A 144,179-nucleotide genomic window follows, 5' to 3' on the forward strand; every position below is an offset into this window, starting at 1 on the left:
AAATGGAAGTCCAAAACATATACGTAATGGAAAACCCGTGCAACCAAAATAACTACCCAGTTTGACTCGCAAACTTGGGCTAGCACAAAATATCCAGAATACTTAAAAGCAGGTATCACACCCTACTCTGATAACAATAAATTGGTATCAGATAAATCTCGAAAATCCAACACACGAAAATCAAACAAGTATCACCAAACTTTGGCGCTCTGATATATCATATAAATTGGTATCAGGTTATCCCAAATATCCAGAATACGAAAACAAAGATCGTAATACTGCGCTCTGATACCACTAAATTGTCACGCCCCAGAGGAGTCCCTGTCCGAAGAAATTTCGGCAGCATCTCCCCTGTACGACGGACAATCTGAAACTTTATTACATCACCATATATCTCAGCCACAAGCGGCTAGAATAATAACAATAATAAATAGACAACAACACAGACAACCACGCAGTTTATATAAATTTCAGCCTCTGGCTGACACAACCACGCAGTTTAATAATAATCAAACTGAACAGTAGTACGATGACTCGAAAACAATCCTACTCAACTACACCCATAAAGCTCAAAACATATTCCTACTCCACTACACTCGTAAAGCTCAAATCCGACGATAAAACCAACTTACCTCTTCTTCCATCCAGGCAGGCATGTAGTAAAAGCAAATCCAAAACCAAATCCATCGACATCACAAAATCCATACAATGTCCATACCATCAAACAGAACAAGTTTAGCATAATCTAAATAAGAAAACTAAAAGACCAACAATATCCTCGTGGTCTGCAGGAGACTAGCGACTGGAACTCTCTCCTGACAGCATCAACCTGAAATAGCAACGGAGGAGGGTGTGAGTCCAACACTCAGCAGGTACAACTGATATGCAAAATAAGGAATATAACAACTAGCACTAATCATGCGTACAGTCTCCTGATACAAGAAAGATAAAATGCAACTGAGGAATGCAGGAGAAAAGCTGTACTAACCCAGATCAAGGTATAAGGGCAACAGGGTCGTCAGACCGAGGGTGTCATAATCTTGTATGCATGTCAATCATATGCATCCATATAAATGCAGCAAGTAAATACAGCAAACACAAGCAATAAATGCATCATGCATATGATGCCAATGACATGGTCACCCCTGACGCTAATCAGCCATCTCACACACAATGGTGAGTCCGAGTGGGTAGGGTTGTGACAACCGTGCACTCTGACATCACTACCACTAATGAGTGACCGAGTGGACGGGATGCTGTCAGAGTACACACATACTCCTACCCCAAATCATATATGGGGGAGCGCAATGCTCTCACCTCCCGATACACGATGACGAGGAGGAAATCTCTGCCGGCTACCACGCTACGTCACACTACCCATGAGCGAACCAACGGAGCCAAACAAAGTCCAACTGCCTGCCGGCTACCACGCTGCTACACTAAACTAACGGAGCCAAACAGAGCGGAACTGTCTGCCGACTAACACGCTGAGTCACCAGACCAACGGAGCCAAATAGCAGAACTGTCACACACCTGTCTGATATACCACTAACCCAAGAGTGGTGGTGTGTACAGATACATGTAACTGGCGATGTGCTCGACAATAATGGAGCAGACAATCGAACAGCATGCAATCATGTAAGATGATGCATGACACTAAACATGGCAATATCATGAACAACATAACAATAACCATATAAATAAATGCAAAGTGTGTACCACAGGATAATGTATCAAATGGAAGGTACACCGATCAGATAGGGTATCAAATAAACCCTAAGTCCTGAACATAATGTATAATATGGTTGTGTCACTACCTCTAAAGCATGTATGATCAGATAAATAATAACATGCAGTGCATAATAAGTAAACAAGCATCATGTAATAGATCATGTAGTGACCAACCGAAACAAATGGAAAACACAATCATTACTATATGTTAAACACATTATTATGCATATCAAAAGACATAAGTCAAAGTACCCGCCTCCAAATAACAAGATCCAAATTGGTCCAAATCCGACGTCGAGATGCTCGTCTCGCGTCAAAGTCCTGTGATATCAATTGAATATATTTTTATTTAGCTACCTTCTTATAAATAGCTAAATAAATTCTCTAACCCTAAATTAGGGCAAATCCCAAATCAACACATAAACCTAATTCAAACACAAAAACAATTATGTATATTCCAATTCCTACCTACATCAACATGTATCATAATCATGTTCTTTACCTTAATTCACAGCCACTGGTTTGCACTGAAATCTAAGAGTTGCTGGCTGGAATTTGCTATCGTTAAGGGTTGTTAGTTGCTGGAATTCTTCACTGTTCGGATCAGATGAAATCAAGATCGACAACAAATCAAGCAACAATTCTAATCAACAACCGAAGCTTACCTCCAAGATCCGACTAGGGCACAGCTCTGTGTCGTCTTCGGCACTGTCGAGCATAGCACAAACAGGACTCGGCACTGTTGCTCCTGTCCGAAACTAACCTGTGAAGAGGTAGCAGTGGACCAAGGCTAGGGCACGGAAGCAAGCAATCTCCAGCGATGGTCGGCGCTGCTCCGTGCGGCGGCGACCACGAATCGGGATCTAGGGCATGGCGCCAGCTGTGAGGATCGACTCGGCAGCACAGAGGGAAGGAGGACAGCGCTAGAGCAAATTGAACGACTCTGCTCGGCTGTGCTCGCGTGTCGCCGGCGCTTGGACATGAAGGAAGAAGGGAGGCGCGTCGGTCGGTGTTGGCTCGTCGAACCAGAGGAGGGGGAAAGGAAATCGGGAGGCGGCGTCGGAGATGCTAGGGCACAAAGGAGTCGGGCTCGCAGTGTGCAGCGGGGAGGAGCGGCGGTGGTAGCTCACGACTCGCTAGGGAACAAGAGAAGGGAAGCGAAGAAGAGAGAGACGGCGCGACAGAGAAGAAATCCAATTAGAGGAGAAGAAGAAACCGCCGCGGGCGGTTAGGGCTTCGGCGTGAGAGGAGAAGGGATGAGGGGTGCGCGGGTTTTCGGCGAGGAAGAGAAGAAATAAAGAAAAAAAAGAAAAAGAAAAAGGAAATATAAAAAAATAAACATTTCCTCGCTTAAATGGGTAGCCTAAACAGGCTTTTCCCAGGCCCCATTTTTATCCTCGTTAACTCGTCCGTATGAGCTCCGAAAAATTCCCGAAAAATTTTCAAAAATTCCGAAAAATTCCCTTATTAATATTCGCCTAGTTTTCGGTATTTTACATATGATGTGGTATTGATATATGAACTATATATTTGGATATTTTATTGTGCTATGATATGTTTATGTCATGTTTTATACATTTTGTGCCTTGTATGTGTTTGATGAAAGATGTAGAGTTTTGGCTATCATGTAGAGGAGGTGTTTTGGATTATATGACTATGGGACCTTGTGATAGAGGGTATCCCTTACTTTCTAAGGTGTTGCATTTTAATCTACCATTAGAACGTATATTAGATAACTGTAGCGATTGTATGACCGGGGGTCCTATAATAGAGACTATCCATTTAACCAGACTTTTTAGAGTTACTTTTTTACTTAATGGCATTAGAACTAGTGTTAACTCTATGGTGCGACCTACGTAGGATTGTGCTGAACTTTAGTTAGAATCCCTACACGAGTGTAAGAATGGAGCTAGGTAGATGAATAGTTCATAGGGACATTAACTAAAATCATAGTGAAATTGAAATTCTAGAATCTATCATCCTTCATTCACTTATGCTAATGCTCTCCCTCTCTCACTTTCTTCTCTCAATCTTTCTCTCTCTCAAGCGTATGTGATCAAACCACCATTCGATTGTCTAAATAATTCATCGTGTGAAATTAACTAGTGTTTAATCAGCAGTCTCTATGGGATCGATATTTTTATTACTTGATGACAACGTGCACTTACGGATTGTACAAATTTTTGGCGCCGTCGTCGAGGACTAATTTCGAATAACATTAGTTGATTAGCATATGAGTTATTCTAGACATTTTTATTTTTATTTTTAAATTATGAATTTATTTATTTATTTATTATTATTATTATTATTTTGTTTAATGAATACAAAATTAGTTGGGTGTCTTGATTACTTTAGATCCTCTATATCCATGTGAAATTTTATGACTACTCCACGTATCTTGTGATTTTATTGCTATTATTTCATATGAGACTAGAAATTTTCTTTAGCCATGGATCTATATTCTTGGTAACCTGGAGGCTTCAATGCAACTTATAATTTTGATACTGAGCAAATTGTGAACATCTACAGAGTTTGTGGTAGCCTAACCCGTCCGACTTCCATATGAGCCACCTCTTATGAAAAGATGCTAGCCCTTCCAATGAACAAACTGATGACATTTGCAAAGTTTATGGTAGCTCATCCCATCTAGTTGCTTTATGTCATTTCTTCCCAAAAGCTACTAGCTCTTCCACCAAATTTCAGTACTTATTCCAACCTCAATATCAAGACATATATGATCAATTTTTAGGTCTTAATAGCTATAACTAGGGTGATCATCAAACTTATAACTTTCAACCCCAGTAAACTTTTGAGCAGGATGAGCAGTTACTATCATCGCAGTGTAAGATATGCGAATTTATTTTTTTTTGGGTTATCGTGGAATAACCTTATGAAAATTTTAGGAAGTTTTAGAAATTTTTCTTGATTTTTTCGGAGGTTGTGTGATGCGGGGTTAGGAGTAGAGGTCTGTTTAGAAATACGTGTGTGAGAGTTTTAATTGAGGAGTTATCTAGGGTTTAATTTCCTTAAACCCAGGTGAACCATGTTAATAAGGGTTCCTCACTCACTTGAACCCGATAGCCCGTTTTCCTTCTTCTTATATTTCTTCTCCCTCGCGCACAGTAGCCCGACCCGAACAGATTCTCTTCTCTCTCGCGCGAACTCCCCGACGCCGACGCCGACGCCGACGCCGACGCCGACGCCTGCATCGACGATCGGCTACCTTCGTCTTCCCTTCTCTCGGTGGCGCCGGCGAGGAGCAGACCTTGGAGCGTTGAGAGGGAGAGAGGTTAGTTACAGCCGAACCCTCTTTCTCCCCGATCCCTTCCTCTCTTCTCTGATCTCGGTGAACAACGGCGACGGATCTTGATTGGTGGATTTCGCCGGCTGTCGGGAGGGAACCAAGGGCATCGGCGTTGGATCAGGCCAGCATCGATTGTTTGGAGGAGGTAACAACCACTGTTCCTTCCCGATCTCTGTCCCTGTTCGTCGGCAGGAACAAGTCGTTGCCCTAACGTCGATCTTGGAGGTAAGGGTTTGGTTTTGGTTTTGAATTCGAACCTTGATCCTTTTCTAGTGTTGATTCGGGTGGTTTTCTTTGGGAAGCAGAGATCGGTGTTTTGATTTCCAGCCACCACAGTTCTGTTAGGGATTTCTTTCCTCCATCGAAGCTGCGATCATCTCCGGTGATAGAAGGGGGAAGAGGTAACGGGATCAACTATTCTTACCAGTTTGTAGTGGTGAACAGATCCTCTAATCTTTACTGTTCTTTCTTTTGATCCGATCAGTAAAGATGCAAAGTGTAGTTTACTGCTTGTAGGAAATTGATACACTGTTAGTTCTTGTTCTACTCTCTTGATCTAACCTCAGTTGCAGTGAGTTCAGTGAATTACTTGGCTAGATCAATGATGGAATCAATAGGAGTTGTGAATTGTGTTGTTCAGTGGTGGAATGCTTTGAGTGTACTATGGTTACTGGAATTTTTGTAGATGGTATTGAAAAAGACTAATTAGCAGTGATTAAATTAACCCAACTGTTGTAGGATTATGTTCTGTTGTGCTATCTCAATAATTAAGGATTGTAAGTGTGGATTATCCTAAATCTGAAATGGATTTCCATGATGTTTAGGTTCATTTCTTGTTAGGTGATATAGAAAGGATTAGTGATAACTAAGATCGGTAATGGGAATTTGATTTTTGGATGGGTAAGCTAAGTTGAAATTTAATCTACACTTACCAGTAGAAAGGAGTAGGAATCGTGGTCAGCTATTGCTTGAAAGTTGGCTAGTTACTTGTAAATTAATTCATCTATTTGTAGAGTACACATATATAGTTACATGAAATTGTATATGTGATACAGGACCTTGATTGGCGACATTCTACGTGACGTGGGTGGTTCTGTCGATACGGGATATATTGAGGCGGGTATTCCTTTCTTATCTCCTATTTAGTTCTTTGAACTATAAAGCATGGTTATATTTGGATATTTAGGTTGCATTCCTTAAATCTGTTTATTGCTATTTTTCCTGCTTGTCACTTTTGTTGGACCCTTGATATAATCTTGGTTAATTCATTACAGTCTTGACGTTTGATATCTAGACTCTGTACATATGTACATGTAGAGTTTGTATCATAGGGATGTCTGGTTTATTCGGGTTACATGTTGATCATGCATATTATTGAGTTGGTGTATATGTGATGGGTATGTGGTTGTTGGGGTTGCATAGTGATTGACCATCTTGTATTGGGTTGTGTGCTTATATGTTTGTTATGATTAGGAGGTGGTTTCTGAGGTTGCATGATTGATGTTGGTATCTATATTGTGATTATTCACATCATGTTCATCATTCATTGCATACTAACGACTATAGTCTCCCTTGTGGTTGAGAGGGTCGTCAGTTGTGTGTAGCTGTCCTTTCTGCCACTGTTGGAGAGTGGTAGTTAGGAGTGGAGCTAGTCCTGTCACGCTTACTCAGCTGCTCAGTATTGTTACTCTGTCAGCCTCGACCACTCTGGAGCAGTGGGTCTTGAGGGTACAGTAGTCAGAGGGCTTGGGTTGTGAGCGGTCAGGGACTCTTAACTATGTAGTTAGATAACTACATAGTGTACCGTAGTCTCAGTCGCTTTATAGCGGTTACGTGCGTGAGGCTTGTACGGTTTGTCACGGACCCAAGCCTCTCGGCCATACCGGGGCCGTGGTGTCTGGAGAGGTGTCGGGGGTGACCATACGTCATGCATGCGCATTTTTGCATATGATGCGCGGTGCATCTATGGAGGTACATTTGCATACATGACTAGTAGCTATTAGTTGCATGTGATTATGTGATGTTGCACTTGTTTGAGCTATGTATGCTGCATATGGATGCCATGCCGCATACATGTCATTTACTTTACATATATTTGCAGTCGTATATGTATTGCACAGGTGTCAGGAGTATGTTGTTGACTCGGTGAGTTTCAGATCATGGTATCATGGTATTGGTTCTTTTCGAGTATGTACATTTATGTTATGTGCATTTATTATGTCAGGTTCATTCATATACCATTGTTGTATTAGATATAGTTAGATGTACTATACTTTTGACAGCATGATTCTATTCTTTACTTATGGAGACTGTATTCTTGATTCCTACTTTATTATGCAAACCATGCTTTATTCTGTCCATTACCCGCTGAGTTACCTGTACTCACCACCCCGTCTATACCATTTTGATTTTCAGGTAGTAGATAGATGATATGGAGATGCTTGGAGCATATTGCCAACCGGTCCCATTTTCCATGTCATATCCGAGGGATGAGTTTTGGTTTTGTTTCTCCTTATCCACATTTCTTATTCATTGTATTTTGAGTACTGATTATGTTTTGATACTTGTACTATGGACTTCATATCTGTGATGTGTTTTTGTGGACTTTTGTATTTGTGGGTTTCCTCTTCGACTTTCCGTTGTGTTTTTTGATATAGCCGTGTGGGCTACATATTAGTTGTATGGTTGTTTTCATTTCTTTTATTCCAGCCGGGTAGGCTGTGAATATTAACTGTGTGGTTGTGTTTCTTTGTGCACACATATTCCAGCCGAATGTGGCTGATGTATTTTGCATGTATGTAAGGTTCAGATTGTCACCGGTACAGGGGGGATGCTGTCGAAATTTTTCGGTAGAGACTCACCCAGGGGTGATTAAGACATATATGATCAATTTTTAGGTCCTAATAGCTATAACTGGGGTGATCATCAAACTTATAACTTTCAACCTCAGTAAACTTTTGAGCAGAATGAGCAGTTACTATCATCGTAGTATATCCCTAATCCACCCTAATGTTAGAGTAGGTGCCCTGCAAGATAACTTTTGGTTAGGATTTTATTGACTCTTGCAAATAAATATTTTTTATTTTAATATAATTCAATTCAATATGACATTTACTTTATCTTTATACTCATGCTAGATGCATAGATAAAGTTCTTGAATATGATGTGTTGGTACATATGATGATCATCATGAAATACATCAATATTCACTAGATATTCTAAACATATTCCTAGTGAATTGGGCTACCTAATAAATAAGGATAAAAGGTCTCCCTAGTTAGAGACTAGCATTTATGATGTAGCGTGCCATGTTTCATTGGTAAGGACATAGAGATGTTCAAGTATATAGATGGATGCTTATACGATGAGTTGATCGAACAACCCTCACACAGACTTTCCAAGTGGTATTAGAGTCAGTGCATTGTAGTCGGGGATTCACCATACACTCACTGGTGTGATATCCTATGTAATGTATTATTCTATAGTGTATAAAGTCTTTGATCAAAGTTGTAAGATGTGTTTTAGGAAAGGAATTTCCTAGTTGCACATGCGATGTCACTATAAGATACATCATATGGTTGTCGAATCAATATACAACCCTCGACGTACCAATGATTATAGATATGACTATGATATATGAGACAAAGGGACCGGATTATATGTTAACCATAATCGACTAGTTCTTGTAGGCACTATTCAGTGATACCTAGGGAGTCATGGGGCGGTGCTACTAGATGCTCTTACCATGATTCATTGGGTGCTAATCAGAATTAGTTTTGACATCCTATAATCAAGAAGTTGATTATAGGATGGGGATGTTAACGGTATGCCCATATAAAGGACAAGTTTAGTCTTGAATCACAAAGAGTTGTGAATCCACCACTATTTGTATCCCTGAACTATAGAGGGGCTTACAAGTATTAGGTCGCTAACACTTTGTTGGCTTGTCTCACTGTGCTTAGGATCGTTGAGGAGCTCTTCTGGATCTTCAAAAGTTTGTCTTCATCAGAAACTACCGTTCACCGAAGCTAGCGCACAACCTCGCAGATTTCAGATAGGACCAGCGTGATTATGTATATTCTAGCCATGTGGACTGTTGATGGCTTGTGAGTAGCCTTGTGGCAATTGTATACATGTTTCATTTGTCACTGCTACAAGAGAGGTGCTGTCAAATTTTCATTGAACAACATTACCCTCGGGACGTAACATGGGGTCTTAGGACAAGTAAAGTCATGATGATAACCATTTTCTAGACAAAAGTTTAAAAAATTTTAATTTTTAAATTCACCTCCATTATCAATTCTAATTTTCTTTATTTTTATTTCTTTGTCATTTTCTATTTATTTATAGAAATTACTAAATATTTCAAAAGTTTCATATTTATGAGTTAAGAATTTCACCAAAGTATATTTGGACTAATCATCTATTATAACTAAGCAGTAAAGACTTAATCATTTAGTGATTTAATTCCATGGGAATAGAATAAATCTAAATGTAATAATTCAAGTATTTTATTAGTTCTGTTTTAATTAATTGATTTATGAGTTGATTAAATTTGTTTTTCTTATTAACAAGGATTACATATTTTATTTTCAGGGATTCCTAATTTAGGCAAATTTCTAACTAAACCAATTCTGTTTAATTTAAGTAAATTTCTAACATGGGTGTGAGCTAGTCTCCTATACCACAACCATGTTTCTTCATGTTGTGTCAAAAGATAATTGTGTGAGGTATTTGGTAGATTTATTGAATAAATATTTTTATCTCTAAATCCTTTCAATAATATATTGGGTGAGTTTATGTAACTTATTTGACATTCAGAAGAAAAGAATTTTACTTTAAATCCAGAGTTGCATAATTGACTTATACTAAGTAAATTATAATAAAAATATTCAATAAGCAACACTTTTTAATTGATATACTTGATTGTAATTGAATTTTTTCTGTACTAATTACCTTTAATTTGTCATTGTTTCCAAAGGGAACTGAAGCTAAATTTTTGAACTTCATACTAGTAAATTTATGTTGATCCTCAGTCATGTGTCTGGAGCAGTCACTTTCCAAAATCTATTTGTCCAGATCTTTGGGTTCTTATACAAAATGTACGAGTTAGATCAAAGTTTGGTTAATGGAAATTTTAAGTTGAGAATCTTAGTTTAATTTTTCAAGTTAATAAGTTTAGTAATTTTAATTTTTATTTAATAATTTTAGTTTAATTTTTTAAGTTTATATTTTGTTTTTATAAGTTTAATTTATTTTCTAAGTTAAGTTTAAATAATTTAAGTTAAGTTTGAATTAATAATTAAAATTAAAGTTTATTTTATTTTATGTTAAGTTTATTAATTTATAGTTAAGTTTATTAATTTAAGAATTAGGTTAAGTTTAAGTTTATTAATAATTAAGTTTCAATTTAGTTAATTTTAGTTTCAATTAATTTTCAGCTTTTAAATTAATTTTTAATTAAGTTTTAAAATAATTTTAATTAAAAATTTTTAAATAATTTTAATTAAGTTTTTTTAAAAAATAATTTTAATTAAGTTTTAAAAATAATTTTAATTAAGTTTTTTTTGAAATAATTTTAATTAAGTTTTAAAATAATTTTAATTATATTTTTAAAAAAATTAAAATTAATTTTTTAAAATAATTTTAATTAAGTTTTTAAAATAATTTTAATTAAGTTTTTTTAAAAAAATAATTTTAATTAAGTTTTTTTAAAAAAATAATTTTAATTAAGTTTTAGAATAATTTTAATTAAGTTTTTAAAATAATTTTAATTAAGTTTTTTTTAAAGTAAAAGTGTTAATTAATTTAGATTAAACATAGAATTAATATTTTGATTAGGTTTAATTAATTTAAAACTTATCAAAAAGGTTATTTAACCCATGTTAAATTCAAACTTAGTTTTGGGTTAATCAAACAAACTTCCTAAAGATAGTTTCAGTCAGTGGTGAGACATATGACCTTTTTGTATATCAACGGTGGACCACTTTGTGAATACTTTCCAAATTAGTCCCGCCTAAAAAACTTAATACTAGCTTTTGGTCTAACTAGCCCATGTTTTACTGGGATAGCTTCAACCAGATCCACTAAGTCTAGTGTACCAGGTAGAATACACAAGATTCAACCTATATATGCCTTTGATAAAGCTTCCTTGGCGTATTATCATCCCAATCCATTCTGATGCTATGTTATTAGGGTTTAGTAAACCTTTTTAACTAACCATTCTAAACTAAGTAGAAAAGTAAACGTAATCCTAATCATGCAAAGTTGGTTAAATTATTTTTCTATTTACTCCCCATGAGTCATAATTTAGATATGGTCTATCTAAGTAGTGAATTTGACTTTAGGGATCAAATAATGATTTGATTTGATTGGTTTGGTTAAATATTTTTTAGGGATTCATGCTTGGACTTGATTTCTAACATTTTGACTAATTAGAGATAGATATGGTTTGTTGGTTTTGTTTGAGTTATAACCAAGTCTTGATTTATTATACATGGCTCGTTGCGACCTAAGTACTATATTTAGACACTTGGATCCCAATTCAAACTTTTCTAACATTTTCTTGAGTCGCTTGACTTGACTTTTCAAGTTGGAATTTTCTTCCTCAAGTTTCGCAACTTGAGTTGAAGTTTTGACTTGAACTTGGCTAGTCGAGTTACTCAAGTTAACTTGCTCCTTAAGGTGGTCTATTTCCTTAAGTAGAAAGTTATTTTATTTTTCATATTTTGATAATTTTTTAAACAAACATTTAACTACTTTAAGTAAATTTGACTTTGAATAAAAGGTTACCATATTGGGACATTCGGAAATGGATACAGATCCGTGGCATCTTTCAGACTCGGTGTCGGTCTCGGACTCATACTCTTCCTCAAACTCGGAATCTTCATTTCTTGCCATTAGGGCAAGATGACTCGAGTGCTTTGGCTCTTCTGCATTGGACTCCTTGGACGATGACTCGTCCCATGTCGCTTGGAGGGTCTTCTTTCTTCTTGTTGATTTTGGTATTTCCTCCTTCCGATTTGGGCATTCGTGTTTAAAATGCCCCTTCTTGTTGCATCCGTAACAAATTATTTCTGATTTGTTTTGCATCTGGTTGATTGGTGTCTACTTGGATCTCTTTTTGAACTTCTTTCTTATTAGTAGTTTTCGGACCATGTTAACCAGCTCCTCTTCATTGGTTGAGTCTAAGTTAGACTCACTTTTTGGTTCATCCTTGGTTTTGGTCCTCATTTCTTTGCTTGATCCTGCATACAAGGTAATCCCTTTCTCGACTTGACTTAAGTTAGACTGTTCATGTAGTTCTAATTCACAAAAAAGTTTATCTAATTTAAGAATTGAAAGATCCCTTGAAACTTTGTATGCATCTACTGTTGATGCCCACAAAGCATTTCTCGGGAAAGCGTTTAGTGCGTACCTTATCGTGTCGTGATTCTCTAGGTTGTGTCCGATTAGATGTAGGCCGTTGAGAATATCTTTCAGTCGAGCATATAGTTGCATGGTCATCTCTCCGGGAAGCATTTTAATATTAAATAAATTATTTAAAAGTAAATATCTTTTATTTACCTTAGATTCATTGGTTCTTTCGTGCAACTTTACTAGATGATCTCAGAGTTCTTTTGCATTTTTGTAGGACCCAACTCAGTTTAGTTCTTCCATGGTCAGATCGCACTGCATTGTATTGATTGCTTTGTAGTTTAGTTGCGTCTTCTTGATCATCGGGGGAGTCCAATCTTCTGGTTCTATCATCTTTCCATCAACCATCAGAGGAGTGTATCCTTTCAATATGGTGAGCCAAAGCTCAATGTCGGACTTGAGGTAGCACTCCATTCTATTCTTCCAGTAGCTGAAATTCTTCCCTTTGAATAATAGAGGGCAAATAGTGTTGTACCCTTCTTGGTAGGAGTTTGACATCTTTGTTATTAAAGAATAAAAAAGGAGAAAATTTTCAAGACTCTCGTATTGGGATTAGCAATGCGGGATAAAGAATAAAAAGCATTACTTGAGAATTAAGGAAAACACCTTTCTAAAAAAGTTTTTAAAATTACTCAAAAAATAGTTAAATAATTTCATAGCTACTAGGTTCTGATACCAATTGAAGGATCGAAAGATGTGATAGAGGGGGATGAATATCACTTTTTTAAAACTTTTCTTTTGAAGCGTTTAAAACACGAGTAGTGCAATGGAAAATAAAAGACTCATTTCGATTACTTGGTTTGGAGCATAGGTCGACTCTTACTCTAAGATACACGATCCTTGATTATATCATTGGGCAATTCACTAAAACTCTTCTTTCCAAAATCTCCATAAAAAAAGCAATTTGTACAATGAAATGTGTAAGATAGTAATAACCTACAATCTTACTTGAAATTAAGTACAAAGCATGTGCTAAATAAAAATATACTGACACTAGATAGAAGATGGAGCTCGGTCGGTACTTCTTGGATGGAGCAGCAGCTTTCTTGAAGATGAGTAATAGAGTAGTAGCACAAATAGTAGCTTTGCACAGAGATGAACTGAAAACAGATACACTACCTCAGACCTCGAGCTCCCCTTTTATAAGCATCGTTTGGTCAACTGATAAACCCATCAGTCGACTGATCAATTCGGTCGACTGAACCTCCTATCGGTCGACTGATCACGCTCTCTTCCTTCTTTACTGAGATCCGATCTTCACACATTTAATGAGCTTTAATGGTTCGATCGACTGATCACCTTGTTCGGTCGACTGAACAGTGAACCTTCCCTGTTTGCCAAGATTCTTCATTAATGTGCCTTTAATTTGATGATCGTTCGGTCGACCGATGCCTGTGTTCGATCGACCAATCAGGCTACATTCCATCTCTGCTTCTGATTGATCTAATCTGTGCCACGTCTGCATGGTTCGGTTGGTCGATCCCTGGGTTCGGTCGATTGATCAGTCACTTTAGAAAACTTCACTTCGACTGATCTCTGGTCTGAATTAACTTGGTTCGATCGATTGATCCTGGTGTTTGGTCGACCGATAAACTTTGGTTCCTACAAAATAGAGTTAGAACGAAAGCTCCTGCAAAACAGAGTTAGTACAGTAATATATGAATAATAGTAAGATGCATGGGTAGTAATAGATAGTAAGATTGTCTTGATCTCAACTTGAAAACCTTCCCAGTTTCTTTAGTTGGATCACCGACCTAGAGTTTGTTCCTTCCGGGAACACATCCTCACTGTCGCTCTTCTCCAGTTACTTACCTCAACCTACTTGTCAAACATTGGTCCTCCAGACCTATTTAGACTTTGTCGCTTAGCATCGGATCAACCCGCCAGGACTTTCCCTCGATCTTCAGTCCTCTAAAACTATCAAGCTTCCCTACCAAGTGTCGGGTCCTCTCGACCCACTTGGACTTTCTGCCTGGCTTCTAGGATCTACTAAGTCTTCCCTGCCTAGCGCAACTAGGACTTTCCCAATTGAGTAAATAGCCTACACACTTAGTCAATTTATTAGATCACAACAAGACTTAACTTGAACCTTTGACAATATCAAAACTCAGGTTTGATTCTAGTGCATCCTGCATCAACACTATGGTTTATGACAGGTATAAGTGGTTATATGGCTTATGATAGTTATGAGTAGTCATTCGATCAATCAACCAAATTAGGTAGGTCACTATTAATTAATTGATGAGTTTCCATAAATTCATTATGTTTCAAATCAAATTATTATTAGAGTTTAGGACTTGTTAGCTGCATCAGAAGAAGATGCTACAACATCTAGTTTCTCAAGAGTAGCTGCTACAATGTGTAGCAGCTAATCAGGAGTAGCTACTACACATTGTAGCAGCTACTATTGAGAAGCTGCTATACATTGTAGCAGCTACTGTCGACAAGCTGCTACAACGTGTTGTAGTAGCTGCTATAATGTGCTACAGTAGTTGCTATAACGTGTTGCAATAGCTGCTACAACATGCAGCAATAGCTGCGACATGTTAAATATTTGACTAATTTAAATGTTTTTAAATAATGTTTTACCAAGTTGTTTAAAATATCAAAAAATGTTATTACACATGTAGGAGGCTAGGAGAAACTGTGTACATTAATTTTAAAGTAATTTTGACGAAGTTAAAATGATCTTTAGGGATACTAGCTACTACAACGTGTAGCAGTATATTATAACAGTAGCTATTACAACGTGTAACAACTACTTGATTTGAACTAGATAAAAAAGCTAAGATTGATATGATCTATTATTATTTAAAAATGTAGAGTAACGCCTTGTTGAGCGTAAACAAAGAAAGAGTTGAAGGCTTTTGTTGGGTTAGATACCTAAAAGGAATAATATTAATATCATAAACAAAGATAATAACATAGGACAAATAAGATCTTAAGTCAAAAAGTTAATACAAACACTAAAATGTAGAAAAGGCTATAACTAGACTTCAGTCATTCGATTTATAGCATCCTCTAATGCTATATTAACTTAGGACAGTTGTCATTTCAGTTGCACAAATTAACTTTGATTTTTTTTCTCTTGTAAAAGGGCAGCATCGATAAGGAGTTCTTCCTGCTAAAGAATGACAGGATCATTGAACTTCACAAAGAAAGATGTTTCACTCAGTCATTTGATTTATAACATCCTCTAATGCTACATTAACTTGGGACAATTATTGTCATAGCTACACAAGTTCAGTTTGATTCTTTTTCTCTCATAAAAGGGCAACATCCAACTCCTTCCTCGCCTAGTTTCGTTGTTCTATGAGAATCTTAATATATACATGAGTTATATGATTATCTAGGGCTTGACTAAGATACTTTTTTGAATAAATTTATACAATACATAAATTCATAAGGAAAGAAAGGTATAATAGAAGGATAATACATACTAAGAAGCAGACGAGTTTACTAATAGAGATGGTCTTTCAAAGACAGAAGACATAGAGCTTGAATCCTCATCGATAGGGGGGTTTTTAACACCACCCTAGTGGATTTCGTCTTCTTGCTAAAGTAAGACATGATCCTTAAAGAGTTATACTAAAACCACTGTATAAGAGGAAGAAGGGCTAGGCAACGTGAAAGAGTGGGTTAGGTTGATAGATGATTTATAGAAAAAGTTAGTTCTAACAACATTAACTTTTGATAAAGACAACTCAAATTGAAGTGTCTTTTCGAGACTATAAAAAGCGTCATCAAAAGACTCACTACAACTCCTCAAAACTTGTGAAAATGTAAGATAGAGAGTAAAGACAAGGATAACTAATCGTCGACCCTTAAATCCTACCGTGCATCTACTATGCAAAAGCTGGTACAATGTGTCACAGCTTAAAATTTATTAAAAGCAAAGATAACAAGCCCTAACTACTAATAAAAAAATATATGCAACAATCTGTTCTTATAATGGGTTGTATAATCTTTTATTTTGAGAAATTTTAATCTACTACACGTTATAGCAGCAACTGCATAGTTACTGCTACAATGTATAGCAGCTACAACATGAAGTTTGTGTTATAGTAGTTACGAACCTATAACTTTTACAACATCATCTTGATTATAATTATTAAATTTCACCAACTCCTCCCATTCCATTTAATGTGATATCTAAAAATGATGTTTTAACTCCCTGAAATAAATTTCACCACTCCTCGTACTTTACATCTAGAATTGATGACATCACACTATTATAAAGATGTCATCCTAAACCCTTTACCCTTCGTTATCCTAAACCCTTCAATTTCAAATAATGACTTCTCCTTTGGGAACTAAGAAAACAACACCTTCTCATGGTCCCATGATACTAGCTAATAAATTGACATCTTCCTCTTTTTTGGGGTATTGGGAAGACTCTTCGGCCACCCTCCCTTCTAAACTATCGGCAACCTTGCAACAAAAGAGGGATCAAGTAGTGAGCCAATTGAAGGATGCATACGAACTTTATTTTCCTCTCGATGTAAAGGAGGTAAGTGCTAGATTTTTTATCAAAGTGTGCTTCAAAGCTCTTATTGCATCCTCTTTACTCTCGAAGAACTGGTGTATAGCACGCCCTTAAAATAATTAACTTGTGTAGATGCTTCTATCCAGGTGTCATAAATACTCGACTAATGCCCAATAAAGATAACATATATTTTTCCCTATATTAATTAAATAGATCATTTAGAATCACATATAGACAATATATTAGGATTAGAAGAAATTACAACTTAAAATGAAATGACTTATCAAGTAGCTGCTACACATTGTCGAAGCTAAATGTCCAAATAGCTATTATACATTGTAGCAGCTAAATGTCCAAGTAGCAGCTACAACATGTAGCAGTTACCTGTCCAAGTAGTTGTTACATGTTGTAGCAGCTAAATGACCAAGTAGCTGCTACAACATGTAGCAGCTAACTGTCCGAGTAGCTGCTACATGTTATAGCAACTAAATGTCTAAGTGGTTGCTACAACATGTAGCAGCTAACTGTCCAAGTAGTTACTACACGCTATAGCAACTAAATGTCCAAGTAGCTGCTACAACTTGCAGCAGCTAACTATCCAAGTAGCTATTATAGGATTGGTGCACATGAGAGAGGGGGTGAATCACGTGTATTTTAAAAAAAATCTTTTCTTTTTAAGATAAAGTACAGCAGAAAATGGAAATAATAAAAACAAGCTAACACAAGAAGTTACTTGGTTTGAAGCCTTCGTTGGCTCCTACTCTAAGACCCATGACCATGATCTTTCGGATCATATCGATGGGCAATCTACTAAAAATCTTTTCCGAAACCATCGAAAAAAGGAATCGAGTACAAGGAAGAGCTTGACCAAGATCTAGTCAAGATCTCTACTTAGACATCCGAAATAGTTCTAAGTTGGACCGCACCTAAAGTCCCACCGGGACTCGCCCTCACTAGATCACTCTCTCCTAGTGACTTATCTTCACTTACCATTAGCAGTAACTTGACTTGCCTTTTGACCCACTAGAACTTTTCACTAGTTGTCAGGTTCGTAGACCCAACTGCACTTCAGCTAGTTGTCTAGTCCCGCAGACTCAGCTAGACTTCCTATTAGATATCGGGTCAGTCCTTGACCTATCTAGATTTCATGTCAGTTATCAGGTCCTCAGACCTAATTGGGCTTCAACCTAGTGTCAGGTCCTCTAGACCCATCAATTCTTACACACTCGATAAAGAAGTTAGACAACACAACATCTAACTTTAATCTATTTATCATTTATCAAAATCTAAGTTTGACCATTTGTGCTAACTGCACCAACAGCTGCTACATGTTATAGCAACTAAATGTCCAAGTAGTTGTTACAATGTGTAGCAACTAAATGTCCAAGTAGTTGTTACATGTTGTAACAGCTAAATGTTCAAGTAGCTGCTACACATTGTAGACTTGTACGTTATAGCATAAATCATAATAATATATATTAGGATAGAGGGAATTACAACTTAAATTGAAATGACTTACCATCGAATGAATTATGAGAAATGATGTTTGGCAAGTTTCTTGCAAATTATATAACCAAAAAATGATAAGAAAATATTGTTTGGACTGTTCAAATAGCTGCTATAACGTGTAGCAAATAGTTGTCGAAGTAGCTACTATAACGTATAACAATTAACTGTCCAAGTAGCTGCTACACGTTGTAGTAGCTAGGGATTTTATATTGTAGCATAAATCCTAATAATATATTAGAATTATAGGGAATTAGAACTTAAATTGAAATGACTTACCATTAAATCAATTGTGGGAAATTAAAATAACTTAAATTGGCAAGTCCCCTCAATTGTGGGAATTATGACTTAAATTGAAACGACTCTCGATGTAATGGAGGTAAGTGCTAGATTTTTATTAAAGTGTGCTTCAAAAGCTCTTATTGCATCCTCTTTACTCTCGAAGGACAGGTGTATAATGTCCTTAAAATGATTAATTTGTGTAGATGTTTCTATCCAGGTGTCATAACCACCCGGCTGACGCTCAATAAAAACTATATATATTTTCCCCTATATTAATTAAATAAATCATCTAGAATCATGCATAAATAATATATTATGATTAGAGGAAATTATAACTTAAGATAAAATTACTTACAAAGTAGCTACTGCACGTTGTAGCAGCTAAATATCTAAGTAGTTGATACAACGTATAGCAACTACCTGTCCAAGTAGCTGTTATATTTTGTAGTAGCTAAATATCCAAGTAACTTCTACAACGTGTAGTAGTTAATTGTCCAAGTAGCTACTACACGTTGTAGTAGCCAAATGTCCAAATAGATGTTACAACGTATAGCAGCTAACTGTCCAAGTAGCTACTAAACGTTATAGTAGCTAAATGTCCAAGTTGCTGCTACACGTTGTAGCAGGCATCAAGTTTGTATGTTGTAGCATAAATCCTAATAATATATTAGGATTAGAGGAAATTATAACTTTAAATGAAACAACTTATCATTGGTTATAAAATGTGAGAAATGATATTTAGAAAATTTTCTACAAATTATATAACCAAAAAATGGTAAGAAAAATATTGTTTGGACTGTCCAAGTAGTTGCTACACGTTGTAGCAGCTAGGGCTTGTACGTGTTGGTGTAATTGACCTCCAAGGTTTTAATGTCCGACAAATATGTTTAAGTATGTTTAATAGAGCTTGATCATGGAAAGTCCTAGTTGTAGGCTAGGCAAGGGAAATCTCGGTAGATAGTGGAAGCCAGGTATATTCAATAGGTCTGGAGGACTTGATCCCTGGGTAGCCGAATACTGAGTCTTAGTTATGCATGGAAAGTCCTAGTTGTAGGCTAGGAAAGAGAAATCTCAGTAGATCGTAGAAGCCAGGTGGATTCGATAGGTCTGGAGGACCTGATCCCTGGGTAGCCGAATACTGAAGCAAGGGAAATCTCGATAGATCGTGGAAGCCAAGTGGATTCGATAGGTCTGGAGAACCTGATCTCTGGGTAGCCGAATACCGAGTCTTTGTGAGTGAAGTCAGGTGGAGAAAACCATAGGGGGTGATAACCTTAGGTTCTGGTGAGTGAAGCCAGGTGGTGAAATTCCTAGGGGGAGATAACCTTAGGTAGAGAGAAGTCTTGGAGGAGTGAACTCCAAGCAAGGTTGATCAGATGGGTCGACCGGACCAACGAATCTCGGTAAACCTAAGTTTAGGTTTACCATAGTATTCTGTATTACTATTATTATTGTTTGCTAATGTAGTATTGCAAGAAAAGTCTCAGTGGATCAGGCGATCAGACACTGAGCATGCAAAGTCCAAATAGATCTAGAGGGCCAATGTTTGGCAAGTAAGTTGAGGTAAGCAACTAGAGAAGCAACAGTGAGGTCGTGTTCCTGAAAGGAACAACCTAAGGTCGCTGATCCAACTGAAGAAACCAGGAAGGTTTCCAAGTTGAGATCAAGACAGTTGAACTATCTATTATTATTACTCATGCATTAGATATATTATTACTGTGCTAATATCTGTTTTGCAATATTATTATCTAACACTGTTTTGTTGGGTTTTTCGGGCCACGAAAACCGCTTTTTCACGTCGCGGAAACCTCGAAAGCCCCGGCCACTGGATCCGTGCAAAGTGTATATTGCAAAATTTACGAGTACGAGTTTACAACTTAGATCTACTCCTAGATCTACATGAAGAAAAGGTTATACCTTTGAAGCGTGCCCTCGCAAATCCCGCTCGTCCAACGGTACGTTGGATCTCGAAGTTGTCAACGTAGATAACTCTCTAGTGATATCCACACGAACAAGAAGTGTTCTCTAACACTCAAGGATGGAGAAGAGAACACCACAAGTGTGCTAGCACTTCTTGGGCTCTCGGGTAGGATTTAAAAGAGAGAAAGCAAAAAGGAATCTTATACACTCACTAGTAGTATCCTCCTTTGTGATCTTCACTTTCCCTTATTCTCTTGGAACACAACTCACACACCTTCTCCATTTCTTGAAACCCACGACAACAGCAAGAGAAGGAGGAAGAAAAGACCCAAGGAAGAAGATGGCATTCATCACACATTATTGCCACAAAATAAAAAAAAAAACCCCTCTTCACATTAGTGTGCCCGGCCACACAATGTAACCCCCTCATTTAATGTGGCCGGCCACATTAAGTGGTATAAGATGTGTAACCTCCATGAGGTGGCACACCATTATAAGGTGGAGATGATGTGGCAAGGTTAGTCATGCCTTGTAGGATGAGTCAACCTTCAAGATGTGGCAATACATCAAGTCAAAGTTGATGTTTCAACTTCCATTTGGTCAAGTCAAAATTGACCAATTCTCTTCCTTGTTGAGTTAAAACCAACATTTGGTTCAAGTCAATTTTAATTTAATGAATCTCAATTCATTAATATAAATTGACTCAATGAATCAAATTTAAATTAGACTCATTTAACAATTGAATCTAATTGAGTTTAACTCAATAAGTCTAATTTGAATTAATCCGAATCCAATCTTTGGTGCATCACATGAACCTAATCCAATTGGTTCATCATATGAACCTAATCTCCATCCACTTGTTCTTTGTGTGTGACCCAATAGGTTCTTGTAACGTTGGCAATGTTTCTAAACTCCTTTAGAAACATAAGCAATGAGCGGTATCTAGCAATACATCATTGCTACCCAAGTTACAAGAATGTTGAGATCCAACATCACCTTGTGACTACTAATTGTGACTCCTCACAAAATATGACAAGTATCCTTCTATCCTAGACATCTAGATTGATCAATGTGAGGCATAGATGGTGTCATCCTCTGACCAATCTAAATCTTGAACTCCAAGTAGACTCACTAAATCAAATGAGCTCAATATCTCATATTGACTCATTTGGGCATGGCCATGCACTTCGTGGTCTCACTCTATCATGAATACCGATGTCTCTCCCGTCATATAGGAGGGATAGATCTCATCTACATCACTCACATCCCTCCGCATAATTTGTTACATACCCAGTAATCGCCTTTATGGTCCACCCAGTTACCGGTGACGTTTGACGAAACCAAAGTACATAACTCCTCATGTAGGGAACCATGGTGACTTCAGGTCTAAGGACTAGTAGTCATACTAATAGCCACATGAGAAAGTATATGACACTCATATAACGATCCATGATACTTTCTCATGGCGGGTCATTCAGTATACATTCTCTAATGCATACCCATGTGTCAACTTGATATCTCTATATCTATGACTTGTGAGATCAAGTCATCGAGTTGACCTACATGCTAGTTTTATTGCATTAAATTGTCCCTGAATGTTAATACTCAAGTAGGAATGATTAAGAGTAGTGTTCCCTATATCATCTCACTATCGATTCAACCAATCGATTGATATAGGTAAGAACCTTCTACTCAAAGACGTTATTATACTTAGTTTATTTGGCACCAATACAAGTAAGTATAATAACCAAAAATCAAATGTCTTTATTTATATAGAATATGATACAACAAGTCCAAAATACAATCATCAAATGATTGGCTCTAGGGCTCTAGCTAACATGTTTTACAGGTTCGGCCTAATCAGTCAATCGAACCCGATGATCGGTCGACCGAACAAGGTCAACTTAGAGCAGATATTAGTTCAGACCAAAACAGAACAGGGTCCGATCAAAGCTTGATCGATCGACCGAACCAGAGGTTCGGTCGACCAAACCCTGATGACTTAGCACAGTTTAGATCGAGCAGAAGCAAAGAAGGAAGAGCGACTGATTGGTCAACCGAACCAGGGGATCAGTCGACCGAACAATCATCACTTAATGGCGCATTAATTCCAGATCTCCGCGAACAAGGAAGGATCTATGTTCGGTCGACTCAACAAGGGTATCAGTCGACCGAACACTTTAATGTCATTAAATGTCGAAGATCGAATCAGCATCAGATCTCAGCGAAAATGGAAAGGAGCTGGTTCGGTCGACCGAACCCAAGGATCTGTCGACCGAACATCGTCGACTCTTATAAAAGTGAGCTCGAGGTCTGAGGCTGGGTAACGAAAACTGATCTGTTCTAAGTTCATCTCTACGCAAGTTGTTGTTCATGCTAGTACTCTTCTACGCATCCATCAAGCAAGCTGTTGTACCATCCAAGAAGTACTGATCGAGCTGCATCTTCTATCCAAGTAATCGGTATATTTATTTATCTTATTTTGTACTTAATCTAAAGTAAGATAGTAGATTGTTACTATCTTACTCATTTCATTGTACGATCTGCTTCTCTTCGAGATTTTCGAAAAAAAAAGTTTTAGTAGATTGTCCAACGATGCGATCAAGGATCGCGGGCCTTGGAGTAGGAGTCGACCTAGGCTTCAAACCAAGTAACCGAAGTGTGTTATTTAATTTCCGCTGCACGACATTGATTTAAAAAAGTAAAAGAAAAGTTTTTAAAAGCACGATATTCACTCTCCCCCTCCCCCCTCTATCGCACTCTTTTGATCCTACAGTACGTTGTAGGATAAATCTTAATAAAAAATATTGTACAAAGTTGAAAAACAGACAATGTAGTGGAAAGACTTACGATCAAGAATGGAGTGTATTAAGCAAAATAATGTCGGCTATATTTGCGGTGGCAATTTGGGGAGCTTTCAACAAACTCGAGAACAAGCATGCGACTGCTTAGCTTGTAACGCCTTTGTTCTTGTCAGCAGGAGCGAGATGGAGCGAAAGATGACAACGAAGGAAGGAGCAAGAATGAGAGAAATTTAGATTTGAAAAAGTCGAGAATAAAAGTTGAGGACGGGATTTTGAATAGAGGGCGAAAGGGAAAAGAAAATAAAAGAAATTTAATAATGTAAAGAAATCAAGTTGGCAACGCCACGTAAGCATGTCGCTCATGGTCACACAGGAGTCATCAAGTATCATATCTACCGATAGTGTCCGCAACAATGCAGTTTTTGTTTTGTTTTTATTTTTTTGATTATTTTTTTAATTATCAATTAAACAAAATATTATAGGTTCAAAATTCGGTTCAAAAAGTTATCAAACTTGTTTGAATTCGTCTCAAATTTGCTAATTTTGAATGTAAATCAATTTTTTGTTAGACAGCTCAATAAGCTCATGAGTCAACTCAATTCATTTGCACCCTTAATTGTAGGACTACAGTCAACCCTTGCTTGGGAACACAAAAAGCATGCAGCGGAGGCTTTCCCTTTCTTATAGATGATTCCCACAATTTAGCATGAATCCCTTCTACCTTTCTTCTACTAAGTTGTACTCCGAATTTACTTAGTGGACGAACCAAGGAGAAAGTTGTCTAACTCTAGAATTAATCGGCACACCTAAATTATCAAAACAAAGAATGGTACCAAGGGTTAACATATAATAACAAAAGAGAGAGAAAGGATGTTAGGGATTAGATTAATATCTTGTTTAGATCTCATCTAATTTTACTTATTTATAGAGATGGTTCTCAATCATCTCCTAGTCCTAACTATTATATTTGATCCAATCAATTAATGAAAAATATTAATTAAGAAACAAGTTCTTAATTTTTTTTTATCAATCAATTAAAAATATAAAATATTTTGAACATTTTAAAATTTTCAACTCTTCTAAAATTCTTTTAAAAAATTATCTTCTCTCTAAATTAATTTCTAAAATTCTTGTAAAATTAAGTTGGACTTTTTAAATTTTTGATTAAATTATAATTAACTCTTAGTTAATTATAATTTAATTCTTCAAATTTTAATCTCTTATATTAATCCTTAATTTTGCAATTAATCTCTCTGATTAAAGACAAATTAATTAATAGGATAATTAACCCTTAGTTATTTTAGTCCTTCCTTAAACTATATGCTAGATCTCGAGTCATATGCACATGTCATTCTAAAATCCTAAATACAGTAGTAGTGTACCTATGAAATTAAATTCTTTGATAGAAGAGCGGCCTAACCTTATTTTACTCTGTAAGAGGTTATTTCCATAACTCAAATATGTGACCTTCAGGTCGCAGGACAACTTTACTATTACATCAAGTCTCTTCTTCCATGAAAATCCTTTTCCAACAATTTAGGTAAATAAATTTTAAGTATCCTCTAATAATGCAATGAAACTACCTACCAATATCATGGCATTCTTAGGACTTGCATTAGTGTCTATTATAGTAGGACATCTAATTGTTATTTGACACAACTATGACTCATTGAAAGGAACATCAATATTAAGAATCCTTGTCCAACAATTTCCACTATGTATAAATTTGATCCAAGTGGTTATTGGATCAAATTGGTTATTACTTAACTTCTTTCTCATTTCTATAGTGAAGACTAGCATAGTGCAGCATTACTTATTTGAACAATGTAGGTTCATTAACAACTTCTAGGTAAGGGTATTTAATGGTCTATATGTAAAGGGAAAAAAAGCCAACTAAGCATATGTGAATACTAAAACCTTAAGAAAAAAACATTCATTGTGCGACATTAAGGGAGATTACTTGAGGTAGTGTTATATAATATATCACTCTTGCAAATCACTTCCCTGCAAGGAACCAGAGGTTTTTCGAAGGGTAACTCTCTCTAAGAATACATAGTTGTGGAGTAAAAAAAACAAGAGGGTTTCAAATTAAGAATTCATTGTGCAATATTTATTTTTTCTTATTTTTTACATTTGGCCTTGCAATAGAAAGAATTTGAATTTTCAAGTCAAACGTTACTCATTTCCTCCCTCCTCCTAGCCATTAGGTCACTCTTACATCAACCTTAACACTTATTACAAGTTATATCAATGACTATTTACAACAAACCTAATTACATACTTGTTTAAGCATTATTACCATACTTATAGGGGTGAGACTACCAATTATTGCTATCTCATAGCAAAATAAAGCTTGTATTGATCTATCCATAACTTCAATGTCTAGTCTTTATGCTACTCCCTCTAAGGACTTAATAATATTGCTTCAAGTCTTAGTTGTCATCTAAGACATCTAATACAATCAATTGCTAAGAAGACAGTGTTTTATGAACTTCTATTTACAGTCCATCAAGTTACACAATATAACAAGATGGCAAATAAAAGATTATTTTTATTGAGACATCTTGGACTTCCAATGAGTATAATTCTCTCTAGGTCACCCTCACTAACACCTCCAGAGTATGCAAATTTGATAGTCAAAGCTTCATCTAAAATTAGGAAGAATGTTGCTTGGAAGATAAAAAAAGAGACTTAGTTTCTCACTTAGATTTGATGTGTTCCTCTCTAGTCCAATCTTGACCTTGTATAGGCAAGTTCACTTCCTTCGGTTGCGTTGGATCTCTTGAACAATATCTATCTAGGTTTATTCTTAGCCATCAAATAGTTGAATCGTATAAATCACATTATTTGGAAATATCGATTCACTCAGACTTGTTAGTTTATTTGGTCAACTACTTGGGATGAAATTGAACTCAAACATAAAGAAATGGTACAGCAGAGTCCATCATTTAGACAAATAAATCAAACATCATGTAAACAAGATTAAAGAACTTTAGGGGGAAAATGAGGTACCTTCACTCACTCTCAATCAAACTATATTTGGCCTGATACTACCTCCCAGTTATTTAGTTGGTGATACAATGCGGCGTTTTGACCATTCTTCTAACCTTCTCCTGTGATGAGCATTCATTCTAATCAAAGGACGCTTCTCGCGTATCATCTTTTCTGCATCTTTCCAACTTTCAGCCACTCCTAACTCAACGAGGAGTGCGCACATAACACAAACACTTCTGCCGTGGCCTGTTGTCAACCAATCATTAGCAAGAATCAAGTGGTGAAATAAGGTGAGACAAAGATTAACAATTGACAAACTGAACAAATATGCAGCATTTTTTGATGTGTTCAATATCTTCAAGCTGATTAGCACAAGAATTCACATATTCAAAAACTAATTCTCAAATTCAGGCATTCCAAAAGATGAAAGAATAGTAGTATCACTAGTTTTCATCAGTACTATCCCTTCTAGTAATTCAATCATGAAAAATATCAAATTGTTATGAAAACAATATTGTGAATTGGCAACTAAATGCGTTAGTCATTCTTTCATCATTTGGAATTTTACAACCATCTACTACTTTAGCTACATAGTGAAATAACTACTTTAGGTTATGATGATCCTCCTTGATGATATATTTCTTTCTAACATAGGCGGTGAATACTTGTTACCTTTAATTTGTGTTTCTTTGAGAAACAAAGGAGAAGAGAGGAAAATGAAAGAGGGGGGAATTTTTTCCTTCACTTAGCAGAGGAAAATTTGGATAGAATAAAAAAGTGGTGAAAAATTATCAACCTTGTTTCCCTCGAAATCTGCAGAAATTGTCATTAGAAGCACTAGCTATTACCTCTATCTCAAACTAACCCAACTACAAAAGTGTTGCAACTAGCCCCCCGGGCCATTGTGCAACGGCATGATGCTCAAGCAATTTCCCACTTGTCTGTTTGTCATTTGATCTTTGCATTTAGAAGAAGATGAGGGTATTCTATAACTATTTTTTCTTCCTTGTTTCCATACCTCCAAGGAAATAAACTACAGAAATACTATTTGTCTTTCCTTTCCTTCATTTGCTATCCTTTACTCTTTTCCCGCATGTATTTTTATCTTTCGAAGGTAAAACAACATAAGCAATGTGGGGTTGACGTTTTAGTGACAAAAATTAAAGTCGCAATCAATGGAAAGTGTGAAGGTTAGGCATTCAAGTCTTTATATGGCATATTAGTGAAACCTTAAAGAAAAACTCTACAAATATCATCTTTACTGATCCTGTCTGAAATCTACGAAATGGTGTGTGTTAGAAGAACTCTTTTAGTGCGCTGACTCCGATGAACGATGGTTTCTGATGAAGATGTACTCCTGGGGATCTGGAAAAGCTTCTTAACGGTGCACAGACGAGCCAACAAAGCGTTAATGACCTAAAACTGGGGTAGGGATCCCTGGCTAGGCCCTCTGACGTTCAAGTCAGTTCTCATCTTTCGAAGGTGGAAGTAACGAGAGTACTTAGAAGCGGAGTTTTAGATGCTATAGTTTGCGTACCTTACCAACGGAGAAGATCCCCCTTTTTATTACCTCATATAACCTTCGTAGTCATGAGGTGGTCCCCGATTTGTTAGAGTTTGTTAGAAGATGTAGTCATCCTCTAGACTTCATGTAATAATCCTTTAAGGAATCTTTTTTTTACCCCATATGTACCTTTTTTGTCGTTTGTGACTCATATTCATGATAAAATATGCATAAGAACACGTCACTATAACTGAAGAAGCTTCTAGAAGATATTTCCCGCCAAATTTATCAGGATGTCATACTTATGTACTTCTGTTAAACATATCTCGACCGGTCATTCAAGCTGGTCGTATATATAATGAGAATACCTTCTGTTAAGCATATTCTGGCCGGTTATTCAAGCTGGTCGCATATATAATGAGAATACCCTCTGTTAAGCATGTTCTGACCGATCATTCAAGCCGGTCGCATATATAATGAAAATACCCTCTGTTAAGCATATTCTAGCCGATCATTCAAGCCGATTGCATATATAATGAGAATATCTTCTGTTAAGCATGTTCCGGCCGGGAATGTACTATAAGCTTTATAAGACTGAGCACCTTTACGCTCGGTCGGGCTTCGTTCGGCTAAGCGCATATAAGCACATTGGTGCTCACTCGATTTTCACTCGACCGGTAATATACTAAAAGTTTTATAAAACCAAGTGTCTTTATGCTTGGTCGAACTTTATCCAGCCGAGCGCATGCAAGCACATTGGTGCTCGCACGGCCTTTACTCGGCCAGTAATATACTAAAAGCTTTATAAGGCCAAATATCTTTATGCTCGGTCAAGCTTTGTCCAGCCGAGCGCATGTACGCACATTGGTATGTTAGCTAGAGCCCTAGAGCCAATTATTTGATGATTGTATTTTGGACTTGTTGTATCATATTCTATATAAATAAAGGCATTTGGTTTTTGGTTATTATACTTACTTGTATTGGTGTCAAATAAACTAAGTATAATAACGTCCTTGAGTAGAAGGTTCTCACCTATATCAATCGGTTAGTTGAACCGATAGTAAGATGATATAGGGAACACTACTCTTAATCATTCCTAGTCGAGTATTAACATTCAGGGACAATGTTAATGCAATAAGACTAGCATGTAGGTCAACTCGATGACTTGATCTCACAAGTCATGGATATAGAGATATCAAGTTGACACATGGGTATGCATTGGAGAATGTATACTGAATGACCCGCCATGAGAAAGTATCATGGATCGTTATATGAGTGTCATATACTTTCTCATGTGACTATTAGTATGACTACTAGTCTTTAGACCTGAAGTCACCATGATTCCCTACATAAGGAGTTATGTACTTTAGTTTCGTCAAACGTCACCCGTAACTGGGTGGACTATAAAGGCGATTACTGGGTATGTAACAAATTATGCGGAGGGATGTGAGTGATGTAGATGGGATCTATCCCTCCTATATGACGGGAGAGACATCGGTATTCTTGATAGAGTGAGACCACGAAGTGCATGGCCATGCCCAAATGAGTCAATATGAGATATTGAGCTCATTTGATTGAGTGAGTCTACTTGGAGTTCAAGATTTAGATTGATTAGAGGATGACACGGTCTATGCCTCACATTGATCAATCTAGATGTCTAGGATAGAAGGACACTTGTCATATATTGTGAGGAGTCACAATTAGTAGTCACAAGGTGATGTCGGATCTCGACATTCTTGTAACTTGGGTAGTAATGATGTGTTGCTAGATACCGCTCATTACTTATGCTCCTAAATGGGTTTAGGGCATTGCCAACGTTACAAGAACCTATAGGGTCACACACTTAGGACAATTAGATGGAGATTAGGTTCATATGATGAACCAAGAGGATTAGATTCATTTGATGAATCAAATTGGATTAAGAGTAATCCTAATTGGGCTAACTTGAGTTCGACTCAAGTTGATTCATGTGTTCAATGAGTCTAATTTAGATTTTGACTCATTGAATCAATTTAATTAAATGAATTAGATTCATTATATTAAGTTGGCTTGAATCAAATGGTTGGATTCGATCAACCATGGAAGAGATTTGGTCAAGTTTGACTTGACTTGAGAGGAAGATTAAAAGTCAAGTTTGACTTGACTTTATGCCACCTCATTGGTGAGTTGGCATTGATATGGACCAATGATGTTACTCCACATCATCATAGGTGCCACCTCATGGAAGTTACAAAGCCATTTTCTTTAATAGCTTCACATTAATTGCACTTAATGCAATTTTGGGAGTTACACAATGGAGAGTGGCCGGCCACTTTTGTTTGAATGAGAATTCAATTTTTCATTCAAGTGTGCATTTTCTTCCTTCTTCCTCTCTAGCTCTCCCTCTCCTCCTTCCTTGGCCGAACCACATAGGTGCTAGCACACCTTGGTTTTTGGTCACCTCCACCTAGTGTGTTCGTGTGGATACGTGTAGAGAGTTGTCTACATTGACAACTTCGAGATCCGGCGTACCAAGGACGAGCGGGATACGCAAAAAGGGCACGCAACAAGGGTAAAGATCTTCATCATGTAGATCTAGAAGTTTTGTAACTCGTACTCATATGTTTTCGATTTTTTCTTCGCACGAGATCCGTTGGCTAGGGTGATTCGGGGTTTCCGCGACGCGAAAAAGAGGTTTTCGCGGCCCGAAAAACCCAACATGGTACTCGCTCGGTCTTCACTCGGCCGGTAATATACTAAAAGCTTTATAAGGCTAAATACCTTTATGCTCGGTCGAGCTTTATCCGGCCGAGCATATGTAAGCACATTGGTGCTCGCTCGGCCTTCACTCGACCGGTAATATACTAAAAGCTTTATAAGGCTAAATACCTTTATGCTCGGTCGAGCATTGTCCAACCGAGCATATGTAACCACATTGATGCTCGCTTAGCCTTCACTCGGCCGATAATATACTAAAAGTTTTATAAGGCCAAATACCTTTATGCTCGGTCGGACTTTGTCCAGCCGAGCACATGTAAGCATATTGGTGCTCGCTCGGCCTTTACTCGGCCAGTAATATACTAAAAGTTTTATAAGGCTAAATACCTTTATGCTCGGTTGGGCTTTGTCCGGCCGAGCACATATAAGCACATTAGTGCTCGCTTGACTTTCACTCGGCCGATAATATACTAAAAGCTTTATAAGGCTAAATAACTTTATGCTCGGTCAGGCCTTGTCCGGTCGAGCACATGTAAGCACATTGGTGCCTGCTCAGCCTTCACTCGACCGGTAATATACTAAAAACTGTATAAGACTAAGTACCTTTACGCTCGGTAGGCTTCACTTGACCGAGCGCATGCAAAAAGTCTTTTATTTGGTCGTTCATTATCCTATTAATCATACATTCACCAAGCTATATACCCCTTCTATCTTTCTCGACCATGACTTCTACTTTATTCGACAGGTCGGTCTATCATAACCTATATCACTCTAGCCTCCTCTTCAAGTCTAGTCAAAGGAGGTATGACCGACTGACTAGACACGAGTCTCAATTTTGTTTGTTTGTTCTATTCATCTAACTTATTGTTTTATGTTTTTCTTTTCTCTTCTCTCTTGACTATACCTTGAGAGTCAAGCGATTTTTCAAAATTATTTCATTGGTAATTGATCCTTCAACGGAAAGAGAATATTGGAGATGCTCGAAGATATGACGTCTCAGCATATGATTTGATCTATTCTGTCCATCATAAATGGCTCTGTATGGGTGAGCGCCACGTCGCATTTTTTCCTATTTCTTGAAGCAACCTTTAACATGCTTCTTTATCAATGTCCTATCACATTCTTCTTAGCAAATCAATGCTTCTCCTATCACGAGCCGTTTCAATTTAACGACGATCCTTATACCGCCCTAAAACCCTAAATCTTTTTCATTTCTTTACTCTTCATCTTCCTCAACTCACTTTTTGGCGATTCTCTTTTTCGACTTTCTCCAACAACCCACGCTTCTTCATCTTCCCTGACCTTCTTCTGCTACCTCCCTTACTTAAGGACCTAGTAAGTCGCCTATCCCTTAAGTGTTTCTATTTTTTGCCATGGCTGAGGAGTCACTAGTTCCTTGGTACGCTCAAACTCATTCCTCCATTGGTACTGCTGATCGAACTTCCATTCGTTCTCAGTATGAAATCCCTAAAGAGTATCGTATCAAAGTCCAACAACCTGATGCTTATCCCCATCTTCCTCCTGATAATTATGTTACCTTCTTCAAGGATTAATTAGTGGCATGTTTACGCTTCCCTATTCCTCCATTCTTAGTGGAGATAAGTCAGTATTTTAGTATTCCTTTACAACAATTTGCCCCAAATGCTTTTCGATATCTATGTGGGTTATACATGTTATTTTGCCTTTTCAGTATCTCTCCTATTCCTCAAAATTTCTTCATGTTCTCCTACCCTAAAAAATCAGAGTCGGGAGTATTTATTTTTCAGCCCTATCCCAAGATGGTATTCTTTGAAGACATGCCTTCATCCAATAAAGGTTGGAAATCACGCTTCTTCTTCATAAAATTTCCTAGACCTGCGACATGGTCTACCTCATGGCAATCTTCTTTCCCCCCTCTTCCTGATATAAAAGAACTTCATCAACAACAAGTCTTCTCTAATTATTTCAACAGATTACTTGGTCATCGCTTTTATATTCACAAATGGATATGTAGCAATCTTCTATACCTTTTTGGCCTGAGCCCTGTTCAAAAGAAATTGTGATGTTCGTTTGGTAAGTTATGACATTTTAACCATTACTTTTTTACTAACTAAAATACTCTTTATTTGTTGTAGTGGATGTTGTATTTGAAGCTCTGGCTAACAAGGAAATCGGCCTAGAAGAGGAGGCATTATCGGCCAAGGAACAAGAACTCAATGCAGAGCTTAATGTCGAGCAAGATCAACCTTCTGCTGCTCCTTTGCCTGAACCTTCCATCCAGCCTGCGGTCGCTTTTAGCTCTCAAACCATTCTCGGGGAAACACCTACAAATTCACCTCCATTGCCAGAAGACAGTCCTTTGGAAACACAAGAGCAAACGCCAGAAGATACTCCTAAGGAAAAATGCCCCAAACATAGATTAACCTTAGCACCCTTCCCCAAGAAACGAGCTATTTCTGCCCCTGGAGATGTATCCAAAGGAGATATTCAAACTACTTCTCCTGAACCCACCTTATCTTCCTTATATCCTACTCTCGCTCCACCATCTATCCAGCCACAGGGGAACCCCCTAACTCATAGTATTAGCTCGAATCCTGAGTTTGTCATGACTTTCCCAGAATAAATTCCTCTACCCCTCCAAGAAACTCAGGATCCTCCTTTTCTTCTCTTCTCTCCGCCCTCACTTCACACTTCCTTATCATCCTTATCCACACCTTCTTCCACCCTTCCAATATTATTGGGAGGTTCTTTAACAACAGTTTGGGCAGAGACTCGCCAACAGCTTGAAAAACTCACTTCCACTGAGTTGGTCGATAAATTCTCTTTCAAGGAAACTAAGGAAAAATGCTCTTCGTTCAATTATTTCCTCACTAATGCACTCTACTAATAATTTTCCATTCTATAGCGTTGGGTCACTAATATGAGTGTAGCCTGTCAACTATATAACTTGGCTCGAGAGAATGATACATTGAGGCAGCAAGAATCAGGAGAATTATCCCATTGTGGTGGTTGCTGCCCACTGAGAGTGGATAAATATTGTATATAATCCAAATAAGAATCATCAAGATCCTGATAATTAAGAGTAGGGTCCATGGACCCGTGGTACAGCGGCCCCTGGGCTTGTATCCACTACATGGTCTTGCTCAAAATTACTAAGGAATGAATCATCTTGAACAAGGACTGCTGTTGTTTCCTTGGGCATTAAGAGGGCAAATATATCTTGTGAAGTAAAATACCGTGGATCTTGTGAAGTAAGAGCTTGGTCCTTTTCTGGGATTAAAGGTGGCTAACTTTGGGCTTCAGTTGATCCGAACCCTTTGTTTCCTCTTTCTGTGTGACTAAGATGAGGAACTTCATAGACCTCCGGAATGACTATTTTTTCAAGTATTAACTGTGCTACCTTCTGCTGCTGAGAAATATAAATCGGGAGGTTAGTTCGATTGAATAGAAGTACCTGAACTTCTCCTCTGTAATCAGAGTCAATGACTCCAGCTCCAACTTCAATTCCAGTTTTCCAAGCCAGGCCTGATCTTGATGCTAATCTCCCATAGTATCTGTATGGGATTTCAAATCGTAGGCCGGTGTGGATTAAATCTCGGCCATAAGGTTCTATGACTGCTGCATGACTTGCTGAGATGTCTAGTCCTGCTGATCCCTCCGATTGCCTTGAAGGTGTAACTGCATTTGGAGTAATTTTATTTATGAGAATATGTGGTTCGGTTGTTGAAGAATACCTTTCACTTGCGGCTATAGATTCTTCTTTTTGTGAGTTGTTTGTCTCACCAACTTCATCATCCCATCCAGTAGGAGGGATTTCTGGAAAAGAAGGAATTTCTGGGATATCATAATTGACATAGTAGTCAAATTTTCCACTAGGTTGGCCGAGAGTATCCCATCTTCCTGTCTTATATTTAAATTTTTGCTCCTCATAGTAATCATAAGCTTCCCCATCATAATAGACATAGACTCCTGGTTTTGTTTCTATCAAAACTACTAGTATCTCTTCATCTTTGTCATTATATTTTGATTGTTCTGGTGTTGGAGCAGCAGTATAGTTGTTGAAACTCAGTGAAATTCTTCCGTCCATCATGGTTTGACTATTTACCTCCGCGGGTTGCATTGGTATTGAAATTTGAGTTGGGTTTATTACCCAATTTAACCCTTGTAAACTTCTTGTTGACAATCTTCGTCCAGGGAGAGCATTTACACCATGAGAGGTTAAATAGTCCACGACTCCCTGCACTTCATAGGCAAATCCAACATTAGGTGTGTTAGAAAGTCTTCCTACCATACCTCTGGTAATTAGCAAATTAGCTTCGCTATTTTGCCAGGCGCACCCGACGTTTGTTATTAGACTTGAATTGAACCTCTTGCAAGATATTGAGCATCCACTCAAATCTTACCTGAGGTAGCTTGTAAGGTGCATAAACTTATCAATTTCTCAATTGTTCTCAATTTCCGCTTCCACTTCGTCACTCTCCCTATCATTGGTAGCTTGTAAGGTGCATAAACTTATCAATTTCTCAATTTTTCTCAAATTTCGCTTCCACTTCGTCACTCTCCCTTGGTATCAGAGCTTGTCATACTTTAGTTCTTTAAGCTTGTTGGTATTATGCAACCCCGAGAAGCAAAAGGACAGATCCTAACTTGATAAAGAAAGGCAAGGAGGCCTGAAGAAGTCAAGGGCACATCTGTATGAGATTTTCCGGGAAGGAACTGCCCTCGCCTGAAGAACAAGAGTCCCTGTAAGTTCTGATAAGCTTTTATGAGCACCTTTGTTACTGCAAGAAATACTATTTCTTATCGAGAAGCTGTTTCAGCCACCGAACCCATAGAAACCCCTTCTATTAGATTTGCTAAACCTAGTGATTTTCAAGGTGTAACGCCTGGAATCGCTACTATTATTAAGCAAAACAACACCAAAATCCATTTACTTACCCAAATAGCTAAAACCTTAAGGGAAATCCAGCAGGAGCTTCGAAAACAAAACACTCCTCACACTCCTCTTCCACAAGACTTAATTTCTAAACTTCAAAACCTATCTCTTGGCCCTTCTAAACCCAAGGAAAAGCCAGGAAAGTTAAGGGTATTCAAGGATCCATATAAAATCCTAAAAAAGGAGTAGGAAAAATTAAAAGGTATATGGCTGCCACTAGAACTGAACAACAGATAGCTACTACATCTTTATTCGAAGATCAAATAAGAAGCTACAGAAGGAATCAGCGACGCCTTTATAACACTCAACAAGCAGCAAGACGGATTGGGCGTCAACTTACTGGTGGAGGAACCATAAGATATACCCTTGAACAGCAACTAGAACAAGAATGTAAGGATGCAGCATTTAAAAGATCATTAAAAGACCTTACGTTCTGGAGCCAGATTCCTATCCCAGGCTATTATCAGAAATCTGGAATAAGGAAGATGGGTGTGCGACAATCCAGAACCTATAAAGGTAAACCTCACAGCTCTTATGCAAGAATTGAAAAAAGAAAGCATTTACTAAGAAACAAAAAATGTAAATGCTACTAGTGCGGACAAGAAGGGCACTTCGCGAGAGATTGCCCTAATGAGAAAAGGAATGTAAAAGAGTAGCAATATTTGAGCAGCTAGATCTTCCAGAAGATTGTGATATACTCTCAGTACAAGAGGGAGAAGCTCAGAGTGACGCTATTTTTAGCCTATCTAAAGGAGAAGATAGTATATATGAGGTGCATCAATCCCTTCAAACTCTTCAAATAAACTCCATATATATGCTTGGCCTAGAAGATGGGGGTTATCGACAACAGATTCGGTTATCAGAAGAACAATCAAATTGTTTACATCAATGGAAGCACAACGAAAGGATATTTGCCCCTCAATCTCATATGTGCACATGTTGCAAACGAGCAACTCTAGAAAGAGCAAGGATACATTGTCCTGAGTGTCTTCTTACAGTATGCAACCTTTGCGAGCCATACTACTTCAATAAAGAGGTACCAATTACTCCCGCTCCTGCTACACCATTCAACCCTAATAACCTTATATATGAGCAACGAAACTATATTATATGGTGTGAAAAAGAAATAAAAAGGTTGCAGGAAGAGGTCAAATACTACAAGTCCCAACTGGAGCAATACAGTTAGAGCAAAAACTGCAAAAGGATTTCCATGACCTAGGAGAAGAAGAAGAAGAAACAACCAACATGTTAATAGAAGAAGTAGTAGCTTCTAATCCAAGTCCCAGGTTGGTAAAAAACATGTTATATAACCTAACAATTGAAATGGACATTCCAGGGATTTCAAAATTCAAATTGAAAGCAATATTGGACACTGGAGCTACAACTTGTTGCGTAGATCAACGATCAGTCCCTAAGGAGTCTCTGGAACAGAATACATTTATAGTAAGCTTCAGTGGAGTTAATTCTCAGCAAACAACAAAAATGAAGATGAAAAGTGGTCGAATGATTATCGGTGATAATATTTTCAAAATCCCTTATACTTATAGTTTTCCAATGACTTTAGGTGATAATAAACAATTTATCATCGAGTGCAACTTCATAAGAGCCATGCACGGAGGACTCAGAATTGAAGGAAATACGGTAACGTCTTACAAAAATCTAACAACCATTAATACGTTACCCTCTATAAATACAGCTATTGAAGAATTGGAGCTGGATGAGGAAGAATATATCCAAATAAAGGAAACCCATTTCAGTTGGGGCAAGAAACCAATCCTTTGAGCAAAAATTTAGTCCTCTTCTACAAAAATTAAAGGATCAAGGGATAATTGGGGAGAACCCATTGCAACACTGGCAGAAGAATCAGATTGTGTGTCAACTGGATATTAAAAATCCAGAATTTATTATAGAAGACCGTCCATTGAAGCACTTAACTCCTATACAAAAGGAGGCCTTCACAAAGCATGTTAAAGCCCTACTGGATTTGGGGATAATTCGACCCAGTAAGAGCCGACACCGAACGACCGCCATAATCGTGAATTCTGTTACAACTATTGACCCCATTACAAAGGAAGAAAAGAAAGGAAAGGAAAGACCGGTATTCAATTACAAGCGTCTTAATGATATCACGCATAAGGACTAATACAGTCTACCGGGTATCAATACCATCCTAAAGAAGGTCAGTAACAGTTGTATCTTCTCTAAATTTGATTTAAAAAGTGGTTTCCACCAGGTTGCCATGCATCCCGATTCAATTGAATGGACTGCATTTTGGGTCCCTGATGGTCTATACGAATGGCTGGTCATGCCTTTCGGACTCAAAAACGCACTAGCAGTTTTTCAAAGAAAGATGGACGCATGCTTTAAAGGTACAGAAGATTTCATTACTGTTTATATAGATGACATCCTAGTATTTTCTCCGGATGAAAGAAGTCATGAGCAACATCTTCAAAAGATGTTGAACATTTGCCAAAAGAATGGATTAATCTTGAGCCCTACGAAGATAAAAATTGTAGTCCCCGAAATTGAGCTCTTAGGGGCCATTATTGGAAATTGCATAATTAAACTCCAACCCCATGTAATTACAAAGATTGCGGACTTCAATGATAATGAGCTCAAGACAACCAAAGGAATGAGATCATGGCTAGGACTCCTGAATTATGCCAGAAATTACATACCTAGCTTAGGTAAACTACTTGGGCCTTTGTATGCTAAGACGTCCCCAAATGGAGAAAGAAAATTAAATCAGCAAGACTGAGATTTGATTCATCAACTCAAGACCAAGGTACGACAGTTACCAGACCTTGAAATACCTCCACCAGAATGCTATATGATTCTAGAAGTAGACGGATGCATGGATGGTTGGGGTGGTATTTGCAAATGGAAAAAGAAAAAATTTGACCCGGTCTCTTCAGAAAAGATTTGTGCTTATTCTAGCGGCAAGTTTAATCTACCAAAATCTACAATAGATGCTGAGTTATATGCTGTTATGAACACTATGGAAGCACTAAAAATTTACTTCCTGGATAAAGCTGAACTTCTGATTAGAACAGACTACCAGGCAATTATAAGTTTTTTTGGGAAAACAGCAAATCATAAACCCTCTAGGGTTCGATGGATTTCTTTTACTGATTACATTACGGGAGCTGGACCAATGGTGCAATTCGAACATATAGACGGAAAAAATAATCAGGTAGCTGATTCTCTATCTCGTCTAATTCACGTGTTAATATTTTCAGAATGGCCGGAGCAACACCTAGATCAACTAACTTTACTGGTACCAGCTATAAAGGAAGTCCAGAACCAGCCACATCCGCAAGCTCAGGAATTGCTGAACAAGATGGTCCAAACCCTCTTGATTTCGCTGAGCAATACCAAAGAAAGGTTAACACAAGACATGGGAAACCAATCACACAAGAAGAGTTCCACCAAATCACAGAAGATTTACACACTATTGAGCAAAGGGCTGCCATCTGAGCTGTCAATGCAATGCAACAACTCAGAATTATCCATTCCCTCAAAAAGCAAGAATGCAACAAGTGCCGAGGAAAAGATAATTGGTGGAACGACTGGTACCCCGCATTAGAACAATGCGACAAATAACTTTCACATGCTGCGTATCTCCTTCAGGATTGTGTAACCAGAAAAGGCAACTTTAAAGTATAAGCATGGTGGACCCAAAGATTCGCGCTGCTCTGTATAAAGTAGTGTTGTCCTGTCAAATAATGCACTACTTTTCTAAAGTAGATGCTCCACTAGTTGTTGTAGTGTTGTCCTATCAAATAATGCTCTACTTTTCTAAAGTAGATGCTCCACTAGCTGTAAAATGAAGTCTGTACTAAAGATTCCTTCTTATCAACAAACGTGACGATGGGGCCCAAGGCGCACCCGACGTTTGTTATAAGACTTGGAATTGAACCTCTTGCAAGATATTGAGCTTCCACTCAAATCTTACCTAAGGTAACCTGTAAAGTGCATAAACTTATCAATTTCTCAATTGTTCTCAATTTCCGCTTCCACTTCGTCACTCTCCCTATGATTGGTAGCTTGTAAGGATCTACCGAAATACAAAATTCTGCCTATAGGGATCTTGAAAAACTCTCCTGTGACAATGTGAAGAATATAATTCAATACATCAATGATTACATGAGATTAGCTGCTAAAACGGGACGGTTATATGCAGGACCAGAATTATCAGAAAAATTCTGGCTTAAGATGCCTGGAGATCTTGGAAACAGGATTAAAGCAGCTTTTGAAGCAAAACACCTTGGCCTTACGGTAGGAGTGCTACCCAGAGTCATCTTTGCTCATAAGTTCCTAGAACAAGAATGTAAGGATGCAGCATTTAAAAGATCATTAAAAGACCTTACGTTCTGTAGCCAGATTCCTATCCCAGGCTATTATCAGAAATCTGGAACAAGGAAGATGGGTGTGCGACAATCCAAAACCTATAAAGGTAGACCTCACAGCTCTCATGCAAGAATTGAAAAAAGAAAGCATTTACTAAGAAACAAAAAATGTAAATGCTACTTGTGCGGACAAGAAGGGCACTTCGCGAGAGATTGCCCTAATGAGAAAAAGAATGTAAAAAGAGTAGCAATATTTGAGCAACTAGATCTTCCAGAAGATTGTGATATACTCTCAGTACAAGAGGGAGAAGCTCAGAGTGATGCTAGTTTTAGCCTATCTGAAGGAGAAGATAGTATATATGAGGTGCATCAATCCCTTCAAACTCTTCAAATAAACTCCATATATATGCTTGGCCTAGAAGATGGGGGTTATCGACAACAGATTCGGTTATCAGAAGAACAATCAAATTGTTTACATCAATGGAAGCACAACGAAAGGATATTTGCCCCTCAATCTCATATGTGCACAAGTTGCAAATGAGTAACTCTAGAAAGAGCAAGAGAACATTGTCCTGAGTGTCTTCTTACAGTATGCAACCTTTGCGGGCCATACTACTTCAATAAAGAGGTACCAATTACTCCCGCTCCTGCTACACCATTCAACCCTAATAACCTTATATATGAGCAACGAAACTATATTATATATGGTGTGAAGAAGAAATAAAAAGGTTGCAGGAAGAGGTCAAATACTACAAGTCCCAACTGGAAGCAATACAGTTAGAGCAAAAACTGCAGAAGGATTTCCATTACCTAGGAGAAGAAAAAGAAGAAACAGCCAACATGTTAATAGAAGAAGTAGTAGCTTCTAATCCAAGTCCCAGGTTGGTAAAAAAACATGTTATATAACCTAACGGTTGAAATGGACATTCCAGGGATTTCAAAATTCAAATTGAAAGCAATATTGGACACTGGAGCTACAACTTGTTGCGTAGATAAACGATCAGTCCCTAAGGAGTCTCTGGAACAGAATACATTTATAGTAAGCTTCAGTGGAGTTAATTCTCAGCAAACAGCAAAAATGAAGATGAAAAGTGGTCGAATGATTATCGGTGATAATATTTTCAGAATCCCTTATACTTATAGCTTTCCAATGACTTTGGGTGATAATATACAATTTATCATCGGGTGCAACTTCATAAGAGCCATGCACGGAGGACTCAGAATTGAAGGAAATACGGTAATGTTTTACAAAAATCTTACAACCATTAATACGTTACCCTCTATAAATACAGCTATTGAAGAATTGGAGCTGGATGAGGAAGAATATATCCAAATAAAGGAAATGGTTCACATCTCAGTTGGGGCATGAAACCAATCCTTTGAGCAAAAATTTAGTCCTCTTCTACAAAAATTAAAGGATCAAGGGATAATTGGGGAGAACCCATTGCAACACTGGCAGAAGAATCAGATTGTGTGTCAACTGGATATTAAAAATCCAGAATTTATTATAAAAGACCGTCCATTGAAGCACTTAACTCCTATACAAAAGGAGGCCTTCACAAAGCATGTTAAAGCCCTACTGGATTTGGGGATAATTCGACCCAGTAAGAGCCGACACCGAACGACCGCCATAATCGTGAATTCTGGTACAACTATTGACCCCATTACAAAGGAAGAAAAGAAAGGAAAAGAAAGACCAGTATTCAATTACAAGTGTCTTAATGATATCACGCATAAGGACCAATACAGTCTACCGGGTATCAATACCATCCTAAAGAAGGTCAGTAACAGTTGTATCTTCCTAAATTTGATTTAAAAAGTGGTTTCCACCAGGTTGCCATGCATCCCGATTCAATTGAATAAACTGCATTTTGGGTCCCTGATGGTCTATACGAATGGCTGGTCATGCCTTTCGGACTCAAAAACGCCCCAGCAGTTTTTCAAAGAAAGATGGATGCATGCTTTAAAGGTACAGAAGATTTTATTGCTGTTTATATAAATGACATCCTAGTATTTTCTCCGGATGAAAGAAGTCATGAGCAACATCTTCAAAAGATGTTGAACATTTGCCAAAAGAATGGATAAATCTTGAGCCCTACGAAGATGATGTTAGCTAGAGCCCTAGAGCCAATCATTTGATTATTATATTTTGGACTTATTGTATCATATTCTATATAAATAAAGGCATTTGGTTTTTGGTTATTATACTTACTTGTATTGGTGCCAAATAAACTAAGTATAATAACGTCCTTGAGTAGAAAGTTCTCACCTATATCAATCGGTTAGTTGAACCGATAGTGAGATGATATAGGGAACACTACTCTTAATCATTCCTAGTCGAGTATTAACATTCAGGGACAATGTTAATGCAATAAGACTAGCATGTAGGTCAACTCGATGACTTGATCTCACAAGTCATGGATATAGAGATATCAAGTTGACACATGGGTATGCATTGGAGAATGTATACTGAATGACCCGCCATGAGAAAGTATCATGGATCGTTATATGAGTGTCATATACTTTTTCATGTGGCTATTAGTATGACTACTAGTTCTTAGACCTGAAGTCACCATGGTTCCCTATATAAGGAGTTATGTACTTTGGTTTCGTCAAACGTCACCCGTAACTAGGTGGACTATAAAGGCGATTACTGGGTATGTAACAAATTATGCGGAGGGATGTGAGTGATGTAGATGGGATCTATCCCTCCTATATGACGGGAGAGACATCGGTATTCTTGATAGAGTGAGACCACGAAGTGCATGGCCATGCCCAAATGAGTCAATATGAGATATTGAGCTCATTTGATTGAGTGAGTCTACTTGGAGTTCAAGATTTAGATTGATTAGAGGATGACACGGTCTATGCCTCACATTGATCAATCTAGATGTCTAGGATAGAAGGACACTTGTCATATATTGTGAGGAGTCACAATTAGTAGTCACAAGGTGATGTTGGATCTCAACATTCTTGTAACTTGGGTAGTAATGATGTATTGCTAGATACCGCTCATTACTTATGTTTCTAAATGAGTTTAGGGGCATTGCTAACATTACAAGAACCTATTGGGTCACACACAAAGAACAAGTGGATGGAGATTAGGTTCATATAATGAACCAAGAGGATTAGATTCATTTGATGAATCAAATTGGATTAAGAGTAATCCTAGTTGGGCTAATTGAGTTGGACTCAAGTTGATTCATGTGTTCAATGAGTCTAATTTAGATTATGACTCATTGAATCAATTTAATTAAATGAATTAGATTCATTATATTAAATTGACTTGAATTAAATGGTTGGATTAGATCAACCATGAGAGAGATTAAGTCAAGTTTGACTTGACTTGAGAGGAAGATGAAGAGTCAAGTTTAACTTGACTTTATGCCACCTCATTGGTGAGTTGACATTAAGTGGACCAATGATGATGCTCCACATCATCATGGTTACTTAAGTGAAGTGCCACCTCATGGGAGTTACCAAGAGTTGTGACTCTTGGTATCCCATGGAGGTTACAAACCGCTTAATTAGATGAAAGAGTTTCATTTTGCAAGAGTAACTCTCATTCAAGTGATCTTCCTCCTCCTAATCTCTCTTCTTGCTCCTTCTCTTCTCTTGGTCGTGGGTTTCAAGCAATCCAAGAAGAAAGGAGAGTGAATCTAATCTAAAAATAAAGGTTAGTGAAAGTCACATAGAGATTTTAGAGGAGTGTGTTCTCTTCTTTTCCTTTCTTCTTCTTCCAATCCTACCCGAGAGCCCTAGAGAGTGCTAGCACACTTGTGGTGCTCTCTTCTCCATCCTTGTGTGTTAGAGAACACATCTTGTTCGTGTGGATGCTTCTAGAGGATTGTCTACGTTGACAATCACGAGATCCGGCGTACCTTGGACGAGCGGGATTCGCAACGGGCACGCATCGAAGGTATAAAATGTTTTTCCTTTGTAGATCCACTGTAGATCATAGTTTGAAACTCGTACTAGTATTTTCGAAAGTTTTCTTCGCACGGATCCAATGGCTAGGGGGTTTCGGGGTTTCCGCGACGCGAAAAAGCAATTTTCGCGGTCCGAAAAACCCAACAGTGGTATCAGAGCCACGTGCGGAGCTTGTACGAGTTTAGTTTTTGTTTTCATGACAAAAATTTAGTTCTGTGATATTCTGTAATTTTATGATTTTTAGAGTTTTTATGGGTATTTTTCTCGTAGAAGCGAAGCACAAGTGTTTCGGCACTTGTAGGCTTCGACTACCGAGAAGAATTTTCCAAAACGGCAAAGTTTCGCCCTAAAATTTTTTGGGACAGCGGGCTTAGGCGCTGTTAGATCGCAAAGGAACCCTCGCGATGGTTAGATCGCAGGTAGGGTCACTGCCCCTGGCCCCGCAAGGGGATTCGTTCCGCGATTGCGCCCGAAAACGCTAAACGGGACCGCCGGGAAAAATTTACTCATAAAATTGTAAAATTTATAAAAAAAATTATAGAAAATTATAAAAATATATAATTTTGAATTATATATTAATTTTGTGATAGTCATGGCCCAAAAAGACCCAATGTGATTGGATTTGTCTCGTAATTCATAATACGGCCTGCGTGCCGTCATGTGATGTATGTGCTGTATTTTGATTCGCGACCTGCGCGTCGTGCCTTCTATTTTATTCTTGTTGTAAATTAAATTTAGACTCGAATGTAACTCGAATTTCTAAAATTGTAATGTACAAAAATTGGAGCGGTGGAAGATCCACTCGAGACGGAGTTACGAGGAAGGCGCGAGCAACACAAGGTGGTCAAAAGGAAGGAGCTTGAGAAGCTATTGACCTTAGGTTGACCATCCGATCTTCTCATTGGCTTGAGAAGATCGTAGTAGGGCCATGACATAATCACAAAATTATTTGATTAATTATTTAATTAATTGTTTTGTGTGTATGTGATGCATGCTAGTTAATTAAGTAATTAATTAGTGTCTTACGATTAGATTAGATCTAAGTCGTGCACATGATGCACCCTTCAATTAGATTAGATCTATCGACTATATGATACGCATCATCGTTTAGATTAGATCTAAATCACGTCAGCTCGTAATGCCTACCATGCCGTGATACCTACCACTACCTCGATCACATGTTGTTGTTGAATATGCCAAAGCAGAGCAACACATACTATCTTGGTAAGGTACGGAGGGACAATCTTGGTCCCGCCTATCAACGCATGGGTGAGTACAACTCAATTAGATTGAGTATTCCTAGTTAACTCGGTTGGATCGAGTATAACTATAGGCATTCTTCCAACCGTTGGAAAGATAGGTCAAAATCACATATATATTAACTCTCGGGCGTATTAGCCAAAGCTAACTCGAGTTTTAATATAAATGCGGTTTTGATCCTATAAACAAGAGTTGCATAGAGATGTAATTGGTAATCGTTACCTACCGATCATACTAAGTCTTGGGCGTATTAGCCAAAGCTAACTCAAGGGTTAGTATGATGTGGATCTTGTCCCACATGAATTATAGAATTCAGTGGGAGCATCATTTAGTTAAAGGCCTAATTAAATGATTAAGAATATGATATTTATTTCTTCTTTTATTTCTGTTGTAGATTACCATGACGTCGAATACGAACACTTTCTCCCTGCGATCTGTCCTTGAGAAGGACAAGCTCAACGGAGCAAATTTCCTGGACTGGTACAGGAACTTGAGAATAGTTCTCACTCAGGAACGTAAACTGTACGTTCTGGAGCTGCCCATTCCGGAGGCTCCTCCTGCCAATGCCCCGCGAGCTGACAAAGATGCTTACAAGAAGCATCAAGATGACGCATTAGATGTGTCTTGTCTAATGCTCGCGACCATGAACTCTGAGCTTCAGAAGCAACACGAGTTAATGGGCGCTTACGATATGGTTGAACATCTTCGTCAACTGTATCAAGGTCAAGCGAGGCATGAGAGATTTGAGATCTCAAGGGCACTGTTTCAGTGCAAGATGTCAGACGGGGCTCCTGTAGGCCCATATGTACTCAAAATGATTGGGTACATAGAGAACCTACAAAGGTTGGGGTTCCCTCTTGGCCAAGAGCTGGCTACTGACCTGATCTTGCAATCCTTGCCAGATAGCTACAGTCAATTCGTTCTAAACTACAATATGAACGAGATTGACAAGCCACTGCCCGAGCTGCTTAGCATATTGAGAACTGCTGAGCTAAACCTTAAGAAGGCTAAGCCCAACACTGTTCTGATGGTTCAGAAACATAAGGGCAAGGGCAAGCCCAAAGGCAAGGGAAAGTCCCAAGCCAAGGGCAAAGGCAAGGCACTGAAGCCTAAAGGAGAGAGGTTCAAGACTAATGACATGAACCAAACCTACCTTTGGCACTGTCGCTTAGGTCATATAAATGACAAGCGCTTATCCCAGCTCCATAAGGATGGTTTGTTGGACTCATTTGATTTTGAATCATATGAGATATGTGAGTCATGCCTACGAGGCAAGATGACCAAGACTCCCTTTAGTGGGCACAGCGAGAGAGCAACTGATTTGTTAGGACTCATACATAGTGATGTATGTGGCCCTTTCAATGTTGCTGCTAAAGGCGGTTATAGGTACTTCATCACATTTACTGATGATTTCAGTAGATATGGTTATGTGTACTTGATGACACATAAGTCTGAATCCTTTGAAAAGTTCAAAGAATTCAAGAATGAAGTATAGAACCAGCTTGGCAAGAGTATTAAGATACTTCGATCAGATCGAGGTGGAGAATACCTTAGCCATGAGTTTCGTGACTACTTAGCTGAGTGTGGGATTCTATCTCAACTCACTCCTCCTGGAAAACCACAGTGGAATGGTGTGTCCGAAAGGAGAAATCGTACCTTATTAGATATGGTACGGTCTATGATGAGTCACACAGATCTTCCAACATTCCTTTGGGGCTATGCTCTAGACACGACAGCTTTTATACTCAACCGAGTTCCATCCAAGGCCGTGATAAAGACACCATATAGGATATGGACTGGGAGAGATGCCCAGGTGTCTTTCATGAGGATTTGGGGTTGTGAGGCTTACGTTCGACGTCAAGTCTCAGACAAATTATGACCCAAATCTGACAAGTGCTACTTTATTGGATATCCCAAGGAAACTTAGGGATATTACTTCTATATTCCCAGTCAGCAGAAGGTAGTTGTGGCAAAGACTGGGGTCTTTCTAGAAAGGGACTTTGTTTCTAGAAAGACTAGTGGGAGCGCGTTCGATCTTGAAGAAGTTCAAGATGCGAACAATAGCACTGATGCCTCGATGGAAATTGAACTGGAATCACAAAGTGTTGTGAATGATGATGTTCCACAAAGAGTTGAGGAACAACAACCAGTTCAAGTAGACATACCTCTTCGCAGGTCTGATAGGGTACGTCGTCAGCCTTAGAGATACTCATTTCTCTTGTCTGACCATGATGACGTTATGCTCATAGAGGATGAGACTACCACCTATCAGGAAGCTGTGATGAGACCAGATTCCGAGAAATGGCTAGAAGCCATGAGATCCGAGATGGAATCCATGTACACCAATCAAGTATGGACTTTGATTGATCCACCTGAAGGGGTAAAACTCATTGGGTGTAAGTGGGTCTTTAAGAGAAAGACTGACATGGATGGACTTATCTATAAGGGTCGCTTGGTAGCTAAAGGTTTCAAGCAGATTCATGGTATTGACTATGATGAAACCTTTTCTCCAGTAGCGATGTTTAAGTCCATTCGGATCATGCTTGCTATTGCAGCCTACCATGACTATGAGATATGGCAGATGGATGTCAAAACCGCGTTTTTGAATGGAAACCTACTCGAGGATGTGTACATGACACAACCTGAGGGTTTTGTAGATCCACAACATACTAGCAGAGTATGCAAGCTGCATAGGTCCATTTATGGACTAAAGCAAGCTTCTCGGAGCTGGAATCTTCGATTCGATGATGCAATCAAACAGTTTGGTTTCATCAAGAACGAAGATGAACCTTGTGTCTACAAGAAGGTTGTAGGGGATATAGTTGTCTTCCTCATATTGTATGTGGATGACATACTACTCATTGGAAAGGACATCCCTATGCTTCAGTCTGTCAAGACCTGGCTAGGGAGTTGCTTCTCAATGAAGGACTTAGGTGAAGCATCCTGCATTCTAGGGATACAGATCTATAGAGATAGATCTAAGAGATTGCTTGGCCTAAGTCAGAGTACATATATTGACAAGGTACTCCTTCGGTTTGCCATGCAGAATTCCAAGAAGGGATTTATGCTAATGTCACATGGCGTGAGTCTTTCGAAGACTCAAGGTCCCTCTTCTAGAGAGGAGAGAGACCGCATGGATCAGATCCCTTATGCCTCAGCCATAGGATCGATCATGTACGCCATGTTATGTACTCGACCTGATGTCTCGTATGCTTTGAGCATGACGAGCAGATACCAGTCAGATCCAGGTGAAAGTTACTGGATAGCGGTCAAGAATATTCTTAAGTACTTAAGAAGGACTAAAGAATATTTCTTGATATATGGAGGCAATGATGAGCTAGCTGTAAAGGGTTACAGTGATGCTAGCTTCCAGACCGACCAGGATGACTATAGATCGCAGTCGGGGTTCGTGTTTCGCATTAATGGTGGTGCTGTGAGCTGGAAGATTTCGAATCAGGACACAGTAGCTGATTCTACAACAGAGGACGAGTATAATGCTGCATCAGAGGCAGCAAAGGAGGAAGTTTGGATTCACAAGTTCATCACTGAACTTGGGGTGGTTCCTAGCATTGCTGACCCTATTGAGCTCTATTATGACAACAATGGAGCTATAGCACAGGCGAAGGAACCTCGCTCACACCAGCGGACCAAACACATACTACGGCGCTTCCATCTCATTCGAGAGATCATCGAGAGAGGAGATGTGAAGATTTGCAGAGTACCTACAGAGGCTAACATCGCAGATCCCTTGACCAAGGCTTTGGCACAGAGGAAGCATGATGGTCACACTAGGTCATTGGGGCTTAGAGCCTACACTGATTGGCACTAGTGCCAGTGGGAGATTGTTAGCTAGAACCCTAGAGTCAATCATTTGATGATTGTATTTTGGACTTGTTGTATCATATTCTATATAAATAAAGGCATTTGGTTTTTGGTTATTATACTTACTTGTATTGGTGCCAAATAAACTAAGTATAATAACGTCCTTGAGTAGAAAGTTCCACCTATATCAATCGGTTAGTTGAACCGATAGTGAGATGATATAGGGAACACTACTCTTAATCATTCCTAGTCGAGTATTAACATTCAGGGACAATGTTAATGCAATAAGACTAGCATGTAGGTCAACTCGATGACTTGATCTCACAAGTCATGGATATAGAGATATCAAGTTGACACATGGGTATGCATTGGAGAATGTATACTGAATGACCCGCCATGAGAAAGTATCATGGATCGTTATATGAGTGTCATATACTTTTTCATGTGGCTATTAGTATGACTACTAGTCCTTAGACCTGAAGTCACCATGGTTCCCTACATAAGGAGTTATGTACTTTGGTTTCGTCAAACGTCACCCGTAACTAGGTGGACTAAAGGCGATTACTAGGTATGTAACAAATTATGCGGAGGGATGTGAGTGATGTAGATGGGATCTATCCCTCCTATATGACGAGAGAGACATCGGTATTCTTGATAGAGTGAGACCACGAAGTGCATGGCCATGCCCAAATGAGTCAATATGAGATATTGAGCTCATTTGATTGAGTGAGTCTACTTGGAGTTCAAGATTTAGATTGATTAGAGGATGACACGGTCTATGCCTCACATTGATCAATCTAGATGTCTAGGATAGAAGGACACTTGTCATATATTGTGAGGAGTCACAATTAGTAGTCACAAGGTGATGCTGGATCTCAACATTCTTGTAACTTGGGTAGTAATGATGTATTGCTAGATACCGCTCATTACTTATGTTTCTAAATGAGTTTAGGGGCATTACTAACGTTACAAGAACCTATTGGGTCACACACAAAGAACAAGTGGATGGAGATTAGGTTCATATAATGAACCAAGAGGATTAGATTCATTTGATGAATCAAATTGGATTAAGAGTAATCCTAGTTGGGCTAATTGAGTTGGACTCAAGTTGATTCATGTGTTCAATGAGTCTAATTTAGATTATGACTTATTGAATCAATTTAATTAAATGAATTAGATTCATTATATTAAATTGACTTGAATTAAATGGTTGGATTAGATCAACCATGAGAGAGATTAAGTCAAGTTTGACTTGACTTGAGAGGAAGATGAAGAGTCAAGTTTGACTTGACTTTATGCCACCTCATTGGTGAGTTGACATTAAGTGGACCAATGATGATGCTCCACATCATCATGGTTACTTAAGTGAAGTGCCACCTCATGGGAGTTACCAAGAGTTGTGACTCTTGGTATCCCATGGAGGTTACAAACCACTTAATTTGATGAAAAGAGTTTCATTTTGCAAGAGTAACTCTCATTCAAGTGATCTTCTTCCTCCTAAACTCTCTTCTTGCTATTCTCTTCTCTTGGTCGTGGGTTTCACGCAATCCAAGAAGAAAGGAGAGTGAATCTAATCCAAGAAGAAAGGTTAGTGAAAGTCACATAGAGATTTTAGAGGAGTGTGTTCTCTTCTTTTCCTTTCTTCTTCTTCCAATCCTACCCAAGAGCCCTAGAGAGTGCTAGCACACTTGTGGTGCTCTCTTCTCCATCCTTGTGTGTTAGAGAACACATCTTGTTCGTGTGGATACTTCTAGAGGATTGTCTACGTTGACAATCACGAGATCCGGCGTACCTTGGACGAGCGGGATTCGCGACGGACACGCATCGAAGGTATAAAATGTTTTTCCTTTGTAGATCTACTGTAGATCATAGTTTGAAACTCGTACTCGTATTTTCGAAAGTTTTCTTCGCACGGATCCAATGGCTAGGGAGTTTCGGGGTTTCCGCGACGCGAAAAAGCGGTTTTCGCGGCCCGAAAAACCCAACAGATGAAAATTGCAGTCCCCGAAATTGAGTTCTTAGGGGCCATTATTGGAAATTGCAGAATTAAACTCCAACCCCATGTAATTACAAAGATTGCGGACTTCAATGATAATGAGCTCAAGACAACCAAAGGAATGAGATCATGGCTAGGACTCCTGAATTATGCCAGAAATTACATACCTAACTTAGGTAAACTACTTGGGCCTTTGTATGCTAAGACGCCCCCAAATGGAGAAAGAAAATTAAATCAGCGGGACTAGGATTTGATTCATCAACTCAAGACCAAGGTACGACAGTTACCAGACCTTGAAATACCTTCACTAGAATGCTATATGATTCTAGAAGTAGACGGATGCATGGATGGTTGGGGTGGTATTTGCAAATGGAAAAAGAAAAAATTTGACCCGGTCACATCAGAAAATATTTGTGCTTATTCTAGCGGCAAGTTTAATCCACCAAAATCTACAATAGATGCTGAGTTATATGCTGTTATGAACACTATGGGAGCACTAAAAATTTATTTCCTGGATAAAGCTGAACTTCTAATTAGAACCGACTGCCAGGTAATTATAAGTTTTTTTGGGAAAACAGCAAATCATAAACCCTCTAGGGTTCGATGGATTTCTTTTACTGATTACATTACGGGAGCTGGACCAATGGTGCAATTGGAACATATAGACGGAAAAAATAATCAGGTAGCTGATTCTCTATCTCGTCTAATTCACGTGTTAATATTTTCAGAATGGCCGGAGCAGCACCTAGATCAACTCACTTTACTGGTACCAGCTATAAAGGAAGTCCAGAACCAGCCACATCCGCAAGCTCAGGAGTTGCTGAACAAGATGGTCCAAACCCTCTTGATTTCGCTGAGAAAACCAAAGAAAGGTTAACACAAGATATGGGAAACCAATCACACAAGAAGAGTTCCACCAAATCACAGAAGATCTACACACTATTGAGCAAAGGGCTGCCATCCGAGCTATCAATGCAATGCAACAACTCAGAATTATCCATTCCCTCAAAAAGCAAGAATGCAATAAGTGCCGAGGAAAAAATAATTGGTGGAACGACTGGTACCCCGCATTAGAACAATGCGACAAACAACTTTCACATGCTGCGTATCTCCTTCAGGATTGTGTAACCAGAATGGGCAACTTTAAAGTATAAGCATGGTGGACCCAAAGATTCACACTGCTCTGTATAAAGTAGTGTTGTCCAGTCAAATAATGCTCTACTTTTCTAAAGTAGATGCTCCACTAGTTGTTGTAGTGTTGTCCTGCCAAATAATGCTCTACTTTTCTAAAGTAGATGATCCACTAGCTGTAAATTGGAGTCTGTACTAAAGATTCCTTCTTATCAACACACGTGACGATGGGGCCCAACGCGCACCCGACGTTTGTTATAAGACTTGGAATTGAACCTCTTGCAAGATATTGAGCATCCACTCAAATCTTACCTGAGGTAGCTTGTAAAGTGCATAAACTTATCAATTTCTCAATTTTTCTCAATTTCCGCTTCCACTTCGTCACTCTCCCTGCTTGTAAGGTGCATAAACTTATCAATTTCTCAATTTTTCTCAATTTTGTATTTCGATAGATCCTTGGGTTGGGTCTTCTGCTGAAAATACTCTTTTCATATGGGATAGCACATTTTGAGTCCCTTTTCGGCCTTCACTAATTTTTATCAAAGCATCATATTCTGTTGCATATGTCATTCGCCATTGGATCCACGTAATTTTTTCTATTTCACCCAAGAGGTTCTCGATAAATTCAACCTTCTCCTTTGCATCTGAAAATGATTGTGATGCCACAATGTTTTTTGTTATAGACTCCTATCTTGAGAAAGCATCATCAAAAAGATTTAGTTGTTCCGGAATTACAAATAATGCACCACTTTGCTACTGTGCAGAGGGGAGCGTCTATAACTCATTATTCATTCCTCCCTTGAATTTAGCTTTTGGTGACTACTGCTCATAGATAGGCTGAAAAGTCGGAGGATTTCTTGTTAAATCATCAGCTGGGGGACCCATAGTTGTATCTGTAGGAGGGCGATATGGGGATATCACAGTGCTAGTAAAATAAATTTGCTCTGTGGCTGGTGATACTTCTTCCACTAGCCTTCTTAAACAAGGATACTCCATTTCAACATTGGCAGCGACTAGTTCTATGAATTTGTCGCATTCCTGAGGGTTTAATTGAATAAATGCCTCTTGCCTCCCACCACCTTCGCTTGCAAATGGGTTAGTCCAGTGATCTTCAGAATCAGGAGAATTATCCCATTGTGGTAGTTGCTGCCCACTGAGAGTGGATAAATATTGTATATAGACCAAATAAGAATCATCAAGATCTTGATAATTAAGAGTAGGGTCCATGGACCGTGGTACAGCGGCCCCTGGGCTTGTATCCACTGCATGGTCTTGCTCAAAATTACTTAGAAATGAATCATCTTGAACAAGGACTGCTGTTGTTTCCTTGGGCATTAAAAGGGCAAATATATCTTGTGAAGTAAAATATCGTGGATCTTGTGAAGTAAGAGCTTGGTCCTTTTCTGGGATTAAAGGTGGCTGACTTTGGGCTTCAGTTGATCCGAACCCTTTGTTTCCTCTTTCTGTGTGACTAAGATGAGGAACTTCATAGACCTCCGGAATGACTATTTTTTCAAGTATTAACTGTGCTACCTTCTGCTGCTGAGAAATATAAATCGGGAGGTTAGTTCGATTGAATAGAAGTACCTGAACTTCTCCTCTGTAATCAGAGTCAATGACTCCAGCTCCAACTTCAATTCCAGTTTTCCAAGCCAGGCCTGATCTTGATGCTAATCTCCCATAGTATCTGTATGGGATTTCAAATCGTAGGCCGGTGTGGATTAAATCTCGGCCATAAGGTTCTATGACTGTTGCATGACTTGCTGAGATGTCTAGTCCTGCTGATCCCTCCGATTGCCTTGAAGGTGTAACTGCATTTGGAGTAATTTTATTTATGAGAATATGTGGTTCGGTTGTTGAAGAATACCTTTCACTTGCGGCTATAGATTCTTCTTTTTGTGAGTTGTTTGTCTCACCAACTTCATCATCCCATCCAGTAGGAGGGATTTCGGGAAAAGAAGGAATTTCTGGGATATCATAATTGACATAGTAGTCAAATTTTCCACTAGGTTGGCCGAGAGTATCCCATCTTCCTGTCTTATATTTTGATTTTTGCTCCTCATAGTAATCATCAGCTTCCCCATCATAATAGACATAGACTCCTGGTTTTGTTTCTATCAAAACTGCTAGTATCGCTTCATCTTTGTCATTATATTTTGATTGTTCTGGTGTTGGAGCAGCAGTATAGTTGTTGAAACTCAGTGAAATTCTTCCGTCCATCATGGTTTGATTATTTACCTCAGCGGGTTGCATTGGTATTGAAATTTGAGTTGGGTTTATTACCCAATTTAACCCTTGTAAACTTCTTGTTGACAATCTTCGTCCAAGGAGAGCATTTACACCATGAGAGGTTAAATAGTCCACAACTCCCTGCACTTCATAGGCAAATCCAACATTAGGTGTGTTAGAAAGCCTTCCTACCATACCTCTGGTAATTAGCAAATTAGCTTCGCTATTTTGCCAAGCTTCATATCCTCTTGTAAGGATGGAAATCTGAATATTTCTGTAAAAGTCCCCAATAGTCATCATAACTTCTGGGATCACATAGATCATTTGACTTCCTCGTTTCAGATCTACTTCCATTATTGCTAAAATAGCTTGGTCTCCTTGCCATCGATTATCTCTAAAGACTACCAGCGCAATGGTTCCTTCATATTGCCTGTGTAGGATTTGAATACGTACCTGGAGCACCCCCAGGTGAATGTATTGCATGCGACTTCTTTGTAAATGAGCAAAGCTTTCTTCTTGAATGAAGTTTCTATAAACCTGGTGATTGTCTGTTACTAATATTGCTTCTTCTGATCTGTGCACATAAACCCGATGATGTGCGTCATCTCTTCTGGAATGATATAGTACCTCTGCAGGTACTATGGATGCTTAGGGCTGTAAATGAATCAAGCGTTCGTGAACAAGTTTGGTGTTCGGCTTGGTAAGAGCTTGTTTATGTTCGTTCAATATACATAGGATTAATCAAACAAACAAGCTTGAACAGCTCGTTAAGCTAAACAAACAAGCTTGAACACATATGTGTTCAGCTCGTTAACGTTCGTGAACAACGTTCGTGAACAATGTTCGTGAACAACGTTCGTGAACAATGTTCACGAACCATATTTATTAATAAAACTCTTTTCAATATCCTAAATAAATAATTAAATTAAATAAATAAATAAATTTAAATTATCAATCTTAATAACCAATCAAATAATTAAAAGTTTCAAACAATCAAACAAGCTTGAATTGAGAGCTTGATAACATCTAAACGAATCAAGCTCAAGTCAAGCTCGAACCAAGCTTAAGCCAAGCTCGAACCAAGCTCAAGCCAAGCTTGAATTGAGAGATTGATAACATCTAAACGAACCAAGCTCAAGCCAAGCTTCAAACAAGCTCAAACTCATAAAAAATAAATCAAGCCAAGCTTGAACACTCATTTCAAAAGCTTGGTTCATTTTAAGCTCGGTTCGGCTCGGCTCGGTTATCTTATCAAACAAGCTTGAACACCTCAAAGCTCGGCTCGGCTCGGCTCGTTTACAGCCCTATGGATGCTCGCTCTTGCATTGAAAGTTGTAACTGGGCTTCTGGTTCTAGTTGCTGTTCAAGGATATATCTTGTGGTTCCTCCACCAGTAAGTTGACGCTCAATCCGTCTTGCTGCTTGTTGAGTGTTATAAAGGCGTCGTTGATTCCTTCTGTACCTTCTTATTTGATCTTCGAATAAAGGTATAGTAGCTATCTGTTGTTCAGTTCTGGTGGCAGCCATATACCTTTTAATTTTTCCTGCTCCTGTTTTAGGATTTTATATGGATCCTTGAATACCCTTAACTTTCCTGGCTTTTCCTTGGGTTTAGAAGGGACAAGAGATAGGTTTTGAAGTTTAGAAATTAAGTCTTGTGGAAGAGGAGTGTGAGGAGTGTTTTGTTTTCGAAGCTCCTGCTGGATTTCCCTTAAGGTTTCAGCTATTTTGGTAAGTAAATGGATTTTGGTGTTGTTTTGCTTAATAATAGTAGTGATTCCAGGCGTTACACCTTGAAATCACTGGGTTTAGCAAATCCAATAGAAGGGGTTTCTATGGGTTCGGTGGCTGAAAAAGCTTCTCGATAAGAAATAGTATTTCTTGCAATAACAAAGGTGCTCATAAAAGCTTATCAGAACTTACAGGGACTCTTGTTCTTCAGGCGAGGGCAGTTCCTTCCCAGAAAATCTCATACATATGTGCCCTTGACTTCTTGAGGCCTCCTTGCCTTTCTTTATCAAGTTAGGATCTGTCCTTTTGCTTCTCAGGGTTGCATAATACCAACAAGCTTAAAGAACTAGAGTATGACAAGCTCTGATACCAAGGGAGAGTGACGAAGTGGAAGCGGAAATTGAGAAAAATTGAGAAATTGATAAGTTTATGCACCTTACAAGCTACCTCAGGTAAGATTTGAGTGGATGCTCAATATCTTGCAAGAGGTTCAATTCCAAGTCTTATAACAAACGTCGGGTGCGCCTTGGGCCCCATCGTCACGTTTGTTGATAAGAATGAATCTTTAGTACAGACTCTAATTTACAGCTAGTGGAGCATCTACTTTAGAAAAGTAGAGCATTATTTGACAGGACAACACTACAACAGCTAGTGGAGCATCTACATTAGAAAAGTAGAGCATTATTTGACAGGACAGCATTATTTGACAGGACAACACTACAACAGCTAGTGGAGCATCTACTTTAGAAAAGTAGAGCATTATTTGACAGGACAACACTACTTTATACAGAGCAGCACGAATCTTTGGGTCCACCATGCTTAAACTTTAAAGTTGCTCATTCTGGTTACACAATCCTGAAGGAGATACGCAGCATGTGAAAGTTGTTTGTCGCATTGTTCTAATGCGGGGTACCAGTCGTTCCACCAATTATCTTTTCCTCAGCACTTATTGCATTCTTGCTTTTTGAGGGAATGGATAATTCTGAGTTGTTGCATTGCATTGACAGCTCGGATGGCAACCCTTTGCTCAATAGTGTGTAGATCTTCTGTGATTTGGTGGAACTCTTCTTGTGGGAATGGTTTCTCATGTCTTGTGTTAACCTTTCTTTGGTATTGCTCAGCGAAATCAAGAGGGTTTGGACCATCTTGTTCAGCAACTCCTGATCTTGCGGATGTGGCTAGTTCTGGACTTCCTTTATAGCTGGTACCAGTAAAGTGAGTTGATCTAGGTGCTGCTCCGGCCATTCTGAAAATATTAACACGTGAATTAGACGAGATAGAGAATCAGCTACCTGATTATTTTTTCCGTCTATATGTTCGAATTGCACCATTGGTCCAGCTCCCATAATGTAATCAGTAAAAGAAATCCATCGAACCCTAGAGGGTTTATGATTTGCTGTTTTCCCAAAAAAACTTATAATTGCCTGGCAATCTGTTCTAATCAGAAGTTCAGCTTTATCCAGGAAATAAATTTTTAGTGCTTCCATAGTGTTCATAACAGCATATAACTCAGCATCTATTGTAGATTTTGGTATATTAAACTTGCCGTTAGAATAAGCACAAATCTTTTATGAAGAGACTGGGTCAAATTTTTTCTTTTTCCATTTGCAAATACCACCCCAACCATCCATGCATCCGTCTACTTCTAGAATCATATAACATTCAGGTGGAGGTATTTTAAGGTCTGGTAACTGTCGTACCTTGTTCTTGAGTTGATGAATCAAATCCCAATCCTGCTGATTTAATTTTCTTTCTCCATTTGGGAGCGTCTTAGCATACAAAGGCCCAAGTAGTTTACCTAAGTTAGGTATGTAATTTCTGGCATAATTCAGGAGTCCTAGCCATGATCTCATTCCTTTGGTTGTCTTGAGCTCATTATCATTGAAGTCCGCAAACTTTGTAATTACATGGGGTTGGAGTTTAATTCTGCAATTTCCAATAATGGCCCCTAAGAACTCAATTTCGGGGACTGCAATTTTCATCTTCGTAGGGCTCAAGATTAATCCATTCTTTTGGCAAATGTTCAACATCTTTTGAAGATGTTGCTCATGACTTCTTTCATCCGGAGAAAATACTAGGATGTCATCTATATAAACAGCAATGAAATCTTCTGTACCTTTAAAGCATGCATCCATCTTTTTTTGAAAAACTGCTGGTGCATTTTTGAGTCCGAAAGGCATGACCAGTCATTCGTATAGACCATCAGGGACCCAAAATGCAGTCCATTCAATTGAATCGGGATGCATGGCAACCTGGTGGAAACCACTTTTTAAATCAAATTTAGAGAAGATACAACTGTTACTGACCTTCTTTAGGATGGTATTGATACCCGGTAGACTGTATTGGTCCTTATGCGTGATATCATTAAGACGCTTGTAATTGAATACCGGTCTTTCCTTTCCTTTCTTTTCTTCCTTTGTAATGGGGTCAATAGTTGTACCAGAATTCATGATTATGGCGGTCGTTAGGTGTCGGCTCTTACTGGGTCGAATTATCCCGAAATTCAGTAGGGCTTTAACATGCTTTGTGAAGGCCTCCTTTTGTATAGGAGTTAAGTGCTTCAATGGACGGTCTTCTATAATAAATTCTGGATTTTAAATATCCAGTTGACACACAATCTGATTCTTCTGCCAGTGTTGCAAGGGGTTCTCCCCAATTATCCCTTGATCTTTTAATTTTTGTAGAAGAGGACTAAATTTTTGCTCAAAGGATTGGTTTCTTGTCCCAACTGAGATGTGAACCATTTCCTTTATTTGGATATATTCTTCCTCATCCAGCTCCAATTCTTCAATAGTTATATTTACAGAGGGTAACGTATTAATGGTTGTAAGATTTTTGTAAAACGTTATCGTATTTCCTTCAATTCTGAGTCCTCCGTGCATGGCTCTTATGAAGTTGCACCCGATGATAAATTGTATATTATCACCCAAAGTCATTGGAAAGCTATAAGTATAAGGGATTCTGAAATATTATCACTGATAGTCATTCGACCACTTTTCATCTTCATTTTTGTTGTTTGCTGAGAATTAACTCCACTGAAGCTTACTATAAATGTATTCTGTTCCAGAGACTCCTTAGGGACTGATCGTTGATCTACGCAACAAGTTATAGCTCCAGTGTCCAATATTGCTTTCAATTTGAATTTTGAAATCCCTGGAATGTTCATTTCAACCGTTAGGTTATATAACATGTTTTTTACCAACCTGGGACTTGGATTAGAAGCTACTACTTCTTCTATTAACATGTTGGCTGTTTCTTCTTCTTCTTCTCCTAGGTCATGGAAATCCTTCTGCAGTTTTTGCTCTAACTGTATTGCTTCCAGTTGGGACTTGTAGTATTTGACCTCTTCCTGCAACCTTTTTATTTCTTCTTCACACCATATAATATAGTTTCGTTGCTCATATATAAGGTTATTAGGGTTGAATGGTGTAGCAGGAGCGGGAGTAATTGGTACCTCTTTATTGAAGTAGTATGACCCACAAAGGTTGCATACTATAAGAAGACACTCAGGACAATGTATCCTTGCTCTTTGTAGAGTTGCTCGTTTGCAACATGTGCACATATGAGATTGAGGGACAAATATTCTTTCGTTGTGTTTCCATTGATGTAAGCAATTTGATTGTTCTTCTGATAACCGAATCTGTTGTCGATAACCCCCATCTTCTAGGCCAAGCATATATATGGAGTTTATTTGAAGAGTTTGAAGGGATTGATGCACCACATATATACTATCTACTCCTTCAGATAGGCTAAAAATAGCGTCACTCTGAGCTTCTCCCTCTTGTACTGAGAGTATATCACAATCTTTTGGAAGATCTAGCTGCTCAAATATTGCTACTCTTTTTACATTCCTTTTCTCATTAGGGCAATCTCTCGCGAAATGCCCTTCTTGTCCGCACAAGTAGCATTTACATTTTTTGTTTCTTAGTAAATGCTTTCTTTTTTCAATTCTTGCATGAGAGTTGTGAGGTTTACCTTTATAGGTTCTGGATTGTCGCACACCCATCTTCCTTGTTCCAGATTTCTGATAATAGCCTGGGATAGGAATCTGGCTATAGAACGTAAGGTCTTTTAATGATCTTTTAAATGTTGCATCCTTACATTCTTGTTCTAGGAACTTATGAGCAAAGATGACTCTGGGTAGCACTCCTACCGTAAGGACAGGGTGTTTTGCTTCAAAAGCTGCTTTAATCCTGTTTCCAAGATCTCCAGGCATCTTAAGCTAGAATTTTTCTGATAATTCTGGTCCTGCATATAACCGTCCCGTTTTAGCAGCTAATCTTATGTAATCATTGATGTACTGAATTATATTCTTCACATTGTCACAGGAGAGTTTTTCAAGATCCCTATAAGCAGAATTTTGTATTTCGGTAGATCCTTGGGTTGGGTCTTCTGCTGAAAATACTCTTCTCATCTGGGATAGCACATTTTGAGTTCCTTCTCGGCCTTCACTAATTGTTATCAAAGCATCATATTCTGTTGCATATGTCATTCGCCATTGGATCCACGTAATTTTTTCTATTTCACCCAAGAGGTTCTCGATAAATTCAACCTTCTCCTTTGCATCTGAAAATGATTGTGATGCCACAAAGTTTTTTGTTATAGACTCCCATCTTGAGAAAGCATCATCAAAAAGATTTAGTTGTTCCGGAATTACAAATAATGCACCACTTTGCTGCTGTGCAGAGGAGAGCGTCCATAACTCATTATTCATTCCTCCCTTGAATTTAGCTTTTGGTGGCTGCTGCTCATAGATAGGCTGAAAAGCCGGAGGATTTCTTGTTAAATCATCAGCTGGGGGGTATCCTGGGGGACCCATAGCTGTATCTATAGGAGGGCGATATGGGGATATCGCAGTGCTAGTAAAATAAATTTGCTCTGTGGCTGGTGATACTTCTTCCACTAGCCTTCTTAAACAAGGATACTCCATTTCTACATTGGCAAGCTCCTAAAGCATTTTCTTCCCAAGCCTCAAGAGAGATATATGAGTTGTCCACACAGTTACAAGAGACTCGCAAACTACTTGAGGCAGAATCTAAAAACCTGAGTCAATGGAGAACCTCTGCAGAAAACTTCGAGTCTCAAGTTAAATCAGAGATCAATCTTCGCACTGAGCTAACATCAAGACTAGATAAGCTTACTACAGAGAATGCTTAGTTATCATCTCAGACACAAGCATTAAAGGATACTCATGCTTTAGAATTGGCTGCTAAAGTTTCCGAGTTACACTCTAAGGACACAAAGATAACCTCTCTATGTTCATCCTTAACCGAAGCCCAAGCAGACATCTCTACTAAGAAGACTGAACTGAAAGCTTCTCAAGATAATCTAGTAGACTATCAGGAGGGTGAAGATGACCGATTCGAAAAGAAGAAAAGAATACTTCTCGAGTCTCCTGTATTCAATGCTCCTATCGTTGCTTCCATCGTCAAGGCTTTCAATCATGGGGTTGATGGGCCCATAGAACAATTAAAAGAAATAGGATATCTGGCTTCCGACCCTCCAGCTAATTTCCTTGATCGTAGAAGATTACTTAAGACCCGACCTCCTGATTTGTTTCCTAAACTGATCTAATCCTCAACGTATCTTTGTAATGCATAATCTTTTTTAACAATTTTAATCGTTAGCCCTTTCTTATGATGTTTCAAATATTTGTACAATTTGTTTTTATCCTTATCCATTAAGTATCTGGAAAATTGTATACTTAGATGAGGTTATGTTAATTTTTTCTGCAATTGATTTGATTTTATTACTGAATGATTGAGTTAATATTTGTTTTTTAATAAGAATTGGCATTCATTTACTTTTAATATTCGCTCGGATTTGTTCTATTGTCTTTAGATTTATTATTCATTAGTCTTGTACAGGAGGATTACCCTTATTTTAATCCATACTTATTATTTCTCGATAGTAACCTTTGTCTACCTTTTATTAACTAAACGGGTTTGCTTACTTCTGTATTTATTTTCGCTCAGACTTAATACTCGTCTAGCCCTTATCGGCCGACCGAATATATATATATATATATATATATATATATATACTTATTTTGAAATAACTTTAAGACTCGATAGGCTCATAATGACCGATGGAGTTTATACGTATATATGTTTTGAATTGGCTTTAAGGCCCGATCTACCTATTATGGCTAACCGAATTTATAATACGAAAAGCATATAATTCATGTTTTATATCATAAATATTTGGTCGTTCTTGGAATTTTGGAACTTTTAAGTTTAACCTTGGTAATGGCTCTAATATCTTGGGAACATAATCTTTTGTGTCGATTACCAATACTGTTTTCCTATTGGTGACACGTGTGTTAAAGTGTACCCATCTTATTATATCCGCCGCCTTATCAATCCATCCAATGGTTCCCCTTGACCCCACTTTTTTTATCACCTCGATCTAACATTCCTACTTAAAACACCTTTTTCGATACCTTGCTAAGGCTTTTAAGAGAAAAAAGTGGAAAATCTCTAACACTTCGTCTTCTTCCTCCAGTTTGCCTATTTATTACTTTTCGCCTTCCGCTAGCTTTTCTTCTTGTTCCTACTGATCCTTCCTGTTAACAATATCGACATCCGATGAATGGTACACTCAATGTTTTTCCAGATTTACTGTACAAGAGGCCTATGAGCTTCAATGGAACTATGGTTTTCCTCCATACCTAGCCGCTCCTACTTCAAAGGATCGTCCTCACCTCCCTCCTTCAGAGAGTGTGGCAATCTTCTGGGAATAGGTTTTATCAGGTTTTAGGTTTCCTATTCATCCCTTTTTTATTAATGTTAGTAGATTTTTTGGCCTTCCCCTGAATCAACTCATCCCCCAATCATTTTCTATTATGGTTGATTTTGTTGTCATTTCTCGCTTACTTGACTTTCCTTTATCTCCTCGCATATTCCACCATTTCTTCATTCCCCATCAAGTGGAAGATAGCTTATTTAAGTTTCAATCATGCCTAAATCCACTCTATTCCATAGAATTCCACCTCAAGGAGAATGGCGGGACAATTTCTTTTTTATGCACCTTTCTTCTCCTCCACCATATCTGATAACCTGACAGCGAAACCTTCCCCCTATTCCCTAATTAGGCGATATTTTTGAAGATCTCGTCCTTCGCTCTTCCATGGGAAAATTGAAAGGTGCAAAGCTTAACTTACCTACCTTAATCGCAGAAGATTTATTATTTGCCTTTGGTCTTAGGCAAGCCGACACAGCCTTAGACGTCCCCTTTAGTAATATTATTCTCCTTATATATATTTTTTTGTCATTTTCATATTGTTCTTAACATGAGTTTCTCTTTTCTCTGGCAGATGTTATCCTTCCCGCTTTCATGTACAAGAATACTCGCCTAACAAGAGCAGTCTTGAATAGAATGGGGGAAGACTTATTAAGGGATCGTCGTCTCAATCATCCTTCCTCTTCTCTTGGTTTACTACCTCCATCTGTGCAACCCAGGGAATTCTCAAGCTTATCAGAATAGGAAGATCCCTTCATTGTGAAGCATAAGACTTGAAAGAGATGACTTGAGGGCATAATGATCTCTCCTATTGAGATTGTATTTATAATAATTTACAATATAATTACAGCTCAATGATTTACAGCAATTAAGAATAATTAATGCTAATTAATGCTAATTAAAGCTAATTAAAGCTTGCTAAAAATAATCAAGACAGCTAGCTAGCATAATTTACACCTCAGAGCTTTCCTAAATAATCTATAATCTCGACACTCCCCCTCAAGCTGGTTTAAATATATCTTCCATACCCAGCTTGCTTACTAGACATTCAAATTATCTTTTGTGTAGCCCTTTTGTAAGTAGATCAGCAACCTGTTCAATGGTGGGAATATAGTCCACACTAATAACATGATTGTCTATTTTTTCTTTGATGAAGTGCTTGTCGACTTCCACATGCTTTGTGCGATCATGAAGTACTGGATTGTGTGCAATTGAAATTGCTGCTCTGTTGTCACAGTGCATCTTTATTGGCGCCAACTCTGATATCTTCAATTCCAATAATAGTCTCTTGATCCACAAAACTTCACATATTCCATGAGCTAAGGCTCTAAACTCAGCCTCTACGCTGCTTCGAGCTACCACATTTTGTTTCTTGCTACGCCAAGTGACCAAATTACCACCCACAAACGAGCAATATCCCGAAGTAGACCTTCTATCAGTTAGACTTCCTGCCCAGTCAGCATCAGTGTAAGCTTCAACTTGTAGATGTCCCCGGGTTTTAAACAGAAGTCCTTTACCGGGTGTTCTCTTTAGATACCTTAGGATCCGATACACAGCATCGAAGTGTTCAAACCCAGGCGAGTGCATGAATTGGCTAACTACACTTACTGGAAATGCTATATCAGGCCGAGTGTGTGATAGATAAATCAGTCTCCCGACAAGTCTTTGATAGCGCTCCCTTTCCTTTACTGATTCTGTCGTTGCTGGTTGTAGTTTGACGTAAGGCTCCATAGGCGTCTCAGCTGGCTTACATCCCAGCATACCAGTTTCGGTCAGCAAGTCAAGGACATATTTTCGTTGGTTGACAAATATACCTTCTTTGGACCTTGCAAACTCCATGCCAAGAAAGTATTTTAACACTCCCAAGTCCTTGATTTCAAATTCTTTTGCAAGCTTTCCTTTAAGTTCTTCAAGTTCCTTGTAGTCACTCCCTGTTAGGATAATATCATCAACATATACAATAAGCACAGCTGTTTTACCTTCCTTTGAGTGTTTGTAAAACATGGTGTGATCAGCTTGACTTTGAACATAACCAAGTCGCTTCACAACTTTGCCAAAGCGTTCAAACCATGCCCTTGGGGATTGCTTTAGACCATACAAGGCCTTCTTCAGTTTACACACCTTTCCGACTCCGAACTTTCTTTCAAAACCTGGAGGGAGGCTCATAAGTACTTCTTCATCTAGATCTCCATTTAGGAAGGCATTTTTAACATCCAGCTGATATAAGGGCCATTTGAGATTGACCGCAAGTGACAGAAGAACTCGAATTGAGTTAATTTTTGCGACAGGAGCAAATGTTTCCTGGTAATCTATTCCATATGTCTGTGTAAAGCCTTTTGCTACAAGCCTTGCCTTATATCTCTCTACACTTCCATCTGGTTTACTCTTTATAGTGAAGAGCCATCTGCACCCTACTATCTTTTGATCCTTAGGTGCTTCAACAATTTCCCAAGTATCATTTTTCTGTAAGGCATTCATTTCTTCAAACATTGCTAATCTCCAATCCTTGTCCTCCAGTGCTTCCTGAATATTTCTAGGTACAACAAGTTTTGAAATATTAATAGTAAATGCCTTATGTGATTCGGATAAATGATCATGGGTTATGTATCTGGCAAAGGGATGTTTGGTACAGGTTCGGGTACCTTTTCGAAAAGCAATGGGGAGGTCAAGATTGTCAGGGTCATTTTCTTGTGGAACAATTGAGGTTGGACTAGTAGACTCAAGAATAATAGGTAAAGTGGAGTTTTCATGTGAGTTAGGGGAAAAAGAGGTACCTGGAGTATTCAGTGTTCCTTCGCCCGGGGCTTCCAAAGAGGCTTGTGCTGGAATGGTTAATTCATCTCTACTTCTTCCAAGGACATTTCTCCTAGAATAAACCAAAGGTTCAAGGATATTTCGATTTTTTTCCATTCGAAGTATTTCCTTTTCTGATAGACCAATTTCATGGTTGACAATTATGGGTTCGGACTCCCCATTATTTTCATTTTGAGATTTTTGAGGTTGGTCAATAACCAAATTTGGAAGAGTTCTAGTTATCTCCCAAAAATTTGGTTCCCTTAGATTCTCCCCCTGAATCAAATTTTTCGTAAAATATGGTTTGGTTTCCATGAAAGTGGCATCCATTGTTATAAAGAACCGTTTTTTTAGAGGACAAAAAAATTTGTAGCCTTTGCGATTTGCAGCATAGCCTATAAAAACACATTTTTCTGCCCTAGGATCTAATTTTGACCGTGATCTCTTAGGTATGTGTACATAAGCGGTGCAACCAAATACTTTAAGGGGTAAATCAGAATTGATGCGAGATTCAGGGAAGTATTTTTTCAGACATTGCAACGGCGTGATGTAGTTTAAAACTCTAGTAGGCATCCTATTAATTAAATAAGTTGTTGTTAGAATTGCATCTCCCCACAAGTACTTTGGAATATTCATGTAAAACATTATGGCCCTAGCAACTTCAAGTAAGTGCCTATTTTTTCTTTCAGAGACTCCATTTTGTTCTGGAGTATCAGGACATGTTGATTGATGTAAGATGCCTTTTTCCCTCAAAAATATTTCTACAGATTGATTGAAATATTCTGTACCATTATCTGTTCTCAAAATACTTATTTTTGTTTGAAATTGGTTTTCAATCAAATTGTAGAATTCTTTAAAAATTTTCTCAACCTCATTCTTGTTTCTCATCAAAAAAAACCCAACAGAGTCGAGTATGGTCATCGGTAAAGCTTACAAACCATTTTTGTCCTGATGATGTAGTTACCTTTGAGGGTCCCCACACATCACTGTGGAATAAGTAAAAAGGCTTTGATTCAAGGTAAGGTCTAGAGACATATGTTTTACGAGGACTTTTTGCAAGAGTACAACTTTCGCATTGAAAATCTAAGGGGTTCATATTTTTAAACAAATCAGGGAATAAATGTTTCATATATGAAAAACTAGGGTGACCTAAACGGCAATGCCAAACCATTATTTGATCATAAACAGAAAGAGAACTAATACTACTAAGTCCTTGCACAATTTCCTTACTAGGTAAAATGTCCTCAAAGTAGTAAAGACCATTCACCATTTTAGCACTGCCAATCGTCTTGCCCGAGCTCCGGTCCTGAAAGGTACAATGAGAGTCACAAAAAACTACACGACAGTTAGAGTCTTTGGATAATTTACTGACTGAAAGAAGATTGCATGTAAGTTTAGGTACATAGAGAACAGACTTAAGATCTATATTCTCAGAAATTTGGACTGAACCTTTTCCGGCAATAGGTGAAAAACTTCCATCTGCAATCTTAACCTTTTTATTTTCAAGACAGGGTGAGTATAGTTTTAACAATTTCAAGGAATTGGTCATATGATCAGATGCTCCAGAATCAATTATCCATGGAGTAGAAATTCCGAAACCACATGGAAAGGCAATTATTTCGTTACCTGTATGCGCCACAGAAACATTAGGAGTACTGGATGATGGGTTTGAAGTTAACAGTGCTAGAAGTTGCTCCAGATGCTCTTTTGTGATGGTGCTAGCAGTAGTCATTGCCTCATTCGCAGTGGGAAAGATACGTCCATTTTTCTCACCTGATTTGCTTTTAAAGTTGGCAGGTTTGCCATGAATTTTCCAGCAAGTTTCTCGGGTGTGACGTGGCTTGTTGCAAAAGTCGCACCACAGAACTGATTTTTCTTCTGGTTTACGTAGATTGGCAGTGCCTCTGCGTATGTTTGAGCCTGTAGAGGTAAGGGCTGAACCTTCAATGATAGTCGTAGGTCCTTTTTTGCCAAGCATAACATTCCTCCGGCTGTCCTCCCTTCTAACTTCGGAGAAGACTTCACCGAGGGATGGTAGTGGTCTCCTACCAATGATTCTTCCTCTTACCTCATCGAACTCAACATTAAGGCCAGCCAAGAATTTGAAGATACGACTGCCTTCCACTGTTTTCTTGTGGTACTGTCCATCTTCAACATTCTTCCACTCATATGCATCAAAAAGATCAAGGTCCTGCCAGATCCTCTTCAAGGAGTTGAAATACTTGGTGACCGGTTCTTCTCCTTGCCGCAATTCACCAAGTTTGAGAGTCAACTCAAAGATTTGGGACTGATTCCCCAAATCAGAGTACATCTGATTTATGTTTTCCCATAATTCATATGCCGTAGGGAAACACATATAATTTGCGCCAATCTCCTCTTCCATGGAATTTACGAGCCATGTCATTACCATGGAATTTTCGGCATCCCATGTAGCATACATTGGGTCTTTTCCGATGGAGTTTTCTTTTCACCCGTTAAATAGCCCATCATTCCTCGGCCCCGAATATACATCTTCACTGATTGCGACCACCGTAAGAAGTTGTCGCCGTTCAGCTTGATGGTGGTTATCTGGGTGGGATGTGAGGAGGACTGAGGAATGGTGGTGGATTCGCTGGAGTGTTCAGACATGACTTTGGCTTAAGAAATTTCTGGACAGGGAAGGATGGCTCTGATACCAACTTGAAAGAGATGACTTGAGGGCACAATGATCTCTCCTATTGAGATTGTATTTATAATAATTTACAATATAATTACAGCTCAATGATTTACAGCAATTAAGAATAATTAATGCTAATTAATGCTAATTAATGCTAATTAAAGCTTGCTAAAAATAATCAAGACAGCTAGCTAGCATAATTTACACCTTAGAGCTTTCCTAAATAATCTATATTCTCGACAATAAGAAACCCTGTACCTCATCCTCATGTCCACTTATCTCCACCATAGCTACTTTTGAGCAGATTCCTATTACTCCCTCCAAAATCTCCTATACTATAGGTAAGGAACCTGCGCCTCCTACATATGCTTATTCCAGTTCTACACTCAATATGATAAGACCAGGGTTTCTTAATCCTATGTCTCGTGTTATTCCTCTAGTTGTTCCTTCACTCGAGGCGGCACCAATTGTCCCTGTGGCTTCATCGCCCCTGCTTCAGGATTTAACTTCTTCTCCCACCAGGGCCCATGCCAAAAGAATCCCTTGCAGGAGATCGGTCATTCCTGGGCCTATTGAAACACCTATTGAACAAGATCCTTCATCGAGTGGCCTTACGCCTCCTGATCCATCTTCACAAGCTTCCTTGGCCACTTCTGAACTTCCTCCTTCTTCTTCACAACCCACAATTTCCACCAGCTCCTCCATCCTTTTTAAACAATCTCATGATTACCATCCCAGCTTCGTCAAGCACCCATTCCTGCCTCATGTGGGATACTTCAGCTAAAAGGTGTCTTAACTGAGTCATGGATGCATTCTCAAGCACATATAAGGGAGCGCACCATTTCTGAACGTGCCAAGCTACTGCAGTAAGTTTGTAATTGAATTTCCTTTCTCTATGGTTATAAAGTGTAACATCTATGGTTATAAAGTATAACTATGCTGCTATATTATTTTAGTTCTACGCCTCGAGCTTACATTTGGGTCAGCTAGCTGCGGATTTGGAAAGGACTAATCGAGTTTTAAAAGACAAAGTGGAGGAATTACAAGCTGCCTCCAACCTCCCTAATGATGAACTCAATCAGCTACGAGGCAAAGTAAATTCACAGGCTGAACTCAACGCTAACCTAGAGAAATCCTTATAAGATTGTCGTCAATTACTACAATCTCGAGAAGAAGAAAAGAAAGACTTGGAACTTCAATTACAGCGGAATACATCTCAACTCAGGGTAAAGAAATCTCTGAAAGACAAAGCACTCTCAGATTTATCCCACAAAACTACTCTTTTGGAACAATTACAAGCATCCCATGACTCTATGTCTCCTGAGCTAGCTCAAGAATTAACCTCTAAAGATTTTACCTTGTTTCAACAACAGGAAAGACTACGAGCCCAAGATTCGCAGATAAATTCACTTTTGAAAGAGCTAGAGAATGTTAAAGCAGAGAAAACTACCTTACAGGGAGAGAAAAATAGCCTACAATCTGAACTCCAGACATATAAGGTAGGTGAGGAGGAGCGCTGGGAAAGCAGGCGCAAATCCTATTTAGATTCCCCTGAGTTTGGTAAGGAATATGCTCGACGCGTCGTAGGAACTCTCACCCAATCTATTGAAGGGGTAGTTAGACAATTAAGATAGGAGAGTTACCTATCGGGAGAAACCTCCTCCCTTATTTGTAAACCGCCGACGACTAAACAAGGAGCTTCCAAAAGACTTCCTAAGTAGATTTGAATGAACTTAAAATCTTGTATTTGTACTTTCTTATCATTTTATCACTATTGTACACTACTTGCTATATATTAAATATTAATAAAAATTTACAATTACTTGTCTTTCCTTGTGTAGCTTCCCATGTCTTCGGAACCAGACAAGTATCCATATAAATCAACTCTTTCAATATATTCGCCATATATATCTTGTAAAAAAAAACCCATAAAGAAATTACAATAAAAAGAAGTAGACCTCATAGTTATCTCCTGAGTGGTATATAATGCTGAATGAATTCTTCCTGATGATCTCCGGGCTTCTATGATAGGTTGAACGCCTTGTTCATATAAAGAACTCTTGACCTATCTAATAAGCCGGTCAAGCATATATTCCCGGACGAAATAACTATACATGATGAACCAATCGGCCTTATACCACTGAAAGAAGTGAGATAAATATAATACTCACAATCCATATGCTTTGATTAACTTGTTGAGAGTTTAAAGTCTCCGGTTCCCCTTAATAGAGTCTGTCCGATCACCCCTTAAGGCCCTCGATCGACTAACTAGAGGTTTAAAGTCTCCGGTTCCCTTAAGGGAGCCTGTCCGGTCACCCCTTAAGGTCCCCAATCGACTAACTGAAGGTCTAAAATCTCCGGTTCCCTTTAAGGGAGACTGTCCGATCACCCCTTAAGATCCCTAATCAACTAAATGAAGGTTTAAAGTCTCCGGTTGCCCTTAAGAGAGTCTGTCTGGTCATCCCTTAAGATCCCCGATCGACTGTATTAAGGTTTAAAGTCTCTGGTTCCCCTTAAGGGAGTCTATCCGGTCACCCCTTAAGGTCCCCGATCGACTGCATGAAGGTTTAAAGTCTCCAGTTCCCCTTACAGGAGCATGTCCGGTCACCCCTTAAGGTCCCCGATCAACTACATGAAGGGAAACTAATATATTTGTTCAAGAAAATGTGTATATTTCCTCTTAATAGCATTCGTGCTTTCCATTAATTACACCATAGAACTGAACACCATGTATAAATAGATCACAAGCATTCTTGTTATGTTCGATAAGGCTGTAAATGGTTAACACTCCAAGGTCGTTTAAGATTTCTTCCATCTACATCGTGGAGATAATATGAGCCCAAAGCAAGTTTTTGTATCACTTTGTAGGGTTTTCCCCATGGCGGCTCTAATTTGTTAACATCCCCGACTGGTTTGATGCACTTCCAAACTAAATCACCTACTTGAAAGAACCTGGGAATAATCCTTTTGTTATAATTTTGTCTCATTCTCTGGTGATAGGATATAAGCCAAGTTGCTACCTTGTCCCACACTTCTTCTACCAGATCGAGCTCCATAAGGCGTCGCTCTGAATTATCTTCATCATACAAACGCCTTCGATCAGATTCAACTCTGATTTCAATTGGGACCACTGCTTCACCACCATATATTAAATGAAACGGAGTTATCCCTGTCGATTCTCGAGGGGTGGTATGGTATGCTCATACAATAAGAAATGGTTCCACTATATTCATCCCCCACTAATCAAAGGGACATGATACAATGGAAGTCTTCAATAATTCAGTGGGATGATGAGGAATATTCTGATGTTTCTGACAAAATAAGCATGTTCTTACAAGTTGAGCAACATCAGCTTGTAAAGTTGGCCAAAAATATCTAGCTAATAATATTTTTCTAGCAAGAGATCGTCCTCCCATATGACTACCACAAGAACTCTGATGCACTTCATGTAGAATATACTGCATATCATTTAGTCCAATACACTTGAGTAGGGGACTAGAGAAAGCCCTTTTATATAACTGAACCCCTAGCATAGTATATCAACTAGCTCTCTTCTTAAATACACGTGCTTGCTCTCCGTTAGCTGGCAAGATACCTTACTGTAAAAATATGATGATTGATGCCCTCCAATCACCTTGTATCTCCACATCCGCATGTTGCTCAATACAAGACACCAACACTGTTTGTTCCACAGGTCTATCTAAACTCCAAGGTATTATAGAGGAAGCCAATTTAATCAGTTCATCTGCTACTTGATTACCTGATCAACCAATCTTTTGTATATTTACTTCTCGGAATCCAACCTTCAACTTATCAAATGCTTCTGCATATAATTTGAGTCTCTCACTATTGATTTCAAAATTGTCTGTTAGTTGTTGTGCTGCCAACTGAGAATCAGAATAAATCAAACCCCGAGTGGCTCCTACATGCCTTGTAGCTTGTAATCCTGCTATTAACGTCTCATACTTTGCCTCATTGTTAGTAGCTATGTAATTTAATCAAACAGATAGTTGCATTCGATCTTCCCTTGGTGATATAAGAAGAATTCTTATTCCACTGTCTTACCATGTAAAGGACCCATCAACATCTATTTTCCAAGTTTCTTCTTTTTTTGGACCTTGTATTTCTGTTATAAAATCGGCTAAGGCTTGAGCTTTGATTGCCGCTCAGGGTTGATACTGTATATCATATTTACTAAGTTCAGTTGTCCATTTAATAAGTCGTCCCGATGCCTCCAGGTTAATGAGTACTCGACCCAAAGTGTTGCTAGTTAGTACTATGATTGGGTGTGATAAGAAGTAAGGACGCAATCTCCGAGCGACCAGAATCAATCCGTAAATCAATTTCTCGAGTGTGGTGTAGCGACATTCGGCTCCTTTTGATAAATGACTTAAGAAATACACAGGTTGTTGTTCTTTTCCCTCTTGCCTCACCAAAACTGAGTCAACATCATGCTCATTAGCTGACAGATAAACTCACAAAGTCTCTCCCACTATTGGTTTGACTAATACAGGCAGAGTAGACAAATAATTTTTTAATTCTTCAAATGTCTTGTCACAATCTTCATCCCATTGAGTATCTTGAAGAAAGGAAGATTTCGATCGACCGATCGAGAGATAAAGCGTGATAGAGTAGTGATTAGACTGATTAAGCTCTGCTCCTCCTTCATGTTACGTGGTGGAGCCATATCTTGAAGCGTCTATACTTTGCTGGGATTAGCTTCTATCTCCCGCTCAGTCACCATGTATCCTAAGAATTTTTTACTTTTGCCTCCAAATAAACATTTGTAAGGGTTGAGCTTAAGTCCATACCGCCTCAGAGTTCCACAGGTTTCTTCTATGTCCACACATAAATCTGAGGCTCTTAAAGATTTGATAAGAATGTCATCCACATAAACCTCCATATTCCTCCTGATCTTCTTTTGAAAAACCTTATTCATAAGTCTTTGATAGGTGGCCCCTGTATTCTTTAGTTCGAAAGGCATAACATTATAGCAATAAGTACCTTCAGCAATTATAAAACTAACTTTTTCTTGATCCTCCTTAGCAAGTGGGACTTGATGATATCCCTGATAAGCATCTAGCATACATATAAACTCACACCTAGCAGTAGAATCCACCATCTGATCGATGCGAAGCAAGGGTTAATAATCCTTTGGGCAAGCTTTATTAAGATCCCGGAAGTCTATGCACACTCGCCATTTGTTCCTAGGCTTGGAGACCAGGACAACATTAGCCAACCAACTAGGGAATTGAACTTCTCGAATGTAACCAGCTTCTAATAGTTTATCCACCTCTTCCTTGATGATTTTATTTTGATCAGCTCCAAAATCCTACTTCCTCTGTTTGACCGGTTGAGCATCAGGATACATATGAAGCGCATGCTCCATGACCATAGGAGATACTCCTGTTACCTCCTTAGGCGTCCAGGTGAATACATCATTATTACGTATTAAATATTGTATCAACTCGGCTTTCAGTTTTGGTTCCAGATCTAATGCCACTTGAGTAACAGCTTTCGGTCGGCCAAATTGAATCTGTACCTCCTCCTTTTCTTCATATACCAAGGCGAGCGGCCCTTCCTGAATGACATTAACCTCCATTCTTTACATCTTCCATGCGTCGCCCTGACTATCTCCATGTAGCACCTGCGCGCTACCAATTGATCACCCTTTACCTCCCCCTACTTGATCATCCATAGGAAATTTAATTTTTTAACAAAAGGTAGAAATGATCGCTCGGAATTCATTTAAGGTCGGTCGACCCAAGATAATATTATATGCAGAGGGCGCATCCACCATCATGAAAAACGATCGGCGCGTCCTCATTAAGGGCTCTTCTTCCAAAGATATAGCCAATTTTATCTGACTCAACGGCTGAATTTCATTTCCAGTGAACCCATTCAGTGAAGTCACCATGGGTTGCAGCTCGCTTGGATCTATCTGCAACTGATTAAAAGCTTGTTTGAAAATAATATTAACTGAACTACCAGTATCAATGAAGGTTTGAGAAATGTTATAATTAGCTATAATAGCCTTGATTATTAATGCATCATCATCTTCTACCCCTCCAGATCTCTGGGCCCAAAGCTAATTTATGACTCGGGCGCCTTTTCTGCACTGCACCCCACAACATGAATTTCCAGTCGCCGAGCATGTGATTTCCTTGCCCGGTTGGAATCACCATCCGTTAGCCCTCCAGCTATCATGTTAATATTACTGCGGGGAGCGTTGCTACGATTTTCTTCTTGTCGGACTGATGTTGCTTCGTGTTGTGGTTGACCGGGTGCTTGAGCTTGCCCGGTCAGGAGTGGTAGAACTCCTATCTACAGATCCGTCGTTTGGTACTCCAGCTTAAGCAGACTATCCTACCTCAGATATTGTCGGCGATTTGGGGCTGGAGAACGCCGCCGATATCGAGGATTATGAGCTTGCAGATTCCTCAGGGTATAATAATTTTCTGTACTATGGGTGCTCGTTAAATGGTATGTGCACCACTTTCGTGGGATCTCTTAAGGAACTCCCACGTGTTGAATAGCTTGAGGTCGCAGGTCAGGATGTCATTGGGGAGGAACTGCGCGAGGCCCCTAGGTGGCTAAGCAGGTACCACCGAACGGTCCACATTTGGAACAGCAGTAGGAGTAACAACTTCCTTTCTCCAAGCAGCTTGAGCTTCCTCTACATTAATAAACTCAGTCGCTCGCTCGATCAATAAATCAAAATTGGTCGGAGAGTTTCTGACCAAATCCTTGAAGAAATCATTATCATTAAGCCCTTGAGAAAAAACACTTACCAAGATCTCGGTGGTGGCCATAGGTACATCTATGGCTACCTGATTGAACCTTTTAACATAGGCTTGAATAGATTCCTTCGGCCCCTGTTTAATTGAAAAGAGACTCCGGGGGGTCTTGTGACATCACCGATTACTAGAAAAATGATAAAGAAATACCTTGCGAAAATCCTTGAAACAACGAATAGAATTATCTGGTAATTGCTTGAACCACCTTTGAGCTGCTACTCCAAAGGTAGCAAGGAACATCCGACATTTAATACCGTCGGTAAATTGTTAAAGGAGAGCCACATTTTCAAATTTAAGAAGATGATCTTCTAGATCGGTTGTCCCAGAATATTCTCCGATATTTAAATTTTTATAATACTTCGGCAGAGGATCAACCCGCACTTGTTGAGAAAATGGAGTGGCAATCCTCTTAGGAGAACTATCGTTGGCGACAATCTTCCCTTTGTGTTTGTCCCGCATAAGCGCTTCTCCAGAAGATTCTTGTGGAACTTCCCTTCGTCCTCCTTGCTCTAAAGGTGTGTGAAGAAATACTTGAGGACGTCAAACTGGGGAGAGAGGAGTAGGAAGCAAACAAATAGGATCCTCCTCCTCCCCCCTTCTCTCCCTTAGATAAGAAGTTGTTGATATCGCCTAATTTGGAGCTATGGGCAATGTACCACCAGTATTGACTTGTTGTTGCTGCTGTAATAGTTTTTGCACTCTGGCGTTGATGAGTAACTTCAGATCTTCTTGCGTCATAGTTATGGTGTTAGGTTTTCCAGCTTCCTCCATCTTGTAGCGTCAGATCTAGGTGAAAATTCCTACAGACGACGTCAAATTTAATCCTGTCTAAAATCTGCGAGGTGGTGCGCTGACTCCGGTGAACGGTGGTTTCTGACGAAGATGCACTCCTAGGGATCTGGAAAAGCTCTTTAACGGTCCTACGCACAGTGAGACGAGCCAACAAAGCGTTAATGACCAAAGATCGGGGTGGGGATCCTGGCTAGGCCCTCCGACGCTCAAGTCAGTTCTCCTCTCTCAAAGGTGGAAGAAGAAGAAAAATAAGAAGTACAGTAATGAAAGTACTTAGAAGCAGTGTTTTGGATGCTATAGTTTGCGTACCTTACCAACGAAAAAGATCCCCCTTTTTATACTACCTGATATAACATCCGTAGTCATAAGGTGGTCCTCGGTTTGTTAGAAGATGTAGTCATCCTCTATAATTCAAGTAATAATCCTTTAAGGAATCTTTTTTTTACCTCAGATATACCTTTTTTGTCGTTTGTGACTCATATTCATGATAAAGTATGCATAAGAACACATCACTATAACTGAAGAAGCTTCTAGAAGATATTTCCCGCCAAATTTGTCAGACTGTCATACTTATGTACTTCTGTTAAACATGTCTCGACTGGTCATTCAAGTCGTATATAATGAGAATGCCCTCTGTTAAGCATGTTCTGGTCAGTCATTCAAGCCGGTCGCATATATAATGAGAATACCCTCTGTTAAGCATGTTCTGGTCGATCATTCAAGCCGGTCACATATATTATGAGAATACCTTCTGTTGAGCATGTTCCGGCCGAGAATGTACTATAAGCTTTATAAAGCTGAGCACCTTTACGCTCGGTCACGCTTCGTTCGGCTGAGCGCATATAAGTACATTGGTGCTCACTCGGTTTTCACTCGACCAGTAATATACTGTAAAATACCGGAAATAGGCGAATATTAATAAGGGAATTTTCCGGAATTTTTGGAAATTTTTCGGGAATTTTTCGGAGCTCGTATGGACGAGTTTACGGGGATAAAACGGGGTTCCAGGAAAGCCTGTTTGGGTTACCCCATTTAAACGAGGAAATGTTTATTTCTTAAATTCCTTTTTCTTTTTATTTTGTTTTCTCTTTTTCTTTATTTCCTCCGCTTCTTTCCCCGCACACCCGACGCCGAAACCTTTCTCCCCGCGCGTCCTTCTCTTCTTCCCCACGCGAACCCGTGCCCTAACTGCCTCTCCCCAACCGGCGACGCAAAATCGCCATTTCCCCTCGCCTCTCCTCCTCTTATCTTCTCTGTGAGCCACTCTGTCCAAATCCTTTTCGGCGCCGGAGCAATTCTTCTCGGCCGGTGAAGCCTCGTGAGCCGAAGCAGTGGTGTCGCCACCCTTCTTTTCCGCGACGCTGGTGCCTCCTCTCGGCCCGTCCACCCCCGCCGGCCACCAGGTCTGACCCAGCGCCGCGGCGACTTCCTCTGCCCTAGCACCCTCTGTCTATCACGGCGACGCCACTTTGCCCTAGCCGTTGCAGTAAAGGGGGAAAATCTTGTTGTTTCTCTGGTCTCCTTCGATTTCTTAACATCGTTCTTCTTTCGGTCTCGGTAATAAGCAGCGAAGAGGCGTGGGATCTGTTCCACACCAGCCATTTGGGTGAAGGGATAGCTATTGTCTTCACCAACTGTTGTCCGATCTTCTTCTCTGTTCCGGCTCGGCACATTGTGGCATTTGGATTTCACCAGAGGAAGCTTCAAACCTGTTTGGGCTTTAGCCATTCTTATTGAGGATGATCCACAGCTTCGGACATAACTTCCAGCAGCAAGATCTGTGTTTGTGAGTTGGCAGGAAGATACTTAGAGTGAGGTAAGCTTCGGTTGTTGATTAGGATTGTTGTTTGATTGGTTATTATCGATCTTGATTTCATCTGATCCGAACAGTGAAGAATTTCAGCAGCCAACAACCCTTGACGGCAGTAATTCCAGCCAGCAACTCTTTGATTCCAGTACAAACCAGTGGCTGTGAATTTAGGTATGGTGTAGGATAATGGATCCTTGTCATAGATTGAGTTGGTTTTAAATTAATCTAATGGAATGATTAGGGTTAAGACAATTAACCCTAGTCAATTGTTAGATTTAATTTAGGTAGGCAAATGGTTATGTTGATTAGGGTTTTCCCTAATTTAGTCTCGAGGATTTTATTTAGCTATTTAAATTCTTATGAATTTTAGCTAAATAAAAATATATATGTTGATTGGTACAGGACTTTGATTCGAGACGGTGTCTCGACGAGGGATCTATTTCGGATTGGACCATTTCTTATTGGAGACGGGTACTTTTGACTTATTGTCTTTGATATGCTTAGTAATTAAATTAACAAGATGCATTAATTGTGTTTCTTACTTGTTTCGGTTAATCACTGCCCAATACATGCTACCTGTTGATTGATTGTTTGTTTACATCTTGTATGGATATGTACCTGATTCCACATGCTCATGGGTAGTGATATAACCATAATTTTACCATGTCAGGACCTAGGTTTGATACCTTATATGATCAGATACCTTGATATGATTCATTCACTTTGGTGCACATTATGATATGTCCAGAGATTGGTTTAGTATATTATCATGTTTAGTGACATGCACCATACGCATGATTGCATGCTGAGTGATTGATTGCTCCTTTATTGTCGAGCACTTTGCCAGTTTCATCACTGTTCGGTGCTCCGTTGTGACGCTCATGGGTAGCGGGACACAGCGTGGTAGCACGTCAGTTTGACTCTTCCGGTGCTCCGTTGGTCCGCTCATGGGTAGTGTGACGCAGCGTGTAGCACGTTAGAGATCCCTCCCCGTCACAGTGTACCGGGAGATGAGAGCATGGCGCTCCCCCATTTATGATTTGGGGTAGGAGTATGTATGTACTCCGACAGCATCCCGTCCACTTCGGTCACTCATCAGGAGTAGTGATGCAGAGTGCACGGTCGTCACAGCCCTACCCACTCGGTCCCACTGTTGTTGTGAGTCGGCTGACTGGCGTCAGGGGTGACCATGACATTGGCATCATATGCATGATGCATTTATTGTTTGTGTTTGTGTTTGTTGCACTTATATGCTGCACATTGCTTGGATACCTTGATTGACATGCATACATGATATCTATACCACTCGGTCTGTTTGTCCTTATACCCAGGTCCTGGTTAGTACAGTTTCTCTCCTGCTTACTTCAGCTTGGCATTTACCTTTATTCATCAGGAGACTGTACGCATGATTAGTGCTAGGTGTTATTTCTTTACTTTGCATATCAATTGTACCTGCTGAGTGTTGGACTCACCCCGCCTCCATTGTTGTTATTTTCAGGTTGATGCTGTCAGGAGGGAGTTCCAGTTGCTAGTCCCCTGCAGACCTCCAGCTATTTGCTATCGTTTGTATTGTTTTTGATTCTCACTTGACTATATTTGGATTTGGATGTTGAATACTTAGATATTATATAATTTGTCCCGTTGATAGATTTGTTTTCGATTTTATACTACTACTACATGCCTGCCTGGACGGCAGAAGAGGTAAGAAAAATCGGATTTGGGCTTTACGAGTGTAGTTGAGTAGGGTTGATTTCGAGTCAGAGTGTTAATATGTTGTTTATTTTATTAACTGCGTGGTTGTGACAGCCAGAGGCTGAATATCTTTATAAACTGCGTGGTGTTTGTTTTTATTTATTGTTATCATTCCAGCCGCCTGTGGCTGATGTATATGTGATATGTAGAAAGTTTCATATTGTCCGCCGTACAGGGGAGATGCTGCCGAAATTTCTTCGGACAGAGACTCCTCTGGGGCGTGACATATACTAAAAGCTTTATACGACCAAGTGTCTTTCTACTCGGTAAAGCTTTATCCGGCCGAGTGCATGCAAGCACATTGGTGCTCGCTCGGCCTTTACTCGGTCAGTAATATACTAAAAGCTTTATAAGGTCAAATACCTTTATGCTCGGTCGAACTTTGCCCGGCTGAGCGAATGTAAGCACATTGGTGCTCGCTCGGCCTTCACTCGGCCGGTAATATACTAAAAGCTTTATAAGGCTAAATACCTTTATGCTCGGTCGAGTTTTGTCCGACCGAGCATATGTAAGTACATTAGTGCTCGCTCGGCCTTCACTCGGCCGGTAATATACTAAAAGCTTTATAAGGCTAAATACCTTTATACTCGATCGAGCTTTGTCCGGTCGAGCATATGTAAGCACATTGGTGCTCGCTCGGCCTTCACTCGGCCGGTAATATACTAAAAGTTTTATAAGGCTAAATACCTTTATGCTCAGTCGAGCTTTGTACGGCCGAGCATATATAACCACATTGGTGCTCGCTCAATCTTCACTCGGTCGGTAATGTACTAAAAGCTTTATAAGGCCAAATATCTTTATGCTCGGCCAAGCTTTGTCAAGCCGAGCACATGTAAGTACATTGGTTCTCGCTCGACCTTCACTCGACCGATAATATACTAAAAGCTTTATAAGGCTAAATATCTTTATGCTCGGTCGAGCTTTGTCCGGCCGAGCACATATAAGCATGTTGGTGCTCGCTTGGCCTTCACTCGGCCGGTAACATACTAAAAGCTTTATAAGACTAATTACCTTTATGCTCGGTCGGGCATTGTTCGGTCGAGCACATGTAAGCACATTGATGCCTGCTCGGCCTTCACTCGACCGGTAATATACTAAAAACTGTATAAGACTAAGTACCTTTTCGCCTGACCGAGAGCCTGCAAAAAGTCTTTTATTTGGTCGCTCATTATCCTATTAATCATATATTCACCCAGCTATATACCCCTCCTTTCTTTCTCGACCATGACTTCTACTTCATTCGACAGGCCGATCTATCATAACTCATATTACTTACCAATATCTTAAAGGCTTGGGTCTTGTGGGAAGAATGATTTTGTAACAATATATAGATTGATAATATTATATTAATTATGGGAAGTGATAACATAACTAATTTTCATAAAGGTTTAGTTTTTTACATAAGCTTGTTTAAAAAAAATTGTTAGATTTTTTATGATTTTTATTAGAAAAGACTATTCTTTTATGAAGAATAAGTCAGATAATCAATCTATAAAAAAAGACAGATTCAATGTATTAGACAAGTTTTAGTAAATACAATTTTCAATAGAGTATCAAAGATATTCTTTTTCCCTAAAGTCTAAATCTTGGCGAGTACCGTATCTCGCCTCAAAACCTTAAACTATTCTTTTCCCCTAAATCCACTATTCTTTTTTATTAAACTCTATGTCTCGTCTCCGGAAGAACGGGGTCTATTACGCCTCAAAGTCATTGGTCCATCATGCAACTAGCATCATATGTGATCATCTCGCCTTCCTCGGTACCTGCATCTAAAAACTCACCAATACTTGATCATTCCATCTCCACCACTAAACATGTGTTCTTGTTTTGTTGTCAATCATAGAAGAAAGGAAAAATCGCAAATCAAGATAAGTTTTTCAACCGCCTTCTATCCCTTCACATAAATCATGTGTCGACACAATTGTCTCCAATTGGATTTGCAAAAGCCATGAAATTTTCACCAAATGGAAGGAAAATTTCATAATTCAGCTCTTGTATTCATTCCAAAGATCTTTAAGATTAGGAAATCCCATTACATGAATTGAAAGGGAACATTGGTGATATCTTAGTTGATTGTCTACTCACACCCTTTAAAGACAAAACTATTCTCATATGGAAAGTAGGTTACCTTCATCCACAAATTATTTGCACTTTGATATCTGGTTTGATTCTTTCTCTCCTTATTCTTTCCTTACAAACAAAAAGTTAACTTTTTTTTCTTGTTCTTTTTCTTTTTCTTTTTCTTTTTCTTTGTTTGTATACTATATCTTATTCCTAATTTATCCTCTCTTTAATTTTGTACCCTCTAAATCTTATTTTCCTTTACCCTATTTCTTCTAGTCTATTTTTGTCTATATCTTGTTATTATCATTTCCTTGTGTTATCAGTCCTCTATGTGTAAAAAATATTTTAAAAGGTAAAAAAAAACACTAAAAGTATGAAATTTCATCTTCATCCTCAACTTGAGAAATACCCTTGACAACACAAATCTTTTCCTTACCAACAAACGATATATCTTTTCTACCCATCAAACTTAACAATGATAATTATTTACATAAGAAACACAATTTCTTTCATTGTTTTATGTCCATGATAACTTCTTTAAATTTATATTCTCTTCTATATGCTCTTTTATCTTCTTTACCTCAATCCCATTTATTTTTTTTTCTTTTTTGTTGTTGTTCTTTTTTTCTCTAACTCATTCTCTGTTTTTGATTTCCCAATTATTAATGTTCATCTTTTTATTCTCTCTCCCCACCACTTTCATTTTTTAAAAATTTTTCTCTTTTATTCTCACTAATTATATGCCTTAGTCCTTTTTCCTCTTCTTCTATTCTCTTTTTTTTTCCTTCTTTTCCTTGTGACACCTTCAATCAAAACTCTAAACTAAAAATCTCATAATTCATCTTCTTTTCTCTTCTTCTTCTCTCCTCATCATCACACATCTTTTCCTCCACCACATTCTCTATATATCTATTATCATCTCCACCTTCCACCATTTTGTTCTACCACCATCATTAATTCCCTATTCTCACCCATTTGGATTGTTTCCTTTTATTAACTCAAATAAACAAAACAAACCAAAACAAAAAAAAGAGAGTATTTCTCACACTAGCTTAGTTGTATTTTTCCCTTTTGCTCGATCATCATTGTTGTTTTTTTTATTTTACTATACTTTATAGTTGTATTTTCTTAACCGGTTTTCATAATTTGATTCCTTTACCTGCCTTCATTCTTGGATTTTTTTGCTTTTTATAACGCCCAAAATCCATTAACCCGAACCCCTTGCACGCAAACTGATAGATGATTAAATTGTTTTAACTAGACGGTCATAACAATCAAAAATGATATATTTGAACATTAAATGCTAAACGGTATTATATAGTTATTTTAATTTAGAAATATTGGTTTTATTTAATGGTAAAAATTTTCAGAATGTATACGAGGGGATTTATTTTAAGGGGATGGACCCATTAGGTTGGGTTTAATGGGCTAAGCATCATCTACTATATAAATTAAATCCTAAAGAGTGAGCAGGAGGGAGAAATCTCGAACAAGGCTAGGGAGGAGGCAGTGGCGACGGCTGTGAGGAGGGTTGGGAGAGAGGAATCAAGTGGTTTCGAGACTTCTTGAAGAAGAACGAGACCAAAGGGCCTCCCCATCATTGCTCTTCGTCATCGCCCGCGCTAACACCAAGCCTTCGAGCACAAAGACACCTCTTAAATCCTTTTCTTTCTATGCCTTTAAATCTGCATACGCAGAATATGAATTGGTTTGCATGGGAAATCCTGAAGTTTAGTTCAGTTAACTTCCTACCACTTTCACTATGTTCTTTCGAAGATGTGTGCATGGTGGAGGTGTTAAATTCTGTTGGAGGATGTCACTGCCAATTGGGGTTGCTGCTGGTCACCTAGAGGACCCAAAGGGGATTCCTTACAGGGTGGGCGGGGTCAAGAATAGAGAGGAGGGTGTTGGCCACAAGAAGGGCCTAGCGCATGGCTGGGTTCTGGACTAGGGCTAAGTGCAGTAGGTTTCGAGGGGGTTAGAGGGCCATAAGCAGCAGATTTTGATGAATACATGGGTTTATATGTAGCAAGTTTTGAAGGGGGATTTGAGGGCTATAAGAAGCATATTTTTTATGAATATCTTGTTGGACCCCGTGATTATTTTGATGTGATCAACCAAGTTAGGTTAAGTCCTATTTGGTTTTAATCCTTGTGTCTAAGTGTACAGGAAGTTGAGCAGAAGACGCAGCTAGCGAGAAGGATGGCACAGGAAGGGAGTCAACGGGCTCGGTACATCCGAGGGACGAAAGGGCTGCGGAACAGTACACTAGTGGACAAGAAAAATGTACGCGACGTTCGAGGGACGAGAAGCCGGAGCGGAAATCTGCTCAAGGAGAAGGCCGGAAATTGGGTTCGGGTGAGCCCTATTTCGGTTGGCCGTAATCACCCAGGCGATCGGAGCAGCAAGAGAGCGAAAGGAGCTGAGCAAACTTGTTGGAGGCGCCCTCAACAGAGGTTAAAGGCGCCTCTGAGGCGCTCCATACGCCTCCGCCATCTTCAGGCGAAAGGCGCACTCCATAAGCATGGAGGGCACCCTCCATAAGCAAGGGAGGCGCCCTCCATGCCTATGGAGGGCACCCTCGACCTGGCGAAAGTAGTCGTTGATAGCGGATAAAGCTTTATCCGCTGTTGCCTTACTGGAGGTGCCCTCCATCCACCTTGGAGGTGCCCTCAAGCTACGGATAGGATTTCCAGGAGCTATAAAAAGGCCCCTGGAGTTAGGAAATAGAACAACAACTGCTGTAATCAATTTCCTAGTCTTTTCTAAGCTTTTCATAGATTGTAAGAGGCTTCTGTGCCTACACGAAGGAGAAATTTCTAGTGGAGCTTTGCAACTGCCTTGGATTAACAACCACCTAAGTTGTAACCAAGTTAAACCTATTAGCCTCTTTTAATTGTATTAGTTGTTCATTTGAGTTTATAATTATTGTGATAGTGCTACTAATCTTAATTGGAAAAACAGAGAAAGGTTGTGTTTTTTACAGACGTTGCGCCCTCTTACCGGCCCCGCTGCGCCAACATATCTAGGGTTATATGCAGCAAGTTTTGAGGGGGATTTGAGGGCTACAAGTAGCATATTTTTTAGGTTATTTTGGGTGATTTGTTGCAGGGTTTGAGAGTTGTTGAAGGGTGTGCGTGTGTGTAGTAGATTTAAGGGCTATAAGCAACAAATTTTTTATGAATATCTAGGGTTATATGCAGCAGATTTCAAGGAGGGGGGATTTGAGGGCTACGAGCAGCATATTTTTGAGGGTTATTTGGGGTGATTTGTTGTAGGGTTTGAGAGTTGTTGAAGGGTGTGCGTATGTAGTAGATTTTGACGAATGTTTAGGCACCTTATGCTCGAGGAGTATGAATATTTATTTAGCTTTATGTGGTCCATAATATTCATGTTTATTGAGCTTCATGTAGTTAATGATATGCATGTTTATATGAGCCTTGTGTAGATTAATGATATACATGTTTATTTAGCTTTACGTAATTAATTATATTCATGTTTATGGAGCTTTGTGTGGTTAATGAAATGTATGTTTATTTGAGTCTTATGTAGACTAATGATATGCATGTTTATTTAGCTTTACGTAGTTAATGATATTCATGTTTACGGAGTATTGTGTGGTTAATGAAATGCATGTTTATTTGAACCTTATGTAGACTAATGATATACATGTTTATTTAAGCTTTACGTAGTTAATGATATTCATGTTTATGGAGCTTTGTGTGGTTAATGAAATGCATGTTTATTTGAGCCTTATATAGACTAATGATATGCATGTTTATTTAAGCTTTACGTAGTTAATGATATTCATGTTTATGGAGCTTTGTGTAGTTAATGATATACATGTTTATTTGAGTCTTATTTAGATTAATGGTATGAATGTTTATTTAGCATTATGTAGTTAATGATATTCACGTTTATTGAGCTTCATTTAGTTAATGATATGCATGTTTATTTAAACCTCATATAGATTGATGGTAGGAATATTTATTTAGCATTATGTAGTTAATGATATTCATGTTTATTGAGCTTCATGTAGTTGATGATATGCATGTTATTTGAGCCCTGTGTAGATTAATGATATAAATGTTTAATTAGGCTTTATGTAGTCTAACAAGATAAACAAAGGTCATGATGCATGTTTGCCTTAACGGAAATGATGTAAAAAAAATGACAATAATGATGATAATTAATGCAATAATCTGTGAGAGCTAAGGCTCCCGCGGGACCCAGAAGGACCCCCAATACCAGATTCCCATATTTGGTCATGGCCTAGTGATGAGAGTTGCTGACACCCCGCCGTCTGGTACCATGGTTATACAGATCGATCAATTGAACAAAGGATAAAAGGTATATGATGCATCTCGACCCAAGAATGATATATGATAAATGCGAAAGGATAATACTATATAATATGATGATTTTAAAGGATACATGAAATGTTGTGTGGCACTCATAGTTTAACGTTTTATGGTAGATGTCTATATTCCCGCATATTTGTCTCTTTGACAATAAATTTCAAGTAAAGGTAGATTTAATGATGTATGCGACTGTTTATGTAATTCTTGCTATTATGGTTTGGAGGTGCTGAGTTAGACTCACTAGGTTTGGTTTGTGGCTGGGGAAGAAATTGATGACGTTGGAGGCTCGGATCATTGACTAGACTCGGCTGGACAGTACACTCTCGAGGACTTTACAATTCTGCAAAAAGCAATATTTATGATTTAGAGAAAATAAATAGTATTGAATTCAGATTTCCAGGATGTTTGACTAGTTTAGAAACTTTCCTTTCTTTTGGTACTCGTAATGGGTTTGAATGTAGGGGCGTGGTTTATTAATTGCAGTCAATTTTTCTTATTTCATTGGAATGTTATATGATGTATGGAGTGTCATTTCATTTTTTTTCTCAGCCTTCGTACTCATTTTTCATTTACCCGCTTTTATAGTTGGATTTTTATCTGATTTAATAGTTGAATGTTTTTTTCCTTTCACCAGCATTCACAGTTGACTTTTCCCCTTTTGCTTAGCCTTCATTGCCAATGAAGCTTAATGTCAAGAATGCATTTTTACATCAAAAACTAGAAGAAAAGATTTATATAGAAGCCCTACTAGGATTAAAAAAAATTAGAAGCTCATAATGTATGAAAACTTCATATAAAATTAGGGAATCACCACGAACATGAATTGTGAGATGTATGTTTGTCATGGAGTATAGAAAAATCTAAGGGAAACACACATTGTTAATTAAACACTATTCTTCTTCAGGGGAAGTCGCAATACTCTCAATATATGTTGATGATATATCAATGCAAGAAAATGATGTGGCTCACTCTAAACAAGGCATCTTTATCTCCCAACATAAATATGTTAGTGTCCTTAAACAGATAGGCAAGATAGCTCACTCTAAGCAAGACATCTTTATCTCCCAATCAAGGTTTAAAATGTCGTGTCATGTAACCCGATAAGGGAGAAATATTTCGTTCTGCCCACCGACCAAAACCGGTATCAGCACGCCTGAGGTACCACGACAGTGGAGAAGTCACACACTCATCGCACACGCCTCGCGACTGCTGTAAAGGCCTTGTAATGGTTGCGCAATGGCCTCGCGCCCGCCGCAAATGCCACACGCGGGCCTCTGGCCATGCAAAACATGGCGCGGAGGAGGACAAAGAAGGCTGAACAATAAATTTAGTTTTTAATTTAAAAAAAATTAAATTAATAATTTCAGTCAACTCCTAACTATAGTTCGAATAATTTAAATAGTCTTAATTAAACCCTAATAAAACTATTTCATTAATTTATATATATATATATATATATATATATATATATATATATATATATATTAAAAAATATTTAGATTAATTGTTTATTTTTAGTTTATATATTTTATATTTAAAAAAATATCAAAACTATATCGGTACAATACGATACGGTATCGAAAGCGTATCATTCTAGTCCAGGATCAAAACTTTGACACGAGTCGAGATTTTAAACCTTACTTGGAATGGTAGAGAAAGATGTCATAGGAGATAAGGAAATGTATCAATGGTTGCACCAAGTATTATATTATTTTAAAGGAACAACAAGAAAGGCTTTTCTATACAACAGACATGAAGGAGTAAGATATAACATTTGGTAGTGTGGTTTAATACAAAGGCAAAATTGTGAGCAATGGCTCAAGGTGTGTGCAAATTATTTTGCTTAGAAGACTTGAAAATCTAAGTAAGATGACCCAATGAAAGTTTATTGAGATAATAAATCTGTGATTCACATAACTCACAATTTAGTACAGCATAATCAAACAAAACATATTGAAATTGATTGTCACTTCATCAAGGAGAATAGAGAATAGACCTTTTACATATCTACACATGGACAACTTGAAGATATAGTTACTAAAGGGTTAAGTAGATTAGTGTTTTAAAGTAATATATCTAAGCAAGGAATGATAAATATCTATTTACTAGCTAGAGGGGAGTATGAAAAACATATTTTATAAAACCATATATAGGCTGAAACATTTCATAAATTATGAGATATACAAGAGTAATAGGTTCCATTTATTTTTCTAAAATAAGTTTGTTTAGAAAAGTATATTATTTTATGGCAATAAGTCATCTTGTCATTCTATATAAAGGGGTTAAGATCCCATGTATTAGACAAGTTTTCAACTAATATAATTTTCAACAAGTTTATAAAGGCATTCAATTATATTGAACTCTACAAATGCTTCCAGATGGTTGTGACTAGTTTAGGAGGCCATGAAACTTAAGGCTTTGATTTAAAGGAATTTGTGAAACTTACCTAATATTATACATTAGATAATATATGCACACACATACTTAACTGCTTTCATTTCTCAATGCAAAACATTCCAAGGAAAACTCACCTAATGCCTGCCCAGTACATTTTCATGTATTAGGCTGAATCCTATCATATTGTTTCTCTTGATGAACGAATTTCCATGCTACAAACTAGCGCACTCTATGTTCAACTAAAGCATTATTAGATAGATTTCCTACCTGAAAGAAATCAGCATTGCCAAATAATTAAATGAAAAGGATGCAATAACTGACCATTTGCACAATGGATGTAGACTGGTTTCTTTTCAGATCTCTTTTGGCATCCCCAACGGACAGCACATTCAATTTGTGTTGGATCAGGAGACCTTGAATCCCACAAAGGGATGCAAAGATAAGATTCTGCAGGAACAAAATAGGTCCTCGGTAATTCACATGTGCAGTCGATAACCACGGGGTCACCCGGAGGCAAACGACTCAATGAAGTAGGCCACCCTCCAAGATAGAGTCCCTCAACAATTTCATCATACAATGACTCCCTCCTCTTCATCCTTTTGAAAACAGTATATACTCGAACTGTCAATAGATATGGGGCAAAAAGAAACTTTGACCAAAGAGGGAAACTCCCATGGGAGCTCTTTCCAAGGATTAAAGGCAAATTTACAGCCGGATGAGATGCAATGGAGACTGTGTACCCAACCACAGCACTTAGTAGAAGTGGCACTGCTGTGTAAGTTCTGCCGGATTTCTTGAGGTAGACAGATGTAGAGAGGAGAATTGTTGACACACATCCCATAACCTTCGATATTCCCATTTTCTTTATTGAGCAACAACCTTTGGTATTTTTACCTAAATAAAAGCAAGTGTGTGTAATTAAGTAAAAGCAATCGCATGGAATCAAGAAAGATATCTTTTTACTCATAAAAATAATAGGAAATGAAAATTATGACAGAAAATCCCCATCGATAAGTTTGCTAAGGAATTTCTCTACATTACAGCAAGTAGAGATGCAGAAAATATTACAAGACAAAAGCTCAGTTATAAAGAACATATTCGATCACAAAAACCAAAAAATTGTGGTAATTTTTGAAAACAAAAGCCTCAAAAGGATTTTTGAAACAGGAAAAAGAAAAAGAGAGTTCATGAAGCACATGGAAAACTTGCACGTGATTTGTCTCACATTAGGGAGATTACGTGATTTGCCACAAATTAAGTGAGATTATAATATTTAAATATGGATGCACTAATAAAGTTGTTCCACATATAATGGAGTCATGTGCATCACACACGACAGATACACACATAGCGCTCACAGTTATACATGGTAAAGGCCTACGTGGTGCACATGTGACGCAATATAGCTTCATTGGCATACTCTTCACTTTGTATCTCTGCAAGTCAGGTTGAAGCACACATCTAATTTATTTCCACAAACATTGACCTTCATCTAGAATGCCATGTAGAATAATCAGTTGGCCAATCGTTTGTACACGCTAATGGTCTAGTTTCGGCCCAATTGATCTCAATGAATCAATTCTTGATCTAGTGTAATTTGGATATCCAAGTAATCCAAGTTGTCAAGATCAAAATAAAAGGGTGCAGCCAAAGATATATAGTCCCACAAAAGAGTTTGAATGAGTCTATTTAGAAACTAGACTGGGTTATGTAGATTTCAATCAAATTAAATTGATTCACAACAAGCAACAATCTTCTGCTTCACCTCTAGTGGTCCTCTCCTTCCTTGCAGAGTTGCAGATGAAGCTTTGCCCAGTAGATTTGCGCATTCCAATGGCTGGATTTTAGTGATCTTATTTCTTCTCCATGTTGACTATGAGCTCATACTCAATAGTACAAGCCATAGAGGGTCGAGTGAAGAATCTAGTCCTATCCTAGAGGTTGGGGTGAGCATCTATAACTCCAAACCAATAAACCAAATGAATCATTCAGTTTTTTAATTTGGTTTTTGTTGGAAAATTAGGAGATCCTAATTGCATAAAATTAGAAAATAATTTTTGGAAATCAGGAAATAATCTTTGAGATAATGATTGCATAGAATCAAGAAAGAATCTTGGGAAATCATGAAATAATTGATTTTAGCAATTTTCATTTCTTATGTTTCCTTTCTTTTATTTGTTCCTATTTCAACACTTTGTATCTTCTATTTATTGATGTAATGTCTAGTTAAGAATGAAGAATAACAATTTCTCTTTTCTAATTTTTTTCTTCAATCTTCCCGGTTTTCTTCATGGTATCAGAGCCCTAGGTTCCATCTAGGGTTTATTTTTTTTCATGGCAAATCAACATTCATGGAAGACTGCCTTAATCGGCACCACGAGTAGAGATTTGATGGTGTTTGGAGAAGAAACGATTGTCAACTCAAATTTAAATCCACTAGTATCTTTCAATGGTTCAACAGAGATATTCTCTAATTCACTCCAAGTTAATATTCAACATCTTAACGGGAACAACTACATAGAATGGTCACAAACTGTGCGCCTGGTTTTTGAAGGGAAAGGTAAACTTGAATATGTTACGGGAGAAGTGATAAAACCAACTGATGGAGACTCTAGATTTAAAGGCTGGAAATCTTAAAATTCACTCCTTATTGCATGGTTAGTCAATTCTATAAAGCCCCCTATCGGAAAGTCATTTATGTTCCTACCTACAGCCAAAGAGATGTGGGAGGCAGCTAGAGACACTTATTCAGATTTGGAGAGCTCTTTGCAAATTTTTAGCCTAAAATCAAGGCTATGGCAAGCAAAGTAAGGGGAACGTGATGTGACTTCTTACTATAATGAATTCATGACATTGTGGCAAGAACTAGATCTATGCTATGATAATATTTAGAATTGTGTTGATGATAGTGTTCGTTTTATGAAACCGCAAGAGAATGATCAGGTGTTTATTTTCTTGGCGGGACTAAAAAAAGATCTAGATGAAGTAAGGGGTCAAATCTTGGGAAAGACAACTCTACCAACGATCCGTGTAGTTATTTCAAAAGTCCGAAGAGAAAAAGCTCGACAAATGGTTATGCTTAACAAATCTACCTTAGTCTCTACTAATTCAAGTTTGGAAAGCTCTGCCCTTGTTACTAAAGGTTTTCAAGAGGACGATGGCAAAAGTTTTGGAAAACCATGGTGCGACCATTGTAAACACCCATGGCACATACGAGAAACATGCTAGAAAATCCATGGGAAGCCCAAAAATTGGAAGAAAAGAACTGATGGTGAAGGTCGTGCACTACAAACTATTATCTCCTCGAGTCTTAGAAAAACCATTCTTGTTCAATTGCTCAAAAAGGTAATTGCATGACAACAACCTTCCTTAGTGTTAATTCTAATTGTGTCTGGATCATTGACTCAGGTGCAACTAATCATATGATAGGAATGTCAAACCTTCTCTCTTCATATAGACCTTGTGCAGGTAACCAAAAAATTAAGATTGCAGATAACTCTCTTTTAGCCATTGAAGGAAATAGTTCTATTGTAGTATCGCCTATGTTCACTCTAAATAATGTTCTTCATGTTCCAAAGTTGTCTTGTAACCTTTTATCTATCAGTAAATTGGTTCATGATCAAAATTATCAAGCTAATTTCTTTTCATCTCACTATGTATTCCAGGATTTGACCTCAAGGAGGATGATTGATAGAGTACTAAACAGAGTGGAGGACTTTACTTCCTTGAAGATGGATCTGAATCAAGAAAACAATCTCAACCAAGAGGTTCCTGCTTTAAATCTATTTCTATTTTGAATAGTAATATTATGTTATGGCATTTTAGATTAGGGCATCCTAGTTTTCTATATTTAAACTACTTGTTACTTAAATTGTTTCACAATAAAGATTCATCATTGTTTCATTGTGAACTATGTAAGATTGTAAAACACCAACGCACATTCTTCCCTTCATAGCCATACAAGCCATCAAAACCATTTACCATAATTCACAGTCATGTTTGGAGTCCTAATAAGATAAGCACCCCCTCTAATAAGAAATGGTTTATCACATTTACTAATGATCATACTCCGACTTTGCTCGGTGTATTTATTAAAGGAAAAACTAGAAGTTGAACAAGTCTTTAAAAAAAATTTCAATCTGCAAACTCAATTTCAAACTAACATATAGATTTTTAAAAGTGATAATGGGAAGAAGTATTTTAACATGATCTTAGGAAATTTTTTCCTTGAAAAGGGAATAGTTCATCACAGTTTGTGTATAAATACATCTCAACAAAATGGTATTACTGAAAGAAAAAATAAACACCTCTTGGAGATAACCCGATCATTACTTTTTTCAACCAAAGTATCAAAATATTTGTAAGGTGAAACTATTTTAACTGCTACATATTTAATTAATAGAAAGTCATCTAAAGTTCTATAATTTAAGACTCCATTCAATACATTTACAACATGTTTTCCTACTATTCGTCTTTTAACTAATTTACCATTAAAAATATTTGGTTGCACAACTTTTGTTCACAAACATAGGATAACCAGAAAACTTGAGCCAAGGGCAAGAAAATGTGTCTTCGTGGGTTACTCCCCTACGCAAAAAGGTTATAAGTGTTATGATCCGATATAAAAAAAAATTGTGACAATGGATGTCACATTTTTTGAAACACAACCTTTTTTAAGGACATTCACTTTCAGGGGGAGAGTTCAAGGGAAGATTCATTTACTAGCTTTAATGATATAGTTTTGTCAAATGATATGTTTAAATTTGAATCTACTACCTCTGCACAAATAACAAATGGTGAAGAATCATTCTTTGAAACTCCTCTCATAATGAGCGATGTTTCTACTAAATCCAGGCCTACATTTGATAATAAAAAAAATCAATAAAACAAAATTGTGAAAAACCTAGTACAATTCCACAACATGTGGAACTGCCACATCAGCGGCCCCCTAGAGCCAACCCCATGGATATGGATGGAGGTAAATACAGGTACACAGCTGAAAGCGCATGGTCAGGACGCTAACCCTAGGTAATGACACGCTGAGGACCGAGCCCTGGACCTCTCGGCCATGAAACCATGCGCCCCCAGCTGTGCTATGCCTTGGGGCCTAGTACAATGCCACAACATGATATGATAGGTAATAGATTCAAGGAAGGAGAACAAACTTGTAAGAGAATCGTCTACTTGAGAAAGAAATCATCAGAAAGGAAAAGATGAACCATCTCTACAGCATAGCCGTGATTCCGAGCCATGATTCTGAGCCAAGGAAGAATCTGCATCCTAGTACTGATAATTCTCTTCCAAAGTCTGATAGTCAATTTGAGTCTAACATCAATAGCTCTTAAAAAAGGTGATAGATCTTGTACCAAACATCCTACATCTAAGTTTGTGTCATATTCCAATTTGTCTTCATCTCTTGTCACTTTTTGTTCTCAATTATCCTGTATAGACATTCCTAAAAATGTACAAGAAGCCCTACAAGTTCCAAAGTGGAAGGAAGTTGTGCTTAAGGAGATGAGAGCTCTTGAAAAGAATAATACTTAGAAGATTGTCACACTACCAACAGAGAAAAGAACTGCGAGATGTAAGTGAGTTTTCACTATGAAGTATAACTTCGATAGATCAGTGGAGAGCTATAAGGCTAGATTGGTGGCCAAAGGGTTCACTCGGTTTAAAATTTCGACCCATGCCGACGTTTCGGTCCTGGACCGGAACGATACAGTTTCAGTATCATCTACCGTATCGTGTCGTGCCGATATAGTTTCGATATTTTTTAAATATAAAATATATTAATTAAAAACTAAAATATTTAACATAAATATTTTAAAAATAAACAAGATAAAAAATAATCTTTTAAAAAAAGAAAAGATATGAAAATAGATAAATAAATAAATAAATATTTTATTATAATTTTTAAATTAAAATAAATGAAATATAAAATTAATTAGATAATTTCATTAGGGTTTAATAAAGTCTCTTTAGATTATCTCCACCATAGCTAGGAGTTGATTAAAATAATTAACATTAGTTTAATTAAAAAAATCTGAAATCCGACACCACTCGCGAGCCTGCACGACTTCGGTGTTGTCGCAGGGTTGCGCGACCAGCCATGGCCGCGGGGATTGCATGACTCCTTCGGTGCGACCACATTGGTCGTGTAACCCCTCTGCTGTGATCGCAGGGTCGCACGATGTCTCCACGGCGGCAACAGAAGGGTTATGCGACCTCTCCGCTACTGTTGCAGGGTCGAGCGACCCCTCTGCTGTGACCACGCAACACATCGCACCTGTCGTGGGTCTGGTGTCGAGGTCGTGCCGGTGCCGGTCGTTGAGTGGAACGAGACGTTTCGCCCGTTTCGACCGTTTCGGCACGGCACTTTAAACCATGGTTCACTGAAACCTAGGGTGTTGATTACTCTAAGACATTTGCTCTTGTTGCAAAACTAAATACGGTGAGAGTAGTTTTATCTATTGCTGCTAATCTAGACTAGTCTTTGATGCAATTAGATATAAAAAAATGTCTTCCTCAATGGTGATTTAGAAGAGGTGTACATGGATAGTCGACCAGGCTTTGAGGAGAAATTCGGCTCAAAGGTGTGTAAATTAAGAAAGTTTTTATACGGTCTCAAGCAGTCTCCGAGAGCTTGGTTTGTGAAATTTACTTAATCAATCAAGAAGCAAGGATACACTCAAGGACAAACAAATCATACATTGTTCTTAAAATTTTCCACCGAAGGAAAGATTTCTATACTGATACTGTATGCAGATGATATTATTCTCACAGACAATGATGTGATTGAAGTGGAAAGACTGAAGAAAAGCTTAGCAGTTGAATTTGAGATTAAGGATTTGGGAACATTAAGGTATTTCCTTAATATGGAAGTCACTCGCTCTAGAGAAGATATTGTTGTCTCTCAATGGAAGTAAATCCTTGATCTCTTGGAGGAAACAGGAATGAGCAGTTAAAGACTCGCAGAGACTCCCATGGATCCTAATATAAAACTCTAGGAAAAAGGAAGTGTTCCTGTTGATACCATTAGATACCAAAGGTTAGTTGGGAAACTAATTTACCGATCTCATACTCGGCCAGACATTGTTTTTCAATCAGCATTGTAAGTCAGTTCATGCATGCACCATTTAAAGAACATCTTAAGACTGTTTATATAATTCTTTGATATTTGAACACTACTCCCGGAAAAAGTCTAATTTTCATAAAAGTTAATCAAAGGAGTGTTGATGTATTTACTGATGTAGATAGGGCAGGGTCGGTTAATGATAGAAGATCCACTTCAGGATACTGCACCTTTGTATGGGGAAACCTAGTAACATGGAGAAGTAAGAAACAAAGTGTTGTACTCAGAAGTAGTGAAGAAGTTGAGTTTAGAGCAATGGTTTAGTGAGTTTGTGAGGTGTTGGGGATATACAAAATCCTTAAAGAGCTCAAGAAACCTATAGAACTTCCATTGAAGTTATACTGTGATAATAAGGCCGCAATAAGCATTGCTCATAATCCAATCCAACATAATAGAACGAAACTCATTGAGATTGATCAACATTTTATAAAGGAGAAAATTGAAGCGAGAACCATTTGTACCTTCTAACCAACAAATAGCTAACATCTTGACGAAGGGACTTGCAAGTGTCAACTTTGAACAGTTAATAAGCAAGTTGGACATGATTGATATTTATGCACCAACTTGAGGGGGAGTGTTGGAAAATTAGAAGATCTTGATTGCATAAAATCAGGAACTAATATTTGGAAATCATGAAATAATCTTTGGGATAATGATTGCATAGAATTAGGAAAGAATCTTGGAAAATTAGGAAATAATTGATTATAGTAATTTCCATGTCTTATGTTCCTTTCTTTTATTTGTTCCTATTTTAGTACTTTGTATCTTCTATTTATTGATGTAATGTCTAGTTGAAAATGAAGAATAGCAATTCCTCTTCTTCTAGTTTTTTTTTCCATTTAATCTTCCCGGTTTTCTTCAATTTTGTTCTATATACTAGTAAAATTATTAGTTTCAATTTGTTTTTGTTTTCAACTAGCACAAATTGTTATAATCAACTTGATCAATCAGTATAGCTTTTATAATGTGTATATATATATATAAATAAATTAGTATGATCATTAATATGATTTCAAATTGTTATTTGCTTTTTTATATTCCAAATCCTTAAAAAATCTTAAATTATAACAGTTTTTAGTATTAATCCCAATAGGCTTGGTGCTCAAAATTAGTTTTTGCTTCATTTATATTTATTATTTACTTAATGGTTTGAAAATAGACAAAAATGAAACTAAATCAAAGATTTTGGTTTCGTTTCAAACCGAGTCAAAATGGTTTTAATTCAGTTTGAAATTTAAAAAAAAAACAAATGGTTTGGTTTGGGGACAAGATCATAGCATGTGCGAGCTAGTAGTACTCTTCATGGTTTTAGCTTTATCATAATATGTTTATACCTTAATGATATGTTTACTAATGCTAATGTTAAAAATTTAAGAAAACTAAATTATCTTTTCCATTAGCTTTGAAAAGAAACATTTAAGAGAAGATAGTGTCAGATTTGGCATTAGGAGAAAATAGTAATATAATGTAGACTAAATGTTACACTCCGCCAAGGACATGCTTTAGAATCTTCATTTCTTTAACTGCACACCAATGAGTAGTTTGACAAATCCAGCAATTAAGCTACTTCATAATAGTGGAGTGGAATCAAAAGATGAGCATTCAAAGGTGTTTAGTTATTTGATGCCATGACATGAACTCCATCGAATATCATGTTTACAGTAGACCGTTTAATAAATATACTAGAAATTTTGAACAAGTTCATTGAAATGCTATTAAAATAATGAAATCTCTAAAGAGGGAATTGGACTATAAGATGTTATGGTGAGGTTTCAAAAGCATTATAAGGTTACTCGAATGCAAGTTAAATAACCAATCTAGAGGATCATGGGTGAATTTTCAACCTTGATAAGGGAGTTGTTTTGGTGCTTGAAAAAGTAGATATGTGTCATTGATTTGGCAATGATTATGGATGGCAATGGGGCAGGGCAGGGCAAGGCGGGGTGGGGCGGGGGGTTTGCCCTCCCCATCCCCGCCCCGAACCTGCCCCAATCCCTGCCCCCATCTAATTGAGGAATCTCCATCCCCGCCCCCATCCCCGCTTCAAATAGTCATTGACCCCAAGTCAATGGGCATTTGAAGTGGGGATGGGGATTTAATTCCCGCGGGATCGGGGATAGGATTTTCCTGAATAGAAATCATAAGCTTTTCCTATATTGGGGAAGGTTCAAGGATGGGGATAGCATTCTCATACCCGCCCCAAACCCAAACCTATACCCAAAAATTTCCCTGAACCCGAACCCATACTTGAAATGTCTCCCCGAACCCGCCCCCGTTTTGGGTTTTCTCCACGGGACCCCAAACCCATGGGAAAAATTGCCATCCCTAGCCATGATATTGATGTTTATGGCATTATTAGCAAATGAAAGGAAACAGAATGACTAAGAGGTCTACAATTGGATATTCCAATTTACCCTAGTCTTATATAACATATCTACATTTTGATAGCTTACCTATATTATCTACAACTTATTTCAATGTATATAATGGTAAGTCTAAGAATATTAGACTAAGACACCGCAATGTGAGAAATCTAAACTAGGATAATATAATTATCATTGATTTTGTTAGGTTGGGCTAAAATTTGATGGATCCACTAATAAAAGGTCTTACAATAAATGAAACCCAAATGACTTGTGTTAGGATAGTGATGAAGCTCACTGATTAAATTTGTCAAACAAAGAAATCAACTTATAAAAACTTCATATCTTATAAGTTCAGTAAGTGGAAATAAATCAAAAGAGTGAACACAAACATTGAAAAAATATCATCCAAACTAACTTGCTTGGGTATTGTAGGATAAAGAAAGATCAAGTCGTTGTTCACAATGAAATTCAAACAAAATGTCAAGTATAAATATCTACAGGGATAGTTTTGGTATAGCTATATGAACGTAGAAGTGCATCCACTTCAAAGATTAAAAGGCTTGATCTTAATCAATCATGAAAGGATGGTGACACATAGTCAATGGCATTTTAGGTGTCTAATTTAGAGCGTCACACTTTGTGTAAGTTCTCAAGTTAGCCAGAAAGAGTAACTAGTTCAAGACTTGTGCACAATGCAATTCATCTAACTTTATGCTAGCTAGCTGTAACATATATTCAAGTTGCAAGGCATTTGTGCCTGCACAAATAATAAAGAAGTCCAACAAATGTCTAACAACAAATTTTAAAATATATATGTATATGTATATGTAGATTTAGAAAAATGTCCAGGAATCATTAGAGTTTTTTGAATTAAAAGATTTTTAAGGCATGGAGAAGGAAGAAGGGAAAAAAAATGGTCTAAGAGTTGTTTATATACGATTTTTTTTGTCATAATTAAATTGCTATATTTTAAATTTTTTTGACGACTAGTTGAATTGTACCGAATAACAAATTAGATTTTGGTCGTCAAGTTGAAGTTGAATTGCATTTAAAAGGCATGGTGTTTAGAGTTATATGTGTTTAAACTGGGAGCAATTTGGATTTGTTTGGGCCAGTTTAGAGTTGAAGCAAATTTTTAAATGGGGATAATCTAGTTTAGTCATGTTGAGACAAAATAGGGGAATTTTTAAGGAATTGAGGGTTATATTTATTGGTGCAATCATGCTATATGTGTTTGAGTTCGAATAATTGAATAATACTTGGGGAGAAAAAGGCACTGAGGAGATTGTTGGTACAATCACACTCAAGTGCTTGAGTCCGACTTAGTAGTTTTGATGTTTAGACAAAGGTTTAAGTTAAACTCAAATAATCATTTCGATCTGCCAAAAATTAATTTTAAAAAATGATTGGTACTACCATTCAAATGGATGAATTAGTTAGCAGACAACACCAGCTACTTCGTTTTGACAAAAACAATCCAAGTTCAAAGGGTAGATTAAATCATTACAGTCTTAATGCATTCTTGTTTTCATCCCATATATTTTGATCTAACAACAGAATACGCCGAATGACAAGATCAGGCTGCTTATTTACACACCGACAAAATGAAAACTTGAATCAGTCAAAACAACAGAATGCGCCGAATCTCAAAATCTAGCTGCTTATTTTTTGAACTTGTAGCGTACCTGAAAAAGCAGTGGACAATCACGTCGACGATTGAGCCGGAGTAGTTCACTTGGCGAAATGGGAAGAAAAAAAAACGAGCGATTGAATGGCTAAAAGCAATTTACGAAGAGGAAGAGGAAGAGGAAGAGGAAGTTGAAGAGGAGGAGGTGAAGAGTAAGCCGTGGATCCCTGTGTAAGTGCCGACAGGCGTGGATCGCCGTCCGCAGCACCGGTCCACCGCGAGCTCCCCTCGTATGCTGTCGGATGCCCAGAAACGGTGGGCGTACAAGTGGTTGCCTTGCCCTGAAGGCACTTGGATTCTTCTCCTTTTTTTTTTTTTTTTTTTTTTTCTATTTTCACGATGAAGGCAAAGATATGCTTGGCCTGGCTCCATTTGTTGGATTATCATCAGCATTTCAAACATCCTTCAAATAATAACAATTTAAAGCGAACTGCACAGGGGCAGTGATGGATAGGACGCATTCTTTAATTTCGTTAAATTATTTTTTTTTAATAGACCAATTATTTAAGAATGTTTTGACTGATCCGGCTATTCATCGGGAGTATTATTTAATTTATCCTAATAATGGATCAACCTACATGAACTAGGAAAGTAGATGGACTAATGCCAAAGAGGAAGAAATCGCCCTTCAGGATATGGTGTAGCGATATGGCACTTGGTGGATACTTAAGAGTACCACAATTTGATTCTCGGCTAAAGCATACATATACTCTATTTGAAAGAAAAATGGTGGGAAATAGCATAAAATTTGATTACCTAAATTGAACGAGGTGGCTCAGAGCAATCGTATTTGCGGCCCACGATTCTAGTACCCAGGTGGAGTATTACGGCCTACGATGATGGATTGATTGTGGAGATCGATTATCGGTCGTTTTTAACTTGAGCACTTTTCGGATTTATTTTGATGGTCGATAGTAAATTTTCATGGAACTAAATCGGTCACTTTCAAAATTAATCGGTTCAAAGAATAGAAAATAAAAAAGATTTTAAAAAAAAATTGAAAGGGAGTGACTCAAGAGAAGAGGAGAGGAGGGGGAAAGAAATTCCCATGGCCACAATCAAAAATATAGCTAATAACGAATTAGTCGACAATAATTGAACTATAACTTTGTGACTGTCACACCATCCTTATGGCTATTGTAGCCTTGTGGTCATGAGCGGAGCTTACCTAAACCTAGTGTGGCCAGTTGCCCACATCGGCCAGACAAAATTTCAAGTTCAAATCTTAACTGGTTGTCAAGGAATTCTCACTCCTTATGAACCTTGACCAAGCTTCTTTGATTCCATGATAACTATCTATTCCTAGTACAAAGCCTAATTAAGTTCATCATTTGAGAGGGAAGCGATGTTTCAATGTCATTGATTCTCTTCTATATTGTGTGCTATGGAGCAAATGTGCCCAGTGGTTAGCATCAAATTATCACTTAGATATCTACGATTTGATCATCAACTATGATGCATGTGTAAAGATTTTTCCTCCAAATGAGATATGTAACCACAAGATGTTGGACTACTGAGCCGTCTACCGTGAACACTTCCTAATTTATCCTAACATTCGTGGGGCAGGTCAGTCGCCCGAAGTTCTGTGTTATTCAATTCAATATTTTTTCTATGGAACAAATGTGCAGATGTTGTCCTCCCAAAATGGTTGACTGTCGAGGAGTCCACTATCCTATTTCAATTTTCCTATCGTAATCTTTTTTCTTTTGTTTCTTTTTAGATTTTTTTTGTTTGAATTTGTTTTCCAGTTCAGAGGACACAAACGGAGCCAAGTTGAAGACATTCAGCATAAAAATAAAATAAAAATCCTTCCTCTGTGTAGACTAAAACTTGAACTAAGGTTATTTTTTTTCCTTTTTTTTTTTTTTAGTGTTGTTATTAAGATTTTGAACCAATAGTATGTGATGCTTTAGATTTTTTTTTTTTCATTACTACTTACTTGAGGAATGAAAAGATGATTTATTTCGTGTCATTGATTCGTGGTTTTAGAATTTGGAGTGTTTAAGTTTGGATTGTTAGTTCTTTTTTTATTTATTTTTATTAGGAAATGACTATATCTAGGGGCGGATCTAAGAGAGGGCGGCATTGGTAGTCGCCTCCCCCCAGCCCACGGTGCAATCCGTAGTATTATGGGGTTCCATTGGTGAAGATGGAGGATACCGTCCCTTGTTCCGTGTAAAAGTTTGTTGCACTCAGCTCAAATCGTGATCATCCCTTCATGCTTAAATTCTTGTATCAACCACTGACTATATCTACAATGCATAGATTTTTTAAAAGAAAAAGACGCAGACCAAAAGAATAAAATATGAGATATGTTAGAGTTGAAGAATTTAATTTTTCACAATTATCGACAGATTCTGGACTAATGACTCCAATTTATGTTTATAATACAAACATTAGGGAAAATTTAGAGTAAGACAATTTAGACGGTTTATTCCTTCATGATTTAAGGAATTCAGTAATTGATTGAAATATAGTATTAAAAAAGATATCATGTATTATTGGTATTACTATCTGTTCAAGACAACTAAGGGAAGATAAATAGGAGAGTTTTTGTTAGCGAAGGATTCACAGGATTCACAAATTGAAAAGATAGGTTAAATATTCATGTTGGCTAGCATGACAGTAAATATCATAAAACTCAAATGAATTGTGAAGTTTTGATGAATCAAGATGAGCACATTCAATCAATTTTGTACAAACAGTATAAACAAATGCAGAATATTATCGTATCCGTCTCAATGCTTTGATTGATTTTATCAAATTTTTGTTGCAACAATATTGGAATTCATTTCGAGGTCAATGATAATCTTATTGTCTATAAGAGAACAATATATTTTTAATAGTTGATAAAGAAGTACAAAAGTTTCAAAATATGAAGACTAAAAAAATATTTGTAAGATAATTATTTTGTGATGTTTTATGATTATAAAATTTTATATTTGTTTGCCTAGACTAAATCAAAATCTTATCTCTGCCCCTGCTTATGGTGATGGTACAACTTTGTGACGAGGTCTTGACCTCGCGACGAGTCCACGATTTCAAATTTGTAGTTGACTATCGTGATCGCGAATTCACATCCTCACGACAATGCTACATGCGAGTTCATCATTTTCATAGTCAAAAGGGTGAACAATCTATCGACTATTATACAATCCATCTCTTTGTTTCTTCCCCACCTTGAAGTAAATAAGGCATAAGAGATGTTTATTATAAAGTGAAAAGGCTTCTAGATATATGAATAGAGAAAATTATACCAGCCCTTTTTCACTGACAATAATTTTCTATTGCATCAGATACTGGAATATGTAGGTAATATTTTCAAAAAAATCAACAAAGCCTTCAATGCATCCTCATGTGGTAAAAGACAATTCGTTCGGCCCCAACGCCCCTGTTAACCCATCCCTAGGATAACACGGAGGAGGTAAATCACGGGTGACTACTAGCCATTAGTGCAAGTGGCCAAGACATGGGGGAGGACATGCTTGGACTTACCGAGTTTCGATCCCAAGACTTCATGTGGCAACACCTCATACCTCAACCACTGCACCATCCCGAGGGGACTCTTAAATGCATCCTCATGATATTTAGTGAAAAATATTTAGGTGAATTTATTCTTTAATATTAGATACATCAATACCAAGTATTTTTCTAGATACTATTTAAATAACTCATCATTGTTTTAATAATTCAGATCTCAATTTTGTTCAACTAATCTATATGTAAATAGCTTTTTTCCTAATTCACCTACTAGATAAATCTTGAACATAACATAAATAACAACACACCTAGAACCCCCCCCCCAAACTTACGCTTCAATTAAACAATAGCAATGTTATGTTTCTGGTTTCAAATTTTAGATTACTCTAAACCTTCTATGGATGAAGTTTTCTTCTTTCTATATCTCACCAGTGAGTCGCACCTATTAGAGTACCTCAAGAACGTTTGTGTTCACTTCTTAACTCTTATCCCGACTTTTTCAGGTCTTACGGTCATCAATTTTGTTTGCCTTACTTAGCCCGCATAAGTTTTTTAGAGTACAATAGAAGTGAACAGTTCTATCTTCTTTCTTAGCTAGTTACTGAGATATACTTCGAAAAGGACTAAGGATTCTTGATATAGAAAGTAAAAAAGAAATAGAGCCCCAATGGCTTAGAAAAGTTTATTTAAGCAGTCATACAAACTAAGTACAGGTTGTTTTATATAACATAAAACATTTATAGAAAAGACTAAAAGAAAACTTACAAACCGTAGGTTTATACAAACTGCTTACAAACTTAGGGAGAAGAAGAAGAGAAGAAGAAAGATGGTGTAGGAAGCTCTTGTAGGAAAGAGACTCAAAGGAGAGAAGATAAGAGAGAATCTTGTTATTACTATCTGATGTCATGGCTGATGTTTCTATAGAAGTAGTGTTGTCTAGTGTTGTTTGACATCATCATTGACATTTCTGTAGAAGTAGTGCATCACTATTTATGTTATAGTTCTATCATATTAATTAAGTTTGCTTCTTCAATTGATCCCACGGATGGTGGTAAGGCGGACATAGATGTCGTTAAAGAGGGAGTTTTATTTTTGTTTTGTTTTTCAAACCATGTTGTATTTTCCTTCTGGTAGAAGTGATAGAGGTTTGAATGCAGGATGGAGTAGGAGAATAGGAAGAATTCCGAGAGAATAGGAAGAATTCCGTTCTGATGTTTTTTGGTCAATAGTTTTTTTTAGTAAAAGTTTCTCTGGCCAAAGTATATTCTAAGGAGTTCTAGTAAGGATCACAAATCCAAGAACTTCCTTGGATAGAAGACCTCCAATGTTTAAGTTGTTCTTCAATTGGTTTAGCAGAAGTTCATTCTTTATCAAGGTGAGAAGGATATTCCTCAAAAGGAAGAAGTTGCACATTAATTCCTTGTACGTCTAATTTTATAACATGCTTGGTTTGTTTAATTCACAAGTGTATCCACTCTGGAGGAGAACTGTTAAAAGTACATAAGATAAAAATTTCTTTTTCTTCTAGTATATGTTGTATAGTTTTTCCAACTTTATAAAGAAAAAGTTATATTGAGTTCAAGTCATTAACCTAAAGTTATTGTAGAAGACCAAAGTCCATTAAGGTGAAAGGAGTAATAAGTCTTCCTCTATAATCTTTATGTTCAAATTTTTCACAGTGGATGTTGGTTTTTCTAAAAGAATATTGTAACGACCCGACTCTTTGGCCTCTTGGGCGGCCCTTGTGGCGGCCCAACTGGCGGCCCTTATGTCGTCGGCCCATTTGGCGACCTCTCATGTCGTCGACCGACGACCCTTTGGTCGTGCCGTTACTCACTAGGACTTTCCACCCCTGGCTAGTGGATTTTTGCCTCCCCCAGGATTCGAACTCTAAACCTCCAGGCTTAAGTACTAGAGTTTATGAATCCTGGTAACCAAGTGAGATAAATTGTCACGCCCCGAAGGAGTCCCTGTCCGAAGAAATTTCGGCAACATCTCCCTTGTACGGCGGACAATCTGAAACTTTCTACATATCCACATACCTCAGCCACATGCGGCTGGAATAATAACAGTAAATAAAATACAACACAAACATTCCACGCAGTATATATAACAAGTAAACGGAAGAATAATATTCTGACTCGAAATCAACCCTATTCCACTACACTCGTAAAGTTCAAATCCGATTTACTCACCTCTTCTGCCGTCCAGGCAGGCATATAGTAAAACATATCGAAATAAAATCCATCGACACATAAAATTCACACCAGATCCATAGTATCAAAACTCCATAATATCAAAAACAGAATAAGTCTGAACATAGACTAATAAAGAAGAAAACCAAAAGATTACTAAGCCCTCATGGTCAGCAGGGGACTAGCGACTGAAACTCTCTCCTGACAGCATCAACCTGGAAAAATAACAACAATGGAGGCGGGGTGAGTCCAACACTCAGCAGGTACAACTGATATGCAAAGTAAGGAAATAACACCTAGCACTAATCATGCGTACAGTCTCCTGATAAAAATAAAGGTAAATGCAAACCGAAGTAAACAGGAGAGAAACTGTACTAACCAGGACCTGGGTATAAAGACAAACAGTCCGAAAGGTATAGAAGACCTGTATGCATGTCAAACATAGGTATCCAAACAATATGCAGCATATAAATGCAGCAAACACAAACACAAGCAATAAATGCATCATGCATATGATGCCAATGTCATGGTCACCCCTGACGCCAGTCAGCCAACTCACAACAGAAGTGGGACCGAGTGGATAGGGTTGTGACGACCGTGCACTCTGCATCACTACTCCTAATGAGTGACCGAGAGGACGGGATGCTGTCGGAGTACACACATACTCCTACCCCAAATCATAAATGGGGGAGCGCAACGCTCTCATCTCCCGGTACACGATGACGGGGAGGGATCTCTAACGTGCTATACGCTGCTCACACTACCCCTGAGCGGACCAACGGAGCACCGGAAGAGCAAACTGACGTGCTACCACGCTGCGTCACGCTACCCATGAGCGTCACAACGGAGCACCAAACAGTGATTAAACTGGCAATGTGCTCGACAATAATGGAGCAATCTATCACACAGCATGCAATCATGCGAATGGTGCATAACACTAAGCATGGTATTATACTAAACCGATCTATGGACATATAATGATGTGCACCATAGTGAACAAATCATATCAAAGTACACTGATCAAATAAGGTATCAAACCTAGGTCCTGAACATAGGAAACATGGTTATATCACTACCCCTATGAGCATGTGTAATCAGGTACATAACCACACGAAATGCAAAACATACAATCAATCAAGCAGGTAACAGGCAATCGGGTAGTGATTAACCTAAACAAATGAGGAACATAATTAATGTAACTTGTTAATTTCATTACTATGCATATCAAAGACAATAAGTGAAAAGTACCCGCCTTCAATAAAAAAGGTCCAAACTGGTAGTCAAGATACGCGTCTCGCGTCAAAGTCCTGTGTCAAAAATAGAAATATATTTTATTTAGCTACAACTCTTCCAAATAGCTAAATAAAATCTCTAATCCTAAATTAGGGCAAAACCCTAATCATATGACCATCATTCTTCCCACAAGAATTAATCTACACATGATCATCTATCTAAAATAATTGAATCAAAATCATGACCTATAGCATATATCAAATGCTCTACACCTTACCTTACTTCTCAGCTGCTCCTGTTACACCATAGGCCAGGAAAGTTACTGTTGGACGAAGTAACTGTTGCTGGAAACAAGGTATACCACAGCAAAACCTCCTTGCTGAAATCTTCCCCACAGTGCACAACACTTGACTGGAATCCCCCTTACTGCTCCAATTAAGAACAGAAGATACAGATTCATCAAGGCAACATCAAGAAAACCTAATTGAGAAACTTACTGGTAGCACTAACCTTGACACCTTCTCCTTAAAAACCCTCAGCTGAAACAAGATTAGCCACAGTAGATTAAAAAAAACTAATCTGCCATATAACTGAAACTAAGCAAAGATTAATCCCTCCACAATCGAAACTAAAAATGAGATCATGACCTACCGCTATTCCAATCAGTGAGAGGAAGAACTCGACATCTGGAAACTAGAGCACAGATCAAACTCGGTCGGCAAGGTGGCGTTGGGCACTGGGGTTCGGCACAGAGGAGGGAAGGGGAAATCGGGAAACAGAGGAGGGAGGACCGGCACTACTCGTCGTCGGCTTTGTGAGTTGCGGGCGGCGGTGGATCTAGGGCACGGCTGGCGCAAGCGTCGCCGGCGCTTGGGAGAAGAGAAGAAGAAGTGGCGGCGGCGCTGCTCCGAGCGAGAAGAAGGCGACCAGGAGTTAGGGCATAATGAGGTCTGTCGGGGGAAGAAAAGAAGAAGGGAAGAAGGGAGGAGGAGAACCGCCGAGTGGTTAGGGCACGGTCGCGACGGGGAAGGAAAAAGGGCGCACGGGTTTTCGGTGAGGAAGAGGAATGAAGGAAACGGCGGAGGAAAATAAGAAAAAGAATAAAAGAAAAAGGAAGAAAATCAAACATTTCCTCTTTAAAATAGGGTAGCCAAATCAGCTTCCCCGGAGCCCCGTTAACTTGTCCGTACGAGATCCGAAAAATTTCCGAAAAATTTCCAAAAATTCCCTTATTAATATTCGCCTATTTTCGGTATTTTACAAATATAGTAACTGACATTTGCACCCTAAATCTAGAGTTTTTGGAGTAGTATAATGAGCCACTTATTTTTTCAATATCTTTAAGATATGGTCCAACATAATTAAGTTGACCATGAAAAGATCTAAAGGTTTTGATATCCTCTATTTTTTAGGGAAAATTTAATAGCTTAGTGGCTATATGAGCTTGGAGTGAGATATTTCCTTGACCAATGATATTGCCTAAGAATTCAATATGGGAAACTACTAATTTCAATTCCTTCTGAGACCCATGTTTTTCAAATAAGTTGAATATCATGTGGAGATGAACATAATGTCCAGGCAGGCATATAGTAAAACATATCGAAATAAAATCCATCGACACAAAAAATTCACACCAGATCCATAGTATCAAAAATCCATAATATCAAAAACAGAATAAGTCTAAACATAGACTAATAAAGAAGAAAACCAAAAGATTACTAAGCCCTCGTGGTCAGCAGGGGACTAGCGACTAAAACTCTCTCCTGACAGCATCAACCTGGAAAAATAACAACAATGGAGACGGGGTGAGTCCAACACTCTACAGGTACACTGATATGCAAAGTAAGGAAATAACACCTAGCACTAATCATGCATACAGTCTCCTGATAAAAATAAAGGTAAATGCAAACCGAAGTAAACAGGAGAGAAACTGTACTAACCAGGACCTGGGTATAAAGACAAACAGTCCGAAAGGTATAGAAGACCTGTATGCATGTCAAACATAGGTATCCAAACAATATGCAACATATAAATGCAGCAAACATAAACACAAGCAATAAATGCATCATGCATATGATGCCAATGTCATGGTCACCCCTGACGCCAGTCAGCCAACTCACAGCAGAAGTGGTACCGAGTGGATAGGGTTGTGACGACCGTGCACTCTGCATCACTACTCCTGATGAGTGACCGAGAGGACGGGATGCTGTCGGAGTACACACATACTCCTACCCCAAATCATAAATGGGGGAGCGCAATGCTCTCATCTCCCGGTACACGATGACGGGGAGGGATCTCTAACGTGCTACACGCTGCTCACACTACCCCTGAGCGGACCAACGGAGCACCGGAAGAGCAAACTAACGTGCTACCACGCTGCGTCACGCTACCCATAAGCGTCACAACGGAGCACCGAACAGTGATGAAACTGGCAATGTGCTCGACAATAATGGAGCAATCTATCACACAGCATGTAATCATGCGAATGGTGCATGACACTAAGCATGGTATTATACTAAACCGATCTATGGACATATAATGATGTGCATCATAGTGAACAAATCATATCAAAGTACACTGATCAAATAAGGTATCAAACCTAGGTCCTGAACATAGGAAACATGGTTATATCACTACCCCTATGAGCATGTGTAATCAGGTACATAACCACACGAAATGCAAAACATACAATCAATCAAGCAGGTAACAGGCAATCGGGTAGTGATTAACCTAAACAAATGAGGAACATAATTAATGTAACTTGTTAATTTCATTACTATGCATATCAAAGACAATAAGTGAAAAGTACCCGCCTCCAATAAAAAAGGTCCAAACTGGTAGTCAAGATACGCGTCTCGCGTCAAAGTCCTGTGTCAAAAATAGAAATATATTTTATTTAGCTACTACTCTTCCAAATAGCTAAATAAAATCTCTAATCCTAAATTAGGGCAAAACCCTAATCATATGACCATCATTCTTCCCACAAGAATTAATCTACACATGATCATCTATCTAAAATAATTGAATCAAAATCATGACCTATAGCATATATCAAATGCTCTACACCTTACCTTACTTCTCAGCTGCTCCTGTTACACCATAGGCCAGGAAAGTTACTGTTGGACGAAGTAACTGTTGCTGGAAACAAGGTATACCACAGCAAAACCTCCTTGCTGAAATCTTCCCCACAGTGCACAACACTTGACTGGAATCCCCCTTACTGCTCCAATTAAGAACAGAAGATACAGATTCATCAAGGCAACATCAAGAAAACCTAATTGAGAAACTTACTGGTAGCACTAACCTTGACACCTTCTCCTTAAAAACCCTCAGCTGAAACAAGATTAGCCACAGTAGATTAAAAAAAACTAATCTGCCATATAACTAAAACTAAGCAAAGATTAATCCCTCCACAATCGAAACTAAAAATGAGATCATGACCTACCGCTATTCCAATCAGTGAGAGGAAGAACTCAGCATCTGGAAACTAGAGCACAGATCAAACTCGACCGGCAAGGTGGCGTTGGGCACTGGGGTTCGGCACAGAGGAGGGAAGGGAAAATCGGGAAACAGAGGAGGGAGGACCGACCCTGCTCGTCGTCGGCTTTGTGAGTTGCGGCCGGCGGTGGATCTAGGGCACGGCTGGCGCAAGCGTCGCCGGCGCTTGGGAGAAGAGAAGAAGAAGTGGCGGCGGCGCTGCTCCGAGCGAGAAGAAGGCGACCAGGAGTTAGGGCATAATGAGGTCTGTCGGGGGAAGAAAAGAAGAAGGGAAGAAGGGAGGAGGAGAACCGCCGAGTGGTTAGGGCACGGTCGCGACGGGGAAGGAAAAAGGGCGCACGGGTTTTCGGTGAGGAAGAGGAATGAAGGAAACGGCGGAGGAAAATAAGAAAAAGAATAAAAGAAAAAGGAAGAAAATCAAACATTTCCTCTTTAAAATAGGGTAGCCAAATCAGCTTCCCCGGAGCCCCATTTTTATCCCCGTTAACTTGTCCGTACGAGCTCCGAAAAATTTCCGAAAAATTTCCAAAAATTCCCTTATTAATATTCGCCTATTTTCGGTATTTTACAAATATAGTAACTGACATTTGCACCCTAAATCTAGAGTTTTTGGAGTAGTATAATGAGCCACTTATTTTTTCAATATCTTTAAGATATGGTCCAACATAATTAAGTTGACCATGAAAAGATCTAAAGGTTTTGATATCCTCTATTTTTTAGGGAAAATTTAATAGCTTAGTGGCTATATGAGCTTGGAGTGAGATATTTCCTTGACCAATGATATTGCCTAAGAATTCAATATGGGAAACTACTAATTTCAATTCCTTCTGAGACCCATGTTTTTCAAATAAGTTGAATATCATGTGGAGATGAACATAATGTTCTTTCTTTATTTGGGACAAAACTAATACATCATCAATATATACACAAGTGAAAGAAGCAACTCCTTTAAAAATATCATCCATTTTGTGTTGGAAAACTTGGGGAGCTACTTTGTGTCCAAATGGCATTACAAACCATTCAAAATGTCCTTCGGGACAGGAAAATACAGTCCAATATATAGAGTCTGGATGTATTTTAACTTGCCAAAATTCAGATTTCATATCAAATTTGGAATACCATTTAGAATTTAAATTTTATTCAATATCTGATCTTTGTCTGGTATCTTGTAACATTCTTCATGACAATTGTTATTAAGATGCTTATAATTAAAGATCATTCTAGACTGACCTCTCTTTTGTTCTTCTCCTTTGTTAACAATAAACCCAGGGCTCCTATGTCTATAACCAGATCGTTGTATGACCTTAAGTGTAAGTAATTGGGAAATATGGTTTTTACATTCTTCTCTATCCCAATGTATTTAAATCTTGTGCTTGAATAGTCATATCAGGATTAATGGTGTTTAATTTACAATAGATTTTGTCTCGTTCCCAGTATTTGGTAGGATTTTCTCTTATGATTTCTAATTTTTCGAGTCTAGAGATTACTGTATCTAAGTTTTCTTGTGTTTTAAGTAAAGCACATAAATATGTAGGATTTAGACAATCTTGATAGTAAGTATCTATGTCTTGATTACAGAAATAACATGTGATTGAGTCTTCTACTTCTGTATATAGGATTTCAATGCCAAGTATAGTTAATTTTCCTGAAGGTGGACTTTCTCTTTGTTTTTAATTTTGCATGTGTTTTTAATAGGGCAAGGACAACTTGCTGTTGGGTTGAAAGAGTTAGGAGGAGGAGGGTTGTCACCACGCTTATAAGCGTTAACCTCTAAAGGACAGGCAGAAAGGATGGGAGAAATAACAGGAGTAAAGAGAAAAATAGCATAATCTTTAGGAAGTAAGAGAGCAATGTCAAGAGAAATGAGAAAATTGAGGCCCAAAATCAAGGGGATATTTTTATGTGGCATAGGGTATATCCAAAGCTGAGGAAGTAAAAGAGCAGAACTAAAAACACCACAACTAGTGTAGAAACAAAGGTGTACATTTTTAACGAACTTGTGACAGCTAAGTTGTTGGCCATCAAATTGGGTGCTGTAAAGTAAGTTTAATCAGAGAAGGAGGTAAGAAAGAAACGAACAAATGTTCGTCTATAGTGGAAGTAGTAGCACTACTATCTAAGAAAGCATGTAAAGTAAGTTTATGACCCTGAATATTAAGTGTACATTGAACACAAATATCTATAGTGAGACCAAAATTACATATGCTTGGAGTTTGGATAAACACTAAGTCAATGCCATCAAGATCCTCAGTAAGAATGAGTATTTTACCTTTGCGTTGATCTAGACTAAGATGACTAGCAGTCTAATCATTAAGTTGAGCTATTTCAATTTCTAAAAGATTTAAATGAGTTTCTAAGATAGAAACCCTAGTTTTTAAAAGTGAAGTCCGAGTACTATCTTTAATAGTATAAGTAGGAGGAATAATAACCTGAAAGATGAGATCTAAACAAACATTACAACATTGTCTTTTACAGAGCCTACAAGTTCCTCATTGTAATATGGAAGGGTAATAACCACATATAAAATAGGGGGCATTATTCGTGTAGGATCGAAAGCGCTAGAGTGGGGGAGCGGGAGTGAATAACACTCATGGATTTTTCACTTTTTCGAAAAATACTCGCATAAAGAGTAAGTACAGTAGAATAAAGAAAGAGACGAAAAGACAATGCTAACATGACCAAGTTTTACTTGGTTCAGAGCCTATAGCGACTTCTACTCCAAGGCACGCACATGAGAGTACTTTCATTGGACAATCACTATTAGTTCAAAATTGTATAAGTAGAGATTCACAACTTTTGAAGAACTTAAATAATTTAAATGTTTCGACAATCTACAGACTTGAAGAATCGAGTCTTCGATCATCGGAACAACGTTTGGGCATCGTAAAGCATTTTTTGAGCAATGTGCAGGAGAAAAACTTCTTTGAATTGATGTGTCTAAGCTACTAGTCGAAGTCTCCTTTCATAGCCACATCTGGGCGCCTAGATCCCTTCCCGGGCACTTGGACTATGCTGACATGGCAAGCTCTCATCAAAACTTCATCCCTGAAGTTTATCCACGTCCAGGCTCCCGGACCCCCTCCAGGCGCCTGGACCGCTAACGTGGGTCGGCCAATCGTTGCGCTCTACCTTAGCGTGTCAATGAAATTTTGGTCGTCTGGGCGCTTAGAGCACCTCCGAGCGCCTAAATCACCCGGGTGCCTAGCCAGGCACATGTCAGGGCGCCTCTTTATTGGCGCTTGTCTAGGCGCTCAGAGCAACTCTAGGTACCTAGACCAGCTTTCTGTAACTTCTTTTTCATGCAAAATAAAGTTAGCTTAGACAATAATATATGAAGCATAATAAGTTTTGATAGCCTTCAGACTATCCGGTCTTGACTTTGAGTTTCATTGAAACTCTAGGTCGGACTGATGCCTACTGTTCCCTCTTCGGAGAACGCATCCTCACCTACTCCTCTTAGAAGAGATTACCTTTTATCATATCGGTCCTCCAAACTGTCTGGACTTTTACTAAGTGTCCGAGACATCAAGACTTTATGTTAGACGTCCAATCCTCCATCTGCTCAGTCTTCCACCTAGTGTCTGTGACCCCTAGGATTTTCACCTAGCATCCTAGACCCTAGGATTTCACCCAACGTCCTTGACCTGCTGAGACTTTTCCCAACCCCCCGAACCAGGATTTCGTTACCTAACCGCAGGTAGGACTTTTTACCTGCCTAGTCTCAACTAGGACTTTCCTTTGTCTAAGATCACTTAGAACTTTCCTGTACACTTAGTTCAACTTATTAGACAACAAGAAATCTTAACTTTAAACCCTTTGTCATAATCAAAACTTAGGTTCGATCATTTAGTGCCTTCTATACCAACAATTTGTACCTTCTTTTAAAAACCATTCATGGGGACAAGTGCGTTGGTCAAATCAGAGATCTGTTAAGTTTGTGGGATGAATTAATGATACATTAGGGTAAAGTTGTTTATTTCATTAAGTGTATCTTCAAAAGTAAGGGTATCCTCCTGTGTAAGTGGGAAAGAAGGATATAAGAAAGAATTGATTAAGGTATAATTGGTTGAAGAAGAGATTCCATCAAAGTCATTTACTAAGACAATAGAGTATATCAAAGAGTTGTCAGATACATGTGATTGGACTTCTATTAAATCTAAGTTGGTATAGCCAACTAGTCGTACCTTGCAGCTGTATAGATTTTTTCGATTTGGGCATGCTGATGAAAGGTGTCCAAGTTCATTACATGCAAAGTAAGTGATAGTATTAGCATAAGTCTTTTGGGGTTTGAATTTTCTTACATGCCTATCTTTGTTTAAGTAAGGTTTATTTTCCTTGCTTTTTCAAACATAATAAATCTTTTTGGGTTTCATCTTTGGTTTTGGTAGAATCATAGGTTTAGTGTGTTTTCGTTTGTGTTTATGTTATTGTGTAGGTTCGTACTGTCGTGGAGCATAAATCTAACTATAAAACTCATATTGTTAATTTTTAAGTTGTTTTTGGCTATGAATGTATGTGCATTTGTCTTTAAGTGTAGCTAAAATGTGTTGAATTCTAATACCTATATTATCATAGAGTGCTAGTATATGTTGATCTATCCAAGATTTATAGATTTCTTTTCCTAAGTCTCCTAGAAATTTACTAAAAATTCATTCTCGTATGGATGAATTACAATAATTTCTTGATATAGTTGTTAAGGCTAAGAAATCATTATGAAAAGATTTAATGTAATTTCAATTAAAAAGTTAGAGTTATTCTAAATCTCTCATGGCTTCTTTTGTTTGATGTCTAAACCAGTATTAGCATCTCTAGCAGTTAAGAGTGTTTGGATAGCATAACAAAAGTTAAGTATATTGTTTCCTTGTGAAGCAATCTGAATAACTTCTTCTAGAAAATAAAGTTTAAAATCTTCCCATGCTACTCTAGCAACATCTCCTAAGTAGTTTTCACTTGCTCTTATCATAGTATCTCCTATTTCTATATATAATTCATGTTTTACTTGATAATCTCATTGTACAGAGACTATCCATTATTCTAAGTATCATATAACTGAGGGTCACATTCAATTATATTTAATAAAATTGCATCTTTGCCAAAAAAAAAATTACTTCTGGGGGTCGTCTTTTGCCTATGGTTTTGACTAGAGGATTGTTATTTGTGTAAGGCATGATCCTAGTTCTAGGAGGGTGTTGTAACGACCCGCCTTCTACTAGCTGAGCTGTAAGGCCGATCGCTACAGTTATGCTGTGCTAACTGTGTGGAAAACTGATCTAATTTAAATTTTAGTTGCTATCTGATAACTATTCTTGGTTCTACATATGCTGAAGGGTATAATCTAAAGGATACCAGGTGTATCCTACATTCCCTATGGACTAGAAGCTGATCTGCTAAGTTTCCTGGTCGAAACTGAACTTCCCAATCGATCCAGACTGAACTGGATCGATTGCTCTCTGTTGGATCGATCCAGACCGCTACTGTACTCGGGTGATAATCTGGACCGATCGGCTGATCGATCCAGGCTCACCGATTGATCCAGTGATCGATCCAGCGTGCTTCTGTGCACGGGACTTTATTTGGATCGATCGGCTGATCAATCCAACATAAGTCAATCGATCCAATGATCGATCGAAAACCTTTCTGTTCGCGAGGAATAGCTTGGATCGATCGACCGATCGATCCAGAGGCCTTCTGTTCGCGACAGAATGTGTCTGGATCAATCGGCTGATCGATCCAGAAGCCTTCTGTTCACGGAATCAGCCCCCAATCGATCCATGGATCGATCGAGGACCCCCGATCGATCCACCTCGATCGATCCATGGATCGATCGGAGTTTCTGATTTCGCACTGAAACTCTGATTTCAGCACTCTGGCGTGCCAAAACCTCACACAACAAATTCTAAAATCAATTGGAATGTATTCTAGCAACTATTAACCAGCATTCTAACATAATTACTAACAAACTAAATAAATCTCCCATGGTTTAAACATTCTAAGGTCTGAAAATGCATGAAAGAAGAATTACTAAGAATCCAACTATTTAAGCTTGCTAAAACCCCTGAGGATCTTTTATTCCAGTTCCTGCCACACACACCATCATTGCATTGAACTCCAGCTTCATCTGCTAGTCAATCTTCCCTTTACCTTTATCTGCAGTATAAGGGAAAATAGTATCGGTAAGCTTAAAGCTTAGTAAGAAACCAACTACCTCACTAAAACATGCAACGATGCAAACATGTTTTTAAATCATGCTGTTTAAAAGGATATGCTAAGTATACTGAATAAACTAAACATGGCATGGCATATAAGCATACAATCATGGCATATCTAAAGCTGAACATGATATCAATCACATGGTATCAATGAAAACTAAGCTGATACTAAAACTGAGCTACTACTAGGACTGTACTGGATTCACGAACTAATTTGTGAAAGGTTGAAAATCATATACATATAGTAAGTGAAAATACTAAACATGTTGTTTGGGCCCGGCAACTGTACTTGCTGTGCGCGCATCCCTAACTAGACTCGGGTTTGCAAGTCCCGAATTTAGTAGGGTTAACTAGGTTATCTAAACCTAGGGACGACTATGGGAGCCCAACCTAATGGATATCTAATCCAGTACAGTGCCACTGAAAAGTAAAATACTGAAATAGCTAATACTATTTTGCTGAATCTAGGTTATCTGAACCTAGAACTAGGTTGTCTGAACCTAGAGGCGACTGTGGGAGCCCACCCATGGGACCGTAGTCCCATATAAGCTAGAATAAACTGATTTACTGATTTAGATACTTCTAATGCATTCAACTGAACTGTTAAAATGCCTAATTTGTATTTTTACTTAACTAGCTAATTTATCGAACACTTAGTGTGCTTTAACTCCCCTCTCTATTAGGGAGACTACCTTTAGGCACCCAACAACATCTAAACCTCCAACTGAAGGGGAAAAGACGTGTCCGGCCCATCTAAAGGTACTCACTAAATCCCTAAACCTGCGAGGAGGGTTAAATACACCCTATATGCCGAAAAATCTGCATATAACTAAACTAATGCATAGAAAACCAAACGGAAGCTACTTATACTGCAGGTGAGGGGTTTCTTACATTGTGTGCTAGATTTCTTACAAATCTAATCGCTAGAAATTCCGGTGGAGACGACTTCTCGACGATTCGCTCGCGTCCACGTGTTCTACTCGCGGAGGGGAACGTCCGTGTGCTGAAATCGTCGCCGGAAAGTAACCTTGGGGCCCTAGGGAGAGAACCCTAGGTCTTCTTGGTGTGGCGCCGAGAGAAGGAGGAAGAGAAGAGAGGTGTTCGGCATGAGGGTTTGGAGAAAGAAGGTGGCGTGAGGTTTTGTGAGGAGAGGGCTGCCGAACCAAATTAAACCAAACCCAACTTAAGTTCTTAATTTATATTAAGTGGATTATTGAACCCAACTCTAATATAAATATAATCGGTTCCTCTTTCTTTCAGCACGACCCTGCTGGGTTCACCGGTTACTAAGGCTAACTAAAGGTTTAGCGGACCCGAGAGGTCCCGGGTTTGATTCCCGCTTAAACCATTTTGCTTATCTAATTACTTTTGCTACTTCCGCTACTCGGAAAATTCCGGGAAAATATCTAAAAATTCCAGAAAAATCATAGAATAATTCTAATGCAAGTTTGAGAATTTTCGGGCGTTACAGGTGTCCTTGTCTATAGTCTATAGTTCTCATCGTACTTTCAGGTAGTCTGACTTTATATGGTTTTGAAGTAGTTGAGGACTCAACTGGATTAATAAAGTTTCTAGTTAAGATAGGGATACTGATATCAGACAAACTATCTATATTCTTAGTTGGTTGGGTGTTTTGGGCTATTATATTTTGATCTTCATCAAAATATAGTGTCTAATTGTTGGAAGTTTGTGAAGTTACTGATTAAAGGGTTTCAATTCTAAGAGGTCTTGATCAGTTAAAGCTGAGGTAGCCTTAGAAGGCATATAAACATATTCATATAAGTCACTAACAAGACTATAAATTATGTCTGTTGCATTAATGCAATTATAAGTTACTGTTATAGTACTGGCTTGTTTGATCTTATTTCTTTGTACTAATTGTAGATGTCTTTGTTCAAGTTGTCTCAAAATTTGTATACAATTTGAAATATGTAACATTAAGTTTACATTGTTGGGTTCAGATAATTCTTCTATTTCAGTGGAGGAAGGATAAGAATAAAAGGTTTTAAAAGTTGAGAGGCTCAACATCTAAGGATAAAATTAAAGAGACATCCAATTCAAGGATTAAGGGAGAGCATAATTCATTGATACTGGAACGAGAAGAAGCCTCTACATCTAGATCAAATGAAGAATCATGTGTCACCCCTATAAGTCAAGGAGGTAAAACAATTTTAATTTGTAAAAATAAAAAGCATATCATATGCTTTGAGCGTAGAGAGAATAGACACTACAAGAGCAAGTGTCTAAAATTAGCCAAGAAAAAGGTTTAAGTGATACAAGGAAAAATCAAAGGAGGTTGGAACCTTAGTAGAGAGGGGCAAGGAGCATATTGTGTGTTTCTTGTGTAATCACAACATCAAAATCAATGTTCAAAGAGGAGATCCTCAACTAAGAACAAAGGAGGAAGTTCAAGTCAAGGGGGAGCTTCTAAGGGAAAAACTAAGGTACCACTAGTTAATGGTACTTATTTAAATCATGATAAAATGCATGCTAGAAATAACTCTCATCATTTTAGTGCTATTTATCATGAAAATGGAAACCATGAAAAACCTAGGGAAAATTACAAGTCATTGCATTCTAGAACTACCTGACCTAAGTATAGGAAGGTAGAAAACTAATTAGGCAAGAACTCTAAGGAAATTAGATATATGTCTAAAAAGAAAAATATCCAAGGTCATCAAGAAAAATCAAAAGTTGAGGAGTTAATGATGAAAAATCAAGTCTTGATGTTAAGACTTAATAAATTAGAAAAGACCCTTAGGAAAATGATAAATAATGTCGAAGGGTCTAAGAAACAAAACCTAGGTTTAGGAAAACAAGGGTCATCTATAGACAAGAAGGGTTTGGGGTACAAATCCAAGTCCAAGGACAAGGTACCCTCACATTATAGAGTTCCATATAGTTTTGGAACTAACTCTAGGTTAAGAAGTCAAGTAAAGGTTATAAGGGAGGCTATTCCTGGAGTTTACTTTTAGAAGACTAGTGTGATTAAGACTTCGAAATGCCTAGGAAAGTCATTAAGAAGGTATCTATAAGTACCTCAAGTTGATTTTAATGTGGTCAACTAAGTCAAGTTAGTTCCTGTTGCATTGATGCCTTGTGCCTAAGTGTGTAGGAGCTTAGAAATATAAGAAGTTGAGCACAAGACGTAGAGGATGAGAAGGATGACACGGGAAGTGAGCCGACGGATTAGGTGCATCCGAGGGATGAGAAGCTGTGGAAGAGTACACCAATGGACAAGAATGACGTATGCAATGTCAGGAGATGAGAAGTCGAGAGGAAGCCTACTCGAGAAGAAGATCAGAGTTAGATCATCTACGTGAAGAAAGGACTTAGGAGTTGCCAGCCCAGAGTGAAGGCGCCTCCAAGGGTTTGGAGTTGCCTCGAGCATCGACAGCGTAATTGTTGCTTTTGGGACCCGAGGCATCTCAAAGGAGCATGAAGGCGCCCTCACACCTATTCGAAGGAAGGAACCCTCAAGCATATGGAAGGTGCCCTTGTGCCTTCACCAGAGGCGTCCTCAAACTGGTTAGAGGCACCTCCAGTAGCCGTTGAGAGAGGATAAAGTCTTATCGCTAGAAGATAAGCTCTATCCTCTTGAAGGTGCCTTGGACCTCCTTAGAGGCACCTTCGAGCGATGAACATTAATAGATACTTTATCCTAGGAGGCTATAAAAAGCCCCCTGGTGTTAGGAATGAACACAACAACTTGTAATCAATTTCTATACTCCATACTGAGTTGTTAACGATTGTAAGAGGATTCTCCACCTTCAATAAAGGAGATTTTTATTGAGCTTTCACTTGCCTTGGATTAACAACCACACCTAGGTTGTTACCAAGTAAATCATGCCTCCTTTTTGTTTATGTTTTTGATTAATTTATTTATAATTGTTTGACTATTTATCCTTGTTAGTTCAAAAAGTAAGAGATTTTTATAACTCTATTTTTAGGGCAATTAACCCCCCTCTAGCCATGCAGCTTAATGTGGACCTACAATTGGTATCAAAGCTTAACCGCTTCAAAAGGACTAATTGCTTGCTAAAGTAAGAAGACGATGGTTGGACCAAGCATATACTCACCAAAGTTTAAGAGGGAGTTCACACTCTGAAAACCTTGGATGGAGGTATTTTTAAAACTATTTTAAAAATTATTTTAATAATTAAATATGATTTTATAATATCCAAAGACCAACATGGAAAAGAAAATGAAGAGCACTTGTGGAACAAGAAGGAGCATAATGACTTCGTGATAAATGAGAAAGTTGAATACCACCTCCTAGGTGCTCTTCCACCCCATGAAGTCAATCAAATCTGGAGCTACTACTTGGAAAAATAACTCTAGGAGAAATTTCTAGAGTTGCACAAAGGTAGCTCTGAAGCCAAGCTCACAAAATGAGACCTACTCCAGAATCAACTGACGAACCTCAGACTGAAAGGAGAGACAGTCGCTCAACTACATGCCAAACTGAAGGAGCTGATCACCAAACTCTCAAATCTAAGAGAAATAATAACGAATAGAGACTCCCTAAGGTATGTTCTTAATACTTTCTCAAGGACCCCAGATTGGATGATAATCGACTCCTACTACATTTTGAAGGATTTAGAGGTAAGTATATTAGAAATTTTATTTTCTACATTAGAACTTTACGAATCTAGATGTACAGGACTAAGAAAGGAGTCGAGTAAGGACATTACCCTAAAGGCAAAAAGGGTTGAACTAGACTTCGAAGCCTCTCTTGACGAAGATGAAGAAGCTTTTCTGGTAAGAAAGTTTTCAAAAATTTTATGATCTAACAATTTTGACAAGAGACAAGTAATAAAATCCCTTCGGAGTAAGAGGAAAGTTTGGTGCTACAATTGTCAAGAAGTGGGGCATATCAAATATAACTGTCTGAAACTGAAAAACAAAGGAAAGGGAAAAGGGTCAAGTAGATTCAAGCACAAGAACCTAAAAGTAACATGGGATGAATCCTCATCCGAGTTTGAGATAGAAGAATACGCTGGATTAGCATTACTGGAGGATCACCAAGAAGACATCGAAAGCTCATTCGAAATAAGCATCGATGAAGGGAGAGATACGTCAGAAAAAGAGTAGCAATGCCTGGAAAACAATGAACTACGAGAACAATATGGTAAGTAAGGTATATTCCTTACCTCCTAAAAAGTTGTACGAATTCATAAAAATACTGTCTAGAAGTATGTATAGATTAAAAACCAAGCATGCACAATTAAAAATAGAAAATATCGAATTAAAAATTATCTTAGCAAAAGCATGCCCCTTAGAAAATTTTGATAAACTAAAAATTGAAAATGATAAATTAAAAGATCAAATAGAATTACTGAAAAAGAATGATGTATGCTCGAATTTTTTAACTTCAAAATCTAGAAACAATGTAAGACCAAGCTGGTATTTTTGATATCACAATGGCCAAATTACAAAAGTAACATAAAAAATGTTTTAAAAATTTATCTTGTTAATCTAGTAGGTAGAAACTTACATTGGGTGTCCAAATCATGATTAGTTTGATTTAATTAATTTTCATGCATGCTAAAATAAAAACTTAGTTTAATCTTGTTATTGTTAAGAAAAATTAATTATTTCATATACCTATCATTCATGTCTTCTATTCAAATATCTTTATGTTATAATCAAATTCATTTTCTATTAGGTTAAAAAAAAATTTGAGATTTTTTGGTAATTAATTGATTTTCTATGATTTTTTTTAAAAAAAATGTAATTTAAATTTTAAATTTTTTTCATTGATTAATTTTAAAAATTTTGATTTTATGAAGACTATTGTTGTATTTTTAACGTTGAGAAAAATCAACAAGATTTTTTGAGTTAAAAATATATTTTTAAATATTTAAATTAAAAAATAATTATTTCTGTTTAAAAATAAGTATTATAGTTAAAATAAAAATAATTTTGTTTTAATTTTTTCCCTGATCATACTTTTTCTTTTTAATTATGACAAAATTTCAGCAATTTTTAGAACTTAAAATAATTTTTAAATTATTTTTTTCTAAAACTAAGGTTTAATTGATAAAAATTATTACTTTTGAAAATTAATTTGGAGAAAAAAATACTATTCCTGAAAACTCTATTTTAAACTCCAAAATTTTTCTATAAGTTTTCATATTTTTCCCTTCTTTTTTTTATGTGATCAAAAGGAGAGAAAATGTAGGAGTTAAGTTTAGGGGGAGATATTAAATTATTTTTTTTTGCATATTATGTTTGCATTATTACAATTTTTTCTATATTTAATAATTACAAATTAATTTATTTCATATGTTATCTTTTTTTTACCCTAATTTAACTTAGATTGATACACATCAAAAAGAGGAAGATTGTAAGTACCTCAAGTTGGTTTTGATGTGGTCAACCAAGTCAAGTTAGGTCCTATTGTATTTGATGCCTTGTGTTTAAGTGTGCGAAAGCTTAGAAACACAAGAAATCGAGCGAAAGATGTAGCAAACGGAAGGATGGCATGGGAAGCGAGCCGACTAGCTCAGTACATCCGAGGGACGAGAAGTTGTGGAAGAGTACATCGGTGGATGAGAATGACACACACGACATTTGAGAGGTGAGAAGCCGAAGAGGAAGTTTGCTAGAGCAGAAGGTCGGAGTTGAGTTCGGGTGAGCTCAATATAATTTAGGTTGACCGGAGCATCACCCACGCGAAGAAAGTGTTGGTGTAATATTCCCTGGGTCAAGGTTGACCTGGTTGACTGAGTTTGAATTGGGTCAAGCTCGAGTTTTGATGGCTGGTTTCGATGTTTGACAATACATGGAGACAAGACATGGAGATTTCAGGTGCAAGTGTTCATGTGGAATATTGTGAAGAAGAGTCAAGTAGGTCAAGGTTGACTAGATACTTGACTGGAAAATCCTGGTGAGTGAAGCCAGGTGAAAGTCCTAACTGGAAGGTTAGGCAGACTAGGAAGTCCTGGTGAGTGAAGCCAGGCAGATGTGAAAGTCCTAGTGAGTGAAGCTAGGCAGGAGGAAAGTCCTGGTGAGTGAAGCTAGGCAGAAGGAAAGTCCTGGTGAGTGAAGCCAGGCAATTGAGAAGTCCTAGTGAGTGAAGCTAGGCAGAAGAGAAATCCTGGTGAGTGAAGCCAGGTGAAAGCCCTAGTGAGTGAAGCTAGGCAGGAGGAAAGTCCTGGTGAGTGAAGCCAAGCAGATGAGAAGTCCTAGTGAGTGAAGCTAGGCAGAAGGAAAGTCCTGATGAGTGAAGCCAGGCACGGGAAAATCCAGATGGGTTAAGGTTGACCAGACATCTGGTGAAAGTCCAAGTAGGTCAAAGGGATTGACCGGATACTTGGCACGAGAAGAGAAAGTCCAAGTAGGTCAAAGGGATTGACCTGACACATGGTGAGGGAGTCTTAGAAGATCAAGGGTAACCGAATACTAGGCATGACGGACCAACAAGTCATGGATGACCGAATGTTGGTCTAGGGGGCTTTGGACTTGATTTTGGGTGAAATCATGAGATGGATCGATCAGTCGATCGATTGGCTCATGCCCAATCGATCAGCTGATCGATTGGGCAAGTCTTTGTGACAAGCCCCCTCCCAATCGATCAGTAGATCGATTGGGAGAGTCGCACGATCGCACAGAACAACTCTGGATCGATTGGTCGATCAATCCAGAGCCTCCAATCGATCGAGTGATCGATTGGGAGGTTCTGTTTTCGCGCGATAAGGGCTGGATCGATCAGCCGATCGATCCAGACAATTTCCAGGAGCACAGAGGCACTCTGGATCGATCGGTCGATCGATCCAAAGCCTCCCTGATTGATTGGGAGCAATCCAATCGATTAGGATCCGACCGTTGGCACAGGATATAGCTGTTGGCGTGCTTTCGTCTTCAGTAGTGCTCACAATTTTCATCTCAGATCTTCACAGCGCTTCCACAGCTTCTCGATAGAGTTCTCACCACCAGTTCTTGAAGTTCTTGGAGGTTTTTCCAAGTCAAGAGGCGGATCTACAGTAAGAAGAAGAAAGCTAGGGTTAGGGTTTTCTTGTGCATACTTGTAAGCGTTTGCTTATATTTTGTTTCCTTCCCGTTCTTCTTGTAGTGTGAACTTGTAGGGCTTCTCCGCCTTCGGTAGTTACCGTAAAGGAGTGTTTTATTAGTGGAGGGTGCGTGAGTGTGTGGATCCTTGGATTAGTCACCTCTTCTTGAGGTGGATACCAAGTAAATCCCTAGTGTTAGCGTTGTGTATTTGTTCTTTGTATTTTCCGCTGCATTTCATCTCAAGAAGCAAGCAACGACGAGCACGAGATCGCGCCGAGCTATTCACCCCCCCCCCCCTCTAGCTACATTTTGGTCCCAACAAGTGGTATCAGAGCCAGGCCGCTCTTCACCGGAGTCATCGCCGGAAGGGGTAACAAGCTAGAGGTTGAAGAAGTTGGAGCAACTTTACAAGTCAAAGACTTCATCAAAAGGCTCAACTTCGACAATGAAATTCCAAGATGGACTCGAATTCGACACGAGGGTGCCTCCACCATTCACAATGATGAGCCTCGATCTTTGGAGATCAAGGATAAAAAATTTCTTGATTGTGGAGATAGAGCAATGGTTTGCTCTAATGGAAGGTTTCGAAGCTCCAACAAACTCCAAGGGCAAGCTTCTCAAGAAAAGCAAATAGAGTCAAGAGTAAATTCAAAGGAACGAGACAAATGATAAAGTGACCAAGTTATTGGTCAATTTATTGCCAAGCAATATTTTGGCTAAAGTTGGAGAATTCAAGGATGCCAAGGAACTTTGGAGCAAATTGGCAACGATTCATGAGATCCCTTCCACTGTACCAATCTAAGAAAAATCCAAAGAGGGTGATTCATTGGAGCAAGACCACGAGGAGGAGAATTTCGGAGTTGAGAGATGCTCAACTTCTGAAGAAGAAGTCCAAAAAGCTTCATCTTCAAATGAATACAATGAAGAGGGCAAGGAGAGGGCATACTCCTTGTTCCATGTACAAGATGAAGATGAAGAAGCCTCCACCTCTAGGATTGAGGGGGAGTGTAGATCATTGACACCGGAGCAAGAAGAAGCCTCCACCCCCAGGTCAAGAGAAGAAGAGGATGAAGAAGTTTCCACCTCCACAAGTCAAGCTAAATCAAATGAAGGATCAAGTGTCATCCCTACACATGGAGGTAAAAATATTTCAATTAAAGATAAAAATCACATTATATGCTTTGAGTGTATGGAACATGGGCACTACAAGAGCAAGTGCCCTAGATTGGCCAAGAAGAAGGGCCAAGTGGCACAAAAGGGCAAGGAGAAGCCCAAAGAGACTGCTCCCAGAACAAAGAAGAGCAAGGAGCACATTGTGTGTTTCTCTTGCAATCAAAAGGGACACTATCGGAGTCAATGTCCCAAGGGGAAGAAAGCAGTCAAGGCTCAAGGAGGAAGCACAACTCAAGGGGGAGCCTCCAAGGTAAAACGAAAGGTATCATTTATAGAGCCTACTCCATTAAACAATGGTAAAAAACATGCTAATTCTATTTTTTATCATTTTAATGCTATTTACCATAAAAATAGGGAGCATGATAGCCTTAAAGAAAAACATATGGCTCTCCATGCTAAGACTACCACACCTAGGGTTAGGAAGGTAGGTAAAAGTTTAGGCAATAACACTAAGGACCATAGTTATAAGCCTAGAAATAAAAATGCTCAAGGATTTAAGGAAAAATCAAAATCTAGGGAATTATGGGAAGAAAATCAAGTCTTGAGGTCAAGGCTTGATAAAATGGAAAAGACCCTAAAAAGGATGGAAAGTATCCTAAAAGGGCAAAAAGAGCAAAACCTAGGTTTAATACTACAAGGGTCATCCACGGGCCATAGGGGTTTGGGATACAAACCTAAAACTAAAAAGGATGTGCCCTCTTACCATATGGTTCCATATAATTATGGAACCAACCCTAGGTCAAATGGTTAAGTTAAAAATACTAGGAAGATTATTCTTAAGAGTATTTTTACAACAAACGTGACTAAGACTTCTAAGAAGTCCAAGAAAGTCACTAAGAAGGTCACAAGGGAAGCAATCCCTAGGGTTGACCTAGAAAATGTGACCAAGGCCTCTAAGAAGCCTAATAAGGTTACTAGGAAGGTATTTAGGGAGGCTATCCCTAGTGAGTACCTAGAGCATCCAAGGAGTACCAATAGGTTTTAGGTTCCTAGGAGCATTTTTTCTACCCCGTAGATAGGTTAGAGAGTGTCAACTCTAATTGAAAAGGTAGTTAACCTAATCATGATGAAGTTGGCACTCTAAGAGCATTTTCAAGGTTATTGTCAACCTTTGAAAATGATATGGATAAATGGATTACTCTTGGAAAGAGTAAGATGTGTCATAATTTGAGTATGTGGGTATAATTTTAATTGGCACAAGAAATCAAGTCTAAAGAAATGTCAAGTTGGGATATTGGCATCTTATTGGGAAGTTAAAGGAAAATCTAAGTGTTAATTCAATTTGTTACTCTTTAAAAGAGTAATTTGTACCAAAATTTGAGGAATATGTATAATTTAAATTGGCACATTGTAGGAAAAGCAAAGGAAATGTCAAAATTGGGTTTTGACATTTTTTTTGGGAAATATTGGGCAATCTAGGCTTAAATTTTAATTTAGCTAAGGATTAAGGATACTTAGATAGATAATCTAAGTATTTCTTTTATGCTAATTTATCATGCATTGTTTGCCCATCATATGGCATGACATCATATTTATTCTTGCACTCATATTTTATTATGAAAAACACAAAAATACTACGTCATGTCATACACACATCATGTAGTCATAAGAAATTTTCTTTTAAAAATTATTTATCTTTGATGTATGCCATATCGCATCATGCATAACTTTTAAATTCCTTGCAATTAAGGACAAATGACATCTATTAACAAGTAACATCCTTGGTGGATGTTCATAACCTCAAAATGCCTAGATAGATATGCATGATCCCTAGATTAGGGCAAAACTAAAGTTTACATCTCACTAAGAACTATAAGGTGACTTGTATGTGGTTTCGTACACATTAAATACAAGTGAGATGTTAGGATGATGAACAAAACTCAAGATGTTGTTTTAGTACATTCTTTTGAGTTTTAGGTTCATCAAAACACATAGTTATGTGTTTTCAATCATTGGGAAAGCTAATGTACAAGTCATGTGCATTGAGCCCAAAAAACATGGTTGGATATTAGTTTTTAAAATCATTTTAAAATGCTTTTGGAAAACATTGACGAAGACTATCTTTTGATAGTAATCATCATTGAAAAGTTAGACACAAACTAGAAGAAAACACTAAAGTTTTTACGAGTTTTCAAGTTTGTGTCAATCTTGGAAAATATGAAGTATTTTCATAGAAAACTATTTTTCCTTGATAATATATGCCCTAAGGATTGTCTACATGAATTTTCATGATTTTTTGATTTATGTAGAGTTTTAGGGGAGTTTCTGAAATTCACTGAAATAAATTTTCAATTTTTGAGAGCTCCATTCGATCAGTCGATCGATTGGAGTGCCTCAATTGATCAGGCGATCGATTGAGAGGCATTTCCCCGTGAGCAGAAGCTCGCTGGATCGATCAGCCGATCGATCCACGTAGTCTGAATCGATCAGTGGATCGATTCAGAAGGGTTCAATCGATTGGGACCCAACTCCAATCGATTGGGAATGCTGATTTTGGCTGGGAAAGTTTAATTTCAGCATTTTGAACCACCTTTAGTCTAGGTAACCATTCCTTACCCCTCAAAACACATTTGTATACATTTAGGGGGAGTTTTCATGATGAAAACAAGGACGAATTGGTTAAGGGAGACTAAGTAGAGGTTTGGTTTCAATATTGAATTTTTGAACCTCAAAACCTCTAAATTTGGGTTTCCTAAAGGTTTAGATATTCCAAGTCATTGTTGGTACAATGACAGAAGTTACGTGCATATTTTTAGGGGGAGTTACTCTTTAAGGACATGAAAATCTATTTTTTTTACCTTGGAAAGTGGTTAACCTTCTTTAGCGAAAATGCTCAAGGTTGGGCATTTGAATGTAATGAAGAGTGGATATCTTCATTATTCATGTGATGTATGCTCACGGTTAAGCATTTGATGACAATGAAGGGTATGAGACCTTCATTTGAATCGTGTGTAAATATACCAAGTGGTATATGCTCAAGGATGAGCGTTAAGAATAATGAAGAGTATGGAATCCTCGTTATTGTGTTGTGAACAATGAGTGAAGTTGTCAACAATGTTGGGTAACTCTTCAGGGGGAGAGTTTTTGATGTGTGCCAATAGGGGGAGAATGTGTGGTTAAGTTAGACCTTCATTACCTAAAGAGGGAGTTTGCCCTCTAGGAAAGGGGGAGAATGAAGGAAACCCTCATTCATATTGGAAATTTAAAAAAATTTTAAATTGGGTCAAGGCTATGGGATTAGTCTAACTTAAAGGAGGTATTGTCAAACATTAAAAAGGGGGAGATTGTTGGTGTAATATTCCCTGGGTCAAGGTTGACCTGGTTGACTGAGTTTGAATTGGGTCAAGCTTGAGTCTTGATGGTTGGTTTTGATGTTTGACAATACATGGAGACAAGACATGGAGATTGCAGGTGCAAGTGTTTATGTGGAAGATTGTGAAGAAGAGTCAAGAAGGTCAAGGTTGACCAGATACTTGACTGAAAAATCCTGGTGAGTGAAGTCAGGTGAAAGTCCTAAATGGAAGGTTAGGCAGACTAGGAAGTCCTGCTGAGTGAAGCCAGGCAGATGTGAAAGTCCTAGTGAGTGATGCTAGACAGGAGGAAAGTCCTGGTGAGTGAAGCTAGGAAGAAGGAAAATCCTGGTGAGTGAAGTCAGGCAGTTGAGAAGTCCAAGTGAGTGAAGCTAGGCAGAAGAGAAATCCTGGTGAGTGAAGCCAGGTGAAAGCCCTAGTGAGTGAAGGTAGGCAAGAGGAAAGTCTTGGTGAGTGAATCCAGACAGATGAGAAGTCCTAGTGAGTGAAGCTAGGCAGAAGGAAAGTCCTGGTGAGTGAAGCCAGGCACGGGAAAATCCAGATGGGTTAAGGTTGACCAGACATCTGGTGAAAGTCCAAGTAGGTCAAAGGGATTGACCGGATACTTGTCACGAGAAGAGAAAGTCCAAGTGGGTCAAAGGGATTGACCGGACACTTGGTGAGGGAGTCTTAGCAGATCAAGGGTGACCGGATGCTAGGCATGATGGACCAACAAGTCATGGATGACCGAATGTTGGTCTAGGGGACTTTGGACTTGATTTTGGGCGAAATCATGAGCTGGATCGATCAGCCGATCGATTAGCTCATGCCCAATCGATCAGCTGATCGATTGGGCGAGTCTTTACGACAAGTCCCCCTCCCAATTGATCAGTGGATCGATTGGGAGAATCGCACGATCGCACAGAATAGCTTTGGATCGATTGGCCGATCGATCCAGAGCCTCAAATCGATCGGGTGATCGATTAGGAGGTTATGTTTTCACGCGATAAGGGCTGGATCGATTAGCAGATCGATCCAGACAATTTCCAGGAGCACAGAGATGCTCTGGATTGATCGGTCGATCGATCCAAAGGCTCCCTGATTGATTGGGAGCAATTCAATCGATTGGGATCCGACTGTTGGCGCAGGATGTAGCTGTTGGCGTGCGTTCGTCTTCAGTAGTGCTCACGATTTTCATCTCAAATCTTCGCAACGCTTCCACAACTTCTCGATAGAGTTCTCACCGCCAGTTCTTGAAGTTCTTGGAGGTTTTTCCAAGTCAAGAGGTGGATCTACAGCAAGAAGAAGAAAGCTAGGGTTAGGGTTTTCTTGTGCATACTTGTAAGCGTTTGCTTATATTTTGTTTCCTTTCCCGTTCTTCTTGTAGTGTGAACTTGTAGGGCTTCTCCGCCTTCGGTAGTTACCATAAAGGAGTGTTTTATTAGTGGAGGGTGCCTGAGTGTGTGGATCCTTGGATTAGTCATCTCTTCTTGAGGTGGATACCAAGTGAATCCCTAGTGTTAGCGTTGTGTATTTGTTTTTTTGTATTTTTCGCTGCATTTCAACACAAGAAGCTAGCAACGACGAGCATGAGATCACGCTGAGCTATTCACCCCCCCCCCCCCCCTTAGCTACATTTCGGTCCCAACAGAAAGGACTTGGGAGTTGCTAGCCCGGAGTGAAGGCACTACCAAGGGTTAGAGGCACCTCGAGCATCGGCAGTGGAGCTACTATTTTCGGGACTTGAGGTGCCTCGAAGGAGCACGAAAGCTCCCTCATGCCTATTCGAAGGAAGGCATCCTCAAGCATATGGAAGACACCCTCACGCTATCACCGGAGGTGCCTTCAAGCTAGTTAGAGGCGCCTCTAATAGCCGTTGAGAGAGAATAAAGTTTTATCACTAGAGTATAAGCTCTATCCTCTTGGAGGTGCCTCTGAGCGATGAACAACAATGGATACTTCGTCCCAGGAGGCTATAAAAAGCCCCCTGGTGCTAAGAATGAACACAACAATTTGTAATCAATTTCTATACTCCTTACTGACTGTTAATGATTGTAAGAGACTTCTCTGCCTTCAACATAGGAGATTCTTATTGAGTTTTAACTTGCTTTGGATTAACAACTACCTAGGTTGTAATCAAGTAAATCATGCCTCATTTTTTATGTTATTGATTAATTTATTTATAATTATTTAATTATTTATCCTTATTAGTTCAAAAAGTAAGAGATTTTTCTTACTCTATTTTCAGGGCTATTAACGCCCCTCTAGTCGGCGTAACACGAGCCCATAGTATCAAGAGAAGTTATCTCTAATAAATATCTAGAAGACGTATGGAGAACCAATGGGTATTGGGTTCCTAACAATATGTTCTTTACACCCTAGATGGGTTTGAAGTGTGTTAACTCTAAATGGAAGGATAGTTAACTCAATCATGGTAAAGTTGACACTTTAGGAAATTTTTAAGGTATTGTGATATCTTAAAAATAAGAGTTGATTGTTACTCTTGAAGAGTAAAAAGTGTGCCAATCAAATTTTTTAAGTATTGAGCTTGATTAAATTGATACAAATATGATAGAATTAAAAAGAATGTCATGTTGGGACTTTGACATTTTTCTAAAGGAGATAAGGCAACTTAGGTTTATTTTGACTTAGCAATTAGTTGACAATCCTTACATAAAAATATCTAGGTAATTTTTCTTATGAGATATAATTGCTATGTTTTTGTGTGCCTCATCATATGCTATGATATCATATACTACATTCATATTTTTATGAAAGTACAAGATGCCATGTCACACATACCTCTTTTAACTATGATAATTTTTCTTTTGAAAATATACATGCATGTCATAGCCATTTATTATGCATTGTTTTAAATTTATTATAATTAAGTATAATAGCATAAATTAACATACTAGTTAGAATGATCAAAGTTGAAATACTTAGATAGAAATGCATAATCTCTTAGTTTAGAAAAAACTTATTTTACTTCTTACAAAAACTATAGAGTTGACTTGTATATGTATTGAGACACATTTGATACAAGTAAGATGTTAGGAAGATGAATAAAACTCAAGATATTGATTTGGTGTATATTTTGAGTTTTAGTTTCATCAAAATATATAGATTTGGCGAAATCCAATCATGGGCAAAACTAATGTACAAGTCATGTGTATTTGACCCAAAGATTATGGGTAGAATTTTGTTTTGAAAATCATTTCAAAAATTTTTGAGAAAACCTTGATGAATTTTGTTTGTTAATAGGAATCACCATTACTTAGTTAGATATAGTATTAGAGTGAAATATTGAAGTTTTCAATAATTTTTAATTTTATGTCATTCTTTGAAAATAGGATATATTTTCAGAGAAAACTATTTTCCCATGATAATGTATGACACAAGTAATTGTTGGTGCGGGAAGCATTCGACGATCGAACCCGAGTTTTGATAATGGCAAAAGGATTCAAAGTTAAGGTGTGTTGTTATCTGATATGTTGATTAAGCTTTGTAGGAAAGTCCTAGCTGCGGTTAGGCAGGTAAAAAATCCTAGGGGGTGGTAACCCTAGGTCCTAGGGGATGATAACCCCTAGGTAAAAAGTCTTGGCGGATCGGAGCTTCGGGCAAAAACCTTAGGGGGCGGTAACCCTAGGTGGAAATCCTGGTGTCGCGAATCAGGTGGAAGTCTAGACGAGTCGTGGAGCGAGCGTCCAGCATGAAGACCGGAAGATTCAAGCGCCGAGCAAAAGTCCAGTCGGTCTGGAGGACCAAACTGGCAAAAGGTAACTTCTCCTGAGTGGAGTAGGTGAGGACGTGTTCCCCAGAAGAGGGAACAGTAGGCGTCGGTTCAACCTAGGATTTTCGATCGAAAATTCGAAGTCAGAACCGTACAGTTCGAACACTGTCAAACTTAAGTTTCTAATATATTTTGTTTAGTTCTAACTCTGTTTTGCAGGAAACTAACAGTTTTGTGCAGGGGTAGAATTGATCGAGATCGGTCGATCGAACCTTGGGATCGGTCGACCGAACCCCCAAGCCAGCAGATCAGATTTTCAGAGATTGGACCAGACTCGACCAGAGGATCGGTCAACCGAACCTTGGGATCAGTCGACCGAACCAAGGATCATCAATGACTGGATCAGGCCAGGTTGATCGGGTCAGAGAAGTGGATCGATCGACCGAACGACGGGATCAGTCAACCGAACCCCGGATGAGACTTGACCAGATTGAAGCGGAGCGAGCGGATCGGGCGAATCAGATAGGAGGAGATCGCCTGATCGGTCGACTGAACGCAGGGATCGATCGACCGATCCGCCTCGGGTCAAGCCTGCCCGAGACTTGGGGATCTGGATCAACATTACAGAGCCTATAAAAAGGAGCCTCGGGAAGCAGCCAAAGCATCAATCTCGAATAGAACAACCGGTGCTTCCGAACGCTCTCCGAACGCTTCCAACACGAGCTGCTACTCCGACAACTGACGACCTCGTAATTCTTGTGTATTGTCGGTACCATTTCTTTATTTAGCACTTGTGATCCTTGATTGTAAATTTTTTTCGAACTGATAGTGATTGCCCACCGAAAGTGATCTCCAATCGCGGGCCTTGGAGTAGGAGTCGCCCTAGGCTCCGAACCAAGTAAACCCTTGGTGTCTCTCTGTGTTTGTGCTTATTCTGTTTATCATTTCCGCTGCTTTAACTCGAACATTTTCCGATTCTGAAACGAGTGAAAGCCATGAGTGTTATTCACCCCCCCCCCTTCTAGCGCTTTCGATCCAACAATTGGTATATTGTTGGATCGAAAAGAATTTAGATATCTCTACAATGACATGATATTGTCCACTTTGGGCCTAAGCCCTCATGGTTTTGCTCTTGGGCTTTCCCCAAAATGCCTCATGCCAATGGAGATATCTTTTCTCTTTATAAACCCATAATCTTTCTCATGTGTTTTCGATATGGGACTATGTTTGCAACCTTGCAACCCCAACAGTAATATCTACATGATTTTTCAAAAATTGTAGAATTACTTAGGCATTTCTGAATTTCAGTTTGAATTTGATTTCAAAAATCAGAAATTTCAATTGATTAGACACTGTCGTCAATCAATTGGTAAGGGTGTAATCGATTGGAAGCCAACTCCAATCAATTAAGATATGCTGGAATCGATTGATAACTGAAACAAATTAATTGACATGACTATTTTTGGCTGAAATGGTCTGATTTAGTCCATTAAACCACGTTTAGTCAAGTTAACTATTCCTAACCCTATGAAATACTTTGATAAATAATTAAGGGTAATTTTTTTTTGATGAAAATAAGAAGGAACGGTTAAAGAGGACTAATTTGGAGTTAAGGGGGAGGTTTAGATTCAAGATTAAACTTGTAACCTCATAACTTTAATTTTAGGATTTTCTAAAAGTTTAGAAACTCTAAATCATTATTGGTGCAATGATAGAAGTAGGATTATGACTTAAGGGGGAGTTACACTCTAAAGGCATGATTGGGATAATTTTTTTTAAGGATTTATCCTCAAGGTTGAGCATAGGATACAATAAAAGGTATGAGGCTTTCATTGAGTTATTTTAAACAAATTGACTTTGAGAAGAGTTGTTGATATGTGTCAAAGGGGGAGAATATAGGGTTTAAATTAGAAAACTCTCGTTTGGCATGAGATGAAGATGAAAGTTTGGGCTAATGGGTTAGCCTAACTTAAACATATTATCAAACATAAAAAATAAGGAGATTGTTGATGCAATCATCCTCAGGCCAAGGTTGACCAGTTTGACTGAGCTCGAGTTGGCTTGAGTTTAAGTTTTGATGTTTAATAATATGTGTGAGAGAAGTTAAGTAGGTCAAGGGATGGCCGGATACTTATATGGGAAAATCTTAACTAGAGATTAGGCAATGGGAAGTACTAATAAGAGGTTTGATAATGGAAAGTCCTAATGGGAGGTTAAGTAACGAGAAGTCTTAACTGAGGTTAGGAAAAGGAAAGTTAAAGTGGGTCAAAAAGGATCGCACATTAACAAGGGAAAATCCTATACAACTGAGATTAGGTAGCGTGGAAAATCTACTGAGTGACTAGTCCTAATTAGAGGTTAGATAAGAGGAAAAACCACCATGGGTTGGCCCATCCGACACAGGCTGACCCACCCCACCATTAGTTGATCCGTCTGACAGCTCTAGTGAGTAATGGATCTTTGGATTGGTTAGTACAAGGAAATAGATACCAAGTAAAATCAAAGATGTTAATATTATAAAGATTTTTACTTCGAGTATCTATTATAAATTATCATCGAAGAAGTGAATAGAGTTATATGTCTTAACAAGATGGGAATATACAAATGACCTAGAGATTGGGTTTTGGGTGGACTTGATTTAGGTGAGAACTCAGTCTTAAAGTTGGTTGGAGTCAAAGTTTCAATTGATTGATGTATGTTTCTAGTCAACTGATGGTTGAGTTAACGAAGCAGCTGATGCAATGATAGGAATCCAAGAAGCGATCAGCATTGATCTAATAGAGTTAGCTACAACTGTTAGTTGACTTAGATGCCATTGTAGATTAATCGATAGGATCGAGGATCAGTTGACTTAAATAGTTGATGGAATTTTATTCCACTTTGCTGATACAATGAGGTAAGTTAATAGCGGACTGATTGGGTGGATTAGGGTTGGTTACTTTTGCTAGTAAGAGCTCTATATGAAGGGTTTTAATTGGAGAATACGGTTGGGTTCTTGATCATTTAAAATAAATAAAAAGCAAGTAACAATAAGTTAAATTTAGCCAAAGTGAAGCTCCAATCTTGCACTATAAAAATTGGAGAACTGATGTTTTGTCCTTATGTTCTCTAATTTTATAGTAGTTGATAGTTGAAAATGATCAAAAGGAATATCTTCCTACAATTCTCTCTCACTAGTCTTCAACATGTCATACATTTTCTGAACTTTAAGTACATGTGTCTTTTCTATATTTGATTGATCATATGCATTCATTGTATTATAAACTATTGATTACATTGCATTCACATGTCTTGATGATTCCTTTGAAGCAATCGGGCAAAATGATGAAGCAAAGAAAAGTCCAATTTATTTAAATACATAGAGCTCTCCATGACAATGCAGTTGTAATAATTTGGAACAAACCTATACCTACATATATGAGCTTTTACTATATCCTCATCACGGAAAACTGTATTTCTACATCTGCGCTGATTACATGGACACTTTAACTGGTAATTGGGCACCATTCAAACATTTTAGATGAGACTTAGCGAAGTTCACAAAATTTTCAACTTTAGCAAAAAATTTTTGACTGATAAATTCATTGTCTAACCTATTGTATATCCAAGCCTTGTTCATATACATTGTATCCTAATAGAAATAAAATTTTCAACATGGTTAATCATGTCAAACTAAGCGTAATTATATTATCGAACTATGCAAGTAATTTCAATATGGACAAATATTATTAATAGTCTAAATCTAATAAATCAACATAGTTAATCATGTGTCGGGCACGCTCGATTAGTGTCCTCGCGACTGAGAAGTGTCGATGGCGGTCGATCAGTGCTGCCCCATTCGATCAGTGTCGCCCACGGTTGATCAGTGCAGGACCACGCCCAAGTAATGACGCACTAGGTCGTGCAATGCAAAGCTAGGCCGAGCAATGATGGTGGTGCTATGGTGGTCGCAGCCGAGCAATGGTGGTCGTAGCCATGTTCCAGAGGCTATGGCCCTGATCCGACAGCCACGACCCTGCTCCGGCGGTTGCGGCCCTACTCAGGCGACCACGACCGAGTAGTGGCGGTCATGACCTTGCTCTAGTGGTCGCGGGTGAGCTGTGGTGGGCACGACCCTGCTCTAGTGGTCGTGACCCTGCTCTACCGGCCACGACTGAGCAATGGCGGCCGCGGGCGAGCAGTGGCGACCATGACCAGCAAGGAAGCAATTGGAAAGGAAAAAAAAAATGAAGAGAAGAGGATTACCATTCTCGCCGAAGTAGGAGAAGTCGGAGGAGGAAAAGTCGGAGGAGACGAAGCCGAATGCCGAAGCAGGAGAAGCTGAAGGAGCCGATTGCCGAGCAGTAAAAGCTAGAGGAGGAAAAAAAGTCGCATGGGGAAGAAAGACTTAGGTGCATGAGCCCTAATATCCCAAAAATAGCGACTGATTGTATTGCATCGCCAATTCTGACACAAGTCCTTGGGGTTTTGAGTCGGTATCATGTAAGAAATAGCGATTGGCTATTAAATTATCCGTCGCTATTAGCGACGGATAATTTAATAATCCGTCGTTATTAGCAATGAATAATTTAATAATCCATCTCTAATAACGATGGATAATTTAATTAATCATCGCCTTTAGCGACAGATTATAATAATCTGTTGCTAATGGTGACAGTTAATTAAATTATCCTTTTTATAATCCGTTGCTAATGATAATGGTTAATTAAATTACCCGTCTCTATTAGCGACATTGGCTATCTATCACTAAAACCGACTGCAAAAATTAGGATTTAGCACCCCGTCCACTAAATTTATGTGGAGTATGTAGCGACGGATAATTTAATGTCATCGCTAATTGTGACATTCATTAACATTTCTGTCGCTAATTGGCGACAGAAATTTAATGGTCACCTCCAATTTCGTCGCTATTTGCTACTTTTTTTTTCCGTAATGACCATCAAGAAATAGGTGCAATTGGCAATAGGCCGACCTACAAAACCATCAATGATGTGTGTCGCATTGTGTTTCATGGTCTCAAAGTCCACCACAAGGATGCATCTTTTCTGATTTTGGCCTCAGATAAAAATTATTTGAAAGAATGTAAGGGTTTCCTTGATTCATCGACAATAGTTTGACCTTATAAACTTCATTTGTCATTTCAAATATGTTGCGTATTATTTAAACCTGTTAGGTACTTCACATATAATTGCAAAACGCAAGATGATCTAAATTTATTTATTTTTTTAATATGCATGGAATTAAATATTTTCATGAAATTTTTTTAAGAGCTCTCTTTTTTTCTCCATGTTTAAAAACTTTCATAAAAAATAACGTTCTTTTCTATCATCCAATCCACAAAGTTAGAACTCTTGATCAAAATCTTCGTACAATGAGGCCACCACTATATATGTGAATATATGGTTCCATATATCCAAGAAGGCATCTATTGTTTGTGGGAGTCCAATCAAACATCACTACTTGTTTCATTTTGATTAGTCTAATATGAAAATCATAACTATATCATCATCATCATATCATCATCACCATCATCATATCATCATCTCTTATAAACACTTAATTGTACAGTATAATAAGGGTTGAATTTCTCAGGATATATCATATACTTATAGTATTCGATCAGCCGATGAAAAATATTTATGAGAACAGATTAGTCATCTTCAGGATTAATGATTAATTGATGGGAAGGAAGAGTTTAATATCTCGATTAAAAAAAATAAAAATAAATAAATAATAAACATGCTGAGCCATCAACTTTGTTGTCTTCCTCGACAGCTAGCTGGCTAATTAACTAATGCTGGTAGTTACGTTGCACACCCTCCAACTTCAACTGCTGCGAGGTCTTTTGTACTTGCCAGTACCGGTCCTAACTAACATAGTCGCTCAACCATAATTAATTTCTCATCCCCACCGTCCACTGGCACTCCTCCGTCTGTCTCTTTTTCCATAAATATATACCTCGAGCTAGCCACGCCGTCGTCGTCGATCTTATTCTCAGCTCACCATGGCCGCGGTACGAGTTGTTTGAGGATTAATTTTTGATCTGCACTCCATTTTTGCTGTGATATAGTATAGTATTAATGGAAATTTGTCCCACAGACCGTCGTCCTCAGAGTTGCTATGTCATGCCAAGGATGCGCTGGGGCTGTTAGGAGACTTCTTACCAGTATGGAAGGTATTCAATTCTTCGCCAAATTAATTATAACATGCATCTTTGTCTTTTTAATTTCTGTCGGCAAGTTTTTCTCTGTATATATTAAGTCTAGAAACTTTTTTTTTTCTTTTTATGTTTTGTTTTCAGGAGTCGAGTCTTTCGACGTGGATCTGCAAGAACAGAAAGTGACGGTTAAAGGCAATGTGACCCCTGAAGCCGTCTTCCAAACTGTCTCAAGATCAGGCAAGAAGACTTCGTTTTGGGAGGCAAGTGAAGCCGACCCTGTTCCTGAGGCTGCACCTGACGTTGCTCCTGGAGCTTGATTGCTATGTTCACCTTCTTATTTGTGTTGCTCAATCATATCTCAGTCTGCTATTAATAATGAATGAGGTTCAGACATATATATATACCTCAATCTGATCTGTAATGTGTGTTTGTGTCTCATTTTATCACAGTTTGTTCGTTCGATCGATGTATCTGTTACGAGATCTTGTGCTTTTTCAGTTTCTGACAAAGTCAAGCTGTCCCGGCTTGCATGAATAGTTAGAATTAACATAACGAGGAAGAGGGGAAAAGTGATATTGGTGGAGAAATTTGATCGCACCTTTCTATCTTGTGAGTTTCAGTAAAGGTTAATTAGTTCTTGAGAAGGCATAAAAGCTCCAAGACAGTACTGTCCATCCAAGCCTGCACACTTGAGGAGGACCTATGAGAATTCCTCAATTGTTTTATTTGTATGTAGGCAATGTCGAAAGGAGAGTAGTAAAGAAATGTTCGATGTTTCAAGTGGAGTAAGATTTCCTTCACTATGGACGGTCACCGAGATCGCTTCTACCTTTCTGCAAACCATGCAAATAGCAAGGTGTTCCGACCAAATATCATGGATGATCAAGCCATCCGTCAACAACAGAATTGACGTACGCTATCTCTGGAGATCGTCAATGAAGAGGATGAGGAGGACCTAAAATAAATTTCAACAGAGCGTTAGAATGACACCGAGAGGGATCCTAACTAGCAGGCCACTATACTCAAGTTAGAGTTTGCTTGAGCTATAAAACTAACAAAGGAAGAAGAAGAAGAAGAAGAAGAGAGTGCAAGAGTTTGATGTAGCCAAAGAGAGTTCCCTTGCACTTATCTTCTCTAGAATTTATATAGAATTGTTAGAAAAGTATCTACATGTTAGATGTTGCATTCTTCTTTATCATCCTTGTATAAGCGAGGGGACTGATAACCAGTATTTAGATATTTTATTTTATTGTTTCAACTTTATATTTATATGTTTTTATGTGTCCAATTATATATTTTTAGCATGTTTCATGAGAATGGATATGTGTTAGTCTATATTTTAATTCTGATATATTTTATGAATATTTTGGATATTATTTGATTATATTATAATTTATAGGAATTAAAGGAGATAATAATTAAGAGAAGGACTACCGAGTTGATCTAAACGTAATTTTGTTCAATCTAATTTGATTCAATTGCACATGTTTAGAGAAGAGTAAAGGACGGAGAAGTAATTTGTAGAAGTCTCATTCTAAAGCACAAGAATTGCAAAATCTTGTTCAAATTGGGTTTAGACCGGTTCAATTGAACTTTCCGGTTCAGTAGCCTAAAAGGGGGATTTCGGCTCAAGCAACAAACGGCTCGGGTTTTCTTTTCTCCTTCACTGTTCGCATTTTCTCCTCCTCCTGCACGCCCGACGCCCCCTCTCCCGATTTCTCGATCTTCTCCTAGAGGCGATGGACGGCAGCTATCCGGCTACTGCGAGCGACGACGACGACATCCTCCGATCGTGCTCAATTCACTGGAGGGGTTCTCCGGTGAGTCCCCTTCTTCCCTCGATCCCTAGAGCCCCAGCTAGAGTGATTGCAAAAGTTAGGGCTTCAAGGAATGGCGGAAGCAGAGAGCTCCAGTCGTCTTAGCCCATCCGGAGGGGTTCTCCGGTGTATCTCTCCACCTTCTGGCATTCTTCAGACACTCTAGCTCCCGTGGTTCGGACGGGCAGAGGAAGAGGAGTGGCGACAGTCCATTCTCTTCTCCGGCAGAAATCCTTTCGAATTCCATCACCGAGCGTGGTTGAGAACTCCTTGCGGACGTGGTTTGCGAAGGCAGGAGTGTGTCGAGCAAGCTCCGGTGGCTACCCTTCTTCTCCGATAAAAATTCAGTGTAATGTTCTTTCTCTAGCTTCATCCGACCTGTTCAAGCCGTCGTGGTGCGCATAGGCTGAGGCAGTGTCGACCAGTGAGGGCAGCACCTCCACCTCTTCCGGTCAACTTCCATCAGAGTGGTTCTTCGGTGGAAGATTCATCCATTGTCATTGTCGAATCAAGTACCGCCGACATCTTCACTGTTGCCCACCGGCTCTGGTGGTTCTAGATTCGGGTTTTTTGTATGATGACAGAGTAGTCGGCTTGGAGTTGATCATGGAAAAGGGAGTTTGATTAATTTATTTTTTTTTTGTTTGATTGTTTTATGTTTAGTTATTATCCATGTTAGATTTGTTAGTTGTGATATTCTGTTTAGTTTCACTATGCATAATTGTTAATTCTGTATCATATAGTGACAATGTGATGTAGCTTATCAATTATGCATAGTTAGGTTTTGTTTAATCGCTGTTAAGTTGATTTAGTTCAATTGTACTTGTTTTAATATTGTTTTTCCTTTATGCATGTGATCCTGTCTGGAAGCTGAAAAAACGAACCTGCCGGTGTGACGTGTCTGGAAGGTTGACCGCATCCCCATGACCCGGTCGATGATCTGTCCTCTACGTTGACCAGATCGTCAGAAGTCCTCCTCCGGTCAACTGTACCTGTATCCAGCGACCGGGTCGCCCCCGGTCTCTGGTACCTCGGTGCCTGGCCCAGGGGGGCGCCCTCGGATGGATGGATGAGCTGGTCGAGCTAATGATCAAGTCGTCGTGGTCCCGGATCCGAAAAGCGACATGTAGGCCGAGACATAATGGCTCGTAGGCCGATACGCGGCACGCAGGCCGGATAACACAGATAGCTCGTAATCATAAGAGATGCACAGAGTGAAACCCAACGACTCAATGGCCGGAACAACCTCGGCTCGATGGCCGAACCCAACCTCGGCGCGATGGCCGGAATAACCCAAATAGTATCGAGCTGCGGCTATCTGGAAGGTGACGATATCCACTAAAGACAGCGGCAGTAGATGCGAGATGGGGAAGATGCGGCTGTCGGCGGCGACTGTGGCCGCGGGAAAAGGCTGCCGGCGAGGGAGGAGAGGAGGAGAAGAAGGGAGCGCCGGCGGCTTCGTCGGCGCCGGCGAAGAGCTGGAGAAGGAGAAAAAATCTCCTTGATGGCTGGCGGCGGCCCAAAATCACGAAACCCCCCTTTTTCTCTCTGCTGGCGGCGGCCTCTTCTTTCTCTCCCTCCTCTCTACCGCCGCCTCCCCCCTCCCCTCAAACCCGAGCCTTTTTTTTCCTTTTAAAACCCTAGCTTCCCCCTAAAAGACCTAAATGCCCCTCTACTTTCTCCTATCTCCTTTTCTGCCCCTTACACAACCGGATCACAAGCCTCCCCTTCAAGTCTAGTCGAAGGAGGCGTGAGTCCGACTGACTGGACAGTCTATTGCAAAGAATTGAACCACTCTCGATGTCAAAGCCAAAACGCTGAACCAATAATATAATGTCCCTCGAGCGGTCGCGATAATAATGGTGTCGCAGGAGATGGTTACGATACCGAGCAAACTAAGTCGGAAACTGGACCAATGCCAAGTGCGCAGCCGCGAAAATACCGACCGGACGATCGAAGTGCTGTCGATCGGATGGATAGATACTGGGCGGACGATGCCGCTCGTGCGACCGTGGTGACGTCGATCGGTCAAATAGATGTTGGGCCGCGAGGACTGCTCGTGCAATCGTGGTGACGTCGATCGGTCAAATAGATGCTGGGCCGCGAGGACTGCTCGACCCCGAACGGTCGTAATGCTGCCGATCGGATGTATAGATGCCGCGCGTGCGACCGTGGTGACGTCGATCGGTCAAATAGATGCTGGGCCGCGAGGACTGCTCGTGCGACCGTGGTGACGTCGATCGGTCAAATAGATGCTGGGCCGCGAGGACTGCTCGTGCGACCGTGGTGACGTCGATCGGTCAAATAGATGCTGGGTCGCGAGGGCTACTCGACCCAAACGGGGGAGATAGATGTATGATATACTGGTCCGATATACTGGTCCTCCCGGCCGAACGGCTCGGGGGCCTTCGGCTTCGAGCCTGTGGCTCGGATATAAACCTCTTCGAGCCTGTGGCTCGAATATAAACCTCTTCGAGCCTGTGGCACGAATATAAACCTCTTCGAGCCTGTGGCTCGGATATAAACCTCTCGGCCGACCAGCTAGGGGGCCTTCGGTGATAACTCGACCCCGAACAGGGGAGAGAATATATGATATGCTGGTCCGTGCAGAGGTCTTCAGCCCGGGAGGTTTATAGTCGCCGGCCCGACTGCGTCCCGACTCTTGGTCGGTCGCCCGGGAGGTTTATAGTCGCCGGTCCGACTTTCGATTTTTAACGACGGTGCTCGTCGGCGCGGATATTTATAGCCGGTCGGCGCGGCTCTCGATTTTTAACGACGGTGCTCGTCGGCGCGGATATTTATAGCCGGTCGGCTCGGCTCTCGATTTTTAACGACGGTGCTCGTCGGCGCGGATATTTATAGCCGGTCGGCGCGGCTCTCGATTTTTAACGACGGTGCTCGTCGGCGCGGATATTTATAGCCGGTCGGCGCGGCTCTCGATTTTTAACGACGGTGCTCGTCGGTATTCCGCTCGGAGGGTTTATAGACGCCGGCTCGTCTCTTGATTTTTAACGACGGTGCTCGTCGGCGCGGATATTTATAGCCGGTCGGCGCGGCTCTACGGTTTAACGTCTGGGCTAGACGGTATTCCGCTCGGAGGGTTTATAGACGCCGGCTCGTCTCTTGATATTTATCGTCGGAGCTCGACGGCTCGGTTTTTATAGCCGGTCGGCGCGGCTCTTGATCTTTAACGACGGAGCTCGTCGGTTCATCCGCTCGGATTATTTATAGACGCCGGCTCGTCTCTCGATTTTTAACGACGGTGCTCGTCGGCGCGGATATTTATAGCCGGTCGGCGCGGCTCTCGATTTTTAACGACGGTGCTCGTCGGCGCGGATATTTATAGCCGGTCGGCGCGGCTCTCGATTTTTAACGACGGTGCTCGTCGGCGCGGATATTTATAGCCGGTCGGCGCGGCTCTCGATTTTTAACGACGGTGCTCGTCGGCGCGGATATTTATAGCCGGTCGGCGCGGCTCTCGATTTTTAACGACGGTGCTCGTCGGCGCGGATATTTATAGCCGGTCGACGCGGCTCTCGATTTTTAACGACGGTGCTCGTCGGCGGATTAGCTCGGCGGGCCTTCGGTTTTAACTCGACCTCGACGGCGGAGATAGAATATATGATATGCTGGTCCGTGCAGAGGTCTTCAGCCCGGGAGGTTTATAGTCGCCGGCCCGACTGCGTCCCGACTCTTGGTCGGTCGCCCGGGAGGTTTATAGTCGCCGGCCCGACTGCGTCCCGACTCTTGGTCGGTCGCCCGGGAGGTTTATAGTCGCCGGTCCGACTTTCGATTTTTAACGACGGTGCTCGTCGGCGCGGATATTTATAGCCGGTCGGCGCGGCTCTCGATTTTTAACGACGGTGCTCGTCGGCGCGGATATTTATAGCCGGTCGGCGCGGCTCTCGATTTTTAACGACGGTGCTCGTCGGTCTTCAAGTGAGACTATATACCCGGCCGAACGGCTCGGGCCTTCACATCGAGCGCTGGGCTCGGATACCATATACCCGGCCGAACGGC

The 144,179-nt window shown here is 38.7% G+C and overlaps 2 protein-coding genes and 4 long non-coding RNA genes across 9 annotated transcripts; 3 read left to right on the top strand and 3 right to left on the bottom strand.

The window, feature by feature from the left end:
- The first annotated feature begins 4,838 nt into the window (after nucleotides 1–4,838).
- On the top strand, nucleotides 4,839–7,711 carry LOC121973243. The gene is made up of 4 exons (XR_006109442.1): nucleotides 4,839–5,260; nucleotides 5,341–5,436; nucleotides 6,091–6,155; nucleotides 7,451–7,711. It is a non-coding gene; the product is annotated as an uncharacterized LOC121973243 (long non-coding RNA).
- Nucleotides 7,712–26,339: 18,628 nt separating this feature from the next.
- On the bottom strand, nucleotides 26,340–99,730 carry LOC121969790 (uncharacterized protein YnbD-like). 2 transcript variants are annotated; one of them, XM_042520038.1, is made up of 3 exons: nucleotides 99,354–99,728; nucleotides 88,492–89,064; nucleotides 26,340–26,689 (listed from the first exon to the last, which is right to left on the bottom strand). In XM_042520038.1, the coding sequence occupies exons 2-3, from the start codon at nucleotides 89,027–89,029 to the stop codon at nucleotides 26,511–26,513; spliced, it is 717 nt and encodes a 238-aa protein (XP_042375972.1). In that variant the 5' UTR covers nucleotides 89,030–89,064; nucleotides 99,354–99,728; the 3' UTR covers nucleotides 26,340–26,510. The 2 variants fall into 2 exon arrangements, with proteins under 2 accessions (XP_042375972.1, XP_042375973.1); XM_042520039.1 differs by lacking the exon at nucleotides 26,340–26,689 and adding an exon at nucleotides 66,073–66,847 and having other exon boundaries at nucleotides 99,354–99,730.
- Nucleotides 76,897–78,015, top strand: LOC121969791. 3 transcript variants are annotated; one of them, XR_006108658.1, is made up of 4 exons: nucleotides 76,897–77,189; nucleotides 77,355–77,602; nucleotides 77,677–77,767; nucleotides 77,999–78,014. It is a non-coding gene; the product is annotated as an uncharacterized LOC121969791 (long non-coding RNA). The 3 variants fall into 3 exon arrangements; XR_006108659.1 differs by lacking the exon at nucleotides 76,897–77,189 and adding an exon at nucleotides 77,201–77,272; XR_006108657.1 differs by lacking the exon at nucleotides 76,897–77,189 and having other exon boundaries at nucleotides 77,494–77,602; nucleotides 77,999–78,015.
- A 6,859-nt stretch (nucleotides 99,731–106,589) lies between the features above and the next one.
- Nucleotides 106,590–106,945, bottom strand: LOC121973244. Its single transcript, XR_006109443.1, has 3 exons — nucleotides 106,915–106,945; nucleotides 106,774–106,802; nucleotides 106,590–106,689 (listed from the first exon to the last, which is right to left on the bottom strand). It is a non-coding gene; the product is annotated as an uncharacterized LOC121973244 (long non-coding RNA).
- Nucleotides 106,946–109,360: 2,415 nt separating this feature from the next.
- On the bottom strand, nucleotides 109,361–109,738 carry LOC121973245. Its single transcript, XR_006109444.1, has 3 exons — nucleotides 109,709–109,738; nucleotides 109,568–109,596; nucleotides 109,361–109,483 (listed from the first exon to the last, which is right to left on the bottom strand). It is a non-coding gene; the product is annotated as an uncharacterized LOC121973245 (long non-coding RNA).
- Nucleotides 109,739–138,066: 28,328 nt separating this feature from the next.
- On the top strand, nucleotides 138,067–138,812 carry LOC121973246 (copper transport protein ATX1-like). Its single transcript, XM_042524791.1, has 3 exons — nucleotides 138,067–138,195; nucleotides 138,282–138,357; nucleotides 138,484–138,812. The coding sequence occupies exons 1-3, from the start codon at nucleotides 138,187–138,189 to the stop codon at nucleotides 138,657–138,659; spliced, it is 261 nt and encodes an 86-aa protein (XP_042380725.1). The 5' UTR covers nucleotides 138,067–138,186; the 3' UTR covers nucleotides 138,660–138,812.
- Nucleotides 138,813–144,179: the final 5,367 nt, after the last annotated feature.

This window comes from Zingiber officinale, chromosome 4A, assembly GCF_018446385.1.
Source record: "Zingiber officinale cultivar Zhangliang chromosome 4A, Zo_v1.1, whole genome shotgun sequence".
Classification (NCBI taxonomy): domain Eukaryota; kingdom Viridiplantae; phylum Streptophyta; class Magnoliopsida; order Zingiberales; family Zingiberaceae; genus Zingiber; species Zingiber officinale.

What these genes read in the sequence shown, in the direction of transcription:
- LOC121969790 (XM_042520038.1), bottom strand. Translation starts at nt 89,029, where the DNA reads ATGGGAATATCGAAGGTTATGGGATGTGTGTCAACAATTCTCCTCTCT. An exon ending in CTACATCCATTGTGCAAATG is followed by an intron (nt 26,690 to 88,491) that starts GTCAGTTATTGC and finishes GGTTGACAACAG; the next exon opens with GCCACGGCAGAAGTGTTTGT.
- LOC121973246 (XM_042524791.1), top strand. An exon ending in ACTTCTTACCAGTATGGAAG is followed by an intron (nt 138,358 to 138,483) that starts GTATTCAATTCT and finishes TTTTGTTTTCAG; the next exon opens with GAGTCGAGTCTTTCGACGTG.